Source organism: Neopsephotus bourkii, unplaced genomic scaffold, assembly GCF_033783945.1.
Source record: "Neopsephotus bourkii isolate Nb327-2 ecotype Australia unplaced genomic scaffold, CSIRO-AGI_Nbou_v1 NB_1814, whole genome shotgun sequence".
Lineage (NCBI taxonomy): Eukaryota > Metazoa > Chordata > Aves > Psittaciformes > Psittacidae > Neopsephotus > Neopsephotus bourkii.
Genome location: NW_026902287.1, coordinates 831,113 through 934,673, shown reverse-complemented (window position 1 = coordinate 934,673; position 103,561 = coordinate 831,113). Strand labels below are relative to the sequence as shown.

General features: G+C 41.0%; 1 protein-coding gene across 2 annotated transcripts; it reads right to left on the bottom strand.

The window, feature by feature from the left end:
* Positions 1-919: 919 nt before the first annotated feature.
* DGKQ (diacylglycerol kinase theta) lies at positions 920-82,805 on the bottom strand. Of its 2 annotated transcripts, none has more exons than XM_061342688.1 (23): positions 82,530-82,805; positions 59,996-60,075; positions 49,262-49,361; positions 45,467-45,552; positions 44,301-44,426; positions 42,778-42,931; positions 39,979-40,062; positions 27,755-27,855; positions 26,026-26,249; positions 25,111-25,201; positions 22,888-22,942; positions 22,005-22,066; positions 21,635-21,785; positions 20,746-20,784; positions 18,975-19,090; positions 12,150-12,301; positions 10,617-10,765; positions 9,865-10,046; positions 8,272-8,372; positions 5,638-5,784; positions 4,322-4,433; positions 2,325-2,477; positions 920-1,204 (listed from the first exon to the last, which is right to left on the bottom strand). In XM_061342688.1, exons 1-23 carry the CDS (start codon positions 82,735-82,737, stop codon positions 1,112-1,114), a joined length of 2,766 nt encoding a protein of 921 aa, XP_061198672.1. In that variant the 5' UTR covers positions 82,738-82,805; the 3' UTR covers positions 920-1,111. The 2 variants fall into 2 exon arrangements, with proteins under 2 accessions (XP_061198672.1, XP_061198673.1); XM_061342689.1 differs by having other exon boundaries at positions 39,994-40,062.
* Positions 82,806-103,561: the final 20,756 nt, after the last annotated feature.

The window sequence follows — 103,561 nt, the reverse complement described above, 5'->3', positions numbered from 1 at the left end:
ACCAAGACCTTGAGAAGGTGAGTGAGTTTTCACAACGGCTATTGCATTCCCAATTACCTGAAGCCTACAGCATGTTACACACACTACAGGCTTCAATACCTCCTCAGGCTACTCAGTGAAGCTACCCTATACTTTGGTTCAGCTCTAATATATGACTGTGCGCATTTACTAAAGTGAACACTAAATGGTACTTCTTTTACCCTAATCAGTGATGGTTCTTTTAGTCTTCTAGCTTGCTGTTAACTAACAGTCCAACTGTGACAAATTAATCACAAGTAAAGACAAGAAGAAAAGTCTGGCATCAAAGTTAATGGTTTCAATGACAGAAAAACATCAATATAATGTAATACCACCTCAGGTGTTCTCATTCCTCTTTTATATTGGAGCGTAGCTGCTGAAATTCAAATGCCTTTTAAAATAGGCTTTGGCTGAATAACACAGGATAAACTAAGCTGGAAACTTGCTCTACAAACTGTTTCCCCTTAATTCATTCTGTCCAAATACTGTTGAACTAAACTCTGACATATTTTGACTCAACTTTCTAGTACTTTCTGTCCTCCCACAGCAAAGGGCTCCCTTAACAGAATCATCTCTCTTGTGTTTTGTATTTTTCTCTTCATGGTAGTACTGTTTCAGCGTTGCTGTTTGGACTGATCCAAGGAGTTTTCAGCAGCTCATGTCTTTGCCCTTTTCTGGCTGGGAGGAACATGAATTAAGTTATGGAACAATGCACCAAAATTTATCTATGGAATGGTTTTCTTTAAGAAAAAGCTGGGAGGAGGGGAAGAGTCTTTGTAAAGGTAGATCAGAAATCTCAGCGTCCTGGAATTTCTGTTTGGCCTCACTTTCTATATACATGGAAAAATAGGAAATAGCTTATGGAAAAGCAACCCAAAGTAAACATTTCAGATGTGACAACTGGTATATAACAGTTATTTTTAACAATGAGGCACTATCTTTGAAAGACAAAATAGAACTTGATACTATCAAAATGTAATGAAAGGCACGCTCATAAGCAACTCTCTTCACTAGCTGTCTGCACTCTGTTTTACTGAGTCATCTTGGTATCTAAAGTAGGTTTGCTGCATTTCTTCTGAGCACAGGTCTCCACTTAGCGTCCTCCTTCAGAGATGGACATATCCCCTCGCATCTCTTTCATGCTTCCAGTTTTTTTCTGTTTCTTGGATTTCTTCAACATGTGGACCTAAAATAGAAAGTTTTAAATGAAAGTGAGCAATTAAGTATCTGTAGTCACCTATAAGCAAACCTAAGGCAACTAACACAAGTAAAATGTTGGAACTGCAACAGAAAAGCATTTAAATACAGAACTATCAGGAGCACCTATCCTTAAAAAGCTACAGGATAAAGTGACTTTTTTTCCCATAAACATATACACACATGTATGTGTACGCATATAGATAAATGTACATATTTGTGTGCGTATATATTCATGTGCACACATACACATTATATACAGATTAACACTATTAATCACTAACCTCATAGATTTAAATATGTCTCACTGGAAGGACAGTTAGGCATGTTCTCTCTCATTTTTCTCTTTCTGCCTTTTTCTCTCAGGAAAAGAACAAAGTTTAACATACTGCAAAACATTTGAGGTGTGGCCCTCTTTTTCACCCATTTTGACTCTGCAAAGGCCATTTTTTTGGTAGCCCTCCCAGTAGGGCTACACATTTCCCAAGACTGACAGCAGCAACCTGTTTCTGAGAGTTGAAAAGGCATCCTTAAGGTAGCAGACAAATGTGTACACCACTGTGCACCAGGAGTCAGCTACTGCAGAATGTTTATTTCACAATTTCAGAGTCAATAGAGAAGTTAAATTCTTAGGTAGCTGATGCTCTTGTCCTTCTACATATACATTTAGATATGATTGTATATCAGTCAATGACTACTCCAAATTCTCTTTTTCTCGGGCCCTTCCTCCGCTACTCACCTTCTTTGCTGCTCTCTGATAAACCTTCCCTCCTCCAGCACAACCTTGCTACCTTGTAGATGGCATACTGCGATGGCCCTCATAACTGTGGTCTGCTTCAGGGCAAGCAACGCTGCCTGGAGATCTCAATGCTGGGTAAAAAACTTAAGTCACTAGACTGACTGTTTTTCTAAACACAAGCCTCATGTGAGCCAGTGGAGATGGTCCTCAAATCGTCCTCTGCAGAAACTGCTATGTACCTATCCAACAGTGACCATACCGTGACAACAAGCTCCTTTACAGTAAAGCATCAGAACACGATAAGCAGTAATATGATAATATCCACTGGAGAAACAAGGTCAACTTGCTAAAAAAGATCTACAGCCAGTACCTTTGGTCCTGCAGCAGAAATTATAATCTGGCCAGGGGCCTGAATCCAGGGCTCTCCATCAACTTGAACTGGAATTGGCTTTAGGAGAGTTACACGAAAATATGAGCCTTGGGCTATACGGATGCCTGATCGAAAACCACCTTGGACTTGACCCTGTTTGGAAGTAAAAGCCAGGATATCAATCACACCAATAAACCAGAAGCATAAACATTAGCTACACTTTTGGGTGGTTAGAATTTTACTCTCACCTGACATTGTAAGTTATTTTACTTAGAACTGCTTAGGCAAAACCTGCACAGGATGCCTTTACTGCAGCGTTCATTATTTTAAGTTAGCGCATGAAGACGAATGCAGATACCCCTGTGGGCTGCTGCTGGCAAAGTAACTTACACAGTGAAGCCATCTGTACACTCAGGTTGGCCAAGGAGCATGCACTCACAAAGGTCTTGTTTGCTTTTATTTCCCCCCACCATAACATAGCAAACACAGTTTCTAAACACCTAGCTATACAGACAGACCAGCACATACATCTGAAACTCAGGCCTAAAAGCACTTTATCAAACAGTGAGAGAGAGTTTTGCCAACTTCAACTCCAAATATATATATATATACATACATATATATACATATATATACACTGTGTACTCAGCTACATATATATACTCAACTACAATTAACATCTGAGTGTTGACTGTAAAAAGCAAAGCAAAGTGAACTTTCCTGCTACACATTCTCTTGGGAAACCTGTACAGACACCAAACATGGAGGTAAAAACCTTAATAGAAGATCACAAAACCAGAGCATGGGTTTGTTAACATTTATATTCCAGAGCAGTGGGTACACACCTTGTTGTTTCTAATTTCACCCAGATTTTAAGGACCTCTACCAAACTACTACTTCTAATAGAATGTTTTATATTTGCCTTTCTTAAAAGATCTAAATTACAAAATGGTGAAGTTTGCCAACACCAAAGATCAAGCTGCACGAACAGTTTTAAGCACCCACCTTTCCATCTCGCTGGTTGTATGGGCCAGTTGTCTTTACTTGCCTGATCATATATACTTTTTCAAGCAGCAGTTTTCTTAGTATAATGAAAGAAATATGAAGACAAAACCAACCCAGCACCTCACAAGATTGCATCACTACTAGCAAGCCATTGTTAAAATATGCAATAATGGAAGAATTAAAATTGCACAAATTGAGTGGAAGAATTAAAATTGCACAAATTGAGTCGTAGTCATCTTTGCAGAAGGGCGTGTGCCATCTGCTTCACATAGCATCAGGATCAAGAGCAGTATCAGATTCTCAGAGACAGGTGTTGGAAAGCCTGTGGCAGATAATTACAAAAGCCGCCTGTCTAGGGGAAATGACTGTGATCAGGTATAACAAGAATTTTCACAAATACACCTTTTGTAGTATCAAAATAAACCCTTGTTTTCATCCAAGAACTGTTTGGCTTTGACACCATAATATTTGTATATACCATAACGCATATGCAAATATGTATGTTTGCTTTTCACATATATGTATACACGCATATTTCTGGCCTTGGCCTTGGTTAGAAACCTGCTTAAGTTATGAAGCATTTCCCCATCCACTTTTAATAAGTTCTTCACACTGCTATTACTTATTCTTACCCCACCACAGATTTGTTTCCACTGCACCCACTGTAGTATGGCACTTCAACCTGGACCTTCAGGGCAGGCCAGCATACAGGCAATGAGAGTGCACTGCACTCTTTAACAGGCATTACAGCTGCAGCCGAACTCAACACCTCAATCCCTCGTTCACAGACGGCTGATGCTGCCCATTAATTCTGGTTATGGTCTATAACCACTTCTGTATGACACAATAAGTACCTGAATAAACGATGGTTAAATCTTAACACCAATGCATACTTCTTAGGACTAAGCACTTACAATGCACTGTTTGTTACAGAACTAAACTTGTCTGAGAAAATGTACGTTTCCTCAGCTCTTAGTGGGATGCCAGCTTACCATGTGAACAACGCCTGTCACACCAACAACTTCCAGCAGCCCATCATCGATGCGTGGCTTCTCAAAGCGGTTATCACTGTCAGACCCCCAGAGGTCGGCTCCGGATCCCCAGCTGCATGGAGAGCACACCACAGTGACCTGCTGTCTGCCGTGAGCACCCTGCCTAGCTCCCTGCTGAGGGTGGCTAGTTCCACAGGCTTCAGAAGCTAGACACTCCACAGTGTTTCTGCACTTCAGTCATCTGAAATGCTTCTAACTTAATTAACACTATGTTGCTTTTTGTGCACTACTGACCCTCCTTACGCAAATCACTTGCTTATTGTTCTAGTGCATTGACTGCTCAGTACCAACTGGGATCTTTTCTACTCCATAGTTCTCTTGTGCAGTGTATACTTGTGTGTAAGCACATGTGCACACATGTAAGGATACATGTATTTGAATAAAAAGTTGAAACATTTTCAGACTAAAATAGAAAGAAGTACAGGCAGTTTAAGACAAGAGCATCCTTGGAAAAAGAATGATACGGCAGCACTGGTTATTTGCTGGTTTTGTACAGAAAAAGCCCTGCCTCTACAAAGAGCACATTTAAAGAAGCCAGGTTTCCTGCCTTCCTTCCCTCCACAGCAGTAACTTGAGCTCCCTGCAGGTGTCAGGAGAGCCCCACAACCCTGCAAAAGGTACCTGAACTGTGGGTTTTCCACAGCTACCTGGGTAGCATCACCAGCTCCACAGGACTGACCAGCTGACTGTAGGACCCACATAGTACCTAACAGTTGAATCCTGCTCAGGCATCTCGTCTCTAGCATGCCAGAAAGCATGTACAAGTGATCAGCTCCGATCCTTCTGAAAGTCATGATGAAATCCAGTGGACTGTTCAGTTTGGGGAAGGCTGGAAATGGTAGTGGGCAGAAACCACAGGCCTACTACCATGTCTGAAAATCAATGGTTTATGGGAAAACTGCTCCAGAAGACTTCTGAAGACCTTTGTGAGGAAATCATTCCAACTTACTGTTAGGACACAGAAGAAATAGCAAATATACAGGGGTTTGCCCTGGGAAAACAAGATAGTGGAGTGACACTGAGTCTCAACAGGTCAGAAAAATTATGTCAAAATGGTATTTAGCGCCAGCTCCTTAAGCACTGTTGCAAAGGGAGCAAGTCAGGCAATAATCAAAAATACCAGTAATAATCATCTATTAATCTAGACCATTTAACATTTATCTAACCATTTGACATTTGGTGCTCAAATATCAAGCAGCATTTCCACACATAAAGCCAGACATGCATCCACACACGGTCCTTTCTCTCCTTTTTACCTGGGTATATTAATAAAAATGAGTCCTTCAATACTTGGTAACTCCACCTCTTGCTGATCCACTTGAAGCTTTATGTCTTTGTGGAGATTTCTGGTATGACTTATCTTCTGCAGTCCAACTTTCACATAAACTCCTTTGTTGTGAAACCTAGGAGAAGACAAGTGTCCTGTAACTAAAAGGTAAGGCCCAATGTAGCACTTCTCCTTCTATGAGGTATGGTTGAAGAGATTGTCAGTTAAAACCCTCTCCAAATTCTTGTAGGTTTACTGCAGAAACAAAGCATAAGTCACAAACTGCTCCTTTATACACCTTCTACTGAAGGGATAAGTTGTGCTGTTGAGGAATGTGGAGATCTGTGACATTTTATTACAGGGAAATCAACCCTTCTTAAAGCATTGCCTGAGTGCAATGACTCTTTGAAATGTAAACTTCTGGGAAAACTGCATTTTTAATTAAGATCTAGAAGTCCTAATGAAGCATTTTAATATGTTTTCTCAAACAGTGCTTGAGAAACCTTTGCAAGTCTTTGCTCCACATATTGCTCATTCATTTGAAATATACTCAGCTGCAGAAACTCAAAACATGCTTAGTACTGTTAACCTGTGACAGAGCTCTAATGGCTCTAATTTTAGAGTAAAAAAAAAAATGGAGAAGACTTTATGGCATTCCTAGAAATATAAAAATATTTTCAGAATTACATAAACAAACGTTAGTTAAACACACACAGTATTTTCTTCTATACTGGAAATCTCTTGATACACAGCCTTCAGGACAACCTTAAAATAAAAAGTGTAAATTTTCATTGTTTGACCCTACTAGCAAATGGTGTCACTGGAATCCAACTCTGCAAAGTCTCTCATAGCATTATGTCTAAATGCTGTAGACATTCATGTGGGAAAGACAGGCAGTTTAGCATGTGGGTTACAGTCAACTCTTCAGACAGAGACTCTTCAGTTCTTTTACATTATTACACTGGGAATAATTAGTACTACATGCTAACAGTTTTAAACAGCACTGAATCAAAGGGACCTGATGTAGCACCATTTAACATATATTTAACATAAGCTTCTGTTCCAGACAAGACAATAAGATGTGCCTATGGTAAGACAGGTTTTGTCTAATTTGGATGCAACTGAAAAATAATGGAGTATCAGTAGGAAACACAATAAATAGCCCCAAGAAATATTAATTTTTGTTGCGTGAAGAAGGAAGCCTGCAGAAACTGAGAGAACACAACACAGTACCATAACTGCAGACACAGTCCTGAATCACATGACTTCAAAGATGAACACTTACGGACCACTGTGGTCCACAGGATCAGAGACACCGGATACCACAACAAAGGATAAGTCTGTCACAGTTTAAATCCCATCACTCCATTCTTGCATACATATTCCCTTCCATTTATGTATCTTATTGACCTTAAGACCAGGTAAGAACAAACTGATTTCTGTAACATTACCCCACCAATTCACACCCAGTGGTTCCAAAAGTGAAAAATTTCATGATTAAAATGGCTAGCCGAGCTGGGAAAGTGATCTTTGCATACCCAGCACTAGAGAGAATCATCTCTGCACATCTACATGTGTGACAGGACTGGGGAGAAAGTGCCAGTGGAAGTTGTCAGTCTACTGATAGCTGTAGTCAATAACATACTAGCTTGCCCACTTTGGTAGAAAGAATAGTCATCTCCTGAAGCAAACCCTTGGGTAGGTACATTTGCAGACAGCAGTTTCACCACAGTCAACTGGCAAGGCAGAAGGGAGGAAACTGTCCTTGAAGCAGTCTCCAACACCTTATTTATGCTGAAGTAGATCAAGGTTCGTATTAGGTGCGACCCATATTGCAGACACTGCTGTAAATGACAATGCTGGGGCTGAGAGAGGAGAGCAGGGCGTTACCCAAAGCTTATCCATCCCCATGGAGCCAGTGATCCCTGCATCAGCTGGGCTGCAGCACTTGCACCATTATGTCATCCCAGAACTATTTGGAAGGCTTGCTAGACTACAGATACGTGATTTCTTCTTCTCATCAATTTCAGTGATTATGGGAAGAAGAAAAAGTACTAATATTGATTGATCTGCATGCTTAAACCATGACACAAGCAAAGAGGAAAGTGCCTCTCCACACTTTTTAAAATCACAATCTGACTTGAGATACAGAGATCTTTTCTTATTCTTGTTACCAGCATACAGGTGCTATCACAGCACTAAGCAAGGGTGGGAAAGGTACAAAGAAGTGCTGACCAGTGCATTGCTCTGGTAGCAGCACTGCTCCCCCTCCTGCTAAAGGCTTTGAATAAGAGATATTTCCACTACCTCAAAATTTCACTGACTGAACTCAACACTGCAGTTATTGGCAAATATGTGCATGTAATGACACTGCTTCCAGAAACTGGTTTGGTGCTCTCTCTTGGGAAGGGGGATGAGGAAAAAAGAAAAAGAAAACCAAACAAAGCCCCCCAGATTCTGTGCCTGCAAGTTCCTGGCTAACTTAAGCCCTCCCTGTGCCAGCTCTACGTCAAGCAATATTGTTTGTGGATACCTGTAGCATTTCAAGATTATCAGTCATAGTGTGAGTTGGAAGTTACGCAATACCACAAGTCACCCTTCACCCCTGGTTTCCCAAGATTACCTGCTATTGAATTTCCCTGGTTCTTCTTCTCTAGCATGATGAAAGTCCAAGCTCAACTCTGCGTCAATGCCAAGACCACAGTAATTATTCATCTGTACAATCTGGCATTAAAAGAAAAAAAATCGTATTATTTCCTCCTTAGGTTTACAAATGAAGAAGTTCCACAGTTTTCAACAAACGCAAGGTTTGTAGGTGGCCCTCCTGAGACACTTGCACCCTGACAGACTCTGGAACACATTTTCCAGAAACACTGTGCTAAAAGCAAAGCTGTATGGACAACTGTTGACGTGTGTAGTCATTATTTCCAAAGTATCTGAAACTTCTAAATCTGATCTTAACTGCAAGTAACAAGCATAATAAGGAGGAAATGAAAACAAATGCAGGAATAAAACCAACCCACTTTCTCAAAGCAATTCTATGCAATAACTGCACAAGCTGCTGAACACTAATGCCACTGGTGGTTTTGGCACTGGCCATAGGTTTATCATGACATGACTGGGAAGATGTTCTTCCTTACTTTGGAAGGGAACAAGCTTATGCCAGGTGAATGAAGAAGTTGACTTCACCTACTCAGATGCTTTTAAATAGGTCCCTATATGACAATCTCCAGTTTCTCTGGATTTCGACCATTTCTGCAATTAATTCTTTCTTTGCATACCAGCTCATTCCATAGCTTTTCTATCCTAGCCCTTGACTCTCCCACCCTTCACCTTTAAAAACCAGATTAGGGCAGTCATGACAAATCAACCCCTGTCCTGACCACATGAAAAATAGCTGGAACTTGAGCAACTTTAATCCTCCAACTGACACATAATGCCTAGGATTTTCCAGTGACTGGACTATAATCTTGGACAACTGCTACCATGCTACAATTTCCTACTTGCGTTTTGCTGCCTTTTGTCCAATTTCCTTGTTTTATCTGAAGATAAACACAACCACGATTCACACAAAGCTCTGAAGTTACCATCTATAACCAACATTTTTATTTTCCTAAACAGAAGTAAGAAATACAGACCAAGGTACAGGGATTTTCACTCAGAAAAATAAAAGAAATAGAACAGGTGCCAAAATAAAACAGATGCCATATATGCAGGCACACAATAGGAGTAAGATGACATAAGGATTTATTTCCTCTATTTGCTAGCAACTCCTACTCATTTTTTGAAATGTTACAAGGAGAGATGAGAGTACAGTGGTGTGGAGAGGAAGTGCTTTTTGGTCGACGCTCCAGATTCATGAGTGTTCTGGGAAGTGTTTGGTGTTGCTTTAAAAAGGTTTTCTTATTTGAGAAATAAATTTCTTCCCAGCTGAAGCAAACAGGTATGCCATTGTCGCTTGAATCTTTTCATTGATCCTCTGTAAGACACTTTTTGCCAAGCAGCTATAAAGTGTGTTCTGCAGCCAACCAGTCCTACCAGAATAGAAGCACCAGCTCCAGATCTATGCTGTATTCACCAAGGAATAGCTCAGTAAGGTCCAAGCTCAAAGACAGGTAAGCAATAAAAGATTAAACTAGGTTAGTATCTATCTATCTTTGTGATTTCCACTAGAACAGCATTCCTAAGAATCAAATCTGAATGGTGCTCAGCTCACCTTTGGAGGTTCAGGTTCTGCAACACCATTCTCTGCACCTTCAGCTGGCTCATCTGCATCCAGAAGGATAGTCCAGCGGTCCATAAGAACATCATCTGCTTCATCCACGGAAACCAAAATGGAGTAGGGGTCCTCTCCACTGTAGCCAGCTCCCCAGCGCAAAACCCTCCCTAAGTCGTTACCTGGGGAACAATGAAGAATTCCAAAATATGACTGCATTTCTTAAGTTATCTAGAAGCATCAAAAAGTGTATCTGCCCTGTTTCACAAATCAGACAGCATTAAGGTGCTCCAAAGAAGTCACAGAAGTAGTGAGACTGGACTGAAAAGTTAACAAGCTGAAAAAATACCTGAAAGTTGTTGTGTTGCACATGGGCTTTGTATCACGTAAGAGAAAAGTTTTCATAAAATGTGAAAAAACCTGTTTGTTACAGAGCTGAGAAGTCAGGGAGCAGCTGGGTTCATTGGTTTATAGCAATGGCTGATGCACCTATGATTGTCAAGAGGAGAATATTTTGCCCTCGCCAGCTCCTGCCCACTCACACACACCCATGCCACTTGTTTTTCCTTTACAAAGCATGACTGACAACATTTCCTTGAAAAGCTGATACTGCATTGGCTTCTGAACACCAGCCAGAACTGAGTCATGGCATCCCTACTGCAAAACTGGGATATCTGTCAGCTGGATAAATAAAGACAAACCTTCTGGAGGCCTTCTACCCTCAGAAAAATGGTCCTTGCTGAGATTCTCACCTGTTCCTAAAGGTAAGATGGCAACTGAGGGCTCTGAGCATGCCAGCTTGTGCCTGATCTCCTCCAGTGCACCGAGGACCCAGCCGACGGTGCCATCCCCTCCGCACACCAGCACTCGGAAGGAGGGGACTTTACAGAATGTGTGAAACCTCCATTGAGAAACAAAGCACAGGGTAAAAAAAATGTTACAATGTGGTACAGGAAAAGCAAATCCTCTTAATATACTACTTAAGATAACACATTACTAGTGTATTCCTCGTTTCTCCCTCTACCACTACCATCAGTTTCAGGATCAACTTCCAACAAAGTGAATGGAACAATAGGAACTTTTAGATAAAGCTGTTTAAAAAAGTGAAAAACATACGGCTAAGATTCATCACAGCTAGAGAGAAACTGTTAATCACCTCCTTATTCTCCAAAGACAGACATCTAACTATTCATAATTTCAGTGTGAACATCTATAACTCTCTAAATTCTAGCAGAGATGTTGATTAGTGGTAGGGTTTTTTTTTACATGGTCAGTCATACGACTTATAGTACATTTTCTTCTTCACAGCCATATTTTCCTGGTCACTCTTACCTTTTGCAGCTTTTCATCCTACGTACCTACATATGATGCAAATTAATCTTTATTTCCCATTACACAAGGAGCTGTGAACAAGTGGAAGCATTTTGCTATAAGGCTACAGAAGGATTCCATGGGCAAACCAAAATGAACGAATTACTGAAGTTGCAGCTTGAACTACATTAGAAACACAACAGAATTAATACAGTTCTGACAAAAAGCTTAGTTTGAGCAACTTGTTTTCTCTTGCCTCCTGTGTAAGCTGCGTTTCTTACACAAAAGCTTTTGTTCTGTAGAGTTGTCACGAGAGTCCTTTGTTAAAGCAGTGCTGAAGGAACAAGGCTACTCTGAGTAGGCCACAACCATCACTTTCAGTTTTATGAAGCTGGTAACAAGTGGTGTTGATTAAACCAAGTAATTGGTTCCTGCCTCCCTACAAGTGCATTATGTTCTGTTCCCTGTATTTAGAAATGTTGCAGCTGTGACCAGGCAAGCCCTGTTACTTTTGCAATTGTGGCCAAGTTTCAAAAGTCAGATAGAAAATTTTATTATAGTTTCCTATTAGTTCCCATGAAACATCAAAGGAAATAAAAGCAAAAAATGAGTCCTTGTGGGGCAGTGTGACATTTCTCTTTCCATCCCCATTTGATTACAGCGTATTTTTATTTTTAATAATGATTAAATCTGTGTTGTTGTAAAGTACGTATCATGTTCCCAGGACACGGCTCTATTGCAACTGACATAAGCATGTCTACCAGAACTACTGTGCTCTCTTTCTGTTACAGAACCCAAAAGTTCAAACCTGTTTTCACAATGAGAACCAGCCAGGAGTGATCCACTGCTCTGGTCTTCAGGCACAGAACAGAAGCAATTTCAGTCTTCCTTGACAAGTGAATCTGATCCATCTTTTAAAAAAATAAGTAACAAAGCAAAACAAATAAAAAGCTTTCAAAAATATGATGACCTACCCCGGCAATGGGCCACCATTGGTAAGTTCAAAGACCTGATGTGGGTTTAGCAGCTTTCTAAAACTGTACAGCAGGTCGCGACCTTTTAGACCACCGCTTTTTGGATTCACAAACACAAGAATTGGGCAGCAGTTCTGTGGTATCTTGGAAGCCTGAAAGAAGACATGGAAAAGGATCAGCCAAAACTATTACTAGGCAGGAAAATTACTACTACATCTAAGAAGTACCTCCTGATGCTTAGTAAAAACATACAGATTTTATAAATAAAAGGATTCAATGTCCAGACAAGGGGTAGGTTCGCTGCTGATCTTACTCTTCTGGGAACTGAAGTTTCCTTAAGCCATTCCAACTACATAGTTGATCCTAACATTAAAACTGAAGTAGTTCATGCCAAACAACAGTGTGAGGGAGGAGGTACCTTCAAGAGTCATGTACAATTCAAACACTTCCTTGCAAAGAGATAATTTCTCCCCAGAACCTGGAACGTTTGTGTGAAGTTTTGTGGTCATCTTAGAATACGTGTTAATTTACAAGGACAAAATATTGCAAAACCAGAGTGTTTGGGGCAAATACTGGCACGCCCCTTCCCATGAAGTAAAGAGGCCAAAAGCTTCTTTAAAAAGTAAGTATTTGTAATTTTTAATGGGGAGGATTTGATGTCCTTACAAATCCTCACACTTCTACTGAAGCTGCTGCGGAAAGAGCTCTCAAAGCATGGCCGTGCGATGGGGGAGCCTGGTGCCCACCCAGAGACCACTCCCCAAGACCACTTCCTCTGTACATGGCAGAAGGATATGCTGGGGTGCCCCATGGACTGCATGGGAATGATATCTGCAACCCCACTGGAGGGCACTCAGAGGCACCCCCTCGGGACTGGTTTTCAGTCAGCCAGCCCATAAATTATGCTGTAAGATCTGTTTGTCTTCTACAGGGATCAGAGAATGCCAGCACACCTTTCATCCCTGCCACAGCCTCTAGCACCAGGAAAGTCCATCGGGCATTTCAACGAGCACGCTTCAAAACAGAAACGTTTAACACAGTCCCTAAGTCGTGGTAATTTGTGTCTACAAATTGGACAGCATTCAGGGAACAGCAATTTGTCACGCAGCTGACAGGATGGACTCAGGGAACAGAACAACAGTGCTAAATATAAGTCAATTTAGACAAGAATGATTCAGGGGGCAGTGAGGCAGCAGCATGACTGCAGCGTGCAAACACGCAGAGAGATACCAACAGCTACAGAGGGGAGGAGACAGCATGCGGAGCGCCTGTCTGCTGCTGCTGCTGCAAGCAACCACCAGAGCACAATATAAGGCGACGAAGGGTGAAATCAGGGCAAATTAACAAATAACTTTGTGGGGAAGCAAGGTGATATTGAGATACCTCAGACCACTGTCTACCTGTGATGTGATTTGGATGACTGAAACCAAATGTTCATTTGGGGCTTTCCAGTATTTGAGAGATTTCCTCAAATTCTGCCTTCCTAAAAGCGCTGGGTGCTAATCCTCTGCAAGCCATATCCTCCCAGACATGTGAAGATACCTGCAAACACACAAAAATCCTTCTCCTCTGTGTCACTCCCTGCACAAGAAATGCCCTCTGATGTTCAGCATGACTTGTAGGCACAAACAGAAAACACAGTGGGAAGAGGAACACTAAGCAGGTAACAAGGTTGATGATTGTCTTATGGGAAAGGTTTCACCGCTGTCAAAATAACTAGCTTGGATAGACACAGGCTGCAAAGCTGTCCTCACAGCCTCCAGAGGAACCACCTTCACACTATACTGTGGCGGCTGCTAGGTCAAAACACTTCTCACCTCCACATTCAGTCTGTATTGGAAAAGGGTAAACAATTGTTCAAAGCGTGCCCAACACACAACAAGGGTAATACATTTATTTCTGTCAAGCATATGGAAAGGGTATTTGTAGCCAGAAAAGGAGGTCTAAGGAAAACAACTCATGCCACTGTCAGAAAAGGGAAGGACTTTCTTGGGTCTTGTGTGGCTTAAGGATCCACACATCCAAATGAGAGGAGTGGATTTCCTCCCCTCCAGCCATCACAGACATTAATAAAAACAGTAAGCAGAGCCCTAGTTTTTCCAAAAGTAAAGCTCTTATTACTCCATCTGTTCTTGCACCATCATGTGCCATATCCTATTACGAATGTTCCTTTGAAAATCCCACAAGCAAAGAAAGGCAGAGCAGATCTGAAAGGAAACACCACATCCCTTTGGGGTAATGGGGCAACCTGTTCCCTTTCTGCACTCCTTGTTCCAGCTTCTAATCTGCCCTATATTTCCACCCAAACACTTCCCATTTCTTCCTCTTCAAAGCTTTTTTACTACCTAAACTTCATCTGCAGTCACTTCAACCTCCCAGAAAACACGAGCTATCTGAACCCTCAGGATTGGTCTAACGCCTGGAAAGTTGTGGGGCTTAATAAAGAAGGAAGTAAGGGGATAACAGAAAGAAACAATATTCAGTTCTGCTGCTCAAAGTAAATGAAAGCATTTTCAAAGAAGGACAAGAGAAGAGAAACCAGCACAACATTCAAGTCAAACAAATACCTTACTTGAATGTGGACAAGAACATGATGACCTTCTTCAGGAAGGAAGTTTCTAAAAATACTGGTTTTGGACATCTAGAAGTGACATGTTGAACACATGTTTTATATTACTTGCTTTTACAGACGAGTTCTAATGCACTGGGTTCAAAACCAAGTAACTAAAATAATTCACAAGGAACTGCAGGGAATCGCAATGATTTTTGAGATGTAAGCTCCAAGGCATTCAAAAGCACAGCTGTGCCTTGGAAAGTCGACTAGGATCTCACCCAAGTAAATATATATTGTTGCAAATATGTATTTACAGTTTCTACAAAACTGCCATCTAAATTTCCTAATTGTCAGTGTCAATATTGTACCAGAAAAAAGTGAAACATTTACCCTGAAAGCTAGGACAACTCACAAGCAGCTGTGCAGAAGGGGCTAATAAAGTATCTGTCTGTAGTGTAAATAGAGCAGCCGAAGCACTCCAACCCATCCTTGTTCAAGTATCTTCTAATGTATATTCCTAACTATACCTGTTAGGACTAAACATGCCTATGTAGGCTAAATAGAAGTATTCTAGAAAGTGCTTAAGCCTTACAGTTAACTTGCTTCCCACCGCCACTCTTATTTACACTTAAAAGGATTAAGAAACACTACTGAGCTGCTAGATAAAGGCCAGCTTTTAAGAAAACAGTTATTTTCCAGTGGGTGTTAAAAATCCTGTGACAGTTTGTACAGCAGAGCAGGGATTTGCTTTCTGCAGACGCTCCATTACAATTACAGATGGCCACAAGGGTAGCGCTCTTATGCTGCTGAATATGTTTTAATCCCACAGTCAAGCCCCATCGGGGACACAGAATGAGTTTGTTACCGGGCAGAGGCGGATGTGTGACTCACTGCCTGAGGGCTCCCTTCCCACTTTGGCCCTGGCTTCAGTGCTCTCTGCCTGAGGAGTGAAATGTGCAGAGGGGTTTTGTGCTGGCTGGTGTTCAGGAAGGAATTTATTGCTCGTTTCTTAGAGACAGCTGAAGGAGGCCGTGTGATTTAGACACTCTTGACAGTCACTGTGAATTGCTTAATTTGTCAGGATTAGCAAAGCATGGCTTCAGGCTGGGGCAAGATAGTCAGTATCCAAACGAATACCCTTTCTGTTGAGTGTACTGTGTAATCCCATCTGGGCATGAAGCAGAACAAGGTGTTCTGTGCCACAGGCTGGCCAGCACAACCATCACAGCGCATCTTCCAGAGTGGAGGACTCTCTCCAGGAACTGCAGATACCTCTGTGACAAATAAGATTCAACATTTGCAAGCTGGCTGGCTGTAGAATCTCCTGTGTGCAAGGACTCACAACACCCCAAGCACATACTTCCTCCATCCTGGGCAGAAAGATGTCATTGCATCTGATGAGCAATGACGTGCAAGGTGCTCGAATGTAACCAGAGCAGTAGCTGGGTCAACAGCAGGAGGGTAACTACAGCAGTGGAAGGAGGGTGAAAAGTAACCTTGCATGGTGTTTTGGCAAAGAGAGTCATTAAACAACCACACGTTAAAGTTGAATACATTTGCGTAACGAATCAGTAGAATGAATGAAATGGAAACTTCCACACCCGTATCTACTGCTCTTGAGGAACCTAAATAGAGTACGTTAGAGGACACTCCACCAGTAAGTGGCATTAGTGATAAAAACACAGAAACTTGTCACTTTCACGATGATACTGCTCTTGTAAAACTTGCTGCTCATTTTCCTTTGCAGTACCAGCAAACAAGCAGTTCTGGTAACTTCGCTTTCAGTTAAAAAATCCAGCCCTGCAATGTCTTTCACCTTGACACTTACTAAAGAGAAATACCAAACTACTCAGCAGCTAAACAGCTTTCTGAGAGACTGAATACTTTTTACACTCCAACAAAGTGAGTATTTTCATTTACTTGAATATTATGAAAGTGTCTGATTAAATTCTTAAAGGCCCAAGATCATGAAACAGCAGAATAGATCAACACATCTGATCACACTAATTGTTTGACTTTCTAATACACAGCGCAAACTCATTCTGCATTCAAACTTTTCAGTAATGACAGTAAGAGGATGAATTGCTTCTGGCAGACCTGACCACAGCAGACTAGAACTGAGCCTCCTCCTCAGAAGGTATATGAGACAACGAGCAACTGAACCTCACCTCAGGAAAACAAAGGACTAGGATTTACTTTTGTGCTTTCCTTGTGCTTAGGGGAGATTCTGTTTGTTTGGTTTGGGGTGGTGTTTGTTTTGGTTTGTTTTTTTGTCTGTTTGGTTGGTTTGTTTTGAAGTTGCAATTTGGAAAAATCATTCATTAACCAAAACACTATGGCCTTTATCTTATTACCCATTCGTCTTCCAAGACTACACATTAGCCCTTCATTCCCAATTCCTTTGTATTTCACCCAGAAGAGGAATGTCAAACAAAGTGTAAATGTAATATTGTGTTCAGCTCATGATAAGTACAACCTGGTGCTGTATTTAAATGGTTACATATATAAATTATAAACAACGGCTGACAGTATCACACCATACAAGGATAATCTAGGTTGGAAAGTACCTTAGGAGGTTGTCTACTCCAATTGCTACCCAGTGTAGGGTCAACAATCACTCATCAGTTTCCCCTGGGTAATTAGTGAATGGCATAAGCTGCATGGCCAAAGCACATAAAAACACCACTTGAAGTATTATTTAGATTAATTAATCTTGGCTTATTTCTGTGAGATGACCAGACAGAAACAGCATATGCTGCAATAGAAACAAAATGCATATGCACATGTACAGCCCTTCCCTCTCCTTCTAACATAACATGAATTCATCCCTAGCAGTTCCTCAGTTCAGAAACTGGAGTTTCTGAAAAAGCCTTGCATCAGATAATTATCTGTATTTTCCAGCCATCAAGAAGTTCACTTCCAACATACTTAGTGTCAGAAAACCAGACACATGTAATCAACAGAGATGAGTATGTTCGATTTCAAATACCATGCACCAAATCCAGGCTTGTAATACATTTGCCTAAGCCACCGAAAACAAGCATCCAAAAGCAGTGCCATCTTCATGCTGCCTTCTGTTTCTGGTAACAAACTCCGAAACGTAGTTTGGATGAGGGGGGGATGTTTGTTTCTAGGGGTCTCACAAAACATAACGCCCACAAGTGCATGGGAAGGCGGCTATCATTTTTTCAGAGGGTGGATAATTTTTAATCTTGCCAGTTTCATGTAGCACTACCACTAGTATCTGCTCATACTAAAATCCAATGTTGCCCTCAGAAAACTTTGACAAGCCTAGGACTCTTTAAATCATAAAAGGAGAGATGTAAATATGCAACTCTGACTACTGAACTTGAGACCCTGCCTTCTAGAGTTGCTTCATAGTTCCTAGTTATGAGGTATTTTTAAGTTTTCAACTTTCTGTGAGGTTCTAAAGTCAAACCAAGACTCTCAGTTAGATCACTTGCCATAACGCAACTCCAGAAAGGCAGTAACTGCAAGGCAACAGCTCAGCAGGAAGTAACCATGGCTACACTCTCTTTTGGACAGAACCTACATCATCCTGGTTAAGAAGCACTTTGCTCAATGAACCATTTCCTTCTTTTCACTCCAAATCTGCTTTGTTAACATGAAATCTATTATAAAACCAACTGATTCATAGGAAAGTGACTTTTAACCATAAAAACTAAGAAATCAGAATCAAGCATGAATTAGTGAATGGACTCTTGCACTAAGTCTTCCAAAAGACTATTATTTTTCCTCTGGAATACACAATGCATCACTTGAACAAGGTCAAAGTCCCTCTGCTAGAGAACGGGGGATATGAAGTTAATGTAAAGGTGAAGATCAGCAGTAGCACTTTACCTCATGGTTAGTGAGGAAATACATTTAGTCCCCAGTACAAAGTTGTTGTAAGCATTTCAAGACATGCCAGCTGAAACTAGAACCGCACCTAACTTCCCGATCATTGGAAGAAATAAAGAAGAAAAAAGATTTTGTTTGGATTTTTCCCCCATTATAGTTGTATAGTTATGCTGTTGCATAGTCATATAGTATTCCTGACAACTCAACCGTAACAGAAGTGACTTAACTTGCAGAAGTGTATCATAAACACAAAGTACAGGCTCTCAAGTGTTTGTTTCGTCACACTGCTTACAGAAGCTCACTTTATGGCTCCCTTGAATAAAATGTATTTTTATTTACTTAGCAGAAAAAGCCTTAAGGTAGTTGTTTTTCTTTTGAAGACATATTTTAAATACAAACCCATCTCTTACCACAACTTCAGGAATCACCACAACGTTTAGAGGCTTGTCATTGACAGTTGTATCTTTAACTAGCATATATATTCTTTCAGCTTCAGAAAAGCATGAAATTTCGAGTACAACAGCACCTGTAAAGAGGCATCAGAACTGGGTTTTTCTTATATATTCTACTACTATCAGGAAACCTGTATATCAATCACAGCAAAAGTTTACTCAGTTTACTCAGGACATTGTTCAGTACAAGTTACTCTGCAGCACTTGTGGTTGTTGGTTAGCAGTGAATTTGGCTGTTTTGATTTTTAGTCTTTCCTTCATACCCCCAAGCACAACCTGGATTTTTATCAAAGCAAAGCATTTTGAGGACAAGAGGAAATGTAGCACAAAGCTACTGCATATTTGAAGACTTCCTCTGGGCTTCAGAAGTATGGCCTATTACTCTCTATCATAACCAACAGACTATTCTCCTCATGCAGAAGTGACAAAGGTATTAGGTTTCATTTTGCATCTCATTGTTAAAAATCCAGTAGTTCCATTCATTAACAATATCCCAGCAAGAATTATTACAAGCAAAGACTTGGTCTGAGAATCACTTTAATATCTTTACGTTGACTTAGGACCTGTATGGGGAAGTTGGGGAAGAAGAGAAGACAAAAGGGAGAAATGAAAGAAAATAAAATACTGACAAGTTAGTTTAAAGTAAGATAGTGAGGAGGAAAACAGGGTACGATAAGACCAAAGTGCATAATGGACAGCATATGAGATGTGAGCTAGTACCACAACCTGGCTGCAACCAAAAGAAAGAGAGTCAGGAAGTTACCAGAAGCATTAAAATACTCAGAAAGTGAAAAAAAGAAAATCCCACAAAGAACAACAAAAATCACACACAAGCAGAAATATCTAAAAACCACATGCAGGTGATCTTGATTAAATGAAGCTGTGACATGAAAAGAGTATCACAAAACCAACTGTTCTCCACTGGCATATAAATGGAGAAGGCACGTATGAAAGCTTTATGGTTTTCCTATGACAAGTCTGTATTTACTAGCCACGTGGAGACAGCAAATACACAAAGGAAGCATGCATCAGTCTTCAAAATCACACTATAGAAAGATTCACTTAGCAGTCATGTGAAAATTAAGCCTGCCAAAGGTTGTGAAACATCTTGAATACGAACACCTAAATGTACAAAAGAAATTCCACACTTCTAAGTTTTCCCAAATGCAGATCTCCACCTGACCATTGCACTAAAGCTGCACAGAGCCACTGCTGCTCTGGCTTTCAGAAACCTCATCTTCAAGCTTGCTGAAATAAAGCTCGTAAAGCAAAAGCAGAACAACATCTGAAAGGGTGAATGCAGAGTTAAGTGTGCTGATTTTCTGCAGAGGAGCCACTGAACTCCCGCTTAAACTGTGCTAGGAAACAGTGACTGTGTAACAGTACCATCAAGTTCAAAAGCAGCACCTAATTTTAGCGTATTAGAAGTCAAAATAAAGAGAGAGTACTTGAAGGGCTTTTAACTGTTTGGTGGTGTTAGACTGTTCAGTTATAAGTGCGACTTCAAACTCATTTTTATGGTGAAATGTCTCCACTTTCTGGTACATGAGGCATAAAGCCAACCTTTTTGTTTTTAATAAGGTAACACTAATCCACTGCTCGTTGTAAATACAAGTTACATTTTACCTGAGGGGCTGGGACTAACAAACCCCAAACTTAGAGACCCTAGTACTAAGCTGCAGTTTTGAAAATAGGCATTATTTGCAAGACAGAAAATCTTAATGCTTACCTTGTGCTTGATAAACATGACTCACAGATACTACATTTGCTGCAAAGGGTAAAAATACAAACACATAAAACCTTGGTACATTTAGAGTAAATATTTAAAATATTTTTAAAAGTTACATCAATATAACATAAATAAATATTAAAAGTTACACAAATATAGGGAGAACCTCCAGCTAACACTTTCCCTCTCCTAAGTTTACTTTGCAAGTTAGAAAAGCTAAACTGATTTTCATAAAATGTGACTATGAATTCTTTCTGGCATTTGAAGTTTAATTCCTCTTGAAGTTACATAAAAGACTGGGAAAAATGCTTCGCTTCCTGAAATGAAAAGCATGACGCATTCCTGACACTGTTTACAGTCTACGTTGGTTGAAAGAGTATTATGGAAAATCAGTTACACTTCTTTCAAAAAGAAAAATAAATTCTCTCAACTGAGTACTTGTCTGTATGTGTGTGCACACACCGCTCATTCCTCTCCATGACCAAGCACAGAGCTCATGAACAACATGGAGAACAGCCCACACAAAAAATGTCAGAGGTTAACAAAGGTGAGGAACGTTCATGCACAGGGAATTAAACTGCACTGCCATGATTTGAATGGTGTAAGGGTATGTATGGTTCAATTCTAAGAAGTGATACTTTTCACTAGAGAAAAAATGGTGCGGTCACATACAACTCAAGTAATGTATTAATAATTCTGTGAATAATGAGCTGTTACATCTCTCATGCAAGCATGAGCATTTTCAAATGAATTAAGAAAGCCCCCATGATCATACACAAGGCAGACTGATTATTCAAATAACGTTAAAACACTAAGAAAAAAAAAGGAGCAACAGATGCTACTATACTATATTTTATACATATGAATATATCTCAAAACACATACTTACTTTTGATAGCTAATTCAGTTTTGAGAATATTGGTGTATTCTTCACGAGAAAGTTGAGGTGGAAGGCCCCCAACAAGTAAATTTACTCGCACTATGGATTTACTGTTTTCCGCAATGTAAAATCTTGTTTGATTCATCTGACGTATTGAAGTCTACCGAAATAAAGAAAAATAAGCGATGTGACATTTGGCCAAAAGATACTGTGAAACAAAATCCCAAATAGTTCTGGACTTAGCAGTCAATCCTCTAAGCCTGGAGGATATTTTGAACAGAAACAAGCTTCAATCTTAAATTGGTTACTTGCCTTTTCTGTAATAATGGGGATTACCTCCTTGATAGAAAAAAGGATCATGTTACTTTTTCAGATTTACCTTTCTTATGTCCTTGAGTCTGTTAAGAATCAGCTCCTGATTGTCCAACACCATGCGCTGAACTGGAGACAGAAAGAACATTAATCCTGTTTAAAAGCACTTCAAGTTATTATTAGGCTCAATAAACAAAAACTATTAAAAAAACTTAAGAGCACCAGAAACCAACCAGGTAGGACATTCACAAGGCTACATTAACCTAATAAACCAACTTCCTGATAATGATCACAAAGAAAGCCAAGTAACAGGCCAGTATCTGAACTACAAAGATATTTACTTGGATGTGGCCAGGGCATCATCAGACTACTTCAGTGGCTTTATTTACCTCTCCATGCAGCCTTACAAATAATGAAACACAAAGGGATGTGAACTTGGAGAACACCAGCTCAGCTCTTACAGGGTCACAACCCTCTTGAGCAACTCTAGGCCTGTGTATTTTATAGTGCATACACATACCCCTTGGACTATCTCAAGACTTGAATTTTTTCTTGTTTGGAGGCAGTGTCAGAGGGAAAGAGAAGGGAAAGCAGGGAGCCACCTGAACTTTGCAATAAAATTTTACCAAGTACTGCACTTAAGACGATTATGTCAGTTAAAGGCAGCTCCCCTAAACAGGGCTTTTTGCCAAAGGGTCAATACCTGCCAGAAACAACTAATAAACTTTTAGGTGATTATGAAGAAAGAGAAGGCAACCATATTCCCAAAGGACACCCAAGACCGGAACTAACAAACATCACTTCTAATGAAGTATTTCAACATGATGTTGAAGTTCCATTTGTGAAGGCATATGTTAAAAAATAACTGGGACTGTGTTAAAAGGGGAAAAAGCAGCTCCAGGAGGAAGATCAGTTACAGACGTGCCTTTGACCAATGATCCTTTGCTTACCTTGCTTACTGCCCATAAGCACTTCCACCAATTTGAAATTCTCGAGGCACTCCGTCTGCCAAAAGATGCAACATGTAAATGTAGCTTCTGAATTAAATAGAATTTCATCAGGTGTTTACAGTAATGTTATGGTTACACTGCGCGCACACAGAGCATGAAAAATCAAACAGTTTTAAACCAACCATGATCTTCTCCTAAACCACTCCTCCTGATCCAGGAATAATCGTTATTTTACACACTCAGCCACACACACAATCGCAGGCTCCTGTGCCCTTAACTATGTTGGCATCCTCACAGCCCAGTGGATTCATCCCAGGGTACTGAAATAACTGGACAATGTTACCACAGGACCACTTTCCATCATTTTTCAGCCATGTTGGAAGTGTAGAGTCCAATAGACTGGAAGCTGGTATGTCCTGTCCCAGTTTTCGAGAAGGGTAAGAAGACCCTGGTAATCACAAGCCCATCAATTTCACTTTAGAGTCTGGTAAAATTACAGAGACAGTTATTCTGGGAATTAGTGAAAGACACTAGAGAGACAGTGCAGTCATTGCCCATAGTAAGGGTCCACAAGGGGAAAGTTCTGCTTAACCAACTTAATTGAATTTTATGACAAGGTCACCCATCTAGCTGACCAAGGGAACCCAGCAGGATATGGTGTTTCTGGATTTTAGCAAAGCTTCTGGTACTGCCTTTCACAGTATTCTTCTGGATTACCTGTCCAGCACATACGTAGACAAGTCCGTAATACATGGGTGAGCAGTTGACCTGATGGGTCAGGTGCAAAAGGTTATAGGAAACAGGATTACATCAGCCTGGCAGCCAGTCACCAGTGGGGCTCCCCAGGGCTCAATTTTAGGGCCACTGCTCTTTAATGTTTTTATAAAAGATCTGGGATGCAGGAATTAAATTCACATTAAGGAAGTTTGACAATGATGCTGAACTCAGAGGAGCTGTGGACTCCCTCAAGTGTAGAGAGGCCTTTCAGGGAGACGTGGATAGGCCAAAGAGCTGGGCAATCAGCAGTCATATGAGATTTAACAACAGCAAGAGCCAGATTCTCTACCCGGGACAGGGCGATCCTGGTTATAAATACAAACTAGGGGAGCAGAGGCTGGAGGGCAGCTCTACAGAAAGAGATCTGGGGATGTGGGTTGATGGCAAACTGAGTATGAATCAACATGGCAGCCAAAGAGGCCAGCCATGCCCTTGCGTGCATCAAGCACATCATAGCCAGCTAGTTGAGGGAGGGGACTGTCCCACTCTATGTGGCACTGGTGTGGCCCCACCTTGAGGCTTTTGTGCAGTTTTGGGCCCCTCAGTTTAACAAGGACGTCAGACTAACAGAGAGTGGCCAGAGGAGGGTAACCAGGGTGGTGAAAGGCCTCAAGGGTCAGGCTAAGGAAGAGCACCTGAGGTCACTTTGTTCAACTTGAAGAAGAGAAGGCCAAGGGGTGATCCCATCACAGTCAACATCTTCCTCCAGGCAGTAAGCAGAGGGGAGGTGCTGATCTCCTCTCTCTGGTCACCCTTGACAGGGCACAGGGAAATGGAGTGAAGCAACGTCAGGGGAGGTTCAGATGGGACATTAGGAGAGGTGTCTTCACTGGGAGGTGGTTGGTCACTGAAACAGGCTCCCCAGGGAAGTGGCACCAAGCCTGTCACAGTTAAAGGAGTGCCTGGATGATGCTCTTAGTCAATACAGTTTAGTTTTAGGTAGTCCTGTGAGAAGCAGGGAGCTGGACTCAGTGAGCCTTATGGGTCCCTTCCAGCTTGAGATATTCTAGGATTCTATGACTTTCTTTGCAGAGCAGTGCAAAGAAGTAGGAGAAAAGCATGATCATCTCAACACTGATCTCCAGTTTCCCAACAACACAACATTAGCAGCATAGTTACATACAAGTGTATTTTAAATATCTCAAGACATAAAAAGCCATAAGAAAATATACTGCATGCCAAGAAACATTGTGTTCATGCTAGTAAATCTGCTTGACCCAGAAATACTGACAGTAACTTCCAGTACAGAGCAACCAGATGTACCATCAAGATTGCAGAAAGTTTTGAGCATCATTCCAATCACAAGAGATCATCTACCAAACATGAACAGCATTCACAATAACTGTGAACTGACCGATTATAATTTCTCTAAAGGGAAAAAACATACGCACCCCACTTCAGGATCACTCAGGTGGTATATGGACATGCTTACTATCTTTCATTTACCTGTTTTCCAAGTAATGGAAGCACTTCCTTGATGACAGTCTGTGTAGTGCTATCCTTATTTACTCGTAGAGAAACATATGCCATTCCCACCCTAAAGAGAAAAGAAACACTTATTTTAGGACAATCATTTGACCTATCCTGTACCTTTTTTACCTAAGTAGCGTTATTTCTATGGGGATAGGCAGAAATCTGTATTGAAGAAAAGTTGTTCACTGAGGTTCACGGCAGATGCAACATTCACCCCACAGAGAAGTAAAGACTTTCATCTCAAGGAAATGATCATTACAATTGTGGCAATTAGTTTCTTTCTATACACAGAATTACCTGCAAGTCTTTCATAAAACTTGGCAATGTAGTTGCATCAGTAAAATGAACAGATGTTTAATTTTTTTACCACTGCTCTTAAGACATGAATTGGTTACCAGTCAGTCTTGTTTCCACTGCTAAATATGCTTAAAATGTATATTGTCTCAGTGGTAGATGGAACAGAGTTTTTTCCCTTGATTTTTTCCTCCTATTCTCAAATCAGAAGTTACACTGAATTCTTCCTACTTAATGTTTCTTCCAAACACAAAAATAAATTAAATCAAGCTTTCAAGTGGCATATGTGTGTGTCATCATTTGTTTACAGATGGAGTTCATGTAAAGCTGCATCTTCTTGGCTGAACACACGACAACAGAACTGCACAAGATGTATGTTCCATGCATTTAAAGAAAAGCACAAACACGTCTCCATGCACGGAAATGAATAGTATGTATATTTCTCATTCAGAAAAATAAACAGAAGAATCTTGAAATACAGAAGACTAAACTACATTCTGTTATACTTGTGCGACTTCAGTAACTGAAACACACTGGAGACTACAGACGACAACTGTAGCCAACCAGAATAACCTTGTGATTAAAAACACTCACTTCAGCCAGGCAGGATAAATTCTGATCACTTCCTCGTCCTTTGGTTTGGCTCTGATGATCCAAGCTTCAGGAACAGATTCGCGGAATACCGAGCTCAAGTTGCTGTCCTCCACAGCATCGTTCCTGTTGATAACATCATCAGACAGCAGCGCCTGCTGTGTAAAGGTCTGAAGCTCATACTCCTGCTGGTCATCATTTATGTAGTATGCCCTCAAAGCAGCCTCCTGCAACACAGCAAGATAAATTAACATTTCCTTGAAAAGACACCATTAATACCTGTGTAACCACAGACATTTATAAATATTTTACATATGGAATGAACCTTTAATGCATGCTTTAACCACAGTATGGTGGATAAATAGCAATGGCAGCAAACAAAACAAGCAAAATTTTAAAAACAAATTTTAGTGGAATATACAAAAGAAAATTTGAGATATCAGTGGATTTGAACACATGGTATTTCTGTCAAATGTTAGTCAAGTCCTACATGACAGATTGAATGTAAAAATTCAGCACCAGTAAGGCTACACTCACTGCATGCAAAATTAGTTCAACAAGGAAAATGGTAAATTACACTTGGTTATGCCTAACAACCTTTGTGCACTAAGGGGATGCTGAAAATTAGGAGCTTCTCAGCCACAAGTCTGTCCTGAACCCACAAACCTGTAAAGAGGGAAGGTTAAGGGCAGTCCTTGGAAGATGCAAGCAGCCACAGGAATTTTACATCAATTACTGGTCCATGCCTGCAGCATTTCTTCTAACACAGATGCTACAGTGAATACAGCCATGGGTGAATACAGTCAGCTATGAGAACTGGTATGAATCTGCCCTGGTATTATAAGCAGCAACCTGATAAAATGGGCTTGAAAAGCAAACAGCACTCCTAAATAAAAGTGTTTTCAGCACTGTTTACCATTTTCCTTCAAGATCTTTGACATGCAGAACAATACAAATATTTTCCAGAATTCCTGTTGATTTTGAACACAGTATCAAGATAAAAATCTTAATGACCCATATGTTTAAATTGTCAAATTCTGATGTAATGAATTCTTCGGACTTCTGGGCCAAGTCTCTTATGACTTTGAGTTCTCACCATGCTTAATTCTACTGTGCACCACCCCTACCCTCTCTAGGCTTTATTTCTGTGCTGCATGGGGTCTCTGCCTAGCCCAGCAAATTAAGCTCTGTACAGAACATTTGACTTAGTACCGAGTCATGCTTCCACCCCCAGACAGAGCACTAGAAAAGCTGGGGAGTGGCAATGATGCGATTGACAATTCACTACTTTTACAGCCAAGGAGTGGAGGTAACCATACTATGCTTCAGTGTTCAAAATGGATTAACTGAAATGCAATAGCAGTGGCTGTCCAATGTCAAACAACTGAATACTACAGAAGAAGAGCAAGACCTATGGAGCTGATTATCCAGTACTGCTCACATAAGTAAACTTAAGACCTCAGAGTCACACAGGGAAGGAGAATGACTGCTTAATGTGAGATACGCTGTGGTCCCCTTTAATGTTATGGATATGTAGGCCACCACTTCTTCAGATGGTCTATAATAAAAGTGCTACACGCAGAAGTCAAATTAGATTGTATTATTGTAGCCCATTTACAGATTTTGTTTTTACTGAGTTACATCTGTAAAACTTTCAGCTCCTAACAATTGTAATATACAGTCATGTGCCCCATTATCACACTGGAATATTGATGTTCACCGCACATCTTACCACAACTTCTTCATTTTTTGCAATCCTTGGAACTGAGATCAGCCGATATTGGTTGCGTTTCACAGCATCATTCCCATCAAATATCTTTAATGTCTGTTTACCTGAATGAAAACAATTACTACATTTCAATAACACACCCCTCAAATCATAAAGCTACCTGAATAGGAAGCATATAATGAAACTATAAAACCCCCTGCATTTAATCTACTGAACTGCTTCTTCATCACAAGCTTTGAGACTGAATATTTTCATTTTGGTTTGTTATTTTTCATTTAGAAAGAGGGAGGAAAGCAGGAATAGTGTTTCAAGTAATCACAGCTTTATCCTTTCCTTTGATGTGGTTATATATAACTACACTGCTCATGTTACCTCTTTTTCATCCTCACCATTCATGACTGCTTTTATTATTGACCCGTTCAACAACATGAAACCAAGACAGAGTACCGTCACCTTCAGAACAGCTCCCAAAGCACTGCAAGTTCTGAGAGCATCCTTCTGAAGAAAGTCTTTAAAAATAGGTGGTGAGCTGTACAGAAACAGGAGAAAATGCAGGAACAAGAGAAAAACTACAAGAAAGAAGGTACAGCAAATTAAGAACCACAACTCTTTGCTGTGTTTCATTTCACTAAAGCCTTATCAAATCCATGCTCAAACCACAGAGCTCAAGTTGTTGCACAGACATCTCTCAAAGGGCGAAAAGTTAAGCATTTCAGGTTCGCCTTTCACAAGTCTTTCACAAACATGAGTTAAGACTCAAGTCTGGACTAATCCAATGTATGACAAGTTTCTCTCATAAAAGTCCAGTATGTGTGTCCTTTCAGTCTATGGCAAGGAATTAATCAATCCAGACCAAAGAGGAGATTCCAACAACACAGACCTTGTGTCCTCTCCTGATCACATGTTTATGAAGAGACCTGATGGGCTGTTCAGTTTTCAAGGTTCTTTCATGCACTCCCAGAGAGCCCATGCTTTACAACAGACATGACTGTTATCCACGGTCAGAATTTGCCCTTTGTATTTGCAGGGTTGGACTGAATTGTTTACAAGTCACAATGAACTGTTTACTGCAACACTGTGTTACAGACTGATCTCACAACAAATCTGTACAGCTGTATTCATCATGAAATAATAAAAACACTAGAAGGTATCACTTGAGGACTTGAAATGCTAGAAGTATTAACCAAAAGCTATGTACACCAGATGCACTGTACACGCAACAGGTTAGTCATGCAGTTTGTTAACACACATTGTAAAGGAGAGATATGTCACGTGCTGGAATCTACTTCCATCCTTTTCTTAGAGCTTGGAAATACTTTGTAGTACAGCAAAAAGTACTGAAAGACTTTTGCTCTCAAATAATGGCATCTAGGGTCAAATGACCTCAATAACAAAGTACAATTTGTCACAGAAGGATTAAAAAGAAGAGCTGGAGCTGGAGAAGGAAAAAACCACACCACTCCTAAGTGATGGTAGAAAAAAGCAAGCTAAAATCCCAGGCAGAAATGTTCATCATTTGGTATCTTAGTGCTCCAGTGACAGATTAAAAGGGAAAGACTGCACTGAGTAATTGCAGTGATGCTCTGCAAGCTGCCTAGAGCCTGAAACTCAGGTACGCTGTGCCTAATCCACCTATTCCTGTCTCAGTGTAAATTCTGTCACTTCAAACAAAGGCAGACTGGTGCAGAACTCCAGGTTCATCCAACACTGTCTGAAAACAGTGTTTTAACATGAGACTCCAACTCTCAAAATAAAATCCTGCTACTTTCATTCTCTTTACCTTTATTTCTCATTATTCTGAGATGTGACAGCTACAGGCTTTGTTTTTCAATTTAGTCTGGTCCACTTACTAAGCCTCGCCAAGTGTGAGAGCAGCGGAGATGCTCAGAGCTCTGCCTCACAGCAAAGTGGCCAACAGCATTCAGAGCTGCATTAGTAACAGCACTGCCAGCAGGCTGACAGAGATTATTTCACTCTGCTGAACCTGACACCTCATCAGGAGAGCTGTACCCAGTCCTACGCTCTTCAGTACAAGACAGACACAGACGTACTGGAAGGAATGAAAGGAGGGCCCAGGAAGATGATAATGGGTCTGGAGCATCTCTCAGAAGAGGGGAGGCAGACAGAGCTGGAAGTGTTCATGCTGGAGAATGAAGGATCAGGGAGAGGGGTGTCTTACTGATACGTGTAAGTAATCAATGGAGGGTGTAAAGGTGAGCAGACAAGAGGCAATGGGCACAAATAAAAATTAATAAATAAATATAAAATACACAAATAAAAAAAAAACACCCAACAAATTACATTTAAACCTAAGAAAAAAAATTTCTACTGTGAAACTGTAAACAGGTTGTCCAGGGAGGGTACTCAAGTCTCATCCTCAGAGATATTCAAAACCCAGCGGGACATGACCCTGAACATACTGCTCTGATTGACCCTGCACTGAGCAGTGGGTTGGCCTAGATAATCTCCATGCTGCCTCCAATCTCAGCCTGTGAAGGGGTACCCCTGTACAAGGGGTGCTTGTACAAAGAAAGGAAGATAAAAAGTAAGATCACAGATTCACAACATAGTTGGGTTAGATGGGGCTTTCAAAGATCATATAGTTCAAACATCCTAACATGGACCTCTTTCACTAGATCAGATCGCTCAAAGCCCTGTCCAACCTGAGCTTGAACACTTCCAGTGATGGGGCATCCATAACTTCTCTGGGCAATTTGTTCTAGTGTCTCTCCACTCCCACAGTAAAAAAAATTCTTGTTAACTATGTCCAGTCCAAATCTGACATCCTTCATTTCAAAACAGCTGCCCTTTGTCCTGTCACTACAGGCCTCGGTAAAAAGTCTCTGTACAGCGTTCTTATATGCAACCTTGAATTACTAAACAGCTGCAGTAAGGTCTCCCTGAAGCCTCATACTCTCCAGGCTGGACAAACCCGACTCTCTCAGCCTTTCACAAAGGAATAGACATTTCATCCCCCAGAATCCACTCCTTAATCCTGTCAGAGTCCCTCTGGATGGCAACCCTTCCCTCCAGCGAACTAACTGTTCCGCTCAGCTTGGTGTCACCCACAAGCGTACTGAGGGTTCCCTCAATCCCACTTTATGTCACTGATGAAGATAATAAATAGCACTAGTCCCAGTATGGGCCCTTGAGGGACACCACTTGGTACTGGTTTCCACTCAGATGTTGATGTGAAAGCACAGATGGTTTAAGCAGGAAGCAAAGGAACTAAAATCCTGAATGAAAGTCACACTGAAAAAGTTACTTCCTTTCTAAATAGTATCTACAACATGACACATCTTCATGCTTCCTGTTTTGCAGGTTTATTTCTGGCACCTGTCAAGAAGAATGACTTTTGGAAGCACAGCTCTAATTTCCTCTTTCCTATATGCTTATTCCTCAAGTACACTTCTGAGAGTAGTTAGCTGAAACCATCTGCAACACCTGTTTAGGGAAAATAATCACACAATTTTCACATGCAATATATACTCTTTACAGCACTGAGAGTGAATTATTCTACTGGAGAAGTGAGCTTGGGATACAAGATATGATACACTGGAACTTTCCAAGTAGTTTTTTAGATATGAAAAGTAGTATTACCAAGGTGATTTAACTTTTCAATTTTCCAATTACCAACTTAATGGGAGTGTCTATTGTCAGGTTTTTTTAGTCATAAGGAACATTTAAATATAATCCACTCTCACTCCTGAAGGACCCTTGAAACTCTACCACATTGCCTTGAGACTGTAACACTCACCAGAAAGTGTTCCACTGCTTTAAACCCTGCTGGATTAAGTGTAATTTTTTTAGAAGCAGATTTCTGTCAAGAGTCATCTCCCTGGTGACTTTAGCATAGACAAATTTTAACCAAAAGACACACTGCGTCTTGAGCAACATCCTTTAGGGCTAACATGACTTCAGAAAGCACAGCAAATGCTGGTTACTGACAGCACAGCCAGTGTTGAGTATGAGCTTTCGTAACACTATCAAAATCTCCACTGTTTTCTCTAGCAATCCAGAGGGTAGACAACCATCTGAGAACAAAAACATTCGTCCAAGTTTTGGTACTTGTTTTCATTCAGACTGCCTTTGTAGTCTGCTCTTATTAGATACTAGCTGGCCTGAGAGAATCCCTAGCAATTTAACTGGAAATTTTTTTACGAGCAATTTGCTTCTTATGACCAGCCAAATGTTGCAAAAAGTTGGCTTGGTTCTTAAAATAAACCAGTTTTCAAGGAGGGGTTTAGCTCCACAGACCAGTAGTAATGTTCTTAGCTCAAGTACATTCCTTAGCTAAATACACAGGATGCTCAATCCTGCTTTCCTTAATGTAATCTTTCATACAAACCAAGCTCAATTGATCAGCCAAAAATCATGTTTAACTTCATCACTGTCCTCCTCACAGGGGTCACTTTTACTCCAACCCAGTGAAAGATGATGGCTTTCTTGCACATGAGCTGCTGGAGACACATTAACAAAAGGACAAACAGCTACTTATTTGAATTTAAGTCTACATACCTCTACTTAGTATAAAAAATTTTTGCTAATATGCACCAGATGCAGATAAAAAAACTGGTATTTAAAGGAGTTACTGCCTGTTTTGTAATATTGACAATTCATTGCTGAATGTATTTTATCTTTTCCTGTTTAATCAGACTATACAGTATCAGTTTTCCTCCTGAAATACACTTTTTTTTCTTATCATGGGATACTGAGTTGAAAAAAAACCTGTTCTTCATGCACATGCTATTCAGGGGGAAAACAACTACAAAAAGGTCAACTCCAGGCATAATTTACAGAACTACGGAATTTGATTTTGGAGGCTAAGATACCAAATTTTCCTGGGAAAAGTATCAGCAGCATTTGATGAGCCCAAAGTTCACGTCCTTTGACTTCCAAATCCCCACAGACAGGACTTAGTTCTGAAAAGACTTACATGCGGCTTGTGGCAGAGAGGAAAATGTTGCTATCCTGAATGTTTTTTTTCCACTAGAGGCCTACACCAAATATATTGGTGGAATTTACTCTCAAGAGACACTGCTTACCAAGGACCATCCTTACAAGGAAAACTTGTGCTATCACAGTATCACAGTATCACAGTAGGTTAGAGATTGGAAGGGACCTCAAAAGATCATCTAGTCCAATCCCCCTGCCGGAGCAGGAACACCTAGATAAGGTTACACAGGAACGTGTCCAGGCGGGTCTTGAATGTCTCCAAAGAAGGAGATTCCACAACCTCCCTGGGCAGCCTGTTCCAGTGTTCCGTCACCCTCACTGAGAAGAAGTTTCCTCTCAGGTTTAAGTGGAACCTCTTGTGCTCCAATTTGTATCCATTACCCCTTGTCCTTTCATTGTTTGCCACTGAGAAGAGCCTGGCTCCATCCTCGTGACACTCCCCCTTTATATATTTATATACACTAATAAGGTCACCCCTCAATCTCCTCTTCTCCAAACTGTAGAGACCCAGCTCCCTCAGTCTTTCCTCATAAGGGAGATGCTCCACTCCCTTAATCATCTTAGTTGCCCTGCGCTGGACTCTCTCCAGCAGGTCCCTGTCCTTTTTAAACTGAGGGCCCCAGAACTGGACACAATATTCCAGATGAGGTCTCACCAGGGCAGAGTAGAGGGGAAGGAGGACCTCTCTCGACCTACTAACCACCCCCCTTCTAATACACCCCAGGATGCCATTGGCCTTCTTGGCCACAAGGGCACAGTGTCGGCTCATGGTCACCCTGTCGTCCACCAGGACCCCCAGGTCCCTCTCCCCTACACTGCTCTCTAACAGGTCGTTCCCCAGCCTATACTGGAACCTGGGGTTGTTCCTGCCCAGATGCAGGACTCTACACTTTCCCTTGTTATATTTCATCAAGTTATTCCCCGCCCAGCTCTCCAGCCTGTCCAGGTCCCTCTGGATGGCAGCACAGCCTTCTGGCGTGTCGGCCACCCCTCCCAGCTTAGTGTCATCAGCAAACTTGCTGATAGTACACTCAATTCCCTCATCTAAATCGTTAATGAATATATTAAATAATACTGGTCCCAGTACCGATCCTTGAGGCACTCCACTAGATACAGGCCTCCAACTAGACTCCGCCCCATAGACTACAACTCTCTGGCTTCTCTCCTTCAGCCAGTTCACAGTCCACCTCACTACCCGATCATCCAGACCACACTTCCTCAATTTAGCCGCAAGGATGCTGTGGGAGACCGTGTCAAACGCTTTGCTGAAGTCGAGGTAGACCACATCCACCGCTCTACCATCATCCATCCACCGTGTTATTTCCTCATAAAAGGCTACAAGATTGGTCAAGCACGACTTCCCCTTGGTGAAGCCATGTTGACTGCTCCTCATAACCCTCTTATCCTTGATATGCCTTAAGATGGCACCAAGGATAAGGTGTTCCATCACTTTCCCAGGAACGGAGGTGAGGCTAACCGGTCTATAGTTACCCGGGTCCTCCTTCTTGCCCTTTTTGAAGACAGGAGTGACATTTGCTTTCCTCCAGTCCTCAGGCACCTCTCCCGTTTCCCAAGACTTGGTAAAGATGATGGAGAGCGGTCTAGCAATGACCTCAGCCAGTTCCCTCAGCACCCGCGGGTGCATCCCATCTGGACCCATGGATTTATGGATATCCAGATTGCTCAACTGGTCTTTAACCCATTCCTCATCGACTAAGGCAGACCGCTCCGTTGACCTATCTTCATCCGGGGTCTCAGCGGTACAGGGCTCTTCAGGACTGCCTCCAGCAGAGTAGACAGAGACAAAGAAGTCATTCAGTAACTCTGCCATCTCTGTATCTTCTGTCACCAGGGCACCCGTCCCGTTCATCAGCGGGCCTACATTGCCTCTGGTGTTAGTTTTACCTGCCATGTATTTGAAAAAGCTCTTTCTGCTGTCCTTGACCCCTCTCGCCAGCTTTAATTCCAAGGAGGCCTTAGCCATCCTAGCAGCTTTCCTACATCCTCTAGCAGCAGCCTTATATTCTTCCCAAGTGGCCAGCCCTTCTTTCCATGACCTGTAAACTCTCCTCTTCCACTTGAGCATACCGAGCAATTCCCTATTTAGCCACGCAGGTCTCCTGACCCTCTTCCTCGACTTCCTACGTGTCGGGATGCTCCGATCTTGAGCTCGGAAAAAGCAGTCCTTGAACGTCAACCAACTATCTTGGGCCCCTTTCCCTTCAAGCAGCCTAGCCCACTGGATTTCCCCTAGCAATCGCTTGAAGAGGCCAAAGTTTGCCCTGCTAAAGTCCAGGGTTGCGATTCTACTTGCTATTCTACTGACCCTACCACACAAGATCCTGAATTCTACCATCTCGTGGTCGCTGCAACCAAGGCAGCCCTCAACCTTCACTCCTTCAACCAGACCCTCCTTGTTAGTGAGGATGAGATCCAGCAGCGCACCTCTCCTGGTTGGCTCATCCACCATTTGCATGAGGAAGTTATCATCCATACACTGGAGGAACCTCCTGGACTGCGGCTGGGTTGCCGAGTAGTCCTTCCAGCAAACATCAGGGAAGTTAAAATCCCCCACGACGACCACGGCCTGTGACTGTGAGGCCGCTCTCAGCTGCCTGTAGAAGGCCTCGTCAACTTCCTCACCCTGATCCGGTGGCCTGTAACAGACCCCCACAACAGTATCGCCCCTGCCAGCCTGCCCCTTAATTCTCACCCACAGACTCTCGACTTGCTCATCATCTGTCCCCGGACAGAACTCAATGCATTGTAGCTGCTCTCACACATAAAGAGCAACCCCACCACCCCGCCTGGCTGGCCTGTCTTTCCTGAAAAGGACATAGCCCTCCATGACTATATTCCAGTCATGTGAGCTGTCCCACCACGTCTCTGTAATTGCCACCAGATCATAATCTCCCGACTTAACACAGGTTTCCAGCTCCTCCTGCTTATTTCCCATGCTGCGCGCATTGGCGTACAGACATTTCAGGGAGCGAGCCGAGCACACCGATTTCACCCTAGGATTACAGGAGGCCTCCCAGTCTTCATCTTCCTGCTTTCTGTTCTTCTTCTCTAGCCAGTGCTACTTCGAATTACCACTGGCACATTTTGGTTTATTTCAGTATTACTATTCATAACCTACAGGCGGCAATAAACCAGGTAAGAATTATGTGCTTTTATTGGTCTTGAAGAGACTCTTTCAAAATCCTAGACTGGTTTTTCTCCAGATGTTCCTCCACTAAGAGAGCCATCTGCAGGTGTTTCATTTCTCTGACCTTGTTTCCCAAGCATCTACCATGTGTATCACCACTTGATCTGGTTTCACCTGCTTCTCCCTCTAGCTTTAGGGCTCGAAATCCATTTAAGTGATGTTTCAGAGGAACATGTGACCTGCTTAGTTGTCTGTATGCCATTTTAGCCGAGTACAATGACTCGTTTTATGAAGGCAGAATGTTTCGTAAGTATCTTTACAGGATAAAACCCTCAAATCCACACAAGCTGTCCTTGCTTCTTCCTGAAAAGAGTTTGTTCCCGCTTGCAGAATTACAAGGTCTCCTCCATAATGGCAGCAGGTTTTGGACAAAACATAAGTAAGCACCAAGCTGATGACTCAGGTTGTTCTAATGCAAGGACATTTCATATTTCTTTCTCAGCAGGTGCACAGCGACCTGGCAAAAGAGAGTCTGTGGAAAATAAGTTTACTGGCAGCACCGCAGCCCTCACTGTTCTCCTCAGACAGGTTCCTCTAAAACCTCTTTCCAAGAGGGTTTTCTTTTGATGGCTGCATTTTGTCCTGAGGAAGACGGACACATTTGGACTGGACAGTTAGCATGCAGCCAGAGAGTGCTGAGAGACACTCAGGGCAGGGAGATTCCCAGGAGAGGCCCACACTCTTCATGTGTCCTTGTCGGATAAATGGGTTGCACACACAGAGAACCAGAAAGGCTGTTGAGCGCTCAATACACCTCCTGAAATATGTCTGTACGCATGTCCCTTGGGCTGCTATGGAGAAACTGTACTCAAGCATCAAGAGTAGCAGAATGCTACAGCAAAGAGAATGCACAATCACCAAAACAACTCACAAAGCACGGATCTTTATGCCATTCTCAAGCATCCACACTTAGATTTTTAACCTGGCAAGCACTGTCATAAGGACCCCTAAGGCAGAGAATAAATTAACACTAGCTAATAACATTTGTGAGTATCTCTCCATAGCCTCGTGACAACAATATTACAGAACAACAGATTTTTCAGTCTTTCTTCTTGAACAGATTTTCCATAAAACCTGTTTATATTTTGCAGGAAGTAGTTAAGAAGAGGTGATTACCTTCCCTGAAATAGACATCTAGAGCAGCCAAAGTTTTGACTACCAACTGGTGTGAGACATCAAGGATGAGGGGGAAAGGGATTTAAGGAACAAGAAAAGGTCAGGCAGGCTGAAAGAGAATCAAATCAAAGGGGTAGCAACACTGGGGACTAAATATTGTGCTTGAGGAAGGAAGTGAACTGGAAGAGACAAGTTGGGGAAGAGCACAAAACACAACTTGGTTACAAGTGAGAACAACAGTGGGCAACATGAGGTGTCAGAAAGGCAGATGTACGGGGTTGAGGGAAGGAGAGGAAAATAAGATAAGCACAGTGGGGAAAGTGAAGCAAAATAAAAGCAATGTGATTTTTCAGAATACAAATTTTTTTTTCTCCCAGTAGTTACAGGCATTTCAGCTAAAAAAGGAAACAGATAAACTCTTCTAGCACTTAAGCCAATAGTTTATCAATACATCGAACAAGAGCATAATCCTCTTTTCTAAAGTATCTTCAAACACAGGTGAAGCAAGCCATCTCAGAATAAATTCAGCATGACATCAGGTACAGCAATTCAACTTACAAATGAGTACCTTGAAGTACCACTGAACAGAAGCTTTTGTGAGCGAAGAAGTTGAAGACAATCTTCCTCAATCACTATCTGTGATGGATTAGCTCTAAAATACATAAAAGCTACCTAAGCCTCACTATACAGCAGTGAAGTACCCTCAGCTTCTATTGATTCCTGGCAAGCAATTAGGGCAGAATCAAGTTCCCAGGCACATGATTAGGCCTTTTCATGTTCCAAGATCCCTGCGGATCAACACACAAGTAAGAGCTCTTAACTCATTCTTTTATTTCAGGAATTATACTGGGATAGCTCCTCTGGGATTCCTTTGTTCATATATACAACAAATCTTTTTTTTTTTTTTTCTTTTCCTTCCTGCCTCCACTAACTCTTCATATTGCCATGAAATAATGAAAATGTTTTCCAAAAGTCTGCCTTTGACTTCTGAAGATTGACAGATTACATTGTGGTTGCATTTTAGCTGAAACCAATGAACTCTGTCTCCAGGAAAACAAGAATAATCTGTGCTGGTTGAAACCTAGTCGAACATCACAGAATGGACAGAAAATGCATACCCCTGAGGGACACCACTAAGGAGCACTTTTAATTCCTTTCTTTACCTCCACCCGCAGCTGAGATCTGTCAATGCAGAACAGTTTTATCAGTTGCATACTCCTGGATTAACCAAGACATATTTCAGTATGAAAATGGACACTGGGGCTCAACTCCTTCACATGCCATACAACCAACTACACTAATGAGATCATCCACACGATGTTTATCCTACTATCTCTGTAACATTCAGTTCCCCTCTAATTGTTCACAGTGTAGACAAGTCCTTAAAAGCTGGCTCGTGTTCTCAGGCACAAAGATTTACAGTCCTTTTCCAAACTTGCTCTGTACATCTGTTAAATCTATTATCTCAGAAAGTGTAGGGCTGTTTTTATGGTCATTTTATGCCTTTGGCTTCAGTATCTTGGTAGGCTAAGTTTCATGGTTGACTTAACATACTTCAGCTCCCAGAATTAAGATTTAAACCTTCTAACTTTACGCTTCACTCAACAATTCTACTACAATAGAGAAGAAATAAAAAGGAATGCAGACCCTTAATTCTACTTTTCTCCTAGTTATTATCTACAGACTTTGCACCCCTTCCTATCGGCTTTTTTCCTACAGAAAAGCATGTCTTTACAAGTCAGTATTATTATTCTTTTTTTCTGACTTGCTTCCACTGTTCTTAAAAATACGCATCTGTAAAATGTTGAGAACTTAAACTAAGGAAAGCTACAATATTCTGGAATGTAATTCACACATTCCTGAGGGAGAGAATCCAAAAGATGTGGCACATGAACTGAGTCAACACACAGAAGATAATGAGCACCTCACTCTTGACTCATATTACATAAATGATATTAATTAGAGACAGGTGGAAGGGGTCCAGCACGCTAAACATTGACTCTGACATGTTTAGTTTGATAGGTTATGACATGCAGAGAGGCACAAGACAACAACTGGCAGGTGAACCCAAAATACTTTGTCAGAGAAATTATCGAAGAAGCCATGACCTGGCCTCAGGCAAGGGCATCAGCCACCATGTGAGTCCACAGGAGAAGGTCTGTGGATCACCTCACCCACTGAGGTAGTCACTTGGGTTGTGGGACTTTCAGATGCATGGGAAGAGCATTCTAGGATTATACAAGACTTGTTAGGGGTGGAACCAAAGGTAGAAGAAGGGACGGTGATTTTAAAGGATCAAATATGGGATAATAGAAGGATAAGCGGAGATAAAGGAAGCTGGTCACATGCAATCTGAAGCAGGACTGCAGGTCACTGTGACCCATGTGTACATAGTTCCAGAAACCAGACTGACAGCTGTTGCATGTTTTTCTAGTTCCTAATATGGATGTAGGGAGTTGAATGCCCTTAAATTGTGGTTGGCTTCATCTTCTGAAAAGTAACAGTTTGGCTAATACCAACCCCAGAAAATTCCATGCGCATAAGAATTTAACTGCTTCAGAAGCAACCATCCCAGTATCATCGGGTGGCTTCAGTAAGATGGGCATCCAGCTACCTTAAAAGAAAAAGGCCTTGAAAAGACAGGCTTCCCTGCTCTTTAAATTGATTGGTTATTTATGGATTATTAACACTACGCTTTCTTTCTTTGATTACCAAGTTGAGAGAAATGATCTATTTGTCAGGGTTATGAACAGATTGTCACTTATGCCAATCTACCGGTAAAAAATACTGATATTTGTAAGACCTGAATAAATGCGTTGGACAAAAACTTTGCACTTCAAACTGATACCCAGCATTAGAAAAATAACCACTTAATATTTTCTCACAAGGCAAAGCAAGTTAAGATTATATGAATAAAGACTGGAGTAGGTGACTATCTAGCACTTACTGAAATTCTGCTTACTTGAATCTGTTGAAATCTGGACATCTTTTGTTGACCCCTGTGTTGACCCATCAACATCATCATCTTCATCTGTGAAAACAGAAGGATTTTGAGAAAGGATTCTTGTTCATCTGAACTGGGGAGGCAGGACAGAAGTGTCTGTCATTTAAGGATGGTTTCCATCAAACAAAACAATCCTGTCAGAAAAGCAACCTGTTTTCTTCTGCCTATTTTCTGGTAAGAATCCATACTAGAAAAACAGCATTAAAAAAACACACTGGCATTTAATTACAGTGAAGGCACACCTGAAGTCCTTCTGCTATTAGTTTTAACACTGCAGCTACAGCATTACATCCCTTTCTCAGGCTGTGATGTTTGCCTACGACCAAAGCATATATGATTTCCATTAAGTTTTAAAAAACAGATCAGTCCAAGAATTGCAGTAACAGCCTTCCAATCAGAATTATGGGGTTTAAATAAATATATATAATTTCAGTAATTGAAAAACTTGGGTGTCAGATTTGCTGACACCCAAATAGAAAGAAATTACTGCACTCCAGAAGAGGACTTTGATAGCAGTTCATTACTCTCACTAAAACTAGCAGCTAACATGTCAGATAATAACATATAAAATACCTAGAAAAGATTAAAATAAAAGCTACTAACATTTACATCTGCTTCTGTGAAGATAACATCCTGACTGCATTCTCATTCCTGACACTCGGGTCCACACAGTAATACTGGTACAAAACCAAACAGGGTTAATTTTTCTTCTCCAAGGGTAGCAGCAGCTAGTAACATAAGCCAACCCAGTGTGATGATCAAATACGCTCACCCATCAGAACTTGTCACTCCTGACTAGGATGCAAACAAAGCTCTCAGAAGATGGAAGCCTGGCAACAGTTTTATAAAAACTATGCCCTGCTATCGAGGGAGAAAGCAGGGAATCAAAGCAGAAAACAAGAGAAAAAATAAAACAAAACCAGTGAAGACAGATCTTCAGAGCAAAAGAGGTACTAGAGAAGTCAGAATCCTGATGCAGCAAAACCTAAGCAGCAGAAATCACAGCATGTCAAGAAGGGTACTTAGCAGGAGCCCTAAACTGGAGACTAGGTAACTTACCGAATGTTTGGGTAATGCTTCAACTGACCACAGGAAATACTAACAGTAATGTTTGAGTTGGGGGTTTTAAAATACGAAAGACAGGTTGCAATACTTCCCTTGTTACAGTCGACAAACAGGTTAGGCTTCAGGTTGGAGAGAAATTTAGATAATACTGTCTTTAAAGACACTGAAATAAATGGAAGCTGAATGCCTTCTGGAATTTCACTTCAGATCAAAGAAAATTAAGAAAAGAATATGTAAACACAACAATAAGAAATTAAAGATTTTCTGATTGCTCCTAACCTTTTCCAAGTTCAGATGGGAAGAAGCTGACATCTTTCTTTATTACTCCTTCTCCCTCAGTTGGGATAGTAGGGAAATCTACCCTGGTTTTGAAAAGCCACTCTCATCACAGAGGTGTCTACCAAATGTTGGTGGTGAAGGTTAGCATTTACTTAGTGGCAAAAACTAATCCAGGCAAACGCTCTCCTCTCTGTTCATTCTCTGTCTACGACAAGTCATCTGCCACTTCCCAATCATCAGCTTAGGAAGAGGTGTGCCTACAGCAGCTAACTCATCCAGGTGACAGCCAAGACTTCTTTCAACAATCTTAAGAGCAATGTCATTCACCAGCTGTGGCAACAGGAGATGTCCCTTGTGCAGTGTGAGAACTGCTGAAGGACCATGCCTGCACGACACAGCAAAAACAAGTACATCAAGACTGTTTATTTCTGGTATTTCTTATGTCGGAAGCATTATGAATTCCCAGACTTTCAAGTACATGCTGTACTTCGCCTTCTCCCACCAACAAGAAAATTCATTAAAAAGAAAAACAACTCACTGCAAAAAAAACAATATACAAAAAGCAATGTAATGCCTCCTCTCCCCCTTTACAATTTCAGAGGTCACTTCAGTGTATCTAGATTATACAGACTCAGGGTCAAGAAGTTTATGCAGTAGCAGGACTCTTGCTGTAGCTTTTGCACATGAGAATGCATGGCTCCTTCTAGGGACCATCAAAACCAAACCTGTGCGTTCCACACAGAAAGCTCAAGAACAACCTGTCAGGCTGAGAAAAGCACAGCTGCAAATATATAATTTCTACGACCTATACCTTGCCTACCTTTTATTTGCTTTCCTATTGTATTCAAGCACTAAAAGAAAGGCTTTAAAAGAACTTAATAATCAAAATATGGATTAGAAAATAATTCAGTGGCTTAAAAAAAATTCTCATTCCTGAAGAGCTGCTAAACAAATATACACTCTAGATGGCAGCAGAACATTACCTGGCTAAACACACTACTTCCTTTCAGCATAGAAATCTTAAAAAGGCAGATGCTTAATCAAAGAGTCAAATAAAAAGTATCTGTACACATGATACACCAAATAAAAACAAACATGCATATCAGCAAGTGTTTGTAAGCAATGATAACGCTAATAACACAAATGCTTGGATATTAAGCTTTCACTTATACCATACTTACTGTTCAAAGAAGTTTTCAAATTGCCCTGCACCAGTAAGCAGAAGTTTCAGCATTTTGCACACACTCTGCATTTAAAAATCTGCACCCTGTCCTAGAACCATCATGAAGTGACAATACTGCTACAAAAGCCACTGAAAACTAGCAACCACGTGCTTCGGTGAATTACAACACTACGTTAAACATACCTGTCAATTACCTGCAACTTTGACAGATTTACCTGGTTCTGTCTGCAAATTTTCTATAACTCGAAAACAATGCAGTTTGCTGAAGTTGCGAGAAAATAACTGCACACAGCTTGGAGGCAGAATCATATTCCTTAATCTTCCGAAAGTACATTCCGGTGCGACAATTACGTAGCAAGCAGCATGAGCCTGTAAACACAAGCATCAGTTAAGAATGTAGTGAGACACAAAGAAAGCAAATCAGTTTATAACTAAACGTGCACTGGAATTGCAAAACCCAGGCTAGAACACATACAGACGTTTCGTAAATCACTTTCACAAACTGATTGACCCATTTTTCACCCAGGATTTTCATTTGTTCCATTCAGTTTTTATATAACCAACAACTGGAAGTCTCAACACATGAGGAAACACTAAATACTGCAAACCTGCTCTATTAAAAATACATCTGGTTTTGTACAGCTCTGTGGAGAAGTTTAAAGTTTTGGTCTCAAACCCTGGATCTTCCATTCTATATGGACATTTACTGAGGAGGAGGTGTGAAAGGTAAGAAGGTTATACTGAATAGCTTGAAAGTAGCAATATCCTCTCGCACTTGCAGATTCAGAGATAACGCTGCAGTTTTATTCCACAATATGAATGGCTAGTTTCTGCCTTTATGCTTATGTGAGATCTTCTGCATTAGTGAATACACATACCATGTTAGAGTTACTAGACTATTCTTAAGGACAGCTACTCCCGCTTCAGAAATCGTGGATCAGGTTAAAAAATACAAAACTAAATTTAAAAATAAACCTGAAATACTGGATAACCTCAGAGTCTCATTTTAAATTATTATTACATAAAGTACTTCATCTTCCCCGAAGGGACAAATTAATGATTTACTACATACACTTTTCAGTTCCCACCCCAACTGGTGCAACTTTGCACTTTCATCATATTTCAATAAACGATACCATTAAGTGGATGTACCAGCTGTCACATACACTGCAGACTGTGTATTAACACATGAAAAGCTCTGACTTTCATGAGGATTATTGAAGGGTACCATCATGTTGCACAGGAATTAAATATGCATCATGTGAAAGGAGAAACACAGAACACTGACAACTTAAAAAAACCCACTGCCACACGGGTTAAGAACTATTCTACACTGAAAGAGGCATAATCATATCAGAATGGTAAGTCTCTAACATTGCAGAATTTGTGTGATTTGAAAGAAATTCTGATTTCACACAGGAAAAGTAACGTTTTCTGCAGGTTTATAAGCAGAAATCTATAATAATTTTTCCCTCATAAATTTTAGTTCCATTGGATTTATATAAAATTTATCTGATTTTGAGAACTGCTTATTTTAATCAGTAATGGGGGGATTTTAAAAATATGTTTTTACATCTATCTCACAAATGTTAGTGTATAAATAAGGTTTATTTATAAAGTGTATATAAAATGTATCTATAAAATGTACAAATAAGGTATATTTATATAAAGCATTTAAATACACATGGGCATACATATATATATAGTTCCCACAAATATATGCAATAGCACAACATACCAGGATGCCACACCATTCACACCTCATGCCAGAGAGGACCTCAGAGGAGCCACAGGTTTTCTTGCAGACTTCACAACGTGCACTTGAAGAAAGGTTTCCCTCCCTCCAGTGGTGGTGATAGGTATCCTGGGGGAACACATCACAGTTTAGCGTTACACGAAACACACAGAATCATACTCATAGAACAGCTTGGGTTGGAAGGGACCTTCGAAGCTCATCTAATCCAGCTCCACTGCAATGAGCAGGGACATCATACACTAGATCAGGTCACCCAGAACCACATCCAGCCTGGCCTTGAATGTCTCCAGGGATGGCACATCCACCACCTCTCTGGGGAACCACTGACAGTGTTTCACCACCCTTACTGTGAAAGATTTCTTCCTCACATCCAGCCTGTATCTCACCCCTTTTAGCTCAGAACCATCACCCCTCATCCTACCACAACAGGCCCTGCTCAAAAGACACATACAGAAGCATCTTCAACTTAACTTTAAAATCAGCCATTCAAACAGTTCTGAGGAAACAGCAACACAGACTATGACATTAAGTATTTTCTCAGTCTAAATATGTACCCTAACGATCTTAAACTTCACCAAAAGCAGCTTATCCAACCACCAAAAAATTTATCACATAGTGCTTTTCTTCACAGTCCACCAAAACCAATATTCTTAAGAAAAAATAAAAATTCTGAAAGGTCAGTATTATGCATATATCTTACAGTGAGAATCTAGGCAGTCTTGCCTCAGAGAGACTGCAGGAAGCCTGAGGAACATCATGTTTGCCAAGGATGCAATGCATCAAACAGCTCAACATATAGAAAAATAAAGCTTCATGACAGCTTCTGCAATGCAGATTTTTAAATAAGATGCTGGTTTTTTTTAATTATTATTTTAAATTAGGATATTTTATCTATCACACAGACTTTTCAGCATGGATTCAAATAAGCATCATGAATGTGTCCAAACTTAAGTTAATTTTGCTATCTGTGATACATTCTGAAGCCACAGCTTCCTTTGCCTGACAATAAACACAAACATGCTTTGATAATGGGCAGCATGTGAAAGGAAATGCCGAGGCTCCTCCCCCTCCTCTAGTCCATGTTTTCACACCAAGAAAGTGTCCAAGAACGTGTGACCACTTTCTGCTTCAGAGGCATCCACACTTACATGGTCCTGGTGCCCATCCTGGTGACACTGCCGGCAGTCACTGCAAGCAAACAGGATACAGTCTGTGTGCACATGCAGCTCACAAACTAAAAGCATGAAAACAAGAAAACTTCTTTAAGCTGGAAACCTCCGGGTTTTTGCAGCTCCTCCTTCCCTCCCTCTCTCCCTCCAAGACTCCTCCACTACCTTTTTGCACCATCCTTGCTTTCCTTAATGCTCTTTTCCATTCAGCAAAGACAGGCAATAAAAGGCATTTATCAGCACTGTCCTGTCTGTTGCTCCATTTCCTTTGTGCTAAACTGATGCAGCAAGTATAAGGAAAGGCTGAACTAATTTTGCGCACAAGCACTTGCCATATTTCCTCCAATACAGCACATTAGATTTGTAACAACTGTTTGGCTTATTACAGCTTCGTCTCACAGTTTCACAAGGATTGCTGCCTACTCAAATATAACTGTGCCTTAAGTCTACTTTGATTTCATGAAAACCAAGACAACCTGAATGTTAGAAGCATTAACAGAGAACTCTCTTTCTACATCCAAATACCATCAAGTCTTGAACGTAAAGTAGTATCTTCCTGAAACAATTCCTCTTACAAACCCTTTTCCAAACCCTACTGCAGAGCAAGCAGGCACTTCATGAGTGGGTTTAAATCAGCAGACACTTTTCTGCTGCCTAGCCCATTCTTTATATCCCTGGTGTTTTCAGAAGCACAAGGAAACAAGAGACGAGTTTGAGTCCCCAGCCCCAGCAAAGCAGGGGACATGCCTGCCAAAACAGCAGCATGCAGGTAGCACACCCCTCCTGCGCACAGCCAGGACTCCTGCCTCACCCACAGTCCCCAAATAAAAGACAAAAAAAACACCCTAAACCAAACAAAATACAACAAACACCAAAAAAAAACCAACTAAAATGTGTCAATACCTAGCTTCATTATTGTGAGAGTTAGGAAAATTCTCTATGGACCACACAGACATGAATAGATGAAAAGGATCCTCCTCCCGCTGCTTGTGTATCCAAGTACTCTGGGAAGGCATCCGATTTTTTGTTGAGTACATTAAAATAAGACACAACATCAAATTCTTCAAATATTTTTTTCTGTTCTGCTCAAATAGGTTATTGTTTCAAGCACATCACAAAAATTTGGAGACTGTAAACTGAAAATTTGGAGGTGGCAACTACACACATTATCTGAAAGCATGTTTAAAACAGTCTTAAATTACACACAGAAAAATACCTTATTTTGAAATCACCCTCTGGGCTCTAGGAAAGGCCATCAGCACTAACACTGTCTTATTCTAACCCTGCAGAAGACCATGATCCCACCAAAGCAAAGCCTGTTTTAACAGGGCTTACTAAGTCAACTACAAGCTTTCACATACAGCTCCCCATACTGCGCATCCTCACTGAGCTGGAGAACTTCTCTATGAGGTGTGACACAGTCCCTCACCAGCTCGCATTTCTCCATATCCACAGACATATTTTACAGGTTTGCCAATTCAGCTATGCGGCAAGCTAGATGCTTTGAGTCATATCTGCACTAATGGTAAAAGTTTCTGTAGACGGAATTATGGCTTCAAGCAATCGACAAAAGCACTGGAGCTTTTATCATTACTTCTACTAACACAGGCACACACTGCCTTTTGCTGTATTTTGTAAGAACACAGATGGGTTTTTTTTTAGCAAAAACCTCTCTCTAAAGCAAATAGTAACTGTCAGCAGCATATGGAGTCCACACATTGTAATTTTCTGCTGATGAAGAGTATGTACTTATCTCACCAGGGAGTAATATATATGCATGCTCATTTCTGAGAACAGATGCCCCACCATGCACCCACAGCATTTAGTATTTGTCTGAAAATGTCCAGTTTGCTTCCAGGAAATTTGTTCTATTGTACGACATGAAGAGTACAAACCAAGTTATTTAAATTATTTTGAAAGTACATCTAATGATGTCAATCATTTATTTAGAAAAGGTAATTTCATCTTAACCCTCTTTTCTAACTTAATTATGGCAAAGTTTCATGGAAAAGTTCTTCAAATTTCAGTATCAGAAGACAACGCCATAACCAACAGTAGACTTGTACTATTAAGATGAGTCATTAGAAGTAAGAAAAAAAGAAAGTTCAACATCTCTGTCTGGATTTTAAAGCTCTACAGCTTAAAACAAATTCTATAATTATTTTTGAAGAGTAAAGGAAGAATCTTGGGCACTGTATGAACCTTAACTGTCCTTTTTTAGCTACGTATGGGAAAAGTATCAGAGGAACGAGTTGTAGACTTCCTAGTATTCAGAAAATGGGATACCAAACAAGTCACACTACACAAAACAAGAAAACTGTTTAGTCCATATGAAGAATATAATTCATAACCTTCATCGAACCAGAAAAGAAATAAAATGTCTGGGCATTTGTAGTAACTAAATATAACCGCAATTTCACGTGCTTCTTGTTTAAGAACACTTAAATGAAAGTGCCTGAAAAGATAAATATTCCCTTGCAATGGATTACACCACTAATACAGAAGAATTAGGAGAGTAAGTACATGAAAGCAAAATTTAGAAAGCTTTAACCAAAATAGATCACTTAACTAACGCTATTTTCAAGAGTTTCAGAGGACAAAGCTAGCAAAAATTTTTTTTTCAAATCCTCTTTTTTTCACATGCCATACAAGTTCTGAGGCTTAGTAAGACAGATCACCTGAAAAGACCCTGTGGCATCTGTTGCTCTTTGACCATCCCACCGTATCACCCCTCACATAGTAACTATTTTAAGTGACAGATTCTCGCTGGTCAGAACATAGTTTTGATTCATTATGCAACTCACCAGACAAAGCAGAAACAAAACCACTGCACCATTAAAAGTCTAAATGCCCCAAAGAAAGAGAAATGTTTCTGCTACTCATACACATAGGCAATCATACTAAATAAGAGATTATATTTAGCAAAACAGCAATTTTGAAAGCATCTCAAATCCCTGCAGAATTGGTTCTTCTCTCAGTAAACTATCCTTTTTTTTTTAACAGCTTATAGGTATTATTTCTTTAAAATACGAAATTCTATTCAACCTCACAATATCAGCTGAACAACAAATACTAGATACTCAAGACAGGGCAAACAAGGGAAAATTAAGGAGTTGCCCCACATCAAAATCAGTCAAGTACTGATGCCAACATATATTTCAAATAAAAATTATGGTGTTCAGGTGATTTCTTTAATTATTGTTTTTTTTTCACAGAATCCATGTCAGAACTCAGAGCAGTGCTATTTGATAAATATTTTCAAATACCTTTCAACTGAAGGCACCTCATCCATATTACAGTCAACAGATATCTGAGACCAGTAACACTGAAAACTTATACCCCAGTCTTTTGTAGAAAGTGGAAGGTTTTAGAAACATGAATACCTGATGATTCCCTGTACCAAAAGCTTCCACTAGAAACAGAAATAAATTACTTCAACAGAAGTATTTCTTTTGCCATAATACCCTCTCATGCCTTGCACATCTGGGGCATGGATTCATTGCACACCATCAACACCACATGGAGAAAAGATGAAAGAGCAAGGTTTGACAAAGACTGTGGTTTACTGAATGCTACTGATTTATTATTCCTTGATTTGACATACACATGTCCATGAACAATGAGTGGATGATAAACAACCCCAAAATCGCTCAAATACAGTGAGTGCATATGTGTGCGTGTATACACACATACTTCCAAGGTATGCAATGTAAGCAAAGTGTGCATTACTGTCTAACACATAGATGGCTAAACAGGTATGGTTTTCTACGTTACCTTCACATCGAAGGGCAGGTGATTCTAGTGACTTCCTGCACACAGTGCAAAACTTTCTTTTGTAATGTCCTGGAGACCCAAAACAGTGTGCAACTGGAACCTGCCAATGAAGAATGCATAACTTATCATCAGCCACAACGTTCACAGTGCCAGTTATAATTCACAGAAACTGCTTTATCTTGCAAGACAGGACAGCATATATACAATGTAAACTAACTAAACTTCAGAACGAATATATAGGCATATATATTTTTAAAAACAAAAAAAAACAATCAACCAACAAACAAAAAAAACCCACTTAAAATATATTTGAAATACTTAATATTTTATTTGAAATAATAATCTTTGAAAGTCTGTCTAAAGTTCTTGGGGTTTAATATGTAATGTACATATTTTTAAGTGCTGCTCAGCTTCTTGATGATTCACAGTGCCATGAATCCAAAGGTTTCCTTTCGGTTCAGTGCTCTGTGACTTACTTGGAATCACAGTTCCTCTCCCAAGTATTCTTAACTGAATTGAGGATGACTGAAGAGTTGCATGTGTACACAAAATACCCTAAAGACATACTCAAGACAATTCTTAAAAGCTCAGGGCTGCCACAGTCAGTACTGTTGCTCAGTACTATGTCTTTCACATCAGCCAACTTGCTGATCAGGACAAAGGCAATGGTCTCCCCTGTGCCTCATACTAAACAACCTGTACTTCAAGAAGGCACCATGAAGTAAGCAAGATTAAGTTTGCCAGATGTAACACAAGGAGAAAGGAACATGAAAGGAACATTGCTGAAAGTTTAATCAAGAAAAATCTGGGTTACCAGGCATGAAGAACATCACTCAGAGCAGCTGACCAATCAAGCAGAGTCACCAGCTCATGTTCCCAGCAGACCATGCTGTCTGGAAGAACCCTTGGTCTCTGATTGACTAGGAAACTGCCTGTCCAGATCCAGGCTCCTGACCATGCTCGACTGCCAACCTGCCTACCAGAACATCCTGCCTCCAAAATCTTTGAACTTTTACTTTATGTACAAGTTTGGTATTTACCCCGAAACTTTCAAGTCCATCTCCTACTCCTAACAACCCAATCAGAAATTTCCATCTCTGCAGCCTACCAACTCTGACTGACTGACACAAAGCTCTTGGCTGGCTTGCATTATTTAATTTTTTTAACTGGAGTACTCATATAATACAAGTTTATAAAAAGAATATGGGGGGCAGGGGAGAAAGGAGAGAAAATGTACTGGAGAGCCTGGGGAACTTAATCAAATTATCTCAGATTAAGTTCAAGGCTCATGATCTTGCACTTTCATGCTACTTCTTCTGAGGAAAGGAAAAGATGAACTTCCCTGTACAGTAACATACAAGTTACCTGGCTCAGCTATTCTGGAGGTGAAGTGCCACAGCAGGTTTCTCATTCCAGCCACTGCAAAAATAAGAGAGAAGCGCAATTCCCAGCTGGAGGGAGAAGGCCGCTTGCCTAAAATTCATCCCACACAATGAGCTCAAAGAAAAGAGAGGCAATGAGCTCAAAGGAAAGAGACAATGAAAACAGCTACATGAATACAGCCCCAGCCAGATAACAGCAATTGTGACAAGTACTAAAAAGCCCTCGTGGTACCATTTTCAGGAAAGCTTTTCTGCGCATCTTGGCCTGCATTCAGGTTTCAAGCATCATCTTCGAGTCACCTGCCTGCCTTACCCCCACCACAGTGCAGCCAGTCATCCCCTCTTGAGATCAGACACAGAGACGACCTTCTTTAGCTCTAGAGTGGTGAATAACCTGTTCTGGACACTCAGCATGAGTACCCAACCCACTCAACAACCTGTGGTTGAAACACAGAGAACACTTCTTTCCCTGGCCATAAGCCTGCCTAATATATCTTACACCTGACATGAAAATGCAGGCTTTTTATTACTGTCACAGAAAGACTCTGCTGAATAAAAAGGATGCTCTAGATCAAAGGATCAAAGCAGAGTTTCATGACAAATTTTATTTATTCTGTGAAAGACTGAGAAAGGACTGGCAAGGGTCAGATTTACTCATGGTCTGACTGTACTTATCTAGAAGACACAAGGGAAGGAGATGAAGTCTAAATTCTGCAGTCATTCAGACCCTGGCAGCAATCCTCTGAAGTCTCAAGTCACTGCCAAAAAAAAAAAGGGAACAACTGCCTGGTTGAAATGTTGAGTGGGAAGAAAAAAGGGGGTAAACCAGAAAAAAATCTCTCCTTCAACATAGAATCATAGAATAGTTAGGGTTGGAAAGGACCTTAAGATCATCAAGTTCCAACCCCCTGCCATGGGCAAGGACACCTCACTCTAAACCGTATCACCCAAGGCCTTGTCCAACCTGGCCTTGAACACTGCCAGGGATGGAGCATTCACAACCTCCTTGGGCAACCTGTTCCAGTGCCTCACCACCCTCACAGGAAAGAATTTCCTCCTGATATCCAATCTAAACTTCCCCTGTTTAAGTTTTAACCCATTACCCCTTGTCCTGTCACTACAGTCCCTAATGAAGAGTCCATCCCCAGCATCCCTATAGGCCCCCTTCAGATACTGAAAGGCTGCTATGAGGTCTCCACGCAGCCTTCTCTTCTCCAGGCTGAACAGCCCCAACTTTCTCAGCCGATCTTCATATGGGAGGTGCTCCAGTCCCCTGATCATTCTTGTGGCCCTCCTCTGGACTTGTTCCAACAGATCCACGTCCTTTTTATGTTGAGGACCCCAGAACTGCACACAATACTCCAAGTGAGGTCTCACAAGAGCAGAATAAAGGGGCAGGATCACCTCCTTTGACCTGCTGGTCACGCTCCTTTGGATGCAGCCCACGATACAGTCGGCTTTCTGGGCTGCAAGCGCACACTGCCGACTCATGTTCATTTTCTCATCGACCAGCACCCCCAAGTCCTTCTCTGCAGGGCTGCTCTGAATCTCTTCTCTGCCCAACATCTTCTTTTCAGAAACAAGCCAAAGAAACTTTGTTTAGTATGAGTGGTCTTTCTAACTCACCTTAGAAAGCACCAGCATAAAATCACTGCAGAGCTTGGTGGGAAATGGAATGGGAGTAAGATGAAGAGGAAAAAGGGGTAAAGAGGGAATACAATGTCACAAACTCATCAATCGCACCATGTTTCTCCTAGCAGCTACCTACATTTCTTTTGCTGCTGAACAACAAAAGAAGGGTTGTTAGTGCCCAATATATTGAAAAAAAATATATCAAAACTCAGACTAGGAAAGCCAGAGAAGCAGCCTGTCAGAACATGAAATGTTACATATTATTCTCTAGCTCATATCCATTTGTGTAAGTACAGCAAAGACACGTAAGGTGGCCTACAAAGTTAATAATTGATGAGAGTTTAAAACTACTTTTCCAGTACAACTACTTAAATTACTTTATGCTAACGACTAAAATTGATGTTTGAAGAAAAAGACAGAAAATTTCTGCTAGTAATACCATTAAATAACATCTAAGTGCCCTTAGAGTATTGATCAGAAGCACATCGACAGAAAATATAGTGGTAACAACTCAGCATAAGCTCCAGAATGACTCTGCACTCATGAACAAGATACTTCTAGCTTCTATTTTATTTCCTTCCATCCATTAAGAAACCCAGAGCATTACAGAATGTAACACATTTCTGTAAAAGTTCATCTCAGCCTACAAAGAAATTTCATCTACCAAAACCTAAACCTTAGAATCCAATCCCTTCAGTGCAACCTGCAAGTGCATAGCAGTTCCTAAACAATACAGAAAAAAACAGCAATGAACTGCTTTTAACATCCACACTCAGGGAAAGAAACAACATAAATGTTTTCTTCTGGTAGTGGCTTTTAAAATTGCTCCTCACCCTGAAATGCCACAGGGTATCAAACATGGGGCCAACAGCAGATCATATTTAAGTGCTCTTCCACTGAAGTGGAAGCACCATGTATGTATAAAGCAGCTAAGGTACCACCCAGACTTTCTGGTTTGTGGATGGAGTCAGGTCAGGCCAAGTCTTTCTTAGTGGTCGGCAACATTCTGTATACCTCAGCAGGAAAAAACACAGCTACAGAAGGTCTATCCTTCATGCAGTTCCTGCTGCTTTTCTACCAACTCAGGCAGAAGATCTTTAGCCTGAATCCTGAGCCAAAGACTCAGCATCTGAAGGGGGCCTGTAAGGATGCTGGGGAGGGACTCTTCATTAGGGACTGTAGTGATAGGAGAACGGGTAATGGGTTCAAACTTAAACATTGGAAGTTTAGACTGGATATAAGGAAGAAGTTCTTTACTGTTAAGGATGGTGAGGCACTGGAATGGGTTGCCCAGGGAAGTTGCGAATGCTCCATCCCTGGCGGTGTTCAAGGTCAGGTTAGACAGAGCCTTGAGTGATGTGGTCTAGTGTGAGGTGTCCCTGCCCATGGCAGGGGGGTTGGAACTGGATGATCTTAAGGTCCTTTCCAACCCCAACTATTATATGATTCTATGAGTCTGTGACTTCCAGCTTCAAAGTGGAAAGAGAGAAATACAGATATACCAAATGACAGTGACAGCTTAGAAAGTATCCCTGCCCATGGTTCAGGGTTTGAACTAGATGATCTTTTAAGGCCTCCTACAACCCAAACCATTCTGTGAGTCGATGAGCTGCTGTCTTGTGCAGTCTTAAAAAAAGACCAATGTACTAAAATCTTTCCCTAGGCCTATGTCTAAATATTTTGCTCATGTATCTCCTTCTCCATTATATCAGAGAGACTTGCACTTGGCAGGACTTTGGAAAATACTGAACAGACTGAGGAACTGAGGCTGCAGGACCTACAGGACCGTGGGGCTGATCAGCTTGCAAGCAGGAAAGGGTACACAGAAATAAGGATACAAACACTCTCACAACAGAATCCAAAGGTTGAGCAAACGGAATTTAACTTGAGGTCACTAGTTTTACGTTCAAAAATACTGCGGCATTTTAAGGATAGGCACATCCAGCTTGGAAGCAACCATCTTTATGAAATGCACAGGATCTTTCACAAAGACCGCTCTCAAGTTAGCAAACAAACAAAAAAAATGCTGATATAAATTTAAATGGTGTTTATGAAATAAGAAAATCTTCTATGGATTCTGGTGTTTCCAGTGCAAAGTACTTCCTTATCTAATGTTCCTAAAGTCCACCGTGACACAAAAAACCTTTGCTCTAGAGAGGTAGATATGGTGATGAGATCTGAACACACCCCATGGCTATTCTGTCCAGGTTAATCAAGGGTCTCGACCACACCCTCCCTGAGAGAAGCTAACAACTTTGCGATACAACTTTTCCCAGTATTAACATATTTTCAGTTACTTACTTATTATTACTCAGTAATCACAAAGAGCCCTTTCATTTGCTCGAAACCCCTCTGCTGTAGTAGCTACAGATTTCTGCAACTTAAATACACTGCATGCACTTCAGCAGAAACTACTTTTTCCTTTCAGAGACAAGGCCTGTCAATTACTCATCAGTTGTGTCCAAATTGACATTCTTCCTCTGAGCACTTAATGTATCACTTTCTGTTAAAAAGCAGCTTTAAGTATATACTCCATACGGAAATTCTGAAATTAGGTAAGACTAGGTAGTTAAATGGTGTCTCAACATAATCCTGGACAGAAGAGATGAGAGAATCAAATACTTAGTTATCAGAATTTTAACTGGGGCCAATGCAAGGGAATAATGCACACATACATATGCAACCTCACTATATCCAGGAAAGTTTTTCTCCATCCTTCAGATCTCTCTGATAGGATATTAGGCTTATCTACAAGCTCTCAAAACCCCTTTGTGATCGAAAATATACAGTGCATTCAGTACCATTTCAAATCAGGAATACCTGATACTTCTCCTAGTAAATAAGACTTATGTAAGCGCTTTCCATTGCAATTGGACTAGAATTTTTTGTACTGGAAAAAGAAAGCAATATGTAAAAGCCATTCCTTGCTTTTACTGCTACAGAGGAAATCAATGTCCATCTCCATTTAACAAGGATTAAAAATTTAAAGCAACAAACACAGTGACATTCCATACCACTTCTGAACCTGAAGAGTCACTGGTTCAGCTCATTTAGGAGTCTGCAGGCTACAAGGCAGTTTGCATCAAGTTTCAGTATTGCCTAATAAACTCTCCTGAGTTTATGAACTACCGATTACTAGCCCAGGGTTAAAAGGATTATCACTTTGAGGAGGAAAAGTAGGAAACCTTGGTGCAGTGCCAGGATTATGAGCAAGTGGTTTTACACCTCATTTGGCTTCTTTATTATGCCATGTGACTGCAACAGTCCAAGCTGAAACAACACTGGTAGGAGTCACGAGATGGGCCTCTTGGTGAAGGTGGTCAGGGCTACCCAGCAAGCACCATACAATAGCTGGGGTTGGAAGGGACCTTTACAAGTTGGCTAGTCCAGGACCCTGCAATGAGCAGGGACATCTGCAAGTAGATCAGGTTGCCCAGAGCCCTGTCTGACCTGACTCTGAATGTTTCCAGGCATGGGGCATCTACCACCTCTCTGGGCAGCCTGTGAAAGTGTTACCCTTATCATAAAAAAAATTTCTTTCTTGTATCTGACCTGATACAAGTTTAAAACCACTATCCCCTTTCCTACCACAACAGCTACAAAGTTCCGCTTAGGATCCATCTGTTGTGATGACATCTTGTGAAACACCCTCACACCAGCAAAGCCTATTTACATGAACAAATAAAATGGGAAGAGAGAGGAGAACTTGACCAAACTTGTCTTCATAATATATAATACAAAACGGAAAAATATTAAGCATGTATTTTGTGAAGCAGATTTAACTCAACCAGCAAAAAGACATAACAAGAGCAGCAGGATAAAACATCCCTTGATTGATGTATGCCAAATATACAGTGATTTGAAGATGAGATGTAACCATAATATGCTAACCAGATCTTCATTAACACTGCATTTCAGCCTGTCTTCTGTAACAAGTCTGCGGGGGGAAGCAGTAAAAGCATTCACTGCAGCATTTTTTTGCCCGTGTTGACACAAAACCTCTAACACCTGCAACTGCCACCAAGGAACGATTTTCCAAAATTGGATTCTGATTTTTTTCTCCCTAAACTCTCCAGAACTCCCACCCAGTCCAACAACATCAAATTCTCTTTCCCTGCTTGCCAAGTTCTTTCCCCATTGTGAAAACATCTACGAGCCATTTGCAACAACACTCCTTAAAAAGCTAATTCTCTGAGGCAGTCACACAAAAATCCAACAGACATTTCTGACAGCTGAATGAGACTGGATTTATTATTCCAAGGCAAGTGAAGCCAATAACCAAACCTTGATGCTCTTTGTCTTGCACTTTGCTGGACCTTCCCATTGCTTCTTGGGCAGGGAACGAAAGTAAACAAAAGAGAGGTTGTGTCCCAGTACAAAAGTCCTTCAGCTGCAGAAAAATGAGATGCTGCTGTTGTGCATGCGAAGCATGAAGTGCCCTATAAAGAGCAGATTATCCGAAGGGGATCAGAGGGACTTACCCCAACCCCTAGTATCCTTTTTTTCCTCTCATCTACTTTCAGTTCATGAAGAACCTGCCGAAATAACCACCAGCACATAGCTGAACCCAGCAGGCAGAAAGAGAAACTCAGGTCAGCAGGCAAGGGCAACACCCGCTTGCCCAAGCAGGCACCACAAACTTCTCATTCACTACCACAACTCACAAATGCAGGCTACACACTTTCTGAACTACAAAGCCAAGTTTTGTTTTTAGCACAGAAAGCTCCAGGCAAAGCTGATGACCTGAAAGAGCATTCTTCCACTCTAGACAACCCCGCTTGAATAATAAAAGCACAGAAGAAAGTGTCATGAGTAGCCCATCAACCTTTTTTGAAGTGGAAATGTTTAGAAACCATTATAGAAATGCACCAACATAAAAAGGGAGAAAAACAAGCATTGCAAATGCCTAACTTCATTAAAGCCACTTGTAAGATACTCTCATTTCCATTTAGTTTTCAAAGAACAGGTATATAGAAAACACACACACTTCTAATACAGCTTCAATTCCAACCTAACAAGGGAAAATAAAACTTCACACTTCACAGGGAATCAAATAATTTTTGTTTTCCCTGTTATTTTGTTTTGGGGGTAGAGTGTTTTGCCTTTTCCCCCACCCCCCTTTTTGGGCTTTGGGTTGTTTTTTGTGGTTTTGGTTTTGTTTTGGTTTTTGTAGACAGTACGTATGGGAATGTAGGAAAGAGAGCATTTGAATTCAGACAAGTTGCTGATACCTTAGCAGTGAAACAAATCATATGCCCTGCAAATCATAAAAGCACCACTTGTTCAGAAGACTAATCCATGAAGTCCTGTTTTGAAACATCATCACCTGGATCAAGTCTGGAATACTAAACACCGGTGATAATGATCAGCAATAGTGCAAAAACATTCTTAGAGCAGCCTTGAGAGAACTCGTCAAGAATGATCTGACGCTGGATGCAGTCATGGTATGCTTGAGAGTCTCTAGGCCTAGGAATAAAAGTTTCCATGAAACATCTGCTGAAAAATTATTCTCTGACAGTTTGACTTAAGTGTCAAATAACACACACTCTAATGAGCCTTAACAATTGCAGTCTTCTCTAGATGAAATCCAGGAGATTGAAAACAAAAAAAAACTCGTTTCTGAGATAAACTAAATACTGACATCCTAGAAGGAACAATCAGGGAAAAAGTCTCAGTGTTCTCTCCTATGTCAGACCTTTTAATAAATAAATAATAAACTGAAAGGAGAACAGGGAGATTACAGAAAATAAACTTTCCACACATTCTATGAACTATTATAATTTGCTTTTTGCTCTGTTATGTTTTTTAAGCAAATACCAACTTCAATATTTACTTCGACAGAGCCTGCACACAAAAGGACATCTCCCATATGGCAGACTTCACTTGCACAGTAGACAAGGATTAATGCAACTTGGATGACCATGTCAAGAACAAGACAATCCAAAAAGAACAGTACAATCCTGTATTTTCAAAACATAATGATTACAGGCTCAAAACAGATAACGCAGAAGATGCTTTGCAGCTGAATACAGCAACACCGAACTCCAAACAGCTCTGAGGACTGATAAGACCATTCTGACAGAAGGAATTCTACTCCGCAGGAATTATAGTTACATTTTACGTGTAAATAATAAACAGTTAGATAAAATTCATGCAATCAGGAGGGTAAAGAATGAGAACTGGCAAAGGGACAAATGAACTACACTGACATCCACAACTGATGCAAATGGAAACACTAATCAGTTTAAATGCTAGACTTTTTTTTACCACGCAAAAGCAAATGCACAAATACTATTTTGAACTATGAATTAAAGTTAGAGCAAATTCACAAAAGAAGCAGTCACAAAAGCTTACAATTGTGACACTCTGAGTTAAAAGCATGTTTCAGATTTGGATTTGTACCATCTCCCCAAAGGCTCTTGCAAAGACATCTGTATCATCATCTGTATCATTTCTTTTCCCATACTGCAATGACTGATTGCTCAGTCTTAGTAATAGCATTTCTCACTATCTACATGTCCTGTACCATGGGTTCCAAGACTTAGAACAATATTTATTACCATTTGCCTGGCAACTGTTGTACCAGATACCGTTTTGCCACCTAAATCATACCTCTCAAGACGTAAAGTATGTGGAGAAGAGGAAGTGTGTAACAAAGCCAAACAGCATTATTTTCTAGACAAAGGAAATTTAGTAAAAATTAGTAGCTGATTTCTATCCTGTTTTTTGTAACTTGAGTTACTTTCCTGTCTCACTCCCAACACAGGTTTTCACAACATAAAGGAACTTACAAAGCTTTTTAGGATACAAAGAAGGCAATCAGCTCCCCTTCAAAGGTTCCCAGGTCTACACAATGTGTTCCCATAAATGTGCGTCAGCAATGTCTGTAAAGCACATGATTCTGCCATGTCTCATTTGACTTTTGCATAGGGCTACTTAAGGTATTTGTAGTGTTTTACTACTTCTCTAATGAGTTTCTTACTGCAACTAAGAAGATAATATTTCTTTAAATCCAATTTATTTTTCACACCTTTTAAAAGCAATCACTTAAGCTTCAAGTCTTATGAGAGGAAAAAGTCACAGGGCATCTGAAATCAAGTACTTTATTAATTACTCAAATAAATAAATTTGAAATATTATCATCAGTTGAAGTCCTGCCCTCTGGCTTTTTTGCTTTGAAACCCTATGCAATGACTTTATTCTCTGAACACCATAAACAAGCAAATTCTTAAGATGCAGCAATCAATAGAAGCCAAACATAGCTCCTTCACTAGGCAGAGCAGCTTTAGTATTTTCCCAGTAAGATGAAATCACTGTAAAAAATTTGGTGACTGGATGTACAGAGTTATTCTTTAGTATGACACACAATATAGTTTTCTGAGAGCAGTGATATCAGTCAGTCACCCCACTCTGTTATCGTGAGGCTTCTAGGTAATGACACACAAGTCTTACATGAAAGTAAGAACATTAAGTAACAGTTAAAGAATGTCAGTAACCGTCTTTTCAAAGACAGACTACCCACAGCTCCCCATAGCAGGGACTTTTCAAAGGAAATGTAACTTTGCCTTTGAGCAGCTATAAAAGTCTCAGTAGTGACTAACACAACTGATTTAAGCATTATGATATTAACAAGCCACCATGGTACTACACCTTGTTCATTAGTAATAAATTTGTTCTATTATCCTAAGAAAAAGACAAGGCAGTGTGTGTGCTTACTCACCCTCACAAGGCTGGGAGCAACACATGAGCACGGTATCTTGATATTCTTGAGGCACTTTTCATGAGACATGAAGTTGCAAACTGCAGAAATAAAATAAAAACCTTGAGCAAGTCTTCACAAGCAAGAGACTTCGTGAAAAAAAAAACACAAAAAATAATACGGCGTCAAATACAGCTAGGAATGCATCTTTTAAATCATATTTTATTTCCCCTAAGTTTGAAAGTGGACACAACTGTCACACTTCTTGCTGTGCATGAACTCCAGCTCATTTTGGCAGTAGAAAAGCAAGAAGAGTTTATACCAATGCACCACAGGACTACAGCAAGTTATGCCCTCCCAGAATCCCTCTCCATAAGCACCAGACTGAGCTCTTGAATTCCAAAAGAAATTTTAAACAGTCTGAAGTTAAAAATACAGCTGTTTGATGTAGCCAGAGCAGATAGAGATTTCTGAAAGTGAATTATTCTACAGGCTGGTGCATGTGACAGGAATAAATGGGAGAAAACAACAGTACTGTTACACACTGAGTGTAATGGATGAAGGAGATGAAATTAAAGGTCACCGGTTGCATGCAGCTTTGAAAGCCAAGAGCAATTAATTATCTCTTTCACTGTGGAAGCAACAGGTTTAGGATTCCACCCAAGCTCCACAAAGCATACTTTCAAGCACACCAGTGTTTGAAAAAAAATCATTTCTCATGGTGGTGATATTTTCCACAGCTTCTTACCATGGATCTACATGAGGTTAAGCTGTGCAAAGAAAACAAGGGATTCTTTATTTCACACACCCCCCCCCCCCCCTCTTAATTAGGAACTTTTAACACATGCTGCTATGTCTTTAGAGTTCTCCTTCTTTCATAATTACTGTCGTACCATTTCAAGTGTGAAGCCTTACACAGATGCTTAAAACCTCTGCCAATGTCTGGGCAGAAGATCACTTGCTAGAGGTAACTGTTGCTGTACAGAGGAGGTTTTCCCATGTCTCTGCTTTTCAGAAGCACACTTACCACTTCCTAAGTTTCACCAGCAACTGAAAAAACTCAATGCATTTCAGGCTTCCCATTCTGTAGACCACTGCCATTACTGACTTCATGTGTTAGTGCCATTGCAAGAAGACAATTTTCCCCATTACCCCTTCTCTAGCTCAGCAACTTCTGATTTCACATTCCTGCTTCTCCCATGACAACTAAAGCACTAAAATCCAAGTCCACTTCTCTATGTGGCTTACTGCCAAACCATGCAAGGTAACCCTTCCCTTTGGAGGCACAAAAAGAAAGATGATCCCTTTCACACTGGCCCTCCTCTTAATGTGAGCAGACATTTGTTTTCCATTAGACTGCAAGTCAGAGAAAGAAGGAGCACTGCAAGTCACTACTGCGTACAAAGATGTTATTCATCACCCATGGTGTAACACAATGATTACTGTACTGTTGAAAGAAAATAGGAACAGAGCAAATCCAAACCTTTTAATGGCTGCTATTAAGTGTTATGTGCATCTTTAAGGTTAATAGGGTTCCTGGCTAAATGGGTGGAAACAGTTTGCAAAGGGATGATTAATGCAGATTCTGAGAGCTACAAATGCAGATGTCCAACACCTCTGAAGGTGGTCACCATGGATGAAGGAGCAGAGAGCCCATCAGCACAGAAGAGACCAAAGAGAACAAGTGATTGACTGGGCAGAGGAAAGATGCACCTTCTGCTCTAAAAAACAGGTACAAGCCCACGCGGTGAATAGGTAAATTCTTACCACATTTACGTAATGTTATCACAACATGGATGTAGATGGATGTAACCTACTCTCTCCACAGGTCTCCACAACACTTCTACGGACACTTTTAGGAGGGTCAGCTGGTCGCTGTGAAAACAGGGCTGCAGAGGCTGCGGGAGAAAACCTACCTGCCCATTACTACCTAGTCCGCAATCTACCACATACACCCTGCCACTGCCAGAAGACATTTGCCGCAGCCATCTGTTTAGGCAGCCTCTCCACTGCCTCAGAGATGCCTGAAGCTCAGCTGAACCTGGCTAGGTGAGGGGGACTGCAGGCAGAAACATGGTGACAAAGGCTCCCATGGCTTTGGGAGCCAACCCACAGTTGGTGACAATACGAAGCTTCAAATATAATCAGGCAACCGTCAAAAACTTCATAAAGGAGAGCTAGTCAAGGGGAAATCATCAGTGACCAATGAAATCAGTGAAATGGCACTGCTTTCCCTCATTTTTCTGGTTCACAAGCAGGCAAACTGAAAGAACAAAGCAATGCACTACATATCGCTCCCAGAAATGTTATGATCTGCAGAAGAAGCAGCAGGCCCTTGAAGTCCACAAGACAAGTATCTCCAAGTGGCTATTTGCTTTTATTTCAAGTGTGAACACAGTAACTCAATACACAAGTTAACCAGGCCCTGCACAAGCACCTCTGGGAATTCAGAGCAACGGCTATCAGGCACCACAGGACTGCTCCACATCTGGCATGAGGCAAAGCTTTACAGCAGTTTCTGCCCATAAGCCTTCACTTCCCAGAACACATTTTACTTGACTTGGTGATTTAATAAAGACAACACATATGTATGGCAGCACCCAGTAAACATACAGTAGCTCTCCAAACTACACTTCTAGGAAAACAGAAAACATCCCTCTCCAGCCCTCCCTAGGAAGGCAGGAGATAAAAGCTGGGCATCACTCTTAACTCATGAGCTGTGTAACACTCGATAGCAAAGCAAGGGCTGTTTTCACCCTCGAATATGCCACACTTTTTCCACACCACCCTTTTTCTTTCTGTCCTCAATACAGACTTCAAAGCAAATCCCACAAGTAGAAAGAAGAAAAGGTGGATTACGTGCCGTACAGACTCTACCAATGTATCAGTGACCCATGTAAACATGGCTGGGTGAGAAACGCTTACGAAATAACCAGATTTGACATATATTCTTCTCACACTTTTGAAAGGACACAGAGTCCTGAAAAAAATGCTAGGTGTTGAAAATCAGTTTTGTGTGCTCTTTGAGGAAATACTTACCATAATTCAGTTTTGCTGCTTTTCAAACATAAATTTATTTGTAATTTTGTATTTTAACACATAAGTCTATTTCTTTATATTTTTTTTAACTTTAACAACTGTATTTCTAAAGTAGAGCTACCAAATTGATCTCCAAGGAGGATCATGGAATGTCAATACAAAGACCAAAATAGATTTGATACTCTCATGGAAGTGCGATCAGTTTAACACACAACTCACTATGGACCTATTCACATATGTGGGTTTTTTTGACAGTTACACAGTGGGCAAATATTTCCCTGGATGCATCATTACACCTCTGTCTTCACCTTTTGCCTAATCTGCAAAAGCTGACTCAAGGCTCATCAACTTGCAAGAGTATCTGTCCCCCCCTTCATACACATCACTTTACGTTCATCGACAACAGGCAATCAGATGGTAGATCAAAATGAATTCACTTAAATAGATTTGTCAGCAGCCAATGTCCAACATGAACTCTCAACTCACTACCGGCCTTTGAAGAAGGGGTGTTGGGTTGTTAACAAGAGAGTCAAGTAGCATACACCCTACTAAGATCACTGCCACAACTCCACTTGCAACCTCGATCGAGTTCATTGCTTCCCTCTATTGCTTTTGTCTGCAACCCAAACCCTAGGCCTGTAGTCAGTGTGGTTTTATTTTAGCATTTCACACGCTATGAATGCCAGCTTTCAGTTCTGGAGGGAAACTCCCTTGCACAGTACCTCAGTTATGCCTGTCTTCTGTTAAGATGCTCAGAAAACAAGACAAAAAATAAAGGCTGTGGTTATAGCTAGCAACTGATTCTGGCACTGGACCACCCTTTGGGTGGCCACAGGAATGTTGCTTACCTTTTCTTGAGCACATGGAAATTGTACAGGACAAAAAAACCCCAACCTTCTACACAACAGGTGTCTGCAAGTATTACAAGTGTTCTAGATGTTGCCTACCCAAACGTGTCAACCTTAAAAGGTTATCTTTATAAAAAGATGGAACACAGTAGGTGGAGAAACATGAAGTCCTCATGAGGTATCTAAAGTGCAACTTTACTCCTCCTGTCCTGAACTGGAATGTGCCTTTGCACTCTGCACATATGTTATGGTTAAAAATTTGAAGTATTTATTTCGGAAATTAAACACATTTATAAATAGCTTCCTGGACCTACAATTACATTCTCCTCATCTCCACAGAAACTTCCATCCTTTATCACAAACCCGCACACCCCAAGATTCTGTCTCCTCCTTTTTAACATGACAACCTTCAATTCATTACTGCATTTTATGCATCAAATAAAACTCATCTTTTTCCATCTGAACAAATCACAGCTGCTTTTTCTGCAACATTTTCTGCCAGTTGAAGATGGGTAGGTCTCTGAAAAACCAGGATCATGCCACTTAATGCTTCCCACCACGCTGGCAGAATTAACCATGGGAGGACTTCAACAGGCCACAACTGCCCGGAAGATTAATTACCCCTAGAGAGGAGCAACTGTTTGAAGAGAAGGGGGACACAAAAAATCCATCTCCTTACCAGTGACGTAAGGGTAAGATCACAGATGTTTACCTTGTGATAACTCTGATCAGAGCCCGCGCTGCTAGTGGATAGATCCAAGAACCACCAGTCTCCTGGCTGCAGACTCCAGGGTGGTGAGCACCCAGACGACACCTCTAATGCTATTTCTCCAGGGAACTGTTGGGAGTTTCGCAGGCTCCTTGGACAGGTGACAGCAAGACACTTTTTTCACTACCATGTGCCTGCTGCAACAGACAACTGACCTTGGCAAGAAATCAGAGCCATCAAGTTTAACAGCAGTCTCAGAGCAGCACAAAATGCACTTTCATAGCCTTGTGCTTTACAATAAAGGTGACTATGTTTCAAATGCAGCAGCTACTACAGGAAGAATAACTCAACCATTTACTCCAAAGGGGTAATTCACTTTATCAGGGTGAATTTTTCAATTCCTTTGCAATACTTTAAGTAATTTTCATTTTCATTAACTCCAGTAGAGAGCATTAGAGTGCAGTACATCTGACTATGTAGTCTGAAGAGTTAACGTCAGGCTCCTGGGTTGTAAAACAGCAGGACTCCTTTCAGCTCGCTAAAGCACAGCAGTCTAAAGAAGCCAAGATTCTTTTACTTTAAATCAATATACTCGATCATAAATTACACCACGGAACATATACCTTGTTTTTATCAAACTGAAAGAATAACTTAGGTTAAATTATACCCTCAAAAACACTCCCAGGCTTCCTGTAAAGTTCAGTGATGAGATTAACATTAGTACTTCTAGCAACATAAATATTTCTCTTGAACAGACACAATTATTACAAATCTTTGTTCCGTATGTCACCAACTTACACAAGGCATCGACAATATAGAACAAAAGGGAGTCATTAAATTTGCCTATGCTACATCAAGCCAGCATGGCAACCTATTCAGTAGTTAGAGGCATTTTCTCTCCCCAGAGTCAGAGCTATTCTTCAGAATACAAATGCTCCTCAGCATTACAGAATGTTTGTCTACTACAGACACCAAGCCTAAGAATGCTACAAATTCATCAATTAACAGAAAAGTCTTGGCATTTATCAAAACAAATGACCGTGAGAATTCAGAGGTCTCGCATGATTTGCACCTGAGAAGACACCTGCTGGGAAGGAAGAGATGAGGACATTACAAAGCCTAAACTATGTGGGAAGCATTGGGATTTTCATCTTTCTCTACCTGCAAAACAAAACTCACTCCAAGCAGAAAGACAGAAGAGTAGTAACAACCCTGCAGAGGTGATGTCAAACATTTGCATGTTGTAATTTAGACAGTGTGCTATTTCTGTGACACATACACTGTCAAAATAATCTCTACAAGAATATTTACCACTTTGGGCACAAATCTCAGTATGTCCCTGAAGTAACTGTAATGAAAGCACATAGGTAACATATTACTTTTTTTCACAGAGAGCTGGGCAGCAAGTGACCTCAAAAACTCAGGTAGTCTGTCCTGAAAGGAGGATGGAAAGGGGTGGGGGAAAGAGAGGAGAAGAGGAAAAAAGAGGGAAAAAGGGAGGGAAATGGGAGATAAAGAAGAAAGAAGGGGAGGAGGGAAGATCATACCATTAAGTGACAAAAATATGTTTTGGTTTGTTTTTTTAAGAGCACTGGCAATCACTGCTAGAGGAAGTGAAAACAAGGCATCCTCTTATTACCCCTCTTACTAATGGAAGGGATGCAAACATTTGTTCAGTCCAGTCACTTTACCCAGAGTTACCCTGAAACACAGCAGGACCCTTTGCCTTCTGGAGATCACCAAACCAAACTGCTTTAGTCCACGACCTGTAAAGGCTTCCAAAATTCCTATTCTGATTGTCAGTACCCATAGAGATGTCTTCACTTCCAGCTCGGCTCTGCTGGAGTTCACAGTCATTAAACAGCAGCACTGATTTATAAAGAGGCTGGTTATGAGTGCTTAGGGAAGGAAGATGAGTACAGGAAAGCTGAACATGGAAGAATCAGCTTGCTCAAATTAGTTTAATAAAAGTAGACCTAGGCACACCATGGCAAGGATGCTCACTGCAGAAGGCATAGCTACTGCAGCATGCCCCAAAGACAGAAGGAGGAAGGACAACTGCCTATGGATGGACAGAACAAAACAAACAGCAAATCTAGCAAAGCCAGGGAGTAAAGCAAAGCTTCAAAGCTGTTATGCAAGACAACAATAACAGTCTCTACTTTCCAAACAATGAATCAGTGGGACTTAAAGGGCATATCAGCACCAATAGAACTCAGGCCAAGTCAGTCTAACACTATCAAAACAAAGTTTTATTTTGGTCAAAACTAAGTAGATTATTTCCTTCTCTCTTCCTGCTCCTCCATAGCATGTGACTGACATGACAGAAGCCAAAATAACAGGCTTGATCTTAGAGTGCCTCTGCCCTTTAGAGGCTTTTTCACTCACTTCTGAAGCCCTGCAAGCAAGCTATTTTGTTCAGCAGGCTTGCCTTTGCCTTCACTGGAGAGATCCATTGATAATTAGAAGACAATAGCTTTGAGGAAATACCCACAGGCTAAGTAGTCATACACTGGAGAAAAATACTTTTAATCTCAATATTTTAAAATTATTACATAAAACACACTGTTATTGAACTGCTTATGCAGACAGGACCATTCCAGCTGATGAAGATGCTATTGCTTAAAAGCAATGCTCTCCTTTCACTGGAATTTTGTGGGACTTAACTTTTACATTTGCTACACAGCTTTGAGCTCCTTCTCCATTGTAGCAGCTTGCCAACATAGGACACATTCAGCTTTTTTGTTTAGAACCGTGATCACAGGCCAGCCTGAATACAGTGACTATTCACTGAAAGGAATGCTGGACACAGTACATGGACCTTGCCAGCTTATTTCCCAATTCAGCAGAAACATGCAAAGACCTGTGTGCAATACTGGTGTGCTCTCTCAGAGAAAAACACAACCTAGTTTAAGTTTAGAAGTCTGTTGTGCAATGCTTGCTAAATGTCACCAGGAAAGCTGTCACTAGAAGCTTTCATCTTTCCAGACCATTCTGAACAACAGCAAGACAGGAGTGGAAAAATTTCTGAAAGCTTTAACAAGTGAGACATCAAAACCACCCTCCTCTGTCACTGCCATGAGAACCCTGGGCCTTAGTGGACTTACAGTTCAGTGACACTTTGTGGATCTTCTTCCAAAAATCCGGAAGTAATAAGAAACCTGTTAAGGTTTTCCAAATATTTACTGAGCGTCTTTATAGATTATTTGTACTTACCAGTTTCTTTCTCCTTCCAGAATTCTCTGGCCTTGCCAACTTAACCAGCCATACCTGCCTCTGCTTTAAATGGAGATACCAGCATACACTCTGTCTGATAAAAATGCAGTTTTCCACTGCACAATGTAGATGGTGGTGTACTTTACATCTCTAGAATGGTCTACTTGAGAGCAAGCTCTATTTATAGGTACAGATACCCAAAAGAATGTTTTTGTAACATCTGAGCTCTATAATTTCAAGGCAACACATTTGAATTCCTGTTCATTTCTATTTCAGATAAGCTGCTGCAAAATACAATAGCAACAAGTCAAGTGAAAACAAGACAAGCTACTGAATAACGATAGAGTCAAATGAATTAAATTATATACTTGAACCATCAATCATAAAAGCACCAATTTGGTTACAACAGGTTTGCTAAAATGTTGGTAGTTTTACAAAGCCCCTGGGCTACCCTAAGAACCACTCACTCTCTGATCAGCAAGGCTGTAAATATTCCCATGTCTTATGACAAACTCTATCTTGTTTCTCCCATCCTCTATGGTACAGTAAGCCCAGAATTGAGAAATGAACTAACAGAACTCCACCTGTCAGCAAAACACCCTCCCCCTCCTCCCATCACCTATGAAATGAAGATGGGCACAGAATTTCAAAGGCATGGGATTTCAGCACAGAACAGGTCCATGACTTGAAGCTTTTTCTTCCTCAGACAATGGAAGACAGGTAGTGTCAAACTTGCATTCAAACCCAGAAAGCAACAACACCTTCTCTTCTCTTGAGGATTAGGCCAAAGAAAGGACAGTGCCCTGTGACAAGGCACTGGCTCACTGACGCCTAACCAGAAATCTTGAAAACAGTTACAACATCAGGAGGGAGCTCAGCAACTCATCTCCTGGCAGTTTCCCCAGAAAGATCCTCCAGAGCAAAAGGCATCGCACTCATGATGGGGAGTTGCACGAGGAGCCTGGAGGAACACAGTTTTTGCACTCTGCCCACTGAATTTGTCTTTCCGCTGCTAAACACACTACTGGTATGTGCTAGCACACTACAGGGAAGTCACACCCCTGATGCAAAGGCCACAGACCATTGGGATGGCTGTGACTCTCCTTCCAGCAAAGGGGAACATTAGCAGGCTAGCAGTGGTACTCAAGTGATCCTGAAGACAGGGATCCTGGAAAGAAATCATCTCTGAACCATAGAAATCTATCTGAGGTCAAAGCACTCTAGGAGCTCTTCTGTACAGCCCCTGCAAACTAGATGCCAGACCATGGTATACAATCATGTTTTTTTTTGCCACATCTCCCAGTCTGCAGCCTTTACACAACTAGAAAGGGTCAAGCGGTTTGAAGTTTGACATAAAACCTCTCATCTGTACCTGCAGTGAAAACCTATAGCTCCTAACACCCCTGAAGGGAGAAAGAGAGGACACCAACAACACCCAGATCAATTTCAATAAGATGCCACAGAGGTAAAATCAGGTACTAGATACCACTACAGACAAGCCTCTTGAAGACCACTTCAACATCAGTCTTTTTTCCTGGCTCTGTCTTAAACTGGAACCTCTTCAGTCTTCCACTGCAGATTACCCATGCAATCAACTGAACCATAATGAACAGTGGCTAGAGCAGAGAGGTGTTATCTTTGCAGCATCTGCAAGGGCAGAGAAACAAGTAAGGGTTAAAAACAGGAGAGTGATAAGGAAGACACAGCTGGACCAAAGAACTCCCTACTGCAGTAGGACATGTACACCAGTGTCATGAATGCTAAAGATATGGTACTTGAGTCCCTGCAACTGTTGTCTGCAGCAGCTTCTCCAATCCACTGTTTTCAGGGTGATGCTTTACAAAGAGTAACTTTGTCAATTGTTTATCAGCACTCTCCAGCTGACTCATAGCGAATGGTCAAAACAAAGAGCTATAGCTTACAGTATTCAGAACAGAATAACACAAAAACCACAAGGCAATCTGATACAGCCCTCAATTTCAAGGAAAAATCCACCAAAACAATTTTATATTTACTGCAAGCATCTCTGAAACTTTTACCATGCTTAGGCAACCCACATAAACATTGCAAGCTTCCAGCCCTCATATATGTGGCCTTCTGCATCACTATCACTAGTTTTCCAGCGTAACACATGCAACTTCACACAACATCAATGTCATACTTCAGTAACTAGTTTCTGAAAACCCAGGTGGACAACACAGATACCTCCTACAAAATCAGTCCTGTTAACACTTCTGCAATTTTAATTATATACAAGCCAAATGCGTCCCCACTTATAAAAGGGAAATAACGATAGCATATCTTCAGTTTTGAAAAAGAATCTGTGTTACACATAAACAAACAGGATGGGCCATAGCAGAAGTTAATGAACAGTAGGACTTCACAAGCCACGATGGCATTTTGGCAGAAAACTTTGATGCCGACACAGTTCCCTGGAATTCCTCACAATACTCAAAGATTTGGAGACATTCTCAACACTACAGCATTCAGAGCAGCTCTAATGTAGTCCTGCCCCAGGGGCACACAACGTACACCGCGTGCCTGCAGTGCTTTAGGGGGGTAAAACCACAAGAATTCTAAGTCCTTGAATGGACCAAGGAAGGAGAAACAGGCAGCATTTCACACAAAACCAAACTCCTCCACTCACTTATGTAACCGGTAAGCAGGAGGGTTGCAATGCCTTGAAGGTGCACTTCCTTCCACCTTGTCTCTTAAAAGCTGAACACAGAATATAAAAGTGTAATAAAAATCCTGAGGAGACTAGAATAAAAACCACTGCTAATCTTAGCTACAATAGCACCCACATACCTCCACAACACAGTTTTAATTTCAAAAGAAACACTGAGTACAATTAAAATGTAGGACAAATTATTAGTATGTGTAACCCCAAGGTAAGTATTCTTTCAACTTGCGTAATCTCAGTATTATCTAAGGCATCTCCACACTTTCTAGAGCCACAAAACAAAATAAGTGAAGGGGAAAAAAAAACACAAAAAAAAACAAACAAAAAAAACCCACAAAACACTCCAGTTGCCATGGCAACCTCTATGTCTCATTCCTATAGAGCTTCATTTCCAAGCTGCATCACAGACAGAACTGTACAAAACTATAGAATCTGAGTGAAAAACAGAGCTGGAAAGAAAGGGATGGAGGCAGGTAAAAAGCAAAGTAAGAGGGTCCTGTGCCAGCTGGGTAAGTACACTCAGTATTTTCTTCAACGTGGTTGCTGTGAGGGTATTGACATGGTCAGGAAACCAAGGGCAAATGATTCATACAGTGATGAATCACAGGAAAGTGAAACACTCACTAGGCACCGTTTCCAGAAAGGCTAGCAAACTGAAGGTGCTAGTATCTTGTGATACACTTCTTTTCTAACCACCATTCTTAATTTTATTATGAATTTCAAACCTTATGATTCCTGTTAAGAAAGGGTATTTCAATTCCACTGCTTAAGCTCGAGACACTGATAAGACTCAGGACTAAACTTGAACTTCAGGAATAGGGTCTTTCACACAAGTTAGACAATACATAATTCACAGAAGCTGAGTGTTTACATCCACTTGGAAAACAGATGCTTGCAATGTCACCACAAACACCACTTATGTGTGCATGAGAACTTCCAAGATGCAGCAGCTCTGCCCACAACACAGTAAAATTCAAACTCTACCCATAAGAAACTAGAAATCATTCCTAAAGAGGGGCTGAATGTTCACAAATTTGTTGCTTTGTATCTGGCTTCATGTTTGGTGTGGTTCTTTTTAATTGTTCAGACTGGCAGGGCAAGTTCTTGTAGCACTTGTTCTTAATTTATTATGTAACATAATCAGCTATTAATTTATACACACAAATTATCCATCAAATTTGAAAAGTCACAGCAGTCAGGTGACGTTCCAAACAACTGGAAAAAGGGAAATATAACTCCCATTTTCAAGAAAGAGAAAATGGAAGAGCCAGAAAACCACAGACCAGTCAGTCTCACCTCTGTACTCTGCAGGATCTTCCTGGAAACTATGCTAAGACATATGGAAAAGAGGGAGTTGGTTGGTGACAGCCAGCATGGCTTCATGAAGGGCAAATCCCACCTGACCGATTTGATGGCCTTCTATGATGAGGTTACAGCATTGGTGGATAAGGAAAGAACAAGTGATGTTATCTACCTGCACATATGCAAAGCGTCAGGCACTGTCTTGTGTGACAGCGTTGTCTCTAAATTGGAGAGACATCAGTTTGATAGGTGGACCACTCAGTGGATAAAGAACTGGCTGGATGGCTGCACACAAAGAGTTGTAGTTGACTATGGCTCAGTTTCCAACTGGAGACCAGTAACAAGTGGTGTCCCTCAGGAATCGGCACTGGGACCAGTTCTGTTCAACATCTTTGTCGGTGACATGGACAGTGGGATTGAGTGCACCCTCAGAAAGTTTGCCGATGACACCAAGCTGTGAGGTTTGGTTGATACACTGGAGGGAAGGAATGCCATCCAGAGGGACCTTGACACACTTGTGAGGTGGAATGATGCTAACCTTACAAAGTTTAACCATGCCAAGTGCAAGGTCCTACATTTGGGTTGAGGAGTCAAAGGCACAGCTACAGGTTGGGCAGAGAACAGATTCAGAGCAGCCCTGCAGAGATGGACTTCGGGGTGTTGGTTGATGAGAAACTGAACTTGAGCCGGCTTCAGTGTGTGCTTGTAGTCCAGAAAGCCGACCGTATCCTGGGCTGCATCAAAAGGAGCGTGAGCAGCAAGTCGAAGGAGGTGATCCTGCTCCTCTACTCTGCTCTCGTGAGACCTCACTTGGGAGTACTGTGTGCAGTTCTGGTGTCCTCAATGCAAGAAGGACATGGAGCTACTGAAGCAAGTCCAAAATTGGGACTGTTCAGCCTGGAGAAGAGAAGGCTCAGGGGAGCCTTCCAATATTTGAAGGGGGCCTAAAAGGATGCCAGAGATACCAGACTCTTCATCAGGGACTGTAGTGTTAGGACAAGGGATAATGGGCTCAAACGAGGGAGATTTAGGTTAGATATAAGGAGGAAGTTCTTTAGTGCGAGAGTGATGAGGCAGTAGCAGAGACTGCAACAGGCTACCCAAGGAAATTGTGAGTGCTCCATCCCTGGCAAGTGTTCAAGGCCAGGTTGGAGAGGGCTTAAGCAACCTGGTCTAGTCTGAGGTGACCTTGCAGGGGGAGGTGGAACGAGATGATCTTAGGGCCCAAACCATTCTATGATTCTATATTTACCAAAGCACGCGGAAAGGTTCTTAAGGCTTCCCATGAGGCCATATGGAGAAAAAAAGTTACACTAAGCAAAAGTACTGCGTAAGTATATCTCTATTACCTTTCCAGACTTGTGAAAAGGTAGGGGAGGAGGATTTCATTTTTAATTATGTATTTGTTCCTCCTGAAGAAAAAGTGCTTGAATGAAAATACAATAGCTTCAAGAAATCTCAAGGCACTTGTCAGACAGGAGTTATTTGGAACAAAAAGAATATTAAAGGAACAGAATAAGAGGGGTCAAACCAGAATGGACATGCATATACTTAGCTGTTTTGAAGGGTATTTAAAACATTACAGTATTTTTACCTTCTACTTCAGCCTATTTCTGAAAAAGCATTCAGCTGGAGAAGTCTAATATCCCCAGCTGCTCTTGGGAATATGCAGCACTGGTTAACTTCTCTTCTTCATAAGGGAAACCACAGGCATCCAAGTCAGTGGCACAGAAAACAAAACAGGAATCTTTTCACTTGCTTTTAAGGTTACACCTCTTCTTTCACACCACCTCATTTTCAGTCATATGCTCAGTTTTTCACTCAGCGTCTTCTATTTTCAGAGTTAAGTCTCCTCAGCATCTAGACAGAGGGTTGGAGCATCAAACATAATTGCGAACACCATTTTCCTCAAGTTTCAACCCCTTCTAGAATAAAGCTATTGGGACTTTTTGGAGGGGCCACTATTAACACAAAATGACAACTCTCACGCAGCGAGTGTAGACACACTGCTCACTTCTCATGGCACAACTGTCCCAGAACAGTACTACGTCACCAATATAACTGATGGCATCCATGGCTATCCAAAATTCACGCATCAACTTGTGGAAGTGCCTTAAGAGGTTTAAATTCTCTAAATATTTGCGAATATCTAAGAAGCTTGAAATCTCTTCCACTCTTCCCTATCAACACTCTTTTGAGAAAAGGTTTAATGTGAAAAAGCAGTTTTTCCTAGGTCATGCCACTCAACCCACACCTTTGTTTCAAGTCTAATGGCTGCTTTCCATAGTATACACATTGCAGGCCTGCTAGTCCTAATCAGTTTCCCATGCAAATTTGTATGTGTGATGATTTATACTTGACTCTGGCATCCTAACTACATTCTGATGAGAATTTTTCATCTCACAAAGAGCATTTTTTATTCTGAAAGACAACATCCACAGCCTCCAACAGGACCAGCCTTTTTATTTGATGCTCAGATCCTTCCTTCATGCCCTCTTCATGTTTAGAGGAATCTTAGCAATTTCCTTGTATTCTTCTGCCTTCTTTTGAAGCTCTAAACCATGCCATGATTTCAGCACTGAGAAAGCATTTGTTTGAAACACTGAAGAAACTGGCTCGTGGAGTATTCCTACGCTCGCTGGTTAACAAGGTGTACCAGTTCTTACCTCCACACGCTGCAGAGAAAGTACTGCAAAAAAAGTACAGACTCGTTTCCTGGATTACATCATTACAAAACATTAAAATGTGACACATTCTCCTGAGGAGAAAGCAATGCAATGAGGAACAGAGATTTTTTTTTTTAATTGCTACATACTCTTGCTCTTAAACTGGAAGTCCTATTTCCTAGCCACTGTAATCTAACACTACTCTTCATAACAAGACACTGCTCTATTTTAACACCTCAAGTTCAAATCAGTTGGTTTATCCCAAACACATCTGTTTACCAAAGTATCACAAATGTTTCTAGCAGTCCTCTGTAAGCAAAATCTCCAGGAACAGATGAAATTGTGGTCAAATGCAGTAATTTTTTTTCTCACTAGTAGTTGCTTTAGATCTTGAACAACATTATCTTTACACAGCAAGTGCCATGCTGGAGTGGGTCCAGAGAAGGGCAATGTAGCTTGCGAAAGGTCTGGGCACAAGTCTGATGAGGAACGGCTGAGGGAACTGGTGATGTTTAATCTGGATGAGAGAAAGCTCCGAGGGGAGTTTACTGCTCTCTACAACTGCCTGAAAGGAGGTTGTAGTGAAGGTTTGTCTCTTCTCCCAGGTAACAAGTAATAGGTAACAGCCTCAAGCTGTGCTAGGGGAGGTTTAGACTGGATATTAGGTAACATTTCTTCCAGAGAGGGTGCTCAGGCATTGGAACAGGCTGCCCAGGGCAGTGGTGGTGTCACTGTCCCTGGAAGTGTTCAAAAACTGTGTAGGTGAGGCCCTCAGTGACATGGTTTAGGGGAGGGCTTGGCATTCCTGGGGTAACGGTTGGACTCAATGGTCTTAAAGGTTTTTTCCAACCTAATTGATTGTATGATTCTATGACATCTATGTCATACAAGTGCTATTTAAAAATGAAGCCAAGCAGGCGAGCAATAGAAACATACTACATTTGTAATCCCGAGCATACTTCCAAGTAATCAGTCATATTCAATTTTAAACAGCAAAAAAACAGCAAACATATATAAAAATACATGTTTTTCAAATGCATGTATATATATATGTGAATATATACCTAGGCGTATATACAGACACACACACCCACATTGTTCCAGAGCCAAGTGAGTACAAATATTTATATAAAATCAGGAAGTGAAATATTGGGTTAACTTTACTCTAGCAAATAACAGACCAACAGAAGTGAGACAAGAGTTGGTAACAATATGGTTTAAAAGGAAAAAGATTGTGGTGGTACATTTAGGAAAAAATAGTATACTTCCGCTGAGCTCCTAATCACACTGTGATACACAAATGTTACATTTTGTCCTCTGCTTGGGAGCATTCTTGAACAGGCTTCTTTGAAAACTGAAAGGTCCTATATAAAACAAATCAAACAAACAACCCAAACAAAGAAACAAAAACCCAACTGAACAAAATAAAAGCAAAAAACTCTCACAACAAATAAACAAACAATAAAACATGAGGTGATCAGCACATATTATTTAATCCTTTAGAAGGGTCGAAATGCTATACATACCTCCTGTTCTTTCCCCACTGGAGCAGAGTCAAATTAAATACACGAATGCAACTTAGTCACCTCTTTTCAATAGGTACTGCAAAAATTTCGCCAAGGGGATTTTCCTGAGACACATCAAAATGTGCTTAATGAACAACATTTAGCCTAGAAGGAAGAGTTTGAGCTGATGAAATGCAGTGTCAGAAATAACTCTTGAAGAAACTAGTGACATAACCAAAAAGCAAAGTTCAGCCAGGGACAGCCTGATTCAAAGATAATTCAAAGCTGCCACCTAAGAAAAGAACAGCAAAAGCAGGATGAGAACCAGGTTTCTACAGGGTACTAAGCAGAAAAACAACATTATGGACAAGTTACAGTAATCAAAGAGAAAACAGACGAGCAACAAGGACCCTGCCTGGGGGGAACCCACTGGAAACAACACAGCAAAGTTCCTTATCCCTCGACTTAAGAGTTTAGAAGGGGGTAGGGGAAAATCAGCAGAAATATTCATTACAAACTGCCGAGAATAAACAGTGAAAGCCTTTGCATATCATCCTCCATAGCACTACAAGAGTGAGACTCCACCTCAAGACACCATCTACAGTTAGATAATAAATGCCCATTGTACATAATGTGTACTTTGTTAAAAAACAATTGTCAATGCAAAGTGATTGCTTAATGGGGTTATTTCACATGGAAAACCCCAGGATAGCTTCTAATGTTATCAGTAAAGCATTGAAATAAAAGTAACACCACTACTCAAAAATACTGCTTATGACTAAAACTGAAGGACAAGAGAATAATCGGAGATTGTGTTGCTGAGATGGATGTGCTACATCCCATTTTAAAACAAACTTCTACACCTATAAAGGAGGAATGCACACCATCTCTAAGAGAAAGGAGATGTGTTACCAAAATGTACTACTTCCCAAAAGTAAACCAAACCTGAACTACGGGATGCATTAGCACACATCTAATGCATGAAAACATCACAGAAAACAGGAACAAGCAAGTGCTTCTCCACCCATGAAGTACTGAGGTCACTTCTGACTGAAACATTAGCCAATTTTTAAAGAAAATGCTGTTAAATGGCTCAGTATAGTGCTTAGAGAACGTTTTATGGGAAAAACTGTAGAGTTCAATGTCCTTTGTTTATGAGAAAGAAATAACTACTCTGGCATTTATCTCCCACACAACTACAAGAAAGAATAAATGGATTTTTAGACCCTTAGCACAGCATTGCAAGAATATGGGCCACAGGAAACCTACACAGGAGACTGAAAAATTTTGTGCAGGATGGAAAGAACCTGAGGGTATTAGACACAGAAGATGGCTGAGGAACACCTGAACATATAGGCTAAGCAATATTAGACGAAAGGTCATCTAGGAAGAAAACCTGCAGAGTACCAGTCACAGCCACTCCACACCATGAAGAAGTGATGAGCACCTTCTTTATTGCTTTTGTCATTTATCGCCAAGTCAGACTGAGGCAGTGACACAGAACAAAGGATGGTATTGGATTGCTGGCTTTAGCACTTTTCTGCGGTAAGTTACTTACTACCTAATTGAGTTTCTGGACTGAAATCTAGGATAACACTATCAATACAAAATAGCTTCCAGCTACAAAAGCTGTGTGCATCCTTGCAAAGAGCCCTGTCCTTTTCTCTGGATCACCAATGCTGAGAACATCTTCCTCTGAAGCACTGTCACAGGGAGACATGAAAAAGAAAAGTGTGAGTTCTCTTGAGCACAAAATGGATTATCCTTCAAATCCAGACCACTAAGTTTCACTTCTCAGGGTGTCAGTCAGTGTCATTTTTCCCAACACGTTTCAGCTTGACCAGAACTGAGATAAGTTTCTCTGTCAGGGTTTCTTTCGGGGAGTGTTTCTGCTGGGGTTTTAGGGTTTGGTTCCCCCCCCCCCCCACACCCTTTCTTGACAGCCTTTATGTTTGCTCCCAAGACAAATTCAGTCACATGATTCAATGTAAATTTAAAACGCAGTAAAGGCACCTCCACTGAACAACATCTCAACCACAAACTCACGCTGCGTCTCAACATCAAACAGCTTGTAGTTGCACGGAAGGGCCCCACCACTGACAAGGAACCCACTAAAGAATAAAGCCAGCAAGTCTTGAAAATTCAAACTGATTATACGATAGAGGGGAGGTTTTCCTGCCACTTTACTTTCTTGCAGCTTTCATTTTTTGCTCAAAATGCCCCCAAAGCAAGACAAGCTCAACAGAAGAAGGAAGAATTTGTTTTCCTTTTGAACTGCAAGCATTAACACTTTCTGAAGAATCTAATACACCATCTACTTCCTTCAAAACTGAGCTGACAGAAGCCAGCAGGGTCAAGGATGTTCCAGCTGGCTGTCCCAACAGCAAAACTAATTAGACAGGATGAGATTTCAAGGGCATTGTTCATCACCCCTTTTTTTCCTGCTACTATTTCCATGTCCCTACAAAGACAGATTCCCTGTTAGTCTAATGTCCAGCTTTAAACTAAAACACACCTTCCCTGTCTGGCTCCAGTTACTCAGAATAGTCATTAGATGGAACAGACTGTTCAATACATGTCCAGAATACGTACCGCAGACCACTGCAGAGATGTCTGAAGATCTCCAGGTTCTGCTACAGTGACAAAGCACAACATGGTTTGCCCATGTCTGCAACATGCCTGTATGAATCACCGCACCTTTTGGGTGTCTTGCTCAGTCAAAGATTTATGGCATAAATGTAACTCCAGGTCATCATTTACATTTTATTCTGGAAAAGCAGCAGTGTTGTCAGCCAACATCTAAACCAAATTAGGAGAAATAAAGGTTTCTCACCTTGGAATAAGTTTGGAGGTTCTGCTTAGAATACAAAGCCTAAAACCCAAGCAAATTACTTTTTACTATTACTATTTTAATAATTACCACATTTACTAACAAATTTGCATATTATTTAAATCCCTTACATTTTACCTTTGGCTAAAATAAACTAAACTGAGTTAACATTAGAAGGATTTATAGCACTGGAAATATTTGCAGCTTCCAAAATGCATTGATTCATAATTCTTCCTACATTTTATCTTTTAAGTCTTTTATGGGAAAAAAAAAAACAAAACCACACTACACTGGGATAAGAAATGTATTTATTGGTGGCTAAAATAAATCCCAATCTCCAAATTAAAATACCTGCTAGCTATTATTTTAGTGTATGGAATTTGCTCCTCTGTGCGCTACCAATGAGAACTCAACTCTTAGTTTCTTATACAAACTTAATATATTTAACATTTTTCAGTTTTAAGATGCACACATACATGCACAGAAATGCAGTCTGTTACCCTGACTCTTTGTCCCCAAGCCTGAGGAAATTTAAACCCACTCAAACCTGAAATTACCAGGCTTTGGAAAGCAGGAGCAATACAAGAGAGTAACTGCTCATGGTACAATCCAGACATGACTTATTCTTTCACATACACACACACTTATCAAAGGAAGTGACAGCTATAAGGAGTAAAGTGGCAAGAAAAATAAAGAGTCATTTACAAAGATTTTATGTAAAACAAATTTGCAGGAGGGAGGGAATAAAAATATTAAACCACAGCTACACGCCTGGTTAACAGAGGTTACAATAAGTAAGTGCACAAAAGCTTATTAATACAGTGACATCTTCAGACCCAACTGGAGACCTAATCCAGAGGATGACTACTGCCTTACCTGTAAAAATTCACTTATAAAAACATCCTGTCAAACTAGCAACAGTGCTGCTATTATCCCCAGGAATACCTTCTGTGCTGTACAAACTGCTGGCAAGAGTGGCATTGGCCCTGAACTGAAGAGAGAAGCAGCACCTTACTCTAAATCTGAGAGATTAGGTCCAGGACACTTCCTGCCTTGTACGGAGAGTATCAGAGCATCTCTTCTATGTATTTTTCAGAGTTCACAAGAAGAAAAGGGAAGGACCATTTATCTTGGCCTGCACTGCCATAAATGCGTTAAGAATTCGTTACACTTTCCTGTATTTTTGCATATGCCAGCCTGCTGAGTGTCTGGTAAGTTTACTGAAAAACTCCATAGACCTGATCATTCACATATAGAAGATGCCCCTTTCCAAGGGTCAAAAAAGCATGATCACAATTAAAACTCAACTCCAGGTCATTAAGGCCACACAACTAGTCAAAATAATGATGGGCAGGAGCTTCCCCCACCCTTTCTTTAACTGACAGATCTTATCATCAGCATGCTCAGTTCCCTTCCAAGTTTGGGAACTTTCAGTTTTGATCAAGAACAGCTTCAGGCAACTTCAGTACAAACAGCATCAGGAGACTGAACACCCGAAGCCTGTAGGTGGGTTATCAAAAGGAATCCAAATAATGCCAACAATAGCTCGGCTGTAATTATACCTGCAATGCTTGTCCTTGGGGAGAAGAAAAAGGAGATAGCAATTATCTACCAAGTTTTTGCAGTCTACTGCAAACATTTCCTTCCCTAAAAGCTGGGTGGATTATTTTTCTATTTTCAATCAGCCTGGCACTCTTAGAGATCACTCTTATTACTTGCTAAAGAACGATGATCAGATTCCATTAGTTAAAGCAAATGTGACAAGGAAGTAATTATAAAATGGAATTTACTTAAAATACCATTTGAGAAATCATATTAGCATTTATTAAGTAACTCTGAAAGAAGGAGCTGCCAAGCTATTCAACAAGGTACAAGGGTGTACGTGTGGCTGTCAAAAACAGCCACCATCAGCAAGTGACCCATCGGGTATATTTGAGATTTGTTGTTTAGCAGCTGAAAAAGACAAACATGACACTGAGCATAACTGGTTGAAAACAGACAGATGAACAATAACAAAAAAGATCAGTTCTTAACCCAAAGGAGACATGGACATTACAGAGTTCCCCTCCCACGGTACACCTTATGCAGACTGAATGTGTTTTTCTCTCTCCCTCACACACATAACCTGTTTGGGGTGGAGGTTTCACATCTAGGTTTAAAAGAGGTATCTTAACAATGCAGCTTGCAAGTGCCTCATTAGCACACAGCCACTAGACAGTGGTGCTAACAATCCTCACCCAGAACTCAGCCTGAAAAGCCAAAGGGGAAAACAATTTCCAAACCACAAACTGTCAGTGCAGTTTTCAAATTAGGAAAAGACCCTAAATTCAAGTTACAGCTGGGCACACCTTTACATACATAGTATGTGAATGGGAAAAAAATGAGGTAACCTGGATGGAGACCTGCATCTTCTTGTTAACATACCAAAGGCACTCAGCCCTTCAAGTAACAAAACTGGCACCTTTATGCCCACTTTTGTGATTCCAGCAATTTGCCTTTTTTAAGGCAGTAACATAATAAAAGACTGTAAAAGACTAGACTTGTGTGTTTTGACAGAGTAAGAAATTTTCACTTGAATTTGGGGCTTCTTTGCTGTTAGGGGATGCAGTGACTTTGTGCCATGCAGACAGAACAACACATCACTCAGCCAAAGTTTTAAGCAAACGTAAACCCGTTCCTGCCAGACTTCTCTGGCACCACACAGGAACATGACTTGCACCCAACTTAATCCCGCACCCCCTTCACCCACAACGATGACAAAAGGAAGGAGCTATTTTAAGAACTGCAGGGCGCTTGTCTTACAAACACAGCCTTGGTTGTAGAACCTGACCACCACCTGAACGAGGCTCTTGTACAGCCCAGCTATTTCAGACAGCCTTGCAGATGCAACCCAAGTCAGGTGGGCTGTATACGCTCAGGAAGATATCAAGGTGTTCTGTCAGGAAACAACCCAAAACTGCCCAGTGAGAACCTTCTTTTCCCTGTGACACCGCTTGGTTTTGCTGTGTCAGAACAAGCCATAATTTCATCGTCTCCAGGAACCTCTGCTGCCGTCAGGGCCAGGAAGGAGACCTAGAGAACCCTTCTGCCCTCCTGGGTTTAAAAGGTTCAAACCCCACGTACCTTGTGGCTCCTCCTTGCCATCAGGCATTTTGGCAGATACGGGAAACCTTGATATGGGCAAGGGCAATGTTGGATAACAGCAAATACCCTTGTCACCACTCAGGAGCAGGCACTGCACACCTCAATCTTTCACTATTATTGTTACAATTTTTACCATTATTATCAGAAGCTTAATCATTATCATAGTTAGATATTACTACTGTAACTTAGAATTATTACTGTTAGGCTTGTGACTAGTGCTGTTAGAATTTATTATTAACATTTATTACTAATAGTAGTCTACTAATAGAATTTTTAGAATCAGTTGTCATTAGACTTTATTATTACAATTTACCATTATTACTAGGTTTTAGTACTATTGTCAGATTAATTTTAGCACAATGTGTTATTTTGTTATTATCAGGCTCTTTTCACATTACTTACTACTATTACTACCATTTTTACCAGCAGTATTTTCGGATATTCCCCCCTATCTCACCCAGGAAGCGGCGGTCGTCCCCAGCCGGTCCCGCACGACGGACACCCGCCCGTCAGCACGGCGGCGGCCGGCCTGTCCCCCCCCTCCCCGTTCGGCAGCCCTCGCTCCGTCCCTTCGGCCCGCCCGGCCCCCCGCAGCCCCGCCGCAACCCCTCACCCTCGCATTGGTAGCCGGCCAGCCCCCAGATGAAGTCGGTGCAGTAGTGGCAGAAGGTGGGCTTGGTGAGGGTCACCCTGCGGAAGCCGTGGCCCGGCGGGCTGCTCCCCCCCGCCGCCGCCGCCACTGCCGTAGCCCGTCCCCGGTTGCCCAGCACCGGGCTGGAGGCCGGGCTGCCACCGCGCACCGAACGCGTCCCGTCCGCCATGCCCACTCCTCGCGGCGCGGCACCAGCCGCCGCTCGCCCTCGCTTCCGCCCCAGGCGGCGGCGGCGGCGGCGGCTGGGGGCGGGCGGGGGCGGTGCCCGTGAAGGCCTCTGCGGGTGGCGATGAGCTGCCCCCTGCTGGCAGCACCGCTGCACCGCGCAGCCCGTCTGGGGCCGCTGGCTGCCGCTGGCGGCCGTCCCGGGGGGCACCGGCCGGCTGGCTTGGCCCGGGAGTTGCAGCTGAGGTGACTGCTCCTCCCGGAGCGAGTTGCCCCGCAGGAGCGGGACAAGTAGGTAGCCGGGCAGTGGAAGGCCGGGTCCGCCGCGGCAGTGCCGGTGGAGCCCAACACGGGGAGGTGCGCACACCGCAGCGCCGGGCCTTGTGGTGGTGACAGGCCCGCAGCAGGAAACGTCGAGGAACCAGACAGAGCTGCCTGTGAGAGGGTCTCATTGCAAGGAGCATCGGGTTCGGTTTGCAGCTTAGCACTGTGAAGCTTGTAAAGACGTCCAGGTTCTTACTGTGCCACTGTGCAGGGCAGTTTCACTGCCCCTGGCCCCTGCAGTTCTGGAGCGCACAAAACTCCCATCTCAAGTTTTCTCATGATGCACTGGTAGAAGATGGCTTGCTATGGTTTTACCTTCTGCTGTCAACATCTCTGCCTCTATGAGAAGAACAGATGATGGGTTCTGCCCAGCAGTCTCTCTCTTCTGTAACACTTTTGTGCTATATGTTCCCTTTACCACCACCTTTCTAGTTTTGAAAACATTTACACCCCAGTATGCCTGTTCATTGCCTGTTACTACAGCAGGGGAAGTACCAAGGCTGGAGCAGACTGCAGTGAGAAAAGGCTGTTCGAAATTTGGACCAGAAGACCTTCGAAGGTCCCTTCCAATGCGAACTGTTCCATCAAACAACACACATAGGTGTGTTCGTTAAGCCACAGACAAGAAAAAAGCAGTTTAAATTTTCGTCCCTGACTCTGATTTGTTTGTATTTTGGTGAAAGGCTTAATAAGCCATCCTGCTGTCTTGTAGACCAGCACTGAAATCCTTCTAAAATTTCTTAGCATCTTCTAATCTTAAATTCCACTAATCTTACTTTACATGTCTTTTCTGTGCTGTTAATATGAACTTATTTATGATCAGGAGTAAGAGATTTGACCAGTTGAAAGAGAAACATTAAAAATCACTTCAGAGACTAAAGAAAGCTTGGTGTGACCTTTTTTTTGTTGGAGAAAGAGTGAGCAGTTAAGATACAAATGTTTTGAAGTAGTTCTAACTGGTCCTACAAACATATGTAAAATACTATAAAGCTTTATGGAGCTCCAGCTATACAAGAGGATGCAGAAGAGGGAAACAGAGTGAACCCCCTTGCTTTGAAGAGCTGTGCCTGCTGAATGCACAAATGAGTGCATGAATGCTGAATGAGCCAAAGCCCATAATGACAGGTCCCATCTCCCACAGACTCAACCCCACTTTGGCCTTTGTGGTAATCTTAGAGCAAGGCCTCTTGGAACACATTTCTAGGCATGTAGAATCATAGAATACCAGGTTGGAAGGAACTGCAAGCATCATCTGGTCCAGCTTTTCTAGGCAAAGCTTGACCTAGACTAGATAGTCTAGGTCCCAGCATCCTGTCCAGTCGAATCTTACAAGTGTCCAGCACTGGGGAGTCCATCACTTCCCTGTGGAGATTCTTCCAATGTCTGGTTGTTCTCTTTGTGAAAAATGAGAACCTGGCAGCGACCAGGTTCAACAGAATCCTGGGCTGCTCAGGAGCACAGGCAGTAGGCTGGGAGAAGGGATTATCCCTGCCTCCTCAGTGCTCATTAGAGTGTTACATTCAGTTTTGGCCCCCAGTACAGAAAGCATAATGAAAAATGGACCAAGTTCAGTGGAGGGCCACCAGGACGGTCAGAGTGCTGGAGCATTCACCCTTTGAGGAAAGGTTGAGGGAGCGGGACTTGCTCAGCCTGAAGAAGAGACAGCTTCAGGAGGACCTCATAGTAGCCCCTTAGTACCAACACAGAAGTTTTCAAGAAGATGGAGAAAGGCTCTTTACAGTGGTATTCGCTGGAAGGACAAGAGACAAAATGTGATGTGGCTTTGAGCAGGGCAGTTAGTCTAGGTGACCTCTTGAGGTCCCTTCCAGACTGAATTATCCCACGATTCTAGGATTCAAAGTGTTACACTAAGACATTTCAAATGTGAATGGACCTAAACACACACACAGCAAGACTATATCTCTTAGCAGTCTGGCTATATTGTCAGTTGGTATGAGCTGATACAGTTCCTTGAGTTTTATCTCTCTGTGCACCAGGTGAGAGTGCAGATGTTCACAGAATTCGGAGACCACAGGTATGTTTAAATCGCTCTTCAACAGAGAACAGGAGACTGAAACTAAAGAAGTAGAACATTTGCCATGCTGTCTGCTTGCCTTAACTCCCACGTAGTCTACTTCAGTGCTTTCAAACAAGCTGAGTTTGACTACATTATGACAAAAGTTATAATTAGATGAGAAGTGCCAGTGGTTTTTTAGGTGGAATTCTGTGCTGTTAGCCAGAATTGTTCTTAGAGACATTCATCCTTGTTCAGGACTGGCAGCTCAGTGTGGTAAAACTGTGATAGGTTGTTTGGGTCAGGATATGTGAACGGGGTCATCCTCCAGAAACTGTAGTCAATACTCAACTTATATTCAGATCTTTTTTGGAACTTGTTTCAGATAGCCCAATATCATGAACAGTAAAAGAACATTATGGGGAAAAAACATCTTGGTTTATCCTAAAAGAATTATATATTCTCATGGATAAATGTTCTGGAGCATTTCAGTTTAAAAGATTTTGTGGAATTCCATTAAGGCTTTGATTCAAAACCAAGATTCCCATCTACTCTAGCATGAACTACAGATACCCATAAACAGGTGAAGAGGTAATTTCTACCCTTATGCTTCCATCGTAAAATATAGAGCTGGTAGAGAACAAAGGATTGCGTTTGTTAAAGGCTTGGCAGCTCTTCCAGTCTTTCAATATATATAAATAAATGGATAAGTATATAAAATCATGAGATATCCACCATATCTGAATGGCCTGTTTCAAAAGATGTGCATAAACCTCCAAGCTGCAGTGAATATGAAGGGGATTTTGATCTTGCATAAATTTTTGCTTTGCAGGCTGATAATTGAAAGATGGAATAAAGGGGAACAAACTACCACTTCTTAGAAGAAAGAAGTGCCACACAGATGAAAACAGGCAAAATTCTAAAAGCACCCATTTCCTATGTTTTGACCAGATCAGTAAAAAGGGTCAAAGTGTGATGCCTCTGAAAAGATAATTTACTTAGTATTATACCCAGATAAATATTTTGCAGTACTTGGAGTACTTGCAGTGACCTCAGCAAACTCAAGTAATACAACTGTAGGGCAGACAGTTCAGGAAAATCCTCATTTTTGCAAGTTTCCTGACTTGGTAGAGATGCATTCTGTAAATCAAGCAACCTTTACACCTTGGGACTTCTGAACATTTTGTAACCTTCTTGCAGCCTGTGTATCTAGGGAGAAGACATACTGACGTATTAAAAGCCTTTCATACCACTGAAAATTGCAAGTTCTGGTACATTACCCCCAGTTTATGTACAGAATTAAATTACTTTCATGTGCTGTCAATATCACATATTTTTATCTTTTAAGTAATACAGTAAATTGTATCAGTGCTTGCTTGACACTCAATACTATGAAAGCCAGTTACTCAACTCTTTCATGAAGCAATTTATTTGTAAGCAAGCTGCAAAAAGCTGACAATAAACAATCAAGTCAAACCCAGGCACAGAGAAGATTTTGTAAGGTTGTATAAATACAGGAGTAGAGGAGTGGAAAGCAGAAGGAGGCACGCTGCTCTCGGTGGCAACCAGTGAAAAGGTTGAGAGGCAATGGGCACAGACTGAAATTGAGAAGATTCTACAGAAGGCTTTTCTCACTCTAGGAATGTTTCTTTCCCTATCACTAGGCACTGAAAGAGAGGTATGACATAAATTATATGTGGAGGTAGAAAAGGAAAATTTAAAATAAACTATGGCTGTTACAAATGAAGAATTTAAAACACAGGCAGTGCTTTGAATGTGTCCTGGTTGGCAGCCAGAAGAAATAGAGGGCTATCAGGGCAGGTGGGTTGGTTTAAACAAGTGCATCAGTATTTGAAAACTGAGGGTTAATCTGGTAGAAGTGGCTCAAGAAGTATCAGCTTCCTAGGCAAAAGCAGTTTCAGACTTGTGCCTTTTTTACCTCTTCATAATTAAAGTTGTCGTTACCTAATTCAAAAGCAAATCCTGATGTTCATTTAAGTGGGATACTGTTTTGAGATGTGGTTTTTTGCTAAAATTTCACAACTGAAGAGACAAGGAAAGTATTAGATCACATTTGTGCATTCTTTGGCCATCAGTGGAAAGCAAAAGAGAAATGCAACTTCTCATACCTACACTACAAAAAGTATTAATGAATACATAGCATTTAATTCGTTTTGGTTTTGCTTCCTAGGATCTCTACATCTTACTTCCTGGGGGGAAAAAAAAAAAAAGTCTTTAAAAAAATTGCTCTGATCACAACAGAAACAAATTAAGTGCAGACCTGTTGGTTAAAAGCACTAACAACTACCTCTGAATAAGAGAATCAAAAGCTCAGATATGGATAGCCAACACAAAGTTCTGGCTCAGTTTCAAGTTATGCGGCAAAATAGCTGGTATGTCTTTCAATATTTTATTTGATTCTTTATATAGCCAGATTAAGGTATTATACCTTTTTGGATAAAGTTTATAATAAAGAACACTTTATTAAAAAAAAAAAAAGAGAGAAATTAGAATGTCTATCCTCTTGAACTCCAGAAAATAAATTATGTATTATCTTATATATTAATATTTATCCATAAAATATACCACTCCACAAATGGATAGAGAGATTTAGTTCAAAAGAAAGTGCTTCAGTCTAAATAAGTATGTCTCCTGTGGATAAAATCCTACAGAGATAACATCAATTAATGTAACTGCAGCTTAAGAAAATCATTATAGTCAACACTAGTAAGTATTTAAGAAAAGGGTGGAGACACTTCTCACAGAGAGACAGAACTGCAGAACTCACTACACTTCTTGCTGTCTCAGGATCTTCTCTGATTCTACTAACAAAACTGAGGCTTGTAAATAATAATCATAGCAGAGCTGAAAGAAAAAAAACCTTATTGTGTAACAACATAGCAAGGTCAAGAGGCTGAAGTGTTACATTCAGTCAGCTAGCAAATACGATGGTACGACAGGCAAGCTATTTCAGCTCCAAATACACTGATTTTTAACTTTCAATAGCTTATTTCCAGCTCCTACATTTTAGCACAAATAACTTCCTGACAACATACGGAATATGCTCAGAGTTAAGGAATGATTTCTCTGGGTAAAAAAAAAACCCAAACAAAACAACAAATCCAAACCCAACTAGGGTTTAATTTATTTATTGTAAAATATTGTTAGTTTATTTAATCATGTTTTGTCTTTGGACCTAGGGAACACATAAGTAGTTCTTATGGAATAGGTAACTCAGTGCATTCTGAACTTCAAAATATGCAGAAACACCGACATACAGAATTGGCAGATTCCACATTGGAATGACAGATTTAGGTTTGCAAAGAGTTCTACACACTGAAAATTTTTTTCCATGTAACACAGGTCTGATGTTGGTAAAACCATATTGCAGCTTCCCTTCTACACTCTAATTATATATCAGAAACCTAGTATATAAAACACCATTTAATAAAGCTGTGCTTCTCACAGAAGAGGGCTCTCCAGAGCTCAGAGCAAGGACGTTAGATGCAGCTTTGGTGTTAAAGGAGTTCTTGCTTTCTCCCAGCAGGGCTACTCACCTGCTCTATCACCATCTTATGAGACAAAACTTCCCAATGTGTAACTCAGTTCACGATTCTAGGAACAGTGTCATTTTTCCAATTCATGCTGCAAGTAAAACGGTTTAAAACCTCCTTGTGTGCTCTGTGACGTAGCTGGACAGGACCAGCACATGGTCATGGATGTAAAGCAGAAACTTTCAAGGTGTGCAGGGCAGCCAGTGCCTCACGCAACAGTATATCTCAGGAGGGTCAGGCAGGGAAGGCAGTGTGGCAGTGGCAGTTATCTCTGCAGAGGCTGATGTCCTTAAATTCCCCATGGGCCAGGGGAAATGACCACCTAACAGCAAACCGCATTCCACAGCTAAGTTAACAGAGATCCTATACCCGCACACTGCAGGATGAGGAAAGGCACCAGCACGGGCAGCACTAAAGCCTTGATGAGCCCAGAAGCAGCCCCAGGAGAGGAGCGGAGAGCATCTCTGTACAGCCTCAGCCCAGGGACCCACCTGCAGGTATCAGTGGGGGCAAGGCTGGTTATGCAACAGAAAACGCATTGAACCCTGCAGTTTCCCACTGCATCCAAGTGGCATCATTAATTCTAGGCACTGTAGTCCAGCCTCGCTTTCCCCTCAGAGACCACCAAAACAAAGCTGTTGCCTTTCAGCCCAGGAATTTTCTTACAAACCACTCCACTGACTCACAATACTGCTTGTGGCAGGACCTCTGGCTTCTAAAAGCTTAAGAGGCTCAATTTACCAACAAATACTTGAATGCATCTTCACAATTATTCATTAAGAAGAGTTTCAAAGATCAAAGACATGCTAACTACTTGCTGTTTCCCAATTTAATCTTAGTTTAGTTTCCTATGGAAAAAAAAACAACAACAAACCAGGCTTTAATGCTTTCTTTCCGTGTGTTAGCATTACTTTCAGGTTGAGAACGCAGACTTCAGGGTAGGATCTTAGGACAGCTTGCCATTTGCTTGGGGTTGTAGCGGGAGGAAAAAGAATGTGAAACAACAGTATTAAAGTAGCAGCAGATGCACCGTAGGTACTCCTCCAGTAACTGTCATGTGTATGCTTACTCCAGAACTAGGGTTCTATATCCTAGGTAAGTTTTCTCTGCAAGTGGATTAAACTAATTACTGCCAGTGCAATTTTTAGTGTGCAACAAGATCATCCAGATGGGACTGTATGTGGAATAGTCCCTTTGAGCATTACTCTCAAAATAACACATGAACACTGTCTCCTAAAAGGTAAAAATTACAAGAGCTGCATCAGGCCAGTAGTAAATGCTTTCTAGAGGTGGACTTTTAAAAAGAGACTTAGCCCTAGTATATGTTGAAAGTACCACACAATTAAACCTGGCTGCTCAGGAGCTGCTAGCATAGGAAGCATGACTGAAATATCTCATCAGTGTTGAGTAAATCCATTTTCAGTGGCTGTGTCATTAAGATACTGCATTAAAACAGAAAAAAAAAAAAAAAGCAGGATTTCACTGATATAAATGAGGCATCAAAAGTCTAGTAGCATTCAAATTAACATTTCACAGTAAGTCCCATTGAGTAGATTGCTCTTGGCATAACCACAGATTTTGATTAAGGTCTGTGGTGAATAAGGAAGTCTGTTCACAGAAAGATCAACAATGGAGGTACTATTTTCACACAGAGCAGTAGCAGAGGATTACCCACTCTCGTGGCATCTAAATATTGTGCTAAGGAACAGGATAAAAAGAAACACCAACCTCTGGCTTCTTCACTATGTTGTCCTCAGCTGCTGTGTTCAGCGAGTGTGGTATTGGCTACTGCAACCACTAAAGCAGACCTTAATGAAGGCTTAGTTGTATGGAAAGATTTGCACTATTTGCAAAGGGGCAAAAGAAGACAACTTTCTAAACAGAAGTCACGGTCCCTCTGATGGCATTCCTTCCCTCCAGCATATCAACTGAACCACACAGCTTGGTATCATCAGCAATCTTGCTGAGCGCGCACTCAAAATCCCACTGTCCATGTCTCCAACAAAGATGTTGAACAAGACCAGCCCCAACACTGATCCCTGAGGGACACCACTCGTTACTGGTCTCCAGTGACTACAACTCTTTGCATGTGGCCACCGAATTGGTCAGGCAGGATCTCCCCTTTGTGTAGCCATGCTGGCTGTCACCAAGCACCTTGTTGTTTTTAATGTGCCTCAGCATGCCTTCCAGAAGAACCTGCTCCATGATTTTGCCAGGCACAGAGGTGAGACTGACTGGTCTGTAATTCCCTGGGTCATCCATTTTCCCCTTCTTGAAAATGGGGATTATATTACCCTTTTTCCAGTTGTCAGGAGCTTCACCTGACTGCCATGATTTTTCAAATATGATGGACAGTGGCTGAGCAACTTCATTTGCCAGTCAGGTTATATCCTTCATGATGCATTATTCTCTGTCCTCAGAAGCAGAAAAAATATATTTCAGAGAAACACCCATCCTGACTGTGCCATATCATAAGTGATCTAATGTGTTCAGGAAGCCTTGGAAGAAATTAAGTAGAATATTCTTGAATTGCGAATGCTGTTATATTCAGAATGTTAAATTTCTGCAGGAAAAAATGAGAAAGAAAAAAGCAAAGTACTAGTACAGACATTTTGGGAGAAAAAAAAGGCAATATTTGCAAATAAAGCCTAAATAAGCACTGAAATTAATGTCGGCAAGTGGATTAAATATGTACATAGATGAATGACACCAAAGGGAAGTTAAATATTCCCTGCTCCTGTTCTTGTATCTTTCATTAGTAAGTAGTAGCTTTTTTTGTTATTAGAGAAATAGTTTAACTGCTCCATTTAAGTACAATTACTATCCACAAGAACTCCAGAGGACATATGTTAACGCAGAGCCCCCACTAAGGTAGTAAGTCATGCCCAGATGTTTTTTCCCTTCAGCAATTAGCAACCAGGAATACAGGAAGAACACTGCTCTTTCTACTTACCAAAGTCTTGTGCTGTTTGACCACTGCTGGTGTGCAGAGGCAGTGGGAAAGTCAGCTGTTTGTCTCAGAGATGGGGCACTTTTCTCCTCCCAGAGGCTTACAGTCAGTTTTGCTCATTAGTTTGCACATTAAGTCCCTTAATGCAGAGTTAAAGTGTTGTCTGAGCATCCTATAGAAGTGCAGATTGACAGTATGCCTCAGTTGATGTAAGTCACAACAGCTCCACTAGAAGCTGGGCAGCTGCAGCAGTGTCCATCTGATCAAGTTGAACTCCAGACTTTAGCCAGTGCAAAAGAGTTCAACATTTACTGAATGAATTATACTGAGCCTTTTCCCATCATTTACGGCTAGTGTATTAACCCTTGCAGAATCTATCCAGAAGTTAACTCATATTTTTATGATAATAGCATTATTTACTTGTATTTTCCTACTCATTTTACTAACAATGCCTGTCTTGAATTTCAACACATTGACTTTCTGATCCAGTTTCCTCTTTTTCTAACCTGCTTTTATTCTCAAAGAATTCCTCGTGGCTTTTTCTTACACTCTTCATTAGGAGGATCATGACATAATGCTTATTTTTATAAATAATCTTATTGAAATTGACTTCAGAATTATCTTGACTGCAGATGACCACAACTGTTCAAACACCACCCTTGTGTTCTATTGTATTACCTTCATACTTCATGTCAAACTGCTTTTACATAATTTCTACCAGTGACACCATTAAAAATTCCATCCTAGTTGATTCAGAACACTCTAGTTAACATGTTCAACAAATTTAGATTTTATATGAATGCTTCTTTACAAAGCAGAAATTATTCTGACATTAGAGGTGTGGCCATCACCTATGTTGGTAAAAATCGTCTCAGTTACACTCAAGTCAGCGTAACAATGACAATTTGCTCCACATCTTAACTCCCAAAATACTTTATGGTACTTGGAAGGGCAGAATGAGCAATTGTTTTCCTCTCTCTGGACCTATAGAAAGAAAGATTTGATGGAACATCTAGGCCTCCACCAATCTGGGTTAATACAGCGTGTAAGCTAGAGACTGCATTGCTTTCAGTGGCATTGCTAAAAGTAAGCCACAAAGGTTCCCTCTTCTCCCTGACTTTGGAAGTAACTGATGTTTGTTTTGAAAATCAGTGTTCCTTAAAAGGAAAAGGCACAGGATTTTTCGAGTGTGTATGCTTTTATTCACTTGTGAAAGCAGCACATCGCTTTGCCTAAATCCACACAACTAGAGAATCATAGAATAGTTGGATTGGAAAGGGCCTTAAGATCATCCAGTTCCAACCCCAGTGCCATGGGCAGGAGCACCTCACACTAAACCACGTCACCCAAGGCTCTGTCCAACCTGGCCTTAAACACAGTCAGGGACAGAGCATTCACAACTTCCTTGGGCAACCCATTCCAATGCCTCACCATCCTTACAGTAAAGAACTTCTTCCTTATATCTAACCTAAGCTTCCCCTGTTTTATCTGAAACCATTACCCCTTGTCCTGTCATTACAGTCCCTAATGAAGAGTCCCTCCTCAGCATCCTTATAGGCCCCGTTCGGATCCTGGAAGGCTGCTATGAGGTCTCCACACAGCCTTCTCTTCTCCAGGCTGAACATCCCCAACTTTCTCAGCCTGTCTTCATACAGAAGGTTCTTCAGTCCCCTGATCATCCTCGTGGCCCTCCTCTGGACTCATTTCAACAGCTCCATGTCCTTTTTATGCTGAGAACAACAGAACTGCACACAATACTCCAAGTGAGGTCTCATGAGAGCTGAGTAGAGGGTCAGGATCACCTCCTTCGACCTGCCGGTCACACTCCTTTTGATGCAGCCCAGGATACAGTTGGCTTTCTGGACTACAAGCACACACTGAAGCCGGCTCAAGTTCAGTTTCTCATCAACCCAAGTCCATCTCTGCAGGGCTGCTTTTAATCTCTTCTCTGCCCAACCTGTAGCTGTGCCTGGGACTCCTCAACCCAGATGTAGGACCTTGCACTTGGCATGATTAAACTTCGTAAGGTTGGCATCATTCCACCTCACAAGTGTGTCAAGGTCCCTCTGGATGGCATTCCTTCGCTTGAGTGTATCAGCCAAATCACGCAGCTTGGTGTCATCGGCAGAGCACTGGAACAGGTTGCCCAGGGGGGTTGTGGAGTCTCCCACATTGGAGATATTCAAGGCCCGCGTGGACAAGTTCCTGTATGATGTACTCTAGGTTACCCTACCTTGCAGGGGGGTTGGACTAGATGATCTCTTGAGGTCCCTTCCAACCCTTGGGATTCTGTGATTCTGTGATCGGCAAACTTCCTGAGGGTGCATCAATCCCACTGTCCATGTAACCACCAAAGATGCTAAACAAGACCAGTCCCAATACCAATCCCTGAGGGACACCACTCATTACTGGTCTCCAGAGAGACACTGAGTCGTTGACCACAGCTCTTTGCATGCAGCCATCCAGCCAGTTCTTTATCCACTGAGTGGTCCATCTATCTAATTGATGTCTCTCCAATTTAGAGAGAAGGATGTCGTGTGGGATAGTGTCAAATGCTTTGCACAAGTCCAGGTAGATGACGTCAACTGCTCTGCCCCTGCCCATCAGTTCTGTAGCCCCATCATAGAAGGCCACCAAATTGGTCAGGCAGGATTTCCCATTAGTGAAGGCATGCTGGCTGTCACCAAGCACCTTGTTGTTTTTCATGTGCCTTAGCATGCCTTCCAGCAGAATCTGCTCCAAGACTTTGCCAGGCACAGAGGTGAGACTGACTGGTCTGTAATTCCCCAGGTCATCCATTTTCCCCTTCTTGAAAATGGGGGTTATATTTCCCTTTTCCAGTTGTCGGGAACTTCACCTGACTGCCATGATTTTTTAAGTATGATGGACAGTGGCTGAGCAACTTCATTTGCCAGCTCATTCAGAACCCACGGATGGATTTCACCAGGTCCCGTGGACTTGTGCACATTCAAGTTGTTAAGATGATCTCAAGCCAGATCCTCTCCTACAGAGGGCCCAAGGTCTTCATTCTCACAGTCCATGCATCTGCTTTCCAAGACTTGGGCCATGTGGTCAGAACATTTGCCAGTAAAGACTGAGGCAAAGAAGTCATTGAGGACCTCAGCCTTCTCCAAATCCAGGGTAATCAATTCTCCTGATACCTTTCAGAGAGGGCTTACATTGTCCCTAGTCTTTCTTTTGTTTGCTACATACCTATAGAAGCCCTTTTGTATCAATGAAAAGTTAAGCCTACTTTAAATAAATAAGCAGTGCCTATCTTCTTCTCCATAATGCTTGATCAAAAAGCTGTTCTCTCTGGCCATTCACTGCTTTGTGTTTGGTAGCTCACAATATATTTCACTGATTCACACTATAGCATGTGAGAGTTTTTGGAAAGTCAAGGTCTCACTACAGGTCAGGTTTTGTCACTGATAAAAGAAATAATCTGGATGATATATAGTAGATTAATATTTGTCAGGTTTTCCAAACAAGCTGGAAACCTTTCCTATTCTTTAAAGAACCCTCTGACTTGATTTCCTATAAGGGATAAGAAAAATTCCAGAAACTAAGAGAGTAGAACAGAAAACCTATTTCTCATTCCTTGATAGCCTCAAGCTGTAATACAGCAGCATCAACAGACAAAAAAAAAAGAAAAAAAAAAAAAGGAAAAGAAAGAGAAAGAGAAAGAGAAAGAGAAAGAGAAAGAGAAAGAGAAAGAGAAAGAGAAAGAGAAAGAGAAAGAGAAAGAGAAAGAGAAAGAGAAAGGAAAGGAAAGGAAAGGAAAGGAAAGGAAAGGAAAGGAAAGGAAAGGAAAGGAAAGGAAAGGAAAGGAAAGGAAAAGAGAGGAGAGGAGAGGAGAGGAGAGGAGAGGAGAGGAGAGGAGAGGAGAGGAGAGGAGAGGAGAGGAGAGGAGAGGAGAGGAGAGGAGAGGAGAGGAGAGGAGAAAAGAAAAGAAAAGAAAAGAAAAGAAAAGAAAAGAAAAGAAAAGAAAAGAAAAGAAAAGAAAAGAAAAGAAAAGAAAAGAAAAGAAAAGAAAAGAAAAGAAAAGAAAAGAAAAGAAAAGAAAAGAAAAGAAAAGAAAAGAAAAGAAAAGAAAAGAAAAGAAAAGAAAAGAAAAGAAAAGAAAAGAAAAGAAAAGAAAAGAAAAGAAAACCTTGCAGCTGTAATTTCTAGGAACAGTTTTTAGTCCTGCCCTTATTTAAATCTCCTCTTCATGTATAAACTATAAGGTAGAAGTGGGTGCACCTCAGCTGGGAGGATCACCTGCGATGTACATACTATAGTATGAACATGAGTGAATGGTGAAAAGCGCTGAAAGCTCCTAGGTAACAAAGCCAGATGCACCAATAACTGAGTGGATGGGGGATGACTGCCTCAAGACTCCTCCTCCTTATTCTCTGGTGCGAACCTACCCAGGGTGAGCCAGCGCAACGCAGAGATACCCAGATTACTGTACCTGTTCCAGAAGAAGCTGTTGAGCTGCCTCCAGGCAACGGTGCCCTGAAGCTAACTGGCCCAGCTAAGATTTAAGGCATAAGTTCTATGAACAGGGGTCTCCACAGCCTTCAACAACCATCAGTCATCTCCTCAATACATTTCACCCTGAGCAGTGGAGAACAGCTGTGGAATTAAGCTTACATTATAATAAATAACCTATTAGAAGGCCCTCTCACTGGTGGTCTCCAGCTTTAGAACCTCCAGGGCTCCCTACAGACCTCTGTGACTTGTAGCCTGTTCATTGCCTGACCTAATTCTTCCAAATGGCTCACCCATTTTGGCTGATAACTTCCTCTAAATGCCCAGACAACAAGCAATAAAAAATTTCCTTCAAATGCCAGTTAATGAGCAATGGAAGATGCCTTCATGATGAAGTTATGCAGGTACTTAAGTGCTCTGCTGGATCAGGCCTTTGTGAGCTAAACTATAGGCTCATATTTGATTAGATTTTCTGAGTGTGATAAATAAAATAAGATGCATCCCTATGACAAAAAAAAAAAGAGAGATATGCAAAATATTTTTAAAGCTTATATGTTTCTCAGGTGGCATGGTGGAGAGAAAGAGCAAAAGAGAATGCTAAAGCATAAACTAGGCCATGCTTGAGTAAATTATACTGCCATTTAATGACTCTCTACTAAAAATTCTCACACAAGGCAACTTCAGATATTTTTAAGGTCACATATCTTTTACTGTTTAGGCCAATCTATGCATCAGCAAAAATTGCTGCAAGCCCTTCTGGACAGCACTTTAAAAATAAAGGTAGATCTAACTGTTTTGGCCATAGTTTCCTCACCAGTTTCTGCTCTGTGAACATTTCACCTTGGAAAATTAAAGTAGTGTTCTGTAATAAGTGAGGTCAGTATGATATTTCAAGGCAAGCCAAGGACAAGCTTTATAACTGTGCTATCAAAATGCTGTTAATAAAAAAACACATGATGCCTGTGTTCTCCTATGGATTGAAAAAAATATCATCCATTAAGTTAAAATTTCAGATACCTTTCATTTTTACCTAAGGTCACAAAGAAGGCAACAAACCACTTACCTCTTGCTGTTAACTTGTATAAACTATCTGCTGTCATGTAGTGCTCCACTTTAGTAAATACTCCAATGCTTCTTAAGAGAATATATGGATGAGTTGGATTTCTGGGAGGGAAATAGGTAAAAATTTATGGCTAGAATATTCTACTTTCACAGCTGAGTTTTATATCAGTGTCTTAGGTCATTTTTGTTTGGGTCCACAGGGTTGTATTTATAAATGCATCTTACATTAAGCATCTAAATTTATGCCTCTGTTTATATAATTCCCCTCACTGTGATATCCAACAGCTTCATGGTTATCCTCAGGACAATCTATGCTGCAGTAAGTACTATTACCCTCTCCTGACAGATGGAAGCCAGGCATGCCAGAGTATGCCTGTATGGCACAAAGCAGTGCTGCAGAGAAACATCCAAGCCAGCTCTGAATGGGAAACCCAGGTAGAAGATATCAGGCACCTAAGTTACGTCTGGTGTCTCTGTACACCCCAGAGTGTTGCTGAGCCACACTCTGCAGAAACACACAAGGCTGAAGGCAGTCTGCATTGTGCAAGGAAGCACAGCCAGAAACTCTTGTTCTTGGGACCACTGAAGTTTCCTGAGGACTTTTGCAGAACTGTAGGCTGAACACAGCAGTGCACAACCTTAGATATATTTTGCTTCTGTTAACATCTGCTTTTGTGTTTTGCTGTTTGTACGCAACCAAAGAAGCAGACAGGTCCTCACAGGTTTAGAAGGCTTTTCTTAATACCTGTCTTGCCAGAAGTCTTAACTGCAGCAGCAAAGACACTGTAACCTGTTTATCATATTGCTTTAGGAATGTATCACAGGTGGCTACTCAGCTCCATACACTCCTTATTTAACTGTTCCTTCCCTAGGAGAAAACATATTTATGTTTAAAGTATCATATAATTGCACTAAGTTGTAGAGTTTGTACCCATACCATCTAAAAAAACCCCTCAAATTATCCAAGGAACATCTGGCTTGAAGGATTTGTCTTTTCACCTGGTCTCAGGTGATCAAAATGCATACACGTTTCCACTGGAGACAAATTATAAGTGTGTGTGTGTGTGTGTTTTCTTTACTCTCTTTCAGTCCTTAAATGAATTTTAAATGAAAGTGTAGCATGGGAACAAAAAAGCCCAACATAGCTCAGTTTAAAAATCTCAGAAAGCATTTAAAAACATTCTGGAAAAAGGAAGTATTTGTCAAAATAATTTCATTATTTTTAATAACCTCTGTCCTCTCATGAATCTTAGTATTTTCACTGAAATCGCTATTATTGATTTTCATTTTTTTCCCAGTGCTAATAAGAATGAGAGATGAACTATAACATAGAGTCACTTCTCTTTGTTAGTTACATTGATGCAGTGTTAGATATTTTGAAAACCTCGCTAATGACACATACTCTTTCCAAGATAAAACCACTCTAAAGCTCGCGCTGCTCTCCGCGGAGGACGCGGCTGCGGCCAGGGGAGCGGGAGGCAGTGCGGGCCCGGGCCTGCCCGTGGGTGAGGCGGTGCGCGGTGCCGCAGGTACGGTGGGAGCGGTCCCGGGGCCCTGTCCTGGCCGTCACACCGGGAGCCGCGGGGGAGGCGAGCCCTGCCCGTAAGGAGCGGTGCGGTGAGCCCCGCGCCCTCTCCCGCCGGTGTGCCTTGGGAAGGGGCTGCTCTTGTCAACTAGTGATGGAGAGCATCTTCCCGCGGCAGGTCCTTAGAGCTGACTGAGGACGCTAATCCACTCGAGTTGATAATAAAGCCTGGCCGTGCTAACTGCTGAAGTGAAAAGATGCTTCTCACAGAGCAATTACATCTTTCAAAATTATTTCTGTAGGCTTCCACATCTGCAACGTCATCTCTAAAGGGCTGGGGTGAAAAGCTGAGCTTGAGACAGTGTATTCAGTTCACTCAGTGATGTCAAACAGCCGCAAACTGGTTTAGAATAGCTGTATTCCTGCTTTTAACAGTCCCCGATGGAAAGGCACAGAGAGGGAAACATAGACAAAGGTAGGCTGGAGGCCCAAATCAGAATCTGGGTGAAAGATGTAGAGAAAGATAGAATACAAAATATTCTCCTATATAGGTTTATCATAAACTGAAATCAATATTCTCTCAAGTAATAGGATTGCCAGTTCTCATCCTTGTATCAGGTGTTGAGTGTGTGTAACTGTCAGAGTTGTAATGCTCTGTTATCTCTGTGGTGATGTAACTGTCAGATAAGTCATACTTTACATTAAGTGCATAGTTGTGAACAATATTCCTGTTGGAAGTAATGCTAATTAGTGTGAACTTGATTTTCCTAACTTAAAAAGTTCCTAAAGCATCTTATGCTTTCTCCTGTTTTATATTCTAAGTTCTTTTAGCCTTTTATTTGTTGTTCTTAATGAGAGTCATTTCCCTGTTCACACAGAGTCATGTTTACATAAAACACCAAAGAGATCATTGAGTAGGAAATCTTGAAACCTACTTTCATCTTTCCTGTTAATGATACTGATGTTCAGCAAGAAATCATTTGGGATCCTTATTCACCAATTGTACACAGACTAGTAATGCTAACGAAATCCAGACTTCAGCGTGCCTATTTGAGGCACGCAGTGGGGGTTCAGTGAAAGTTACCAAATGTCTCAAAAAAGTCCCTTTCTGTTATCATGGGTAGGTTGGTTGTTGTTATTTTTGTTAGAAATCCATTAATAACCCATATTTTTTTTCAGTGTAGTGCTGAATCAAGCTCTGATTTTAACACATGTATTTGAATTACTGTACATAAGCTGCACTTTATAAATCAAATTGTTTAGCAGTTTTTAAGAAGGTTTTTTGTTTGTTTTCAAGGGCAATGGAAAAACCAACCAGTCTACCAGTAGATACACAGTAGAAATCTGACACTGTTAATCATATTGCTCCTCAGGTAATTGTTACTTCCTAAAACAATGCTCTGCATGTGCAGCCATCAGATAGAATAGTGCTACAGCCTTAGTGAAGGCTCAGGTTTAGTTACAGTGGTGTGTTTATTTATCTTTAATCACTCACCTGTTAAAAGGCAAGAGTTTCTTCCCATACTAGATTTACTTGGTAGTTGTTTTAAAGCATTTTGAATGGCCTTGAATGCTGAAGTACAAGAATAAGACTCAGAGGAGAGAGAGACTTCACAATAATATAAACATAGTATAAACTAGTTACATTGCTTTGTTATTCTACATAATTTGCCTTTTTACTTTAAATCTATGTTCTTGGTATCTCCCTTTTGCTGTGAACCTGATGTCTACAGCCTGGAAAGTGAAAATAAGACTGATTATTCTTTGCTTTTTATTAAGTGAAATAAGAGAACATATCATTCCTATTTGCATATTTGATTGGGCCATTTAAAATGTATTCACTATTTGGCATATTTGTGAGAAATTATACTTAAGAACTAGAAAATCACTGGTAAGGGATGCTACTTCCTTCCCGATTACAGCCCTGTCATAAATGTAAGTACCAGCATTTGCAACTATCTGTTGCTTGTTCTTTTTTCTTAAAATAATAAATAAATAAATATATGTGTGTGTGTATATATATATATATATATATACATATATATACTTAAAAAGAAAATCTACCCTGATCTACCCTGGTAGTTAGTAAAGTTCAAATTACTTTTGCCTGCTTATATGCAGTAATTTCCTACATCACATGGCTCTGGCCCTCTAGACAATTTACCACTGCGGTAGTATATCTCCTTAGGTTTCAGAATTCAAATCCACGGCTCAACTTCGAAGCTGTGAAACACCTTCATTTAATTTCTAAACTTAATTTATTTCTGTTTAAAGGCTCCTTGTATAAATGAGTTGTAATGGAAGAAGTCAGATTTTTTTTTCCTGGAAACATACAGACTATGATTTCTCTAAAATTCTCTGATCTGTTAATGCTGCTTTAAGTGGTTAAAGACCATTTATCTGAACCAGCTCCTTAGTAGTATACTAAAATAAACTAGATTACAGTTCGTAACATGAATATTGCAGATTATGTATAAACACAAAGTAAATAGAGTATTAGATTTGAGGACCAAAGTAAAATTCAGGTATTTTTATTGAGGTTCCTGTCTTCACTGAACTTGTATTGGTTTAGTTCCTATCTGTGGCTTTCAACAGATCTGATCCAGTTTAACTGATGTAGCAACTTTAATGCAGGGTGTGTGTCTACTCCAATCTTTATCTGGAATGAAATTGCTTGTCCTGGGTTTAGATTTTTGTAAATCTAATTTTTCAGGATGAAAGAGCAACCTGTAATGAAGGCTCCCTTTTAGGGACATGGATTTGTGAGGATGCTATTCCCTGTACACCTGGAGAAATGAAAGTGTGAGCTAGGATGAATTTAAGTTGTACAAGGTAAATTACAGTTTTGTCTTGCCCATCACAGCTGGGCTTTCATTAAAAAAAAAGGTTATGAGGTGTTCCTTTATGTATAGTGAACCATGTAATTGTACATAAGTGTACAGAATGTATTTAACTTTGAGCTTGTTATCTCCTCATAATGGGTATTTCTTGGGAATTATCAGAAAGATCGCATGTTGACTGTGCATTGAAAGTGGTGGGATTCAGTCATGCTCTTTGTAGTTGTTAAAACTAGAGAATGAACAACTCATACAGTCATTCTATTTGAGCTTAGCTAAATCTTTAAAGAAGGTCTGACTTTCGTTTTGTTTTGTTTTGGTTTTTAATCTAGATATATCAAAATAAAATAAAAAAAAATATCCTGAAGAGGAACTCATGAAATTGGCTAAGGAATTTGATAAAAATCTATTAGAGCAAGATGCTGTTCAGGAACTAGAGAAGCTTGGTCATGGCTTCATCCAGACTGCCTCAAAGTCTTTAAGTCATTCTAAAGATGAAGCAAATAGGAAGAATCTGAAATCACTCCTTGGTGAAGTTTCTGAAACAGATACTGCTCTCTCCCTGAAACCAGCTGGACAGAGCACCGGCACCCCTGCTGCAGAGCCCTGTCAATCTACCAGTCAAAATTCTGTAGATGTTGAGGCTGAAGTAACCCTTCATGATCTTTCTGACTGTTCTACCCAGAAGTGTAGTGAACAGTTGAGCCAAGGACTATCAGATATTTCTTTAAATAATAGTTACCATGAAAATAAAAGCACCTTGGAGGAGGAACACCTTCCTGAGCAAATTAAAGACACTCAATATTGTAATTCAAAGGCATACAAAGCAAATACTCCCTGTGCACTTGGAAGTGTGAAACAGACTTACACACACACTTACACGTAAACACTATCATCAAGTCCAGAATTCTGAATATGAAGTTGTTTCCACATTGCAGCAAAAATGTAATTTAATGCAAAGACAATGTTATTGTTTCTCCTTTCTATTTTTGTAAGAAACCTCCCTGCTATTTAAGTTGAGTAACTCCTGAGTTGTGAGCTATGAAAAAGAAATTCACCATCAACTTGCTTCTTATAAGTGAGAGCACTCACTGGAATAGGCCCCAGGGGATTTGGGTAAACCAAATTCCAGATGTTAGGGCACAGATAATTACTAGTCAGTACAGGGAATGGTAGGATAGTGCTGTAGTGAATGCTCAAGGCTAAGTTTACCAGTCACTAAACGCATGACAGCGAGCATGTAGTAGGAAACATACCTCTTAGGCAGAGGTTAGCAACTGTGCACAAGTTCTGTAGGTTGGTACAGCTGCAAAGTGAAAACAGAGGGCTTAGACTGGCCACATAATATATAATACAGCAGCCTGTGCTCCAGAGTTTGTTTCTTCTACAAATTTTTGTATTAATCCCCCGCTCCATCAGATTAATAACATTTTCTGTCAGAGTGCTGAGCTCAGAAAGGGAGCAGCTGCAATACAAACTGTGAACAGCACAGATTCAGCCTGTGTGCAAGGTTATTGTACATTGCATACACACCAACAGTTTAAAGTATGTTCTGAATGTGGGGTGTTTTAGGCTAAGCATGCCCACTAATTTAGTCCAGGTAAAATCCTCTATGCAGAGAAATACACTGGTGGCCAGCAAAGACTTCTGCATTTTGTCCACATGCTTCTCAACAAGGACAGGAACTGCTCTCTGACTTCTGTGGTGGACAGTTTTTCTGATGCTCAGTACAGTGACTATAAACTGATCAGAGATTACCCACTTCTGAAGAAATTCTGCAAAACTGCCAAGCAATTTGGTGTTGAAGGCACAGTGCTGACAGTCAAGTGTCAGCAGTCTTACGAGTCTCAGTTGTAAGATTTTGGGTACATAATCCATTTTGGGTACATAATCCAGTTCTAAACTCCCATTTCTTCAGTTCATGTGGTAGAGCCAGACAAGTGCTTTTACTCAGCAAGTGAAGTGTGTGATTACTGTGTAACCTGTGTGAATTCTGACTCAGGACCAGAAGCGGGATCTGAACTCCCAAGCCAATGTCCTTTTACTGGTAGTGAATGACACGAAGCATCCGCTAAAAGCACATTTA

Excerpts from the sequence above, each read along its gene's own strand:
- DGKQ (XM_061342688.1), bottom strand. The coding sequence starts at position 82,737 with ATGGCGGACGGGACGCGTTCGGTGCGCGGTGGCAGCCCGGCCTCCAGC. Across the intron at positions 44,427-45,466 it reads AGGATGGGCACCAGGACCAT|GATACCTATCACCACCACTG; the intron begins GTAAGTGTGGAT and ends GTGTTCCCCCAG. Across the intron at positions 4,434-5,637 it reads ATTTTTATTAATATACCCAG|CTGGGGATCCGGAGCCGACC; the intron begins GTAAAAAGGAGA and ends CTCTCCATGCAG.